The sequence below is a fragment of the Salmo trutta genome, chromosome 9, assembly GCF_901001165.1.
Source record: "Salmo trutta chromosome 9, fSalTru1.1, whole genome shotgun sequence".
Classification (NCBI taxonomy): Eukaryota; Metazoa; Chordata; class Actinopteri; order Salmoniformes; family Salmonidae; genus Salmo; species Salmo trutta.
Genome location: NC_042965.1, coordinates 37,233,288 through 37,371,006, shown reverse-complemented (window position 1 = coordinate 37,371,006; position 137,719 = coordinate 37,233,288). Strand labels below are relative to the sequence as shown.

Below are 137,719 nucleotides of genomic sequence, written 5' to 3'. Positions count from 1 at the left end.
CAGTCCAGGGCACTGCCTCTCAGAATCCACTCAGCGAACTGTCAGGACTCAATTTCTCATAAAGCAGCTGGGAATAATTGATTTCAGAAATTGGAAAGTGGGATTTAAACTATTTCCATATACAATTGAAATACATGGGGAGGACTTGACTCACCAATGATTTGCAATAGACCCTTTGGAACCAATACTTTGGAAAGGTTTTGGAAAGTCTACTTTAGGTTACATAATGGGTAAATTCAGTATTTTTGATTACAAAGGCTTGAAACTTTAGTTGATAGTGGAGTCAGGACACAAGTTCAATTGTCTTTTCAATGAGGGCAAAGAGTCAATTGCAATCTAGTCCCAATAACTTTATTTGACTTTGGCTCAAATATTTAGCTGAAATTGGAGTTTGCTGAACTTTCCAGAAGGATCACTTCCCCATTGGGAGCTCAAAGGAGGCTCTCCTTTATCCTTTTTCCCCATCGGTAGCTCCTCACTATCGCATTTCTGGGTTACTGGGAGGAAGTAGTTTCACAGTCTGCAGACTCAGAGGTTCTTATGTGTCAAAATTGTTCCCCTCTAAAGGTGTGTGCAAACAAACTGCAGCTCACTGGTGGAAGAGGAAATATGACAGAGACATCTTGCCCTGGTTTTAACAGCTTTGAAGTCTGAGAGAAACAAAGGAAGGAGTCTTGACTGTTTTTTTGTTTTTTACGATGCCCCAAAACTCTGCAGAGCTTCAGGGTAAATAAGCTCCACCAGGAAAACTCTTATCAGGCCTAAAGTCTCGATCTGTGTTTTAGTTTTCAGAGTCCATATTTGCCTCTGGCTGTGGGTGTACATATATAATGGTCAGTCATTCTGTCTAACATCGCCAGCAGGCGCCTGGGGAGATTCATGGGGCAGATGTGGTAATGGATTTTTAAAAGCTTTTGCATGACAAGTCCGTTCTGTATCATTAAGGGAGAGGGAGAGGGAGAGGGAGAGGGAGAGAGAGAGAGAGAGAGAGAGAGAGAGAGAGAGAGAGAGAGAGAGAGAGAGAGAGAGAGAGAGAGACATCTCAATACCCAGTGCCCATGAACAGTAATGACCAGACAAATCCTGTAAAGTCTGATTGATGAACACTTAGACGAGTGGTGCTCTGCCAGGAGTACCCCTGAAGTACCCCATCATGTGCCATTTTACCAGTAGGCCTATGGTCTCATGAGTCTTCTTAAGTACCCCCTGTCAATTGGCCATGTACCACTGACTTAGACTTTATTTAAATAAGAATAGAAAAGCGTCGCCTCGTATGGCACATCGTATTGGAGGTGATTGACTTTTAATGAGCGCTGTGGCTGGGTGATGTATGCAATGTATTATCTTTGCATTAAAAACTGCTCACGTACCTAGGGCTTGTTGCAGTTCGCTCAGGTTCATTTGCATTTGGGGACAGAGTTATAGCACCGAGGAGGCCCATTAGGCCACTGACAAATAATTAATTGGAGGGTATCAAATATTGGCACACACTTTCAGGCTTCAACGCCTATCTTTCCAAAAAGATCTTTACATTACACCCCCCCCCCCAATAATATACCGTAACTTGAGGGAAATTGCAATAATTTGTAGAGAAATTAAATGAATTCAGTCCCATGGGTTAACACTAAATATAGCTCCAGATTATGGGATGAAGAGGGTCTAATGATGCTTATTCCCTCATTATTTGTTTTAATTTTTTTCATTCTTTCTGTCTGTTTGTATGTGATGAGATCAGTGGAGGATCCTCAGAAGAGGAGGGCGAGGACCATCCTTCTCAGGGAAGTTCATAAACATGTAAATAGTGAAACATTAAAGAAGTTATCCTTTTTAGATAAAAACCTGGTGGGTTCCATGATAATTTGTGTGAGATTGAGGGCATCTAGCTTAGATTGTAGGCCAGCCGGGGTGTTAAGCATGTCGCAGTTTAGGTCACCTAACAGTACAAATTCTGAAGATAAATGGGGGGGGGGATTAATTTACATATTGTGTCCAGGGCACAGCTGGGGGCTGAGGGGGTTATATAACAAGCGACAACAGTGAGAGACTTATTTCTGGAAAGGTGGATTTTTAAAAGTAGAAGCTCGAACTGTTTGGGTATAGACCTGGATAGCATGACAGAACTCTACCAGCTATCTCTGCAGTAGAGGACAGAGAATAAAAGGAGCAGATTTCTGGGCGTGGTAGAATAGAGTCAAGGCATAATGTACAGACAAGGGTATGGTAGGATGTGAGTGCAGTGGAGGTAAACCTAGGCGTTGAGTGACAATGAGAGAGGTTTCGTCTCTGGAGGGACAAGTTAAGCCAGGTGAGGTCTCTGCATGTGTGTGGGGTGGGACAAAAGAGCTATCTAAGGCATTTTGAGCAGGACTGAAGGCTCCACAGTGAAATAAAACAGAGTACTAGCAATATAAACCTGGCTAACAGTAAGCTTTAACTTGCAATGAAAGCAACTTCCTGATACATTTAGAAACGTATAATATCTGAAACTGTAGCTTGACTCTTCCCCGTATACATGGATGAATGCTTCATGGTAGACTAAAACCCCTTTCATTAAATAAGACATTTTGTGTCATTTCCGTTTTGTTTGTACAGCTTGCTTGGCCCGTTGTTGTGTCAAGTCACTCTGGTTCACACTGACCGTGTGCAATGCCATAAGAATCATCTTAAGCTTTAACCCCCACCCGAACTCAGACCATTTTACTCACCCAAGCATAGCTGGGTAGGCTGTTTTCTTGTTATCCAGAGCGTTGGTGACTGTAACTGTGCCCCTGGCAAGAATTTAATTATGCTTTTTTGCCAACGTTTACTGACACCGGCCGTATTCAACCGGTGTTAAGCGTTCGTAAATTCATCAGTTATTCTGCGCTCTGGCACACTCAGACGAGAGTGCTCTGAAACAGTTGTTGCAGTGACGTTCTATTGAAATTGATACTTGCATAGCTGAGTCTTTTGTTAAGTTTTACTACGTGATACATTTAAAAAAAAAGCTGCGTTAGACAGGATTACCTACACAAACTGACCAGCTCAAATAGACAGAAGTGTGCTATATGGCAGATCAATCTTAACTCATCTCTCGGCATGTCCAGCCCACTCATTATCTCAGCCAATCATGGGTAGCGGGAAGGTTGCTCCCTTTTTCTGTGGCTTAACCAACTAGGGTCGTAATTTAACAATGGTATTCATATTTACAGATGGCATACAAGTTTGTTATTAAGGCACATGAAAGCTCACATGTTCGAGAAGGCATTTCTGCCAAAGAACCCATTTTGATAAGAAAAATACGTTTACATTCAAATGGCTCTCCTGTGAAGTAGTGACCACGACATACACCTAGTTTACTGAAACGGGTCACATGTTTAATATACCCATGTCACCAAATAATTGATTAAAACACACTGTTTTGCAATGAAGGTCTACAGTAGCCTCAAGAGCACTCTGTAGGGTAGCACCATGGTGTAGCCGGAGAACAGCTATGTAAAATATTCTGTAACAAGTGTTGTTTTTGTGCTCAATGGTGGATCTATTCATAATTATTTAAGAGTCTGAGTACATTGACTTCAATACAAAACCTAGGAGGCTCATGGTTCTCATCCTCTTCCATCGACTTACACAGTAATTATAACAACTTCTGGAGGACATCCTCCAACATATCAGAGCTCTTGCAGCATGAACTGACATGTTCACCCAATCAAAGGATCAGAGAAAGAATCAAGTACAGAAAGCATAAGCTAGAGCCAACTAGCACTGCAGTGCATAAAATGCGGTGAGTAGTTGACTCAAAGAGAAAGACAATTGTTGAACAGTTTTGAATAAATAAATAAATTTAAAATTGAAGGAGAAGCAAGAGAAAGTGAGAGAGAGAGAAAAAGAGAGAGAGAGAGATACAGTTGAAGTCGGAAGTTTACATACACCTTAGCCAAATACATTTAAACTCAGTTTTCACAATTCCTGACATTTAATCCTAGTACAAATTATTTGTCTTAGGTCAATTAGGATCACCACTTTATTTTAAGAATGTGAAATGTCAGAATAATAGTAGAGAGAATTGTATATTTCAGCTTTTATTTCTTTCATCACATTCCCTGTGGGTCAGAAGTTTACATACACTCAATTAGTATTTGGTAGCATTGCCTTTAAATTGTTTAACTTGGGTCAAATGTTTTGGGTAGCCTTCCACAAGCTTCCCACAATACGTTTGGTGAATTTTGGCCCATTCCTCCTGACAGAGCTGGTGTAACTGAGTCAGGTTTGTAGGCCTCCTTGCTCGCACACACTTTTTCAGTTCTGCCCACAAATTTTCTATAGGATTGAGGTCAGGGCTTTGTGATGGCCACTCCAGTACCTTGACTTTGTTGTCCTTAAGCTATTTACCACAGCTTTGGAAGTATGCTTGGGGTCTTTGTCCATTTGGAAGACACATTTGCGACCAAGCTTTAACTTCTTGACTGATGTCTTGAGATGTTGCTTCAATATATCCACATCATTTTTCTTTCCTCATGACGCCATCTATTTTGTGAAGTGCACCAGTCCATCCTGCAGCAAAGCACACCCACAACATGATGCTGCCGCCCCTGTGCTTCATTGTTGGGATGGTGTTCTTCGGCTTGAAAGCCTCCCCTTTTTCCTCCAAACATAACGATGGTCATTATGGCCAAACAGTTCTCTTTTTGTTTCATCAGACCAGAGGACATTTCTCCATTAAGTATGATCTTTGTCCCCATGCGCAGTTGCAAACCAGAGTCTGGCTTTTTTATGACGGTTTTGGAGCAGTGGCTTCTTCCTTGCTGAGCGGCCTTTCAGGTTATGTCGATATAGAACTAGTTTTATAGATACTTTTGTACCTGTTTCCTCCAGCATCTTCACAAGGTCCTTTGCTGTTGTTCTGGGATTGATTTGCACTTTTCGCACCAAAGTACGTTCATTTCCAGGAGACAGAATTCGTCTCCTTCCCGAGCGGTATGACGGCTGTGTGGTCCCATGGTGTTTATACTTGCGTACTTTTGTTTGTACAGATGAACGTGGTACATTCAGGCGTTTGGAAATTGCTCCCAAGGATGAACCAGACTTGTGGAGGTCTACAATTTCTTTGGATTTTCCTATGATGTCAAGCAAAAAGGCACTGAGTTCGAAGGTAGGACTTGAAATACATCCACACGTACACCTCCAATTGACTCAAATGATGTCAATTAGCCTATCAGAAGCTTCAAAAGCCATGACATCATTTTCTGGAATTTTCCAAGCTGTTTACAGGCACTGTCAACTTAGTGTATGTAAACTTCTGACCCACTGTAATTGTGATAGTCAATTAATCTGTCTCTAAACAATTGTTGGAAAAATTACTTGTGTCATGCACAAAGTAGATGTCCTAACCGACTTGCCAAAACTATAGTTTATTAACAAGAAATGTGTGACTTCCAATTTCAAATGTAGCTTTATTTGTATTCTTTTCACTTTCACTTACACTTAGCTAGCAATTGCAGCTAGCTAGTTTAGCCTACTCAAACACCTGGCTCAAACAGAGAGGGATACAATGTGGCTATCCAAATTAGAACTCTTCAAAGTCAAGGTAAACTTTTAGTTTGATAAATTTATATCCACTGGGGCCCAACGGTCTAAAAGCTAAACTGTTCTGCATGATTGTTTACTAACACTTTGGTTCCAGTAGCTATGTTGATTATGACATTAGCTAATATGGTGACAACAATGTAGGCTGTGTGTAGTGGTTAGCGGTTATGATATGAAGGTTTGGCTTGGAAAGGTTTTTTCACCTAGTCACAGACAGCTGATTTGTTGTGCACTGAAATACACAAGCGAAGGGAAAAGGTGAGAGGAGGAGAGTGTGTAAATGCGAAAAGGAGTTATACAATGAGCAAAGTGATCATGCTGTTTGTATGTGGCTGCTATGAAAGTGAACTGTGTTTGTGTGTGATCAGGGTTGTATTCGTTCCGTCAATTTTGTTGTAAAACGTTTCTTAAACGGAAACAAACAGAATGAAACGGGGAAAAACATACCTGAATTTGTCCAATAGAAACTCTGATTTGCAACTGTTGGACTAATGATTACACCCTAGATCAGCTAGATGCAGGCAAGAGTGTGCAATGCGGTATTGAATGTGTCACTGCCTGTCACATTGATTACTCTAATTTTTCTCTCGACGTGTCTGCACCTACGTTGTTAACTTTAATTCATAGGCTAAGTTCTAGCAACCTCCTGATGGGTATGGGGAAAATTAGAAATGCATGTATTAGCCTAAACCTATCGATGTTACATTGAGCCGGGTGTCATGTCCTGACCAGTAAAAGGGGTTGTTTGTTATTATAGTCTGGTCAGGGCGTGGCAAGGGGTGTTTGTTTAGTGTGTTTCGGTTTTTTTTGGGCAATGTTCTATGTTAGTCTATTTCTATGTCTGTGTCTATTTATTCTATTTCTATGCTTAGTTTATTGGGTTGACCTTCAATTGGAGGCAGCTGTTCCTCGTTGCCTTTAATTGAAGATCCTATTTAATAGGGGTGTTTGTTCATTGGGATTTGTGGGCAGTTGTTTCTCCATATAGTCATTTGTCCTTACGGGACTGTTTTTTGTTGTTGTTTTGTTCAAGTGTTTTGTTTTGTTTCTTTAATAAATAAGAAGATGAGCATACACATTCCCGCTGCGTTTTGGTCTACTCCATACGACGAACGTGACAGAACTACCCACCAACAACGGACGAAGCAGTGGAGGAAGGAGCAGCAGAGGTATCTGGAATCGTGTACATGGGAGGAAATTTTGGACGGGGCAGGACCATGGCACCAGGCTGGGGAATACCGACGCCCGAAGGAGGAGCTGGAGGCAGTCAAGGCGGAGCGGCGCCGTTAGGAGGCATTATACGCGCCGATTGGCAAGTGCGAGAGGCAGGGGCACACGGGGAGTGTGGCTAGGTCAGGCAATAGACCAGAGCCAACTCCCCGTGCTTATTATGGACCGGCGCCGGTCTATGTGGAAGTGCGCACGATCTCGCCCATGCGCACGCACAGTCCGGTGTGAGCGATACCAGCCCCCCGTAAGTGCCGTGCTAGAGTGGGCATCCAGCCTGGGAGAAGTGCGCCGGCACAATACATCTGGCCACCAGTGCGTGTCCTTTGTCCAGGCTACCCTGCGCCTGCTCTACGCACGGCAGCTATCAGTACTCTGCACAGCCCAGTTCGCCCTGTGCCAGCACTCCGCCCGTGCAGGGCTATTGTTACAACCCAGCCAGGATGGGTTGTGCAGGTTGTGCGCTCCAGACCTCCAGTGCTTATTCATGGCCCAGTGTATCCAGTTCCTGTTCCTCGCACTTGCCTTGAGGTGCGTGTCCCTAGTCTGGCGCCTCCAAAGCCAGCACCATGCACCAGGCCTCCAGTGCGTCAGCCCAGTCCAGTACGTCCTGTTCCTGCTCCTCGCACAAGCCCTGTGGTGTGCGTCCCTAGTCTGGTGTCTCCAAAGCCAGCCCCACGCACCAGGCCTTTAGTGCGCAGTCCCCATCTAGAGCTTCCGGCGACAGTGCCTCATCTAGAGCTTCCGACGACAGTGCCCGTCTAGAGCTTCCGGCAACAGTGCCCCGTCCAGTGCTTCCGGTGACGTCCCATAGTCCGGAACCGACAGAGACGGCCCACAGTCCAGAACCGGCGCAGCCAGAGACGGCCCACAGTCCGGAACCAGCGCAGCCAGAGTCGCCCTCCAGTCCGGAACCGGCGCAGCTAGAGTCGCCCTCCAGTCCGGAACCGGCGCAGCTAGAGTCGCCCTCCAGTCCGGAACCGGCGCAGCTAGAGTCGCCCTCCAGTCCGGAACCGGCGCAGCCAGAGTCGCCCTCCAGTCCGGAGCTCCCAGAGTCGCCCTCCAGTCCGGAGCTCCCAGAGTCGCACATCAGCCCGAGGTCTCCAGCAACGCGCATCAGCCCGAGGTCTCCAGCGACGCGCATCAGCCCAAGTTCTCCAGCGACGCGCCTTAGCCCTGAGCCTTCAGCGGGGGTGGACAGGTTAGGTTGGGGACTAAGGCCGGAGCCTGAGACACCTCCATAGTAGGAGGATTGGGGAGGGGGGGTGTAGCACACGAAGCGTCGGTGACGGTGGCCACCCTCCCTTCCCTCCCTTTAGTATTGGGATTATTTTGTTTTGGGGTTTATTTTTGTGTTTTTTGTTTGAGGTGCATCCGGGGTCTGCACCTTTTTGGGGGGGGGGGGGGGGGGGTACTGTCACGTCCTGACCAGTAAAAGGGGTTGTTTGTTATTAAAGTTTGGTCAGGGCGTGGCAGGGGGTGTTTGTTTAGTGTGTTTCAGGGTTTTTTGGGCAATGTTCTATGATAGTCTATTTCTATGTCTGTGTCTATTTATTCTATTTCTATGCTTAGTTTATTGGGTTGACATTCAATTGGAGGCAGCTGTTCCTCGTTGCCTCTAATTGAAGGTCCTATTTAATAGGGGTGTTTGTTCATTGGGATTTGTGTGTAGTTGTTTCTCCGTATAGTCATTTATCCTTACGGGACTGGTTTTCGTCGTTGTTTTGTTCAAGTGTTTTGTTTCGTTTCTTTAATAAATAAGAAGATGAGTATATACATTCCAGCTGCGTTTTCGTCTACTCCATACGCCGAACATGACACTGGGTGAATGGAATATGAATGACAGTCATTCAATATGCTCTAATAGAAATAAAGCCGTGCTCACAATTTTTTTTTATCGTCCTCCCTTATCTTATGAGATGATCATTTGCAGCGTTATTTCCCAAGCCAGCCTTTTACTCTTATTTTCCATTCCAGATCCTTTTATTTATTGTTTCAATAGGGTAATAAAATCCCTTATTTACTTACAGATTTAAGAAATTAATTTGACCGGTTTCTCACAGCAGGAAAAGAATCCTGCAGCAACAGGACATTTGAATTATTGTGTGGATTATAATTAATGGACATTTTTGTAGGGGTTTATAAAATGTTTTGTTAGCGAAAATAAAGTCTGAGTGGAAATTACAAACTTAAGGCCTTTTTAAACCTTGAGTACACTACAAGTTTCCATTTCCTGTAACAATAGCGTTATCAAATTTAGATGCTAGCACACCTGTACCTTCATTCCTATGTGGAATCATTCCTATGTGGAACTTAAAGCATGAAACACACCAAAAATCTCACTCCTGATAGACTGCCGATAGGTACTTATCACGGTGGGAGACCATTCCTTTCTTTAGCTAGAACAAATGTGGTACCTTCTGCATGCCGACCAGGTAGCGACAAACCTACTGTTTCTACTTGTAGAATCGCAAATCTTGTCAGTGGCCAACAACTTGACTTTCTTCAGATCAGAGAGCACAAACCCACACATGGGGGAGCCAACAGGAGTGACAACAAAAATGAAAAATATAGGGCATTTTCTCCATACATCCACAATTAAATATCATGAGACAGTCACACTTCATATGTAATGTGGCTATGGGATGGTAGCGAGCTAAGTGCACAGACACAATGCACCCAACACTAAATACTTCCTGCAAGCTAGCTAACCACTGTAGCTAGTATTGAAATTATAATTAAATCACAATGGATTAGTTTCCTTGAAACAGCTACTTGTGTTGACTGCCGAGTTAGTGCAGTGGCCTTTCCTATCTAGCTAGCTATGTTGTGTTAGCTAGCAAATAGACTAACTTTAGCTAGCTAGCTAAACATTTGGTTATGGGCTATCACTGGCAGTATGGGATTATGGAGTGGGAATTAAATTGTTCCTTCGTCATCTTGCTAGTTAGTTAGCTAGCTCTGGCCATCTGTCTAGAAACAACAAGGACCTATCTACAAAATAGCAACATTAGCGCAGCTAACATAGAAATCTAGACCATAAGAAACCAGAGATATTAGAAAAGGAGATACAATAAGAATGGAGAAATGTATAACGCTCTGCCCAGAAGAATGTCGTCCAATCGCTTTCACGTTGCCATGCCGCGTCACGCGGAGGCTAAGCTATTTGTCATGCAATCCCTTCTAAAAGTCAGGGTATGAGTCGAGAAATCTGCCTCTTTTCCTCTAAAGTATTTAATGTTAAGATTTCAAAGCTATACACTACTAGAGAGAACAAGTTAATAATCTCACATTTCTGAAATGGTTTGTAATGCTGTACTTCATGTTCTAATTCTTGTTATAATATACAAAGCCTCCAACTGCTCTTAAATACAAGTAAAACTAAATGCATGCTCTTCAACCGATCGCTGCCTGCACCTGCCCGCCTGTCCAGCATCACTACTCTGGACGGCTCTGACTTAGAATATGTGGACAACTACAAATACCCAGGTGTCTGGTTAGACTGTAAACTCTCCTTCCAGACTCACATCAAACATCTCCAATCCAATGTTAAATCTAGAATTGGCTTCCTATTTGGCAACAAAGCATCCTTCACTCATGCTGCCTGTAAGGGCTGTCGTCGTAATGAGACCAAGGTGCAGCGGAGGATGTGTATTCATCTTTGGTATTTAATGAAAAGAGACCACTTTACAAAAATAAACAAAAAACGACAGCCAAACAGTCCTGTCAGGAAAAACTCTAAACCGAAACAATCACCCACAAAAACCCAAAGGAAAAACAGGCTACTTATGTGTGACTCCCAATCAGCAACAACAAACTACAGCTGTGCCTGATTGGAAGCCACACGGCCAAAATCAACGAAACAAACCAACCTAGAAAAAAGAACATAGAACGCCCACCCAATGTAACACCCTGGCCTAACCAAAATAAATAACAAAATCCCCTCTCTATGGCCAGGTCGTTACACTGCCAAACATACCCTCTTAAAACTGACCATCCTACCGATCCTCGACTTTGGCGATGTCATTTACAAAATAGCCTCCAATACCCTACTCAACAAACTGGATGCACTCTATCACAGTGCCATCCGTTTTGTCACCAAAGCCCCATATACTACCCACCACTGCGACCTGTACGCTCTCTTTGGCTGGCCCTCGCTTCATACTCGTTGCCAAACCCACTGGCTCCAGGTCATCTACAAGACCCTGCTAGGTAAAGTCCCCCCTTATCTCCGCTCACTGGTCACCATAGCAGCACCCACCTGTAGCACGCGCTCCAGCAGGTATATCTCTCTGGTCACCCCCAAAGCCAATTCCTCCTTTGGCCGTCTCTACCTTCCAGTTCTCTGCTGCCAATGACTGGAACGAACTACAAACATCTCTGAAACTGGAAACACTTATCTCCCTCACTAGCTTTAAGCACCAGCTGTCAGAGCAGCTCACAGATCACTGCACCTGTACATAGTCCATCTATAATTTAGCCCAAACAACTACCTCTTCCCCTACTGTATTTATTTATTTTGCTCCTTTGCACCCCATTATTTCTACTTTGCACTTTCTTCTACTACAAATCTACCATTCCAGTGTTATACTTGCTATATTGTAGTTACTTTGCCACCATGGCCTTTTTGCCTTTACCTCCCTTATCTCACCTCATTTGCTCACATTGTATATAGACTTATTTTTCTACTGTATTATTGACTGTATGTTTGTTTTACTCCATGTGTAACTCTGTGTTGTTGTATGTTGTCGAACTGCTTTGCTTTATCTTGGCCAGGTCGCAATTGTAAATGAGAACTTGTTCTCAACTTGCCTACCTGGTTAAATAAAGGTGAAATAAAATAAATAAAATAATTAATGCGAAAGTTGGGTTTTTGATTTAGCGCTCAATTGACTCCCATTCACTCATTGAAGGAGTGACCTTCTTGTCCCAGAATCATTCCAGAATGCACTGCACAGCCCATTGATGTCGCATGGGCAACGTACATAATTGCCGTTATATATGCTTCCAATGGAGTTTCCCATGTCCTCAAAAGTATCTCTGAAATAACATACACGGACATGCATTGCCAAACAATGCTTCGGCCACCTTCTGGTTTGGAGTATTTTAACAAGGCTGAGTGGCTGGCGACTTCAAGGTCTTTGCTGTGTGAACACAAAAGAGATTGACTACCGGCACTGCTCAAAGGTGCTAAGTATTGTCGGCAGGCAAACGTTTGACAATCCTACCGGTGTGTTTTAGCTATAAGGCCTCTATGAGAGAAATTCCATCATATCAATACTTTAGTTACCATTTTGAGTCTCCCCACTATCACTCCGTTACCAAATAGGTGGTCATTTATCATAGCCAAAACTATGAATAACCATGTAGAATGTCACTAGAGTAACACCACCTAAGCACTTTCTCCTTCAGAACATTTATACATCTGAAGCATCGCACTGAGTAAAGAGTGTACTGTGCATTGGTTTAATTGGGAGATCAGTTAATCCAATGACATCCATTTAAGTTTATTATTATATTGTTTACATTGAAATACTGTCAGCTGATGACATGATCGCCACACTCCCCTCTCTCCAATGGGATTCTCTGCCTCTGACCCTATTATGGGGGCTGAGTCACTGGCTTACTAGTGCTCTTCCATGCTGTGCCTAGAAGGGGTGCGTCACTTGAGTGGGTTGAGTCACAGACATGATCTTCCTGTTTGGTTTTGTGCCCCCTCGGGCTTGTGCGTTGGAGGAGATCTTCGTGGGCTAAACTCAACCTTGTCTCAGGGTTGTAGTTGGTGGTCTGTTGATATCCCTCTATTGGTGTGGGGCCTGTGCTTTGGCAAAGTGGGTGGGGTTATATCCTGCATGGTTGGCCCTGTCTGGGGGTATCGTCAGACAGGGCCACAGTGTCCCCTGACCCCGTCCCCCAGTCTCAGCCTCCAGTATCTATGCTGTAATAGTCTATGTGCCAGGGGGCTAGGGTCAATCTGTTATATTTGGTGTAATTATCTGGTCTTATCTGGTGTCCTGTGTGAATTTAAGTATACTCCCTCCCACGGGGGGCCAGTACAGAAAAAAAAATGTATGAAATGAATTGAAATGTATGCATTCACTACTGTAAGTCACTCTGGATAAGAGCGTCTGCTAAATGACTAAAATGTAAAAATGTAAATGTAAATTCTCTCTCTCTCCCTCTCCTCCCGGAGGACCTGAGCCCTAGGATCATGCCTCTGGACGATCTGGCGTGATGACTCCTGGCTGTCCCCAGTCCACCTGGTCGTGCTGCTGCTCCAGTTTCAACTGTTCTCCCTGCGGCTAGGGAACCCTGACCTGTTCACCAGACGTTCTACCCTGTCCCGTACCTGCTGTTTTGAACTCTCTCTCTCTCTACTGCACCCGCTGTCTCAACCTCGGAATGCTCAGCTATGAATAGCCAACTGACATTTAATCCTGAGGTACTGACCTGTTGCACCCTCTACAACCACTCTGAGTATTATTTGACCCTGCTGGTCATCTATGAACGTTTGAACATCTTGAAGAACAATCTGGCTTTAAATGGCCATGTACTTTTATAATCCCCACCTGGCACAGCCAGAAGAGGACTGGCCTCCTCTCATAGCCTGGTTCCTCTCTAGGTTTCGTCCTAGGATCCTGCCTTTCTAGGGAGTTTTTCCTAGCCACTGTGCTTCTACATCTGCATTTCTTGCTGTTTGGGGTTTTAGACTGGGTTTCTGTCACTTTCTGACATCTGCTGATGTAAAAAGGGCTTTATAAATACATTTGATTGACTGATTGACTGCAGAGAATATGAGGGTCTTTGAGAAAAACAACTTTAATTATATCATACCAGTATACATTAACTTACACACTCATGCTGACAAAAAGCTGCAAACACACACACCACTCTGTCTATGCAAATGTGCACAATGCCACAAGGAGCTCTCTACCACTCCCAAGATTTCCTCAGATATCTTCAAAGCGTTTCAGAACTCCTGCAAAGCCTTGGTTTATTTAGAGGCATTGGATCAACAGTGTGGCACCGGGGGAGCCTGAGCTGTCTCATCCGTTTGTCACCAGGAGTTGTGTTCTTATTTTCCACTTCCACACATTCAAGTCTATTCCTCCCTTCCTCCGCCTACCTTTCTCCCCTACCTCCTACCCCCTACCTCCTCACAGCGGAAGTTCGTCAAATAACCGAGCAACACTTCAAAAACAGGAGCTGGGGTGTTGTCCTCTAAAAATCTCAGCATGGTCTGTCCGTCTCAGCGAGGAAAAGGGGGACAGGGGGAGAGGTGAGACAAGAGAGAAAAGAGAAGAGAGCATAGAGGAGAGAGGGGACAGAGAGGGGAGAGAGAAGAGAGAGGAGAGGGGAGGGAGAGGGGAGAGATCAGAGAGGAGATGAAGAGGAGAGAGGGGAGAGATTAGAGAGGAGATGAAGCAGGGAGAAAGAAGAGAGGGGATGGAGAGGGGAGGGGGGGAGAGGGGAGAGAGGGAGAGAGAGAAAGAGAGAGGGAGGAGGGAGAGTGAGAGAGGGAGGAGAGAGAGAGAGGGAGAGAGAGAGAGGAGAGGGGAGGGAGAGGGGAGAGATAAGAGAGGGGAGGGAGAACAGAGGGAAGAGGGGAGGAATGATTGGAGAGGAACACAATGCCCAAGAGAAAGCCAAAGAAAAAAGGTCTCTCAAAGAGTTGGAAACTTTTTCATCCAAAAAAGAACCCTTTCTGGTTAGTGTATTTATGACACTGCAGCATTTAGAGAGAAGGGTTTAGTCTCGCTCTTCTCCTCTTGGCAGCTCCCCACTGGGCACACACTGGTTAAATCAACGTCATTTAAATGTAATTTGTCACTAAATTGTGATGTGGAATCTATGTGAAAAATACATAGGATTTGTTTTTGCAATTATTAACGTAAACTGTTGTTTTTAGGGTAAAATTTTTACCACTTGATTATGTCATCATGGTAACATATTTTCAACATAGACAAACCTTGTATAAAATACGTGGAATTTGGACCTTTGTAACAATGTCAGAATTCCAACATTATGTCCACTTACAAAATAAAACTATAGGCCTGGCAGCACCTCCTACTGGAGAGTTGATCTATCTACAGCTATCCCTTCCGTCTCCTATCCAGGGTTTTCTTATGTAATCATAGAAAGCGCGTATGTTCAGAGTCGCAGGTCTGTAGGAATCTTCAAAATTGCTATGATAATCTGCACAGAATCTCAAACAGGATTGATCACTTGCACCATGTACTTTATTGTAATCTCACTTAACTGCAGTACAGGTCATTTGGTTGTGCTATTAGATGAAGCAGAGTGAGAACACATTAAGTTGTTGTATAAATAAACAACACATCGAACATTGTATTGCCAATTGAAACTTTGGTGTGCTTTTAAATTGTGGAAAGCGCAGTGATAACACATTTAGGTGACAACTAAGTCGAAAATCAGACATTAGATTTTCCATTGGAATTTGTTGTCCTTTTAGATGGTTGAAAGCATAGCGATAACACATTGGGAATTCAGCAAACTTTTGACTGTCTTTTTGAGTGGGTGAAAATAGGTTGAATATCATGAATCTACATATCTACCAAATATTATCACATTTTCCACGTCTAAATGATGTGGTGGACCAAGTGGGTCTGATGTGTGTTTCAGTGAGTATGCACAGACGAGCAGTATGAGAGTCAGCAAAAGCGGATTTGAAACAAGGCTAGCGGTGCCAATGCTTACCAAATGGGAACGTTTGAAATAGGACATGGAGGGGAAATCCAATTGGAACAAATCTCTGTCTGATCCTGTATTGTAGTGAATGTTGCACAACATCAGTGCTTACTGCTTACACAAACATTCAGTGCATCAATAAAAAAATCTAAATGGATCCTATAGAAAGAAAGTGGCTAGCCGGTAGTAAAGATGCATTAGTGTGTTGTGCTTTATCCAAATGACCATAAAGTCTGTGTTCCTCAGTCCCAAATTCAGAAAAATAGTCCTTTCCCCTCTTTCTCCTGCTTTCTTATCCTGCAGCCTGCAGGTCCCTGTGGCTCCAGTCTGCAGTTTAAATGTTCCAAATAGCACCCTATTTCGTATATAGTGCACTACATTTGACCAGAGCGCTAGGTGCCCTGGTAAAAGGCAGTGCACTATATAGGAAAAAGGGTGTCATTTGGGACATTGCCCTAATCCGGCTGCAGCTGAATAAGCTGCAATGTGGGCCATTATTCACTCCCAAGTACTGTAGTTTCCTGGCTGCTCTGCGGCTCTCTCTGCAGCAAGCGAGAAATGCGGTCTGAATGGAGAGGATGATTGGTTCAGGGGCAAATATGAAAGAAAGTGAAGGGTACTAGCCCCCCAGACAGACGAACAGACTTGCTCATCCCTAACTGGGTTCTGCGGGGATGGATGGACATGGTAGTACAATCTGGATGTCTTTCAATAGAGTGTTCTGAAATGACATACACAATGTTCCTATAATTTTACTTTGGGATTGTAGTTTTACGTCAGTCTGCCTGGTGGAATGTGTTTCTGCCGTATTTGTTTTTTCTTTAAAAGTTCCAACTGCTGATTTCAATTTTCAAATGAAAAACTAAATCTGGTTAGTGTACTTTGAAGGCATTGAGATAGTTATTGTATTCTGTGTTATAAAATGTATTTGGCTTAAATAATTTTTTCTCAAATGTTCAATCCCCTCCTCCCTTTCTCTGTCTTTCCTACTTATTTATCTCTCCCCTCTCTTTCATCTAGAACAATGCAATCAGGCTTCTTCCCAAAAAGCTCTGCCTCTCTCCTCCACTTGGTCCTTGTTACAGACTTGTCAATTCTTCCTCTTCTCTAAAGAGATGGTGCGATAGAGAAAAATGGTCTAAGGAAAAGGCTATCAGCCTCCTGCGAGCCTCCTGTCTTTGGGGAATAACTGCCAGGGAGCTGAGGAGCTGTGTGAGGAAGTTTAAATCTGCAATGCCAAGCTGTCATCAGAGACCTGATGGGCATCACCCGTTATGGCCCCCCGTTATGCACCCCCACGTCAACTACCCTATCCGAGCTCCCTTAACTCAACTACCCTATCCGAGCTCCCTTAACTCAACTACCCTATCCGAGCTCCCTTAACTCAACTACCCTATCCGAGCTCCCTTAACTCAACTACCCTATCCGAGCTCCCTTAACTCAACTACCCTATCCGAGCTCCCTTAACTCAACTACCCTACCCGAGCTCCCCTAACTCAAATACCCTACCCCAGCTCTCCTAACTCAAATACCCTACCCCAGCTCCCCTAACTCATTAGTTCCATGCTATGTGATCTCTTAGCATCTATTTCTTCCCAGCCCAGTCCAGGCATGCCTTGTCTCTATGCTACACTATCTCCTAACTCCTGGACACAGAGTGGGAAGAAGTTGTTCCTAAGAACTGATGCAGGGTCAGCAAAAAAATGTTTATGGGGAACATCTACCAGACAACATACACTGAATTCCAAATCTATCTTCTTCACAAGTCCTCAACTGGCAGCTTCATTAAAAAGTACCCGCAAAACACCAGTCTCAATGTCAACAGTTTTCAGCTGTGCTAACATAATTGCAAAAGGGTTTTCTAATGATCAAATAGCCTTTTAAAATGATAAACTTGGATTAGCTAACACAACGTGCCATTGGAACACAGGAGTGATGGTTGCTGATAATGGGCCTCTGTACGCCTATGTAGATACTCCACCAAAAAATCTGCCGTTTCCAGCTACAATAGTCATCTACAACATTAACAATGTCCACACTGTATTTCTGATCAATTTGATGTTACTTTAATAGACAAAAAAAATCACTTTTATTTAAAAATCTACAACATTTTTAACAATGTCTACACTGTATTTATGATACATTTTATGTTATTTTAATGAAGAAGAAATGTACCTTTCTTTCAAAAACAATGACATTTCTAAGTGACCCCAAACTTTTGAACGGTAGTGTATATGTGTGTGTGTGTGTGTGTGTGTGTGTGTGTGTGTGTGTGTGTGTGTGTGTGTGTGTATGTGTGTTTGTTTGTGTGTGTCTGTTTACTCTTACAGTATACTCATGATTTGTTTGATGTAATGTCATTACTTTTCAATTCTAAGAATTAAACATGACTTAACAACACCAGGATTGCGGCCATGTTGGAATTCAATTCAGGACTAGAAATTGGATTCCTCAGTTTAGATGGAATTGACTCAACCCTGTCCTCCACAGTCGTCAACATAGCTTCAACCACAGTGTGATCTAACAATGTTATCAAACCCAGTCAGGAAGAATTTTTGGTGCATCAGAGAGAGAGAGAGAGAGGGAAAGGGAGTCAGAGAGAGAGAGAGAGAGAGAGAGAGAGAGAGAGAGAGAGAGAGAGAGAGAGAGAGAGAGAGAGAGAGAGAGAGAGGGAAAGGGAGTCAGAGAGAGAGAGAGAGAGAGAGAGAGAGAGAGAGAGAGAGAGAAAGAAAGGGTGAGAGAGACACACTCATGTGTAAAGGACATCACGCTGCTTGTTAAGCGAGGACCACTTCCTCTTAATTCAGGCTACACCAAGACTAGAAACCAGGACCTCTGCCTTGCTAGTGTTACGGGCATCACGTTTCTTTCTTAGCGAGTACCACTTTCCCTGAAGCGCAACACACACACAGCAGTGTTGATAAGGGCTAATGATGCAAAATTGTGAAGGTTTACAAAAGCAAATTAACCTACTGTATATGCCCTTGTCCATTCTTACGCAAATATCTCTGCCTCGGCAGCCACACTTGGGAAGGATGGGTGTGTGACTTATCTTTTAAAACACTAAGCAGTTTATTAACTACACAACAACAAGTCAGTAAAGAACCGCTATCGGAAAAAAACAGAAACGTTTTTCATCCTTATCAACTTAATGAGAAACGTGTGTTACTTACTGTTACTGCATTATGACAGCCACTAGCATGATTTCAATTCTACTCATTTACTAGCTTCACCTTCGATGGTTTCTGGTCAATAGACAAAATGTCACACCTGGCTGTTCAGTGTATAACATCGAGAGTATGTCATTTAAGGCTTAAGATTAAAATATATGAATTTCCATTAGGAGAGATGCCAGGGTAGAAATCATCCGTATCCTACGATGTGGCTCGTGGTCATTAATCACAGCTCTCATTGTTTGTTTGGTACCCGGGGAGCACGTGTGTCGCTACGGGCAAGCAAGACCGGGATTTAGTCCTTGCGCTGTGTGGAATACAGAATTCACTCAGTGCGAGAGAGCCACACACACTGGAGTCAGGGTACGGAATGTGTTCCTGTGGGAGAGAGAGAGCTGACTATACACAGGAGCCAGGGTTGCAGTTCACAAGATCCACACAGAGCGTCGTCCCCTCACCTGTGGAGCGAATAGTGATTTGGAGATGGAAAGCCGCCCCCGTTCCAATGACCAAATAAAGGCGAGCGAGTGTGCCCACGCGCTGACTGCATAGGCTATTTTCAGTGAATGTTCTAAGGATTCGGTGACTTTACATTTTTTTGTGTTTTGAGTGAAGGTACATTTGGACTTTTGATTTCTACGCTGTCCGTATTTATTTTGTGTTTCTCACCTGGATCGTATCACTAAAAGCTCAGTGGAAAGGTAAAAGGACACTGTGCCTACCAAGAATATAATTCACATCCAAAAGATCCAACAAGTGGATGAACGAATATTCTGCCTCTGCACTAACGACTGGACTAAAACAACGGATTAAGCATCTTTGAATGATCTCATTGTCTTTGGATTTGATCTGTTTGTCTTCTAACCCAGTGAGAGAAACCGCTGTTCCTTTTCATCTGCACTGACATCTCACTGGCGGTGTGTCTCAGCAGATGGAGCCACCGTGATGTGTTTAGTCTTGTTCAGCAAATAGCCTGTATAAGTGTGACAATTTAGGCAATTCATTCAACTCGATGATTGTCAATTAATTTCCTCAACCCAGGCTAGATATATCTCGTAATTTGTGTAACAAATAACTGTCAAGTATCCAGATAAATAAAAAGGAGATACAGTGACAGCGTCAAGTTTATATGTATATAAAAACAATAATCCACTAGTCTTCTCCGTGTTCATTCACCAGGGAACGGGGGATAGGCTACCACGGATACTCTCCTCTCTCCTGCCTCTCGGACCTGGGACCACATCTGTTCCTTTCTATTCGTGGACTTGATCCTCCGCAACCTGTTTGAAACTGGGGAAAAGTTGTGTGACTCTCTTGAACTCTCCCTTATATGAAGATCAGGGCACAGGTGGCAGCCCCAGACCGTCACCGCAGCCATGCCTATCATGCATCCAATCACCTCCAATTTAATGTACCGGGGCATCTGCACCATCCCAGACATGCTCGCCTACCGAGCCCCGGTCAACCTGCCCGAGGACGAGGTGGAAGGTGAGGAGGAGAGTTTACCTGTTCTGTTCCCAGGTCTGGTTCCGTTCCCAGGTCTGGTTCCGTTGCCAGCTCGCAGCTATGCTGTAGCCTTTCATCTCACATAATCGTTTCATTATCAATTCATATTTGGTGAAGCGAGGTCTTGAGTCAAAGTAATGGCAAGAGAGCGGTGAGTTCTTTCAGACTGTCGCCATCAGTGCATGTAGATTCAGCACCAGGGACAGCGCTCAGGGAGTCCGCATTTTTATCAGTCCCTTGCCTCACCATGTTGACTAGGTGCGACTCCATTTGGAATAGCGTCCACTCACTGTAGATTGTCACTCACAGATAATTTGTTACTTTGCTACCTCAACTTTATAGTTGATCTAATTATGAAGTTATCAATTAATCAATTTATTTGATCGTCAATTAGTGGGCTAATTGCGTGTAGTAAAAACATGTTGTGTTTGCAGGTGAAAGGGGAATTGTGAGAGGAGTGGGATGTCCACAGATGATCTTTTAAAGACAGTGCTACAAGCCTATCCACCATTTGCCCAGAAAATTGAGATTCAATTTTGTTTTATCTCATCACTGAGAATTTATTTGGGATTGATTTCTAATGTAATGTAATTTTAGGGAGAGCACACCTGTATGTTGTATTGTCTCATGGTGGACTTGCCAGTCAGTGACTGACCATCAGTAACATTCTAGTACGAAGGTGTTGCTCCCTCTAACTCTCCCAGATAAGGTTTAGAGATCACTGTTGTTAATGTTTGTATGTATTGATCCTCACACATGCATGTTTCCCTATTGCAAGATTATCTGCATCTATATGAACAGCAAATGAGATGTAAGCCTGTGGCAGACACAAAAGCTCCATAACATAGAAAACCCTGTGGAGAAATCATCTAAATGAGAAAACGCTGACACCGTGACAAAAATATCCCATCGTGGGGTTATATTCAGTATTGTGGGGTAATATTCAGTATTATAGGATAATATTGAGTATTGTGGAGTAATATTCAGTATTGTGGATTAACATTCAATATTGTGGTGTTAAATTCAATATTGTGGGGTTATATTCTGTACTGTGGTCTTATATTCAGTATTCTGGTGTTAGATTCAGTATTGTGGGGTTATATTCAGTATTGTGGGGTTATATTCAGTATTATAGGATAATATTGAGTATTGTGGAGTAATATTCAGTATTGTGGATTAACATTCAATATTGTGGTGTTAAATTCAATATTGTGGGGTTATATTCAAAATTCTGAGGTTATGTTCAGTACTGTGGTGTAATATTCAGTATTGTGGGGTAATATTCAGTATTGTGGGGTTATATTCAGGATTGTGGTAGTATATTCAGGATTGTGGGGTTATAATCAGTATTGTGGTGTTATATTCAGGATTGTGGGGTTATAATCAGTATTGTGGGGAAACACTATACTCAGTATTGTAGTGTTATATTCAGTGTTGTGGGGTTAAGGTTCAGTTTTGTTGGGTTATAGTCTGCATTGAGGTAAATTCAGGATTGTGGTGTTATATTCAGTATTGTGGGGTCATATTCAGACATTGTGAGGTTACAATCAGTATTTTGGGATTCTATTCTGTATTTGTGGGATTATATTCAGTATTGTGAGGTTATATTCAGTACTGTTGTCTTATATTCAGTATTTTCGATATTATATTCAGTATTGGGGGTTAAATTCAGCATTGTGGTGTTATAATCAGTATTTTAGCGTCATATTAAGTATTGGGGTGTTATATTCAGGATTGTGGGGTTCTATTTTCTTTATTGTGGGGTTACTGTATATTCAGTATTGTAATGTTTTATTCAGTATTGTGGTGTTATATTCCATTTTGTGGGGTTCTATTCTGTGTTGTGGGGTTATATTCATTATTGTGGGGTTATATTCAGTATTGTGGTGTTTTATTCAGTTTTGTGGGGTCATATTCAGTTTCTGGTGTTATATTCAGTATTTTGGTGTTACTTTCAGTATTGTGGGTTTATATTTGGTATGATGGGGTTATATTCAGTATTGTGGTGTTATATTCAGGATTGTGATGGTAAATTCAGGATTGTGGTGGTATATTCAGTATTGTGGGATTGTATTCAATATTGTGGTGTTATATTCAGTATTGTGGGGTTGTATTCAGGATTGTGGGGTTATATTCAGTATTGTTGGGTTACATTCAGTATTGTGTGGTTACAGTATATTCGGTATTGTAATGTTCTATTCTGTATTGTGGGTTTATATTCAATATTGTAGGGATATATTCAGTATTGTGTGTTTATATTCAATATTGTGGGGATATATTCAGTATTGTGGGTTTATACATTTACATTTACATTTAAGTCATTCAGCAGACGCTCTTATCCAGAGCGACTTACAAATTGGTGCATTCACCTTATGATATCCAGTGGAACAACCACTTTACAATAGTGCATCTAAATCTTTTGGGGGGGGGGGGGGTTAGAAGGATTACTTTATCCTATCCCAGGTATTCCTTAAAGAGGTGGGGTTTCAGGTGTCTCCGGAAGGTGGTGATTGACTCCGCTGTCCTGGCGTCGTGAGGGAGCTTGTTCCACTATTGGGGTGCCAGAGCAGCGAACAGTTTTGACTGGGCTGAGCGGGAACTGTGCTTCCTCAGAGGTAGGGAGGCGAGCAGGCCAGAGGTGTAGGGCCTTGTTTGGGTGTAGGGCCTGATCAGAGCCTGAAGGTACGGAGGTGCCCTTCCCCTCACAGCTCCGTAGGCAAGCACCATGGACTTGTAGCGGATGCGAGCTTCAACTGGAAGCCAGTGGAGAGAGCGGAGGAGCGGGGTGACGTGAGAGAACTTGGGAAGGTTCAACACCAGACGGGCTGCGGCGTTCTGGATGAGTTGTAGGGGTTTAATGGCACAGGCAGGGAGCCCAGCCAACAGCGAGTTGCAGTAATCCAGACGGGAGATGACAAGTGCCTGGACTAGGACCTGCGCCGCTTCCTGTGTGAGGCAGGGTCGTACTCTGCGAATGTTGTAGAGCATGAACCTACAGGATCGGGTCACCGCCTTGATGTTAGTGGAGAACGACAGGGTGTTGTCCAAGGTCACGCCAAGGCTCTTAGCACTCTGGGAGGAGGACACAAGGGAGTTGTCAACCGTGATGGTGAGATCATGGAACGGGCAGTCCTTCCCCGGGAGGAAGAGCAGCTCCGTCTTGCCGAGGTTCAGCTTGAGGTGGTGAGCCGTCATCCACACTGATATGTCTGCCAGACATGCAGAGATGCGATTCGCCACCTGGTTATCAGAAGGGGGAAAGGAGAAGATTAATTGTGTGTCGTCTGCGTAGCAATGATAGGAGAGACCATGTGAGGATATGACCGAGCCAAGTGACTTGGTGTATAGTGAGAATAGGAGAGGGCCTAGAACAGAGCCCTGGGGGACACCAGTGGTGAGAGCACGTGGTGCGGAGACAGATTCTCGCCACGCCACCTGGTAGGAGCTACCTGTCAGGTAGGACGCAATCCAAGCGTGGGCCGCGCCAGAGATGCCCAGCTCGGAGAGGGTGGAGAGGAGGATCTGATGGTTCACAGTATCAAAGGCAGCAGATAGGTCTAGAAGGATGAGAGCAGAGGAGAGAGAGTTAGCTTTAGCAGTGCGGAGAGCCTCCGTGAAACAGAGAAGAGCAGTCTCAGTTGAATGCCCAGTCTTGAAACCTGACTGATTAGGATCAAGAAGGTCATTCTGAGAGAGATAGCAGGAGAGCTGGCCAAGGACGGCACGTTCAAGAGTTTTGGAGAGAAAAGAAAGAAGGGATACTGGTCTGTAGTTGCTGATATCGGAGGGATCGAGTGTAGGTTTTTTCAGAAGGGGTGCAACTCTCGCTCTCTTGAAGACGGAAGGGACGTAGCCAGCGGTCAAGGATGAGTTTATGAGCGAGGTGAGGTAGGGGAGAAGGTCTCCGGAAATGGTCTGGAGAAGAGAGGAGGGGATAGGGTCGAGTGGGCAGGTTGTTGGGCGGCCGGCCGTCACGAGACGCGAGATTTCATCTGGAGAGAGAGGGGAGAAAGAGGTCAAAGCACAGGGTAGGGCAGTGTGAGCAGGACCAGCGGTGTCGTTTGGCTTAGCAAACGAGGATCGGATGTCATCAGCCTTCTTTTCAAAATGGTTGACGAAGTCATCCGCAGAAAGAGAGGGGGGGGGGGGAGGGGGAGGAGGATTCAGGAGGGAGGAGAAGGTAGCAAAGAGCTTCCTAGGGTTAGAGGCAGATGCTTGGAATTTAGAGTGGTAGAAAGTGGCTTTAGCAGCAGAGACAGAAGAGGAAAATGTAGAGAGGAGGGCGTGAAAGGATGCCAGGTCCGCAGGGAGGCGAGTTTTCCTCCATTTCCGCTCGGCTGCCCGGAGCCCTGTTCTGTGAGCTCGCAGTGAGTCGTCGAGCCACGGCGCAGGAGTGGAGGACCGAGCCGGCCTGGAGGATAGGGGACAGAGAAAATCAAAGGATGCAGAAAGGGAGGAGAGGAGGGTTGAGGAGGCAGAATCAGGAGATAGGTTGGAGAAGGTTTGAGCAGAGGGAAGAGATGATAGGATGGAAGAGGAGAGAGTAGCAGGAGAGAGAGAGCGAAGGTTGGGACGGCGCAATACCATCCGAGTAGGGGCAGAGCGAGAAGTGTTGGATGAGAGCGAGAGGGAAAAGGATACAAGGTAGTGGTCGGAGACTTGGAGGGGAGTTGCAATGAGATTAGTGGAAGAACAGCATCTAGTAAAGATGAGGTCAAGCGTATTGCCTGCCTTGTGAGTGGGGGGGAAGGTGAGAGGGTGAGGTCAAAAGAGGAGAGGAGTGGAAAGGAGGCAGAGAGGAATGAGTCAAAGGTAGACGTGGGGAGGTTAAAGTCACCCAGAACTGTGAGAGGTGAGCCATCCTCAGGGAAGGAACTTATCAAGGCATCAAGCTCATTGATGAACTCTCCAAGGGAACCTGGAGGGCGATAAATGATAAGGATGTTAAGCTTGAAAGGGCTGGTAACTGTGACAGCATGGAATTCAAATGAGGAGATAGACAGATGGGTCAGGGGAGAAAGAGAGAATGTCCACTTGGGAGAGATGAGGATTCCAGTGCCACCACCCCACTGGCTCGATGCTCTAGGGGTATGCGAGAACACGTAGGCAGACGAGGAGAGAGCAGTAGGAGTAGCAGTGTTATCTGTGGTAATCCATGTTTCCGTCAGCGCCAGGAAGTCTAGGGACTGGAGGGTAGCATAGGCTGAGATGAACTCAGCCTTGTTGGCCGCAGACCGGCAGTTCCAGAGGCTGCCGGAGACCTGGAACTCCACGTGGGTCGTGCGCGCTGGGACCACCAGGTTAGAGTGGCAGCGGCCACGCGGTGTGAAGCGTTTGTATGGCCTGTGCAGAGGGGAGAGAACAGGGATAGGCAGACACATAGTTGACAAGCTACAGAAGAGGCTACGCTAATGCAAAGGAGATTGGAATGACAAGTGGACTACACGTCTCGAATGTTCAGAAAGTTAAGCTTACGTTGCGAAAATCTTATTGACTAAAATGACGAAAATGCTAGCTAACTAACACAACACTACACTAATCAAGTCGTTCCGTTGTAATGTAATAGTTTCTACAGTGCTGCTAGTCGGTAGAGGTTGGCTATTATACAAAAGCAACTTTGTAGCTAGCTAACATAACATAACACTAATCAAGACGTTCCTTTGTAATGTATTTAGCTTCTACAATGCTGCTCGTCGGTAATAGTTGGCTAGGTATGGAACAATGGCGTCGCGGGGGACGGAAATAGCTGGCTAGCTAACCTAGCTAACCTCGATAATTACTACACTACACAATTATCAAGCTATGACAAAGACAGCTATGTAGCTAGCTAGCTAACACTGCACCAGTCAAATTGTTCCATTGTAATGTATTAGTATCTACAGCGCTGCTAGTCGGTAACGGTTGGCTAGCTAGCAGTGTTGACTAGCTAGCAGCTAGCAGCTAGCAGTGTTGACTACGTTAGGAGGACGAAAAATAGCTAGCCTCGGTAATTACTCTAATTACTCTAAACTACACAATTATCTTTGATAGCTAAGAAAAATTGCTCAGATCAAACAAACCAAACCGTTTATATTCAGTATTGTGGGGTTATATTCAGTATTGTGGGGTTATATTCAGGATTGTGGGTTTATATTCAGTATTGTGGGTTTATATTCAACATTGTGGGGTTATATTCAGGATTGTGGGTTTATATTCAGGATTGTGGGGTTATATTCAGCATTGTGGGGTTATATTCAGGATTGTGGGGTTATAGTCAGTATTGTGGGGAAACACTATACTCAGTATTGTAGTGTTATATTTAGTATTGTGGGGTTAAGGTTCAGTTTTGTTGTGTTATAGTCTGCATTGTGGTGTTATATTCAGGATTGTGGTGTTATATTCAGTATTGTGGGGTCAAATTCAGTATTGTGGGGTCATGTTCAAACATTGTGAGGTTACAATCAGTATTTTGGGGTTCTATTCTGTATTTGTGGGGTTATATTCAGTACTGTTGTCTTATATTCAGTACTGTTGTCTTATATTCAGTATGTTCGATGTTATATTCAGTATTTTAGCATCATATTAAGTATTGTGGTGTTATATTCAGGATTGTGGGGTTCTATTCTGAATTGTGGGGTTACGTTCAGTATTGTGGTGTTATATTCAGGATTGTGGGGTTATATTCTGTATTGTGGGGTTACATTTAGTATTGTGGTGTTATATTCAGGATTGTGGGGTTATATTCAGTATTGTGGGGTTACGTTCAGTATTGTGTGGTTACTGTATATTCAGTATTGTAGTTTTTTATTCAGTATTGTGATGTTATATTCCATTTTGTGGGGTTCTATTCTGTATTGTGGGGTTATATTCATTATTGTGGGGTTATATTCAGTATTTTGGTGTTACTTTCAGTATTGTGGGTTTATATTTGGTATTATGGGGTTATATTCAGTATTGTGGTGTTATATTCAGGATTGTGATGGTAAATTCAGTATTGTGGTGTTATATTCAGTATTGTGGTGTTAAATTCAGTATGGTGGGGTTATATTCAGTATTTTGGGGTTATATTCAGTATTGTGGGTTTGTATTTAGCATTGTGGGGTTAATGTTCAGTATTACGGGGTTATTTCAGTTTTGTGGTGCTATATTCAGTTTTGTCTGTTCATATTCAGTTTGTGGTGTTATATTCAGTATTGTAGTGTTATATTCAGTATTGTGATGTTATATTCAGAATTGTGTGGTCATATTCAGTACTGTGGGGTCATTCTCAGTATTATTGGGCTATGTTCAGCATTGTGGGGTTTTATTTAGTATTGTGTGGTTATTTTCATTATCGTGGGGTCATATTTATGTATTGTGGGGTTTTATTCAGTATTGTGGGGTCATATTCACTATTGTGGGGTTATATTCAGTATTGTGGGGTTATATTCAGTATTGTGTGCTTATATCCGGTATAGTGGGGTCATGTTCAGTTTTGTGGGGTAATATTCAGTATTGTGGGGTTATATTCAGTGTTTTGGGGTTATATTTAGAATTGTGATTTTATATTCAGTATTGGACGATAATATTGAGTATTGTGGAGTAATTTTCAGTTTTGTGGTCTTTTATTCATTATTTTGCATGTAATTTTGAGTACTGTGGTGTTACATTCAGTTTTGTGGTGTTATTTTCAAGACTGTGGTGTTATATTCAGTATTGTGGGGTCATATTGAGTATTGTTGTGCAATATTCAGTATTTTGGGGTTACATTTAGTATTGTTGGGTTATATTCAGGATTGTGGTGTTATTTTCAGTATTGTTTAGTTATATTCAGTATTGTGGTGTTATACTTAGTACTGTAGGGTTATGTTCAGTTATGTGGGTTTATTGTCAGTACTTGTAATATTCAGTATTGTGGGGGTATATTCAGTATTGTGGGGTTATATTCAGTGTTGTAGGATACTATTGAGCATTGTGGAGTACTTTTCAGTATTGTGGGGTTATTTTCAGTATTGTGGTGTTATATTCAGCCCTGTGGTGTTATATTCAGTACTGTGGTGTTATATTCAGTATTGTAGTGTTTTTTCAGTATTGTAGTATTGTAGTATTCAGTATTGTGATCTTATTTTATTGTGATCTTATATTTAGTATTGTGGGATAATTTTCAGTGTTTGGTTATATTTAGTATTGTGTTGTTACTTTCAGTATTGTAGTATTATTTTCAGTATTGTGGGCTCATATTCAGTATTGTGGGGTTATATTCAGTATTGTGGGGTTATATTCAGTATTGTTGGCTCATTTTCAGTATTGTGAGGTTATATGCAACATTTTGGGGTTATAGGTAGTATTGTGGATTTATATTCAGTATTGTGGGGTCATATTCAGTATTGTGCGGTCATATTCAGTATTGTGTGGTCATTTTCAGTATTGTGAGGTTATATTTAGTTTTGTGGGCTCATTTTCAGTATTCTGGGGTTATTTGTAGTATGTGGGTTTATATTCAGTATTGTGGGGTCATATTCAGTGTTTTGGGGTTATTTTCAGTATTGTTGTGTTATGCTCAGTATTGTGTGTTATATTCAGTATTGTGGGGTCATATTCAGTATTTTGGGTTCATATTCAGTATTCAGTATTCACTATTCTTGTCACGGTTGTCGTCGGTGAAGGAGGACCAAAACGCAGCAGGTACGTGTATGCTCATCTTAAATGATTATTTATTTTCAAAACAACTGAATACAAAAATAACAAAACCACTAGAACTAACAAACGAACGAACAACAACAGTCTGGTAAAGCCTAGGCTCAACACAGAACAATCACCCACGAATCACAAACACAAACACACCCCAATATATGGGACTCTCAGTCAAAGGCAGATAGACAACACCTGCCTTCAACTGAGAGTCCCAACCCCAATCAACACAACATAGAAACACACTCACCAGACTACACATAGAAATACATAAACATAGACTATAAACCACAACCCCGGAAATACTACATCAAACACCCTTTAAACAAACACACCACCCTGAACCACATAAAACAAATACCCTCTGTCACGTCCTGACAACACTACAATACTAATTAACCCTTATACTGGCCAGGACGTGACAGTACCCCCCCCTTAAAGGTGCTAACCCCGGAAGCACCTTTAAAACAAAAAACAAAACAAAAACAACAACCCCAAACAACAAAACTAAAATTCCCCTCTACTAAAGGGAGGGAAGGGAGGGTGGCTGCCGTTAACGACGGCACTGTGCTACACCCCCCCCTCCCCAACCCACCTATATCAGGAGGTGGCTCCGGTTCAGGCCTTTCCCGGCAGTCGGGCCACTCTGGCAGTTCGGGGCAGTCTGGCCAGTCTGGCAGCTCGGGGCAGTCTGGCAACTCGGAGCAGTCTGGCAACTCGGGGCAGTCTGGCAACTCGGGGCAGTCTGGGCAGTCTGGCAACTCGGGACAGTCTGGGCAGTCTGGCAACTCGGGACAGTCTGGGCAGTCTGGCAACTCGGGACAGTCTGGGCAGTCTGGCAACTCGGGACAGTCTGGGCAGTCTGGCAACTCGGGACAGTCTGGGCAGTCTGGCCACTCCGGCAGTTCAGGGCAGTCTGGCCACTCCGGCAGTTCAGGGCAGTCTGGCCACTCCGGCAGTTCAGGGCAGTCTGGCCACTCCGGCAGTTCGGGACAGTCTGGCCACTCCGGCAGTTCAGGGCAGTCTGGCCACTCCGGCAGTTCAGGGCAGTCTGGCCACTCCGGCAGTTCAGGGCAGTCTGGCCACTCCGGCAGTTCAGGGCAGTCTGGCCACTCCGGCAGTTCAGGGCAGTCTGGCCACTCCGGCAGTTCAGGGCAGTCTGGCCACTCCGGCAGTTCAGCGCAGTCTGACCACTCCGGCGACTGTTGACTGGCGGGCAGCTCCGACGACTGTTGACTGGCGGGCAGCTCCAACGACTGTTGACTGGCGGGCAGCTCCGATGACTGTTGACTGGCGGGCAGCTCCGACGACTGTTGACTGGAGGGCAGCTCCGACGACTGTTGACTGGCGGGAAGCTCTGACGACTGTTAACTGGCAAGGCTGGGTTTACGCACTTGCAGGCTAGTGCGGGGAGCGGGAACAGGACAAGTTGGACTGGGTTGACGCACTTCCGGGTCCGCACGAGAGACAGGAGCTGGAAACCCAGGGCTATGGAGGCGCACAGCCGGTCTAGATCTTACCTCCCGCACAACCCGCCTTGGCTGGATGGAACTAGTAGCCCTGTACGAGCGGAGTGCTCATACAGGGCAGACTGGGCTGTGCAGGGGCCTGATGGTAGCCGTGCGTAGAGCGGGAGTTGGGTAGCCTGGTCCTCGGAGGCTTACCGGCGACCAGATGCGCTGCGCAGGCATCCTCCTACCAGGCTGGATGCCCGCTCTAGCACGGCACCTGCGAGGGGCTGGAATAACTCGCACCGGACTGTGCGTGCGTATGGGTGAGATAGTGCGCTTCTCAGCGAAACATAGCGCTCTCCACCCCATACGCTCCTCCATATAACCACGGGCTTCCGGCTCTTCCTTCGCCTAGCCAAACTACCCGTGTGCCCCCCCAAAAAAATTTCTTGGGGGTGCCTCTCGTGCTTCTCCCTCAGCGCGTCTCTGGCCTCGTACCACCGCCTCTCTGCCTTGGCTGCCTCAATTTCCCACTGCGGGCGGCGATACTCCCCAGCCTGGTGCCAAGGTCCGGCCCCGTCCAGAACTTCCTCCCAAGTCCACTTCTCCCGCCAGTCCAACTCGAACGCCGTCTGCTCCTTCCTCTGCTGCTTGGTCCTTGAGTGGTGGGTGATTCTGTCACGGTAGTCGTCGGTGAAGGAGGACCAATACGCAGCAGAGTCGATATAGTTCATCTTGAACATTTAATTAAATCAACACGAATACAAAAAACAACAAACAAGAAAACGAACGATAAACTGACAGTCTGCAAAGCATAGGCTCAACACAGAACAATCACCCACGAATCACAAACACACCCCAATATATGGGACTCTCAATCAAAGGCAGATAGACAACACCTGCCTTCAACTGAGAGTCCCAACCCCAATCAACACAACATAGAAACACACTCACCAGACTACACATAGAAATACATAAACATAGACTATAAACCACAACCCCGGAAATACTACATCAAACACCCTTAAAACAAACACACCACCCTGAACCACATAAAACAAATACCCTCTGTCACGTCCTGACCAAACTACAATACTAATTAACCCTTATACTGGCCAGGACGTGACAATTCTGGGGTTATACTGGGGTTATACTCATTTTTGTGAGGTCATATTCAGTAGTGTGGGGTTATATTCAGAATTGTGGGGTTATTTTCAGTATTGTGGGGTTGTATTCAGCATTGTGGGGTCATATTCAGTATTGTGGGGTTCTCTTAAGTATTGTTGGGATATATATTCATTATTGTGGTGTTATACTCAGTATGGTGGGTTTATATGCAGTATTGTGGTGTTATACTCAGTATGGTGGGTTTATATGCAGTATTGTGGGCTCATTTTCAGTATTCTGGGGTTATATGCAGTATTGTGGGGTTATATCCAGTATTGTGGGGTGTCATGGAGTGGCCCTTTCTGGGTATAGATCATGGCTTCCCACTCTCTCCTACACCCAAGTTCTGTTATCTGTGGTTGTAAATTTGTTGCGGATACTCTCTCCTCCTGGACATGCAAAAAGAGTGACAGAGAGAACAAAGGATTTCACATGGCAAACTCCTAATTTCCCAAAATGAGAATTCGAAACAAAATGTCCACTTGTGAAAAGGTGGTATTGGGCCGTGGACATAAAATGATTGAGTAAAGATGAAACCATTTGTGAAATGATGTAATGTGATGTTTAACCTTTAATGTGAGAGAATTGTATTCCCTTTAAAGTTGAACTAAGTCATTGGCCCGCCCCCGTCAATACAGACATGATCTGGTATCATGGAACAGCCTTTCCTATTGTTACAACCCCCTCCTGTGGAAATCCTCTTCAGACCACTAATACCTCGGTGTCAGCTGAGATGGCACAGGTTTAAGTACCAAGACTGAGCAAACCCACAGCGTGAGCTGTGATTGCGAATCGTTATTGAATTCCTAACCTTACCACGTGGAGCATTGGCTACACAGCTGGAAGTGGTTCAACTCTGAGACTATCGATGCCGACAGAATAAGAGCAAATTTTAGATAGTCTGCAGCTAGAAATTATGTAAACCTGGGATGCTATTACCGACAACCGCCAAAACATCTATCTATGAGAACATTTCTGAATGGTACTCTGAAGTATCCATTCTAATCACAAAATACTTTGATCTTCAGGGAGGCAGAGAGAGAGAGAGAGAGAGAGAGAGAGAGAGAGAGAGAGAAAGAGGTGGATGAACTGACTCTCCAGCAGACGGACTGAAGATTTCAACAGAGATCACGACGACACCTGGACGTGAATATATATTGATTGCAATTATTCCCGAATGAGTGAGCATTCATGTGCAAAGGATTAGCATTTCAATTAATATAATTATAGTAGTACTGTGTGTAGTGATCCCTCTGGTCTTTCCCACTCTCGCTCAGTCCACACCCACTTCCCTTTGTCCACCAAGCCATCATACCGGCTTAGCCCACTAGGGAATCTTCCCTATCCTGTGTTAGTAACCAATATCTACTGTTGTTTGTTTATGAATGTCTATGATTATTTAGTTAGTTAGTAAATCAATGATTTAGCCAATTGGTGTATGGATGATTCATAGTAAAGGCTGGGTTCGTGCAGGTAACCAACAATTTACGACGTTTGGAATGAGACTAATGTGAGGTAAATAATAATTCATTAATAAGAATACTAATTGATCAGATATTAAAATATCTGAAGAGTTATATTAGGAAAATTATAACTTTGTAATCTGAAGATTTTCCTTGGTGCCCCGACTTCCTAGTTAATTACATTTACCTGATGAGTTTAATCACGTAATAATAATTACAGAGAATTGATTTGAGAAAAAAACAGTCTTCACTTTTAATGATGCCAAAGACACGACAGGGGTCATATTCAGTATTGTGGGGTCATATTCAGCATTGTGTGGTTATATTCATTATTCTGGGGTTATATTCAGTATTGTGGGGTTATTTTAAGTATTGTGGGGTTATACTCAGTATTGTGGTGGCTGGCTGTAATACACATAACAACACACAGACATGCTCACATGTATTATGTCAGAAATCTGTCTTTTTGACAGAAAGCTTATTTTAGTGCTGTATTTATTGTTGTGTGATCTGTCTGGTTTACTATTGACTCACACACTGCTACTATCCCCCTGTCACCTGAACTGAATCTCGCTGATGTAAATATTGTGACAGACATTTCCCATTGTAGGGTTATATTCAGTGTTGTGGTGGCTGGCTGTCTTACTAGCTATAAATATTACAACACTCCCCCCTGTATTGGAATAGAAAGCCAGTGGATGAATCACCTCAATCACTGAATGCTTACATTGTGACAGACATCTACTATTGTAGGGTTGGATTCAGTCTTACTGTGTCTGGCTGGCTTTATACACTGCAACACTCCCCAACACTCCCCCTGTCACCTGATTTGAGGTTTATGGATCCGATAGAGTATATTTATAGATTGTATTTCAAGGGAACACAATAGTTTTGAGTGCAGATACAGAGAGGGAAGCAGGCCTAAGGCAGTCAACCCACTCTCCAGTAACAGTATATACTATGACAGAGACAGCAGCACTTGGTTGCACGGTTGATTCTGATGGATTGACTATTGCTATATTGTGCTGTTTAGGATTGAGGAGATGTATATCAATGTACTGTAAGACAATCCAAATGAATTACATGTTGGCCAATCTGACCATGACAGAATGCATGCGTAAGTGTGAATGACAGCATCTGATTGTGTGTCGCTGGTCAGGTCTTGTGAGAGATTGTCTTCACCGTGGTTATTGATGCAGAAATTCGCTGGGACAGAAACGAGATGAACAGTTAATTGAATTTCGAGTCACATACGCACGCACAGGCTCACAGGGGGAAGCACGCATGCACGCACGCATGCACGCACGCATGCACGCAGCACGCACGCATGCACGCACGCATGCACGCACGCATGCACGCACGCACGCACGCACGCACGCACGCACGCACACACACACACACACACACACACACACACACACACACACACACACGGTCACGCACACACACGCACACACACACACACACACACACACACACACACACACACACACACACACACACACACACACACACACACACACACACACTTTGGCTTGGCACAGTAGAGGAAACCCATTCAGTGCTGCAACTGGTTTCAATTACAAAAGCTTGCTGAAAAACGGGAATAGCGAAAATCTATCATTTAGTTTGGATGATGAGTTTCAACTCCTATAGACTGAGCATGTGTTAAATTAACACTCGGAATATCTTTTGACACCTACAGTAGAGTGGATGCCAACAGGGTTGTTCAGACTGTGAGCAGTTTCGGAATACATCTCTGTCTCTCTGTCTGTCCCTCTGTCTCACTTTCTCTCTGTCTCTCTGTGTCTGCCTCTTTTTCTCCCTGGCTCTCTCTTTTTCTCTGTCTCTGTCTCTCTCTCTCTGTCTGTCTAATTGTCTTTCTGTCTGTCTCTCTCTGTCTCTGTCTCTTTCTCTGTCTCTCTGTCCCTCTCTCAACCAGCAAACATAGAGAACATATAAGATGAAAAACACAGGTTATTCAACTCTCCCCATAGGAGAACCCTTTGTTCTCTTTGGTTCGAAGAACAACTGTTTTGGGTTCCATGTAGAACCCTTTCTACATTGAACCAAAAAGGGTTCTACCAGGAACCAAAAAGGGTTCTACCAGGAACCAAAAAGGGTTCTACCAGGAAACAAAAAGGGTTTTACCTGGAACCAAAAAGGGTTCACCAATGGGGATAGCTGAAGAACCCTTTTGGAGCTCTTTATTCTAAAAGTGTAGTTGCTTATTTTGTCAACAGACAGACTGAATAAGGTATAGGAGAAGCCAACATTGTTCTTTGCAGTGTCTTTTGCATGAATATAAACTGGGTGGTTCGAGCCCTGAATGCTGATTGGCTGAAAGCCATGGTATCTCAGACATTATAATCTGGGTGGTTCGAGCCACGAATGCTGATTGGCTGAAAGTCGTGTGGTATCAGACCATATACCATGGGTATAACAAACCATGTATTTTTACTGATGTAATTACGTTGGTAGCCAGTTTATAATAGCAATAAGGCACCTTGGGTGTTTGTGGTATATTGCCGATATACCACAGCTAAGGATTGTATCAAACATACCCTCGTAAATCTGACTATCCTGCCGATCCTTGACTTCACTCTACTCAGCAAATTGGATGCAGTCTATCAGAGTGCCATCCGTTTTGTCACCAAAGCCCCATATACTACCCACCACTGCGACCTGTATGCTCTCGTTGGCTGGCCCTCGCTTCATATTCATCGCCAAACCCACTGGCTCCATGTCATCTATAGGTCTTTGCTAGGTAAAGCCCCGCCTTATCTCAGCTCACTGGTCACCACAACAACACCCACCCGTAGCATGTGCTCCAGAAGGTATATTTCACTGGTCAAAGCCAACTCCTTCTTTGGCCGCCTTTCCTTCCAGTTCTCTGCTGCCAATGACTGGAACGAATTGCAAAAATCACTGAAGCTGGAGACTTATATCTCCCTCACTAACTTTAAGCTCCAGCAGTCAGAGCAGCTCACAGATCACTGCACCTGTACATAGCTCATCTGTAAATAGCCCATCCAACTACCTCATCCCCATACTGTTATTTTTTTGTTGCTCCTTTGCACCCCAGTATCTCTACTTGCACATTCATCTTCTGCACATCTATCACTCCAGTGTTTAATTGCTAAATTGAAATTATTTCTCCACTATGACCTATTTATTGCCTTACCTCCCTTATCTTACCTCATTTGCACACACTGTACATATACTTTTTTCTCTATTGTGTTATTGACTGTATGTTTGTTTATTCCATGTGTAACTCTGTGTTGTTGTTTGTGTCGCACTGCTTTGCTTTATCTTGGCCAGGTCGCAGTTGTAAATGAGAACTTGTTCTCAACTAGCCTACCTGGTTAAATAAAAGGGAAATAAAAATAGAACATCCAGACACTCTGCGTTGCATCGTGCATAAGAACAGCCCTTAGCCGTGGTAAATTGACCATATGCCACACCCACTTGGGACTTATTGCTTAATCATACCATTCCTTCCTTCTGTCTACCCGTCAGTCCCACATAACCGACATCAGACTGTCACATTCCTTAAGAGCAAATATGACTTTCAGAGAAAAGACATAGCACATCACATCACATAGAATTGTGTTTGCACACTGTCTGCATGATGTGACCTACGAAAGAAGACAAGGCAGTATCTCATATTCTGGGTGGTACAAATTGATTCCCCAGTTTTCTGAGTGAGGAGTTTTTGATGTACTGTATATAGTACAAATGGATCTCAATTTCTAGTTCTTTTATTTTGTTCTATTTGTCATCTGTAAGCAATAGCCTCAGGCTCTTTGAGCAGATAGTTTCATTTAGAATGTATCCAATGATATGAGAAGAAAACGGAAGGTGTTGGCTCACCTCAATCAGAATCTCTCACAATGAGCTAAGCCGCTCAGGCTTTACACCCAAATCTGTGCCAGGGTAGTGTTTTAGACAAACGGAATTATAAAAACAGCTTTATAAGAACAGCTTTATACATCTCCTTCAGCCAGTGATGATAACAATGTGTTTTTTAAAATTATTTTCAGGGCGTAGATATTGCAGATAGATTGTAGCTTCCATCAATGTAATTGTCTGCATTATTTCCAATCCCCCATATATACTTTTAGTTTATACAGTTGAGGTCTGAAGTTTACATACACTTTAGCCAAATACATTTAAACTCAGTTTTTCACAATTCCTGACATTTAATCCAAGTAAAGGCCCGGTAGAGGCCCATTCCTCCTGACAGAGCTGGTGTAACTGAGTCAGGTTTGTAGGCCTCCTTGCTCACACACGCTTTTTCAGTTCTGCCCACAAATTTTCTATAGGATTGAGGTCAGGGCTTTGTGATGGCCAATACCTTGACCTTGTTGCCCTTAAGCCATTTTGCCACAACATTGGAAGTATGCTTGGGGTCATTGTCCATTTGGAAGACCCATTTGCGACCAAGCTTTAACTTCCTGACTGATGTCTTGAGATGTTGCTTCAATATATCCAGATAATTTTCCTACCTCATGAAGCCATCTATTTTGTGAAGTGCACCAACCCCTCCTGCAGCAAGCACCCCCACAACATGATGCTGACACCCCTGTGCTTCACGGTTGGGATGGTGTTCTTCGGCTTGCAAGCCTACCCCTTTTTCCTCCAAACATAACAATGGTCATTACGGCCAAACAGTTCTCTTTTTGTTTCATCAAACCAGAGGACATTTCTCCAAAAAGTACGATCTTCATCCCCATGTGCAGTTGCAAACTGTAGTCTGGCTTTTTTATGGCGGTTTTGGAGCAGTGGCTTCTTCCTTGCTGAGCGGCCTTTCAGGGAATGTCCATATAGGACTCGTTTTACTGTGGATATAGATACTTTTGTACCTGTATCCTCCAGCCTCTTCACAAGGTCCTTTGCTGTTGTTCTAGGATTGATTTGCACTTTTCACACCAAAGTACGTTCATCTCTAGGAGACAGAACACGTCTCCTTCCTGAGCAGTATGATGGCTGCGTGGTCCCATGGTGCTTATACTTACATACTATTGTTTGTACAGATGAGCGTTGTCCCTTCAGGCGTTTGGAAATTGCTCCCAAGGATGAACCAGACTCGTGGAGGTCTACAACTTTCTTTCTTTCTTGGCTGATTTCTTTTGATTTTCCCATGAAGTCAAGCAAAGAGGCACTGAGTTTGAAGGTAGCCTATCAGAAGCTTCTAAAGCCATGACATAATTTTCTGGAATTTTCCAAGTTGTTTAAAGGCACAGTCAACTTAGTGTATGTAAACTTCTGACCCACTGGAGTTGTGATACAGTGAATTATAAGTGAAATAATCTGTCTGTAAACAATTGTTGGAAAAATTACTTGTGTCATGCACAAAGTAGATGTCCTAACCAACTTGCCAAAACTATAGTTTGTTAACAAGAAATTTGTGGAGTGGTTGAAAAACTATTTTTAATGACTCCAACCTAAGTGTATGTAAACTTCCGACTTCAAATGTATACAGTGCATTCAGAAAGTATTTAGACCCCTTGACTTTTTACACATTTTGTGTCATTTCAGACTTATTCTAAAACGGACTAAATTGTTTTTTAATAAAAAACTTTGAAATATCACCTTTGCGTAAGTAAATTACATCCTGACTAGTCTGATTGAGGCTGATGGTGGCCACTGTGTTTTAGGAGACCTTCAATGCTGCAGAAATGTTTTAGTACCCTTCCCCAGTTCTGTGCCTTGACACAATTCGTTCTCGGAGTTCTACGGACTACTCCTTCAACCTCTTGGATTGGTTTTTGCTATGACATGCACTGTCAACTGTGGAACATTATATAGACAGGTGTGTGCCTTTCCAAATCATGTCCAATCAATTGAATTTACTACAGGTGGACTCCAATCAAGTTATAGAAATATCTCAAGAATAATCAATGGAAACAGGATGCACCTGAGCTCAATTTCGAGTCTCATAGCGAAGGATTCAAATAAAATAAAATGTTATTTGTCACAGGCGCCAAATACAAGGTGTACGGGGGGGGCGGGGGGGTCATTGCCAATAGTCCGGTGGCCATTTGTTTAATTGTTCAGCAGTCTTATGGCTTGGGGGTAGAAGCTGTTAAGGAGCCTTTTGGACCTGGACTTGTTACCACCTGCCTTGCAGTAGCAGAAAGAACAGCCTATGACTTGGGTGACTGGAGTCTTTGACAACTTTTTGGGCCTTCCTCTGACTCCGCCTTGGATAGAGGTCCTGGTTTGCTGGAAGCTTGGCCGCAGTGATGTATTGGGCCGTACGCACTACCCTCTGTAGTACCTCGAGACTTCCATAATATTAGACATTGCGCACCAGCTGTTATCGACAAATAGACACACACCCCCACCCCACGTCTTACCGGAAGTAGCTGTTTGGTTTAGCTGATGCACGGACAACCCAGCCAAATGTATATTATCCATGTCGTGATTCAGCCACAACTTGGTGAAACCTCAAATATTACAGTTTTAATGTTCTGTTGGTAGGATGGTCTTGAACCAAACTCAACCAGTTTATTATCCAGTGTTTTCACGTTGGCCAATAGAACGGATCTCTTACAGGCTGACCACACCACTCGCATCGCGTGCGCAAAATAAAGTTAGGAATCTATGTAATTAAATTATTTCACCCACACTGCTTGCGCGCGTCAACGAGTGTCTGCGTTGCCAAGGCCTAAAATAGAAGTCATTCCTATTTCTGACACAGATCGCGCTGCAAGTCCTGCCTCTCCCATCTTCCTCATTGGTTTATAGAAGCAGGTACCCACATGCCATCTCCTCATTGGTTATACCCACGTGGGTGATTGAAAGATGAACTGTGTTGCCGGTCGGTGTAGTAATACTATGAAAGTTTAGATGCCAATCACCATATAAGTTCAAAGATGAAAAAGCCTGGAAGGAGGAGAGATGGCTAGAAACCATTCGGTTGACCATTTTATGTGTGGATTAATTGTCGGAGTAGAGGACCTTGTGCATTTCAGGTAAGATAACAACTCAATGTTTATATCCCAGGACAAATTAGCTAGCAACAGCAAGCTAGCTAAATAGGACAAATTAGCTAGCAAGTGCAAGCTAACTAGCTAAATTGCCATAAATGTTTAATGCTTTTCGACCTGTCCCCAAATTAATGTCATTGGTTCAGAGTTTGTTTTGATATTTTAATACATTTATGCATGATGGCGCACGCGCACAGCCAGTTTGGGTTCCGTGTTACAAGGCACCCGGATCTGCTTCCCCCTCTATCTTCGTCTTCTCTTCATGCGAATGACAGGGATTTGGGCCTGGTCCGGAGCAACAGTATATCCTTCGCTTCAGACGAAAGAAACAATCTTCATCCAGTCCGAGGGGAGTAATCGCTCTTCTGATATTCAGAAGCTCTTATCGGTCATACCAGACTGTAGCAGAAACATTATGTACAAAATAAGTTACAAACAATGCGAAAAAACACACAAAATAGCACAATTGTTAGGAGCCCGTAAAGCGGCAACCCTCTAGGGCCATTCTCTCTTTACATACAGTGCCTTCGGAAAGAATTCAGACCCCTTGACTTTTTGCACATTTTGTTACATTACAGCCTATTCTAAAATGGATTAAATAAATAAAAAAATCTGCCATCTACACACAATACCCCATAATGACAAAGCGAAAACAGAATTTTTGAAATTGTTGCAAATATATTAGTAATAAAAAACAGAAATACCATATTTACATAACTATTCAGACCCTTTGCTATGAGACTCGAAATTGAGCTCAGGTGCATCCTGTTTCCATTGATCATCCTTGAGATGTTTCTACAACTTTAACTTGTTTCTACAACTTTATATAAATTCAATGAATTGGACATGATTTGGAAAGGCACACACCTGTCTATATAAGGTCCCACATTTGATAGTGCATGTCAGAGAAAAAAACCAAGCCATGAGGTTCAAAGAATTGTCCGTAGAGCTCCGAGACAGGATTGCGACGAGGCACAGATTTGCGAAAAGGTACGAAAAAATGTCTGCAGCATTGAATGTTCTCAAGAACACAGTGGCCTCCATCATTCTTAAATGGGAGAAGTTTGGAACCACCAAGACTCTTCCTGGAGCTGGCTGCCTGGCTAAACTGAGCAATCAGGAGAGAAGGGCCTTGGTCAGGGAGGTGACCAAGAACCTGATAGTCACACTGACAGAGCTCCAGAGTTCCTCTGTGGAGATGGGGGAACTTTCCAGAAGGACAACCATCTCTGCAGCACTCCACCAAACAGGTATTTATGGTAGAGTGGCCAGACGGAAGACACTCCTCAGTAAGAGGCACATGGCAGCCCGTTTGGAGTTTGCCAAAAGGCACCTAAAGACTGTCAGACCATGAGAAACAAGAATGGGAGAAACTTCCCAAATACAGGTGTGCCAAGCTTGTGGCGTTCTGCCTAAGAAGACTCGAAACTGTAATCGATGCCAAAGGTGCTTCATTAAAGTATTGAGTAAAGGGTCTGAAAACGTATGTATATGTGATATTTCCAGGGTTTTTTTTCAACATTTGCAAAAATGTCTAAAAACCTGTTTTTGGGACAAGGGAAAGTGGGATACCTAGTCAGTTGTAAACTGAATGCCTTCAACTGAAATGTGTCTTCCACATTTAACCCAACCCCTCTGAATTAGAGAGGTGCGGGTGGCTGCCTTATTCGACATCCACGTCTTCGGTGCCCGGGGAACAGTGGGTTAACTGCCTTGCTCAGGGGCAGAAAGACCGATTGGACCTTGTCAGCTCTGAGATTCCATCTTTGTCATTATGCGGTATTGTGTGTAGATTGATGAGGGACATTTTTTATTTCATCAATTTTAGAATAAGGTTGAAACCTAACAAAATTTGGAAAAAGTTAAAGGGTCTGAATACTTTCCGAATGCACTATATATAACATTCTATTGGTTGATTTAAAAAATATATACACTGCTCAAAAAAATAAAGGGAACACTTAAACCACACAATGTAACTCCAAGTCAATCACACTTCTGTGAAATCAAACTGTCCACTTAGGAAGCAACACTGATTGACAATAAATTTAACATGCTGTTGTGCAAATGGAATAGACAACAGGTGGAAATTATAGGCAATTAGCAAGACACCCCCAATAAAGGAGTGGTTCTTCAGGTGGTGACCACAGACCACTTCTCAGTTCCTATGCTTCCTGGCTGATGTTTTGGTCACTTTTGAATGCTGGCGGTGCTTTCACTCTAGTGGTAGCATGAGACGGAGTCTACAACCCACACAAGTGGCTCAGGTAGTGCAGATCATCCAGGATGGCACATCAATGCGAGCTGTGGCAAGAAGGTTTGCTGTGTCTGTCAGCGTAGTGTCCAGAGCATGGAGGCGCTACCAAGAGACAGGCCAGTAGGGACGTGGAGGGGGAGACGTGGAGGAGGCCGTAGGAGGGCAACAACCCAGCAGCAGGACCACTACCTCCGCCTTTGTGCAAGGAGGAGCAGGAGGAGCACTGCCAGAGCCCTGCAAAATGACCTCCAGCAGGCCACAAATGTGCATGTGTCTGCTCAAACGGTCAGAAACAGACTCCATGAGGGTGGTATGACTGCCCGACGCCCACAGGTGGGGGTTGTGCTTACAGCCCAACACCGTGCAGGACGTTTGGCATTTGCCAGAGAACACCAAGATTGGCAAATTCGCCACTGGCGCCCTGTGCTCTTCAAAGATGAAAGCAGGTTCACACTGAGCACATGTGACAGACGTGACAGAGTCTGGAGACGCCGTGGAGAACGTTCTGCTGCCTGCAACATCCTCCAGCATGACCGGTTTGGCGGTGGGTCAGTCATGGTGTGGGGTGGCATTTCTTTGGGGGCCCGCACAGCCCTCCATGTGCTCACCAGAGGTAGCCTGACTGCCATTAGGTACCGAGATGAGATCCTCAGACCCCTTGTGAGACCATATGCTGGTGCGGTTGGCCCTGGGTTCCTCCTAATGCAAGACAATGCTAGACCTCATGTGGCTGGAGTGTGTCAGCAGTTCCTGCAAGAGGAAGGCATTGATGCTTTGGACTGGCCCGCCCGTTCCCCAGACCTGAATCCAATTGAGCACATCTGGGACATCATGTCTCGCTCCATCCACCAACGCCACGTTGCACCACAGACTGTCCAGGAGTTGGCGGATGCTTAAGTCCAGGTCTCTGAGGAGATCCCTCAGGAGACCATCTGCCACCTCATCAGGAGCATGCCCAGGCATTGTAGGGAGGTCATACAGGCACGTGGAGGCCACACACACTACTGAGCCTCATTTTGACTTGTTTTAAGAACATTACATCAAAGTTGGATCAGCCTGTAGTGTGGTTTTCCACTTTATTTTTGAGTGTGACTCCAAATCCAGACCTCCATGGGTTGATAAATTGGATTTCCATTGATTATTTTTGTGTGATTTTGTTGTCAGCACATTCAACTATGTAAAGAAAAAAGTATTTAATAAGATTATTTCATTCATTCAGATCTAGGATGTGTTATTTTATAGTGTTCCCTTTATTTTTTGGAGCAGTGAATAATTGAAAGTAAAAAACCTACAGTTTTGAATCGTTTTGTTTATCAGTTCATAAACCATGTGCCATGGAATCGGTACATCAAAAATCTCTTCCCAACTATATTGCAATCTATATTACACAGCCGTCCATTTTTCGGTCCTTAAATGAAACTGGTCTTTAATGCAGGGCGAACAGACAAGTTCCTTACTTGTTTGCCCCTTCCACTTGCTTCTTCTATTTCTGCGGTAATGCTGCAATTAGTTGGTAGCAGAGATTTTCATATATTTTTGTTAGATGCATGCATGACATAACTCCACCACTGCTATTTATGATTTAATTTACAAAGATTATACTTAAAATAAGATATATATTGTTTTTTTATCAGTATATTTTTACTAGGCAAGTCCGTTAAGAACAAATTCTTATTTACAATGACGGCCTAGGAACAGTTGGTTAACTGCCTTGTTTAGGGTCAGAACAACAGATTTTTACTTTGTCAGCTCAGGGATTCGATCTAGCAACCTTTCGGTTACTGGCCCAATGCTCCAACCACTATGCTACCTGCCTCCCCATTTGAGTTTTGCGTTTATTAACCATAATATTTGTTGTATTATTTGTTCTGTCTTTGCTGGTCGATTAAACTGAAATTGCAACTAACTTTCTATGACTTGTTTAAAACATAGTGATATTTTGGAGATTATTTATTTTTTGAATAACCGAAAGTGAGAGGTTGTAATCTGAATAAAGGGGAAAATGCCATTCTTGAACATGGGGTGAGACATTTTTACTAATCTGCTAGTGAACCAGTTCGGATTTAAGTATAACATTTTTATGACTGAAGCTTTTAGAGGTCTAATGGTTTAATATTTCATACTTTCTGCCCTCTGAATTCATATTCATTATATAAATAGGCCCATTTAATGTAAAAAACAAAACAAATTGTTGGCAAGGCCATAAGCAAATAGGTAAACTGAGATATGACTAAAAAGTTAATCAGGGTGATTTTTACACAAATTTTCCTTTCCATGGTAGTAAGATCTTTTCTATTTTTCGTAACTTTCTATTAAAATATATTGTAGTGAGATCATTTCCTTCTTTCCGGATATGAATACAGAGTATATCCACATCCCCGTCAGACCATTTTATTGATTAACTACACGGTAATGTTAAAGTTTTCTTTTTTTGTGATCCAATATGTAATATAGTACACTTATTGTTATTTGGTTGTAATTATGAAACATTAAGTAGATCCTCTATGAGGCTTTGGAGGGATCCATATTGTGGGTTTAAAAGAAAACATGAATCATCAGCGTACAATGACACCTTTGTTTTTAACCCTGGATTTTTAGCCCCTTTATATTATTGTTGGATCTAATTTTAATAGCTAACATATCGATAGCCAAAATATATAGTAGACATGCCAATAGTGGACAGCCTTGTTTTACTCCTCTTGATACTTTCTGAGAAATAGCCATTATTTACAACTTTACACCTAGGGTTACAATATATCACTTTAACCCATTGAATAAGAAATTCTTCAAAATTGAAATATTCCAGGCATTTATATTTCAATTTCAGTCGTACTTTATCAAAAGTCTTTTCAAAGTAAGCTATAAATACCAGGCCCTGTTTCCCAGATTTTTCATAGTGTCCTATCGTTTCCACTCTTATATTATCTCCATTGTGTGTTTTTATGATTTTAATGCATCCTTTTCAACAGCTGTGGGAATCACAATTATCATTCACAATATGTGCGTATTTTGAATTATTTGAATTCTCATTACTCAGGCTTTTAAGGGGAGCCAAGATGCTATGAGCTTTCAGTTCTTTCTCACGTCTAATACCACTGAAACTCTCTATGTACACTCTATGTACTATGCTCTCTATAAGGTCTCTGCTAGGTGGAGTCTCTTTAGACGAGGATCGGGAATTGTCATTGGTCGTCGGAGATGTTAAAATCATCAGCATCAGCCAGCCGATTGGGGAGGCAGGGAGCTTTGACTTCAGCTGGCCAAATTGCACATTGGTATGTGATAGGGGATGGCCAGGGCAATTACTATTGACACTCATAGCCAAGAACTTGATTTTCAATTTTCAGATTGGACACTCAGGGGGATAAGGCAAATAGCATCGCTCTCCCAGCGCCTGAGAGGGTTGTCAAAAGCCATCATTTGTGTTGCTCTGAAGGCTGAAGTGTGTGTGGGATGCATATGTACAACAAGACCAGGATTAAGGGGATGTGTTCTCGTCATTTCCTCCTACACTATTGGGGAGGAACGAGGATGGATCCTCTTCAAAAGCAGATTTCTATCATCTTCAGATACACTATATATACAAAAGTATGTGGACACCCCTTAGTTGCTGACAGGTGTATAAAATTGAGCACACAGCCATGCAATCTCCATAGACAAATATTGACAGTAGAATGGCCTTACTAAAGAGCTCAGTGACTTTCAACGTGGCACCATCATAGGATGCCACCTTTCCAATAAGTAAATTCATCAAATCTCTGGCCTGCTAGAGCTGCCCCGGTCAACTGTTATTGTGAAGTGGAAACGTCTAGGAGTCATAACGGCTCAACTGCGAGGTGGTAGACCACAAATCAAGTCAAATTTTATTGGTCACATACACATGGTTAGCAGATGTTATTGCGAGTGCAGCGAAATGTTTGTGCTTCTAGATCTGACAGTGCAGCAATATATAACAAGTAATCTAACAATTCCACAACAACTACCTAATACACACAAATCTAAGTAAAGGGATGGAATAAGAATATGCACATATAAATATATGGATGAGCAATGACCAAGCGGCATAGGCAAGATTCAATAGATGGTATAAAATACAATATATACATATGGGATGAATAATGCAAGATATGTAAACATCCTTATTACAGTGGCATTAATAAAATGACTAGTGATTTGTTAGAGTGGCCAATGATTTCAAGTCTGTATGTAGGCAGCAGCATCTATGTGTTAGTGATGGCTGTTTAACAGTCTGATGGCCTTGAGATAGAAGCTATTTTTCAGTCTCTCAGTCCCAGCTTTGATGCACCTGTACTGACTCAGCCTTCTGGATGGTAGCGGGGTGAACAGGGAGTGGCTCGGGTGGTTGTTGTCCTTGATGATCTTTTAGGCCTTCCTGTAACATCGGGTGCTGTAGGTGTCCTGGAGGGCAGGTAGTTTGCCCCCAGTAATGCGTTGTGCAGACGGCACCACCCTCTGGAGAGCCCTGCGGTTGTGGGCAGTGCAAGTTGCCGTACCAGGCGGTGATATAGGATGCTCTCAATTGTGCATCTGTAAAAGTTTGTGAGGGTTTTAGGTGACAAACCAAATTTCTTCAGCCTCCTGAGGTTGAAGAGGCGCTGTTGCGCCTTCTTCACCACACTGTCTGTGTGGGTGGACCATTTCAGTTTGTCCATTATGTGTACGCCGAGGAACGTAAAACTTTTCACATTCTCCACAGCTGTTCCATCGATGTGGATAGGGGGGTGCTCTTTCTGCTGTTTCCTGAATTCCACGATCATCTCCTTTGTTTTGTTGACATTAAGTGAGAGGTTGTTTTCCTGACACCACACTCCAAGTGCCCTCACCTCCTCCCTATAGGCTGTCTCGTCGTTGTTGGTGATCAGGCCTACTACTGTTTTGTCATCTGCAAACTTGATGATGGAGTTGGAGGCGTTCATGGCCACGCAGTCATGGTTGAACAGAGAGTACAGGAGGGGTCTGAGCACGCACCCTTGTGGAGCCCCAGTGTTGAGGATCAGCGAAGTGGAGATGTTGTTTCCTACCTTCACCACCTGGGGGCAGCCTGTCAGGAAGTCCAGGACCCAATCGCACAGGGTGGGGTTGAGGACCAGGGCCTCAAACTTAATGATGAGCTTGGAGGGTACTATGGTGTTGAATGCTGAGCTGTAGTCAATGAACAGCATTCTTACATAGGTATTCCTCTTGTCTAGATGGGATAGGGCAGTGTGCAGTGTGATGGCGATTGCATCTTCTGTGGAAATATTGGGGTGGTATGCAAATTGCAGTGGGTCTAGAGTGACAGGTAAGGTGGAGGTGATATGATCCTTGACTAGTCTCACACAAGCTCACACAACGGGACCGCCAAGTGCTAAAGTGCGTAGTGTGTAAAAATCGTCTGTCCTCACTACCGAGTTCCAAACTGCCTCTGGAAGCAATGTCAGTACAAGAACTGTTTGTCAGGAGCTTCATCAAATGGGTTTCCATGGCCGAGCAGCCACACACAAGCCTAAGATCACCATGCGCAATGCCAAGCGTCGGCTGGAGTGGTGTAAAGCTCGCCACCATTGGACTCTGGAGCAGTGGAAATGCGGTCTCTGGAATGATGATTCACACTTCACCATCTGGCAGTCCGACGGACAAATCTGGGTTTCAAGTCAAATCAAATTCACAGTAGATGAGGTTGGTAATGTCTAACTCCATACCTCCTTAACAAGAAGAATACATTTTAAAAAATCACACAGTTGACAAACTACTAGAGAGATCAGTAGCGCAGTCCTACATGTACAGTAGAATTAATATCTGTGCACTTTTTCTTGAACCGTTCCCAATGAGTTACCTAACCCCATTGCACTCTCCTGATGACATCCTCAGGTGGATCAGGCCTTCTCTGTGGCTCCATGTCACGGGTGTCGTAGGGTAGAGACCAAGACGCAGCGGGAAAATATACACTCATCTTCTTTTATTATAGTGAAGAAGGAAAACACATAAAACGTATACAAAACAAAACGAACTTGACAGTCTTGTCAGGCAAACAGCTAAACAAGAACAATCTCCCACAAAACCCCATGAAAAACAAACTCCTAATTATAGGACCCTCAATCAGAGGCAACAATAACCAGCTGCCTCCAATTGAAGGTCCAACCCCAATAAACTAAACATAGAAATACAAAAGACTAGATAGAACATAGAAATATACTAAACATAGAACAAAGACTAACAAACCCCAGACTAATAAATCAAATACCCCTCTACCTAAACACATACACAAAACACACCCTGAACCACATAAAACAAACACCCCCTGCCACGTCCTGACCAAACTACAATAACAAATAACCCCTATGCTGGTCAGGACGTGACACTCCAATTGACTTGGCCGGCAACATCGACTACAAGTCACTGTGTTACATCATTACACACAGAGATGAGATGGAGGAGTCCTAAAGACCTTCTGACACCGGATAGGGCAGGAATCTCCTCTGTGCTCGTCTTTTGCCAATACACTAAAGAAAATTTCCAAAAATCAACACCTGTCTGTGAAATGTTTAGACTTGTTTCAAATCAAATCAAACTTTATTTGCCACATGCACTGAATACAACAAGTGTAGACCTTACCGTGAAATGCTTACTTACACGCCCTTATCCAACAGTGCAGTTCAAGAAAAGTTAAGAAAATATTTACCAAACTAAAGCAAAAAATAATAAAAAGTAACATAACAATAACAAGGCTACATACAGGGGGTACCGAGTCAGTGTGCATGGGTACAGGTTAGAGGTCATTTGCACATGTAGGTAGGGGTGAAGTGACTATGCCTGTTATATACTGTAGGTACTGGATTACAGGAAGCTTGGCCCCAGTGATGTACTGGTCCGTATGCACTACCCTCTGTAGCGCCTTACAGATGCCGAGCAGTTGCCATACCAGTTGGTGATACAACCGGTCAGGATACTCTCGATGGTGCAGCTGTAGAACTTTTTGAGGATTTGGGGACCCATGCCAAATCTTTTCAATCTCCTGAGGGGAAAAGGTTTTGTCGTGTCCACTTCACGACTGTCTTGGTGTGTTTGGACTATGATAGATTGTTGGCGATGTGGACACCAAGGAACTTGAAACTCTCGACCCGCTCCACTCCAGCCCCGTTGATGTTAATGGGGTCCTGTTCGGCCCTCCTTTTTCCTGTAGTCCACGATCAGCTCCTTTGTCTTGCTCACACTGAGGAAGAGGTTGTTGTCCTGGCACCACATTGCCAGTTCTTTGATCTCCTCCTTATAGGCTGTCTCATCGTTGTCGGCGATCAGGCCTACCACTGTTGTGTTGTCAGCAAACTTAATGATGGCGTTGGAGTCGTGTTACGCCACGCAGTCGTGGGTGAACAGGGAGTACAGGAGGGGACTAAGTACACACCCCTGAGGGGCCCCAGTGTTGAGGATCAGTGTGGCAGACGCGTTGTTGCCTTCCCTCACCACCTGGGGGTGGCCTGTCAGGAAGTAAAGGATCCAATTGCAGAGTGAGGTGTTCATTCCCACAGTCCTTAGCTTAGTGATGAGCTTCATGGGCACTATGGTGTTGAATGCTGAGTTGTAGTCAATGAACAGCACTCTCACACAGGTGTTCCTTTTGTCCAGGTGGGAAAGGGTAGTGTGGAGTGCGATTGAGATTGCGTCATCTGAGGATCTGTTGGGGCGGTATGCGAATTGGAGTGGGTCTACTGTATATGGGAGGATGCTGTTGATGTGAGCCATGACCTGCCTTTCAAAGCACTTGCTTTCTAGGGTTTGGTGGATGCCAGGAAAACACTACCTTCCTGAGTGCATAGTACCAACTGTCAAGTTAGGTGGAGGATAAATAATGGTCTGGGGCTGTTTTTAATGGTTCGGGCTAGGCCCCTTAGTACCAGTGAAGGGAAATCTTAACAATACAGCAAACAATGACATTCTAGAATGATTCTGTGCTTCCAACTTTGTGGCAACAGTTTGAGGAAGGCCCTTTCCTGTTTCAGCATGACAAAGCTCCCATGCACAAAGCAACGTCCATACAGAAATGGTTAGTTGAGATCGGTGTGGAAGAACTTGACTTGCCTGCACAGAGCCCTGACCACAACCCCATCGAACACCTTTGGGATGAATTGGAACGCTGACTGCGAGCCAGGCCTAATCGCCCGACATCAGTGCCCAACCTCACTGAATGCAAGTCCCCGCAGCAATGTTCCAACATCTAGTGGAAAGCCTTCCCAGAAGAATGGAGGCTGTTGTAGCAGCAAAGTGGAGACCAACTCCATATTTATGCCCATGATTTTGGAAAGAGATGTTCTACGAGCAGGTGCCACATCCTTTTGGTCATGTAGTGTATGATGAAAGCCTGATGAGTGAGAGGGAGACAGGAAACTGGGAATAACAGGCTAACATTTATGGAATGAAGTGATTATGATTGCACCCCAGCAGTGATCCACTTTCGCTGTAGCAAGCTTACAGTGGCCCATGAGCGGCCCACAATCCTTCAAGTCAGCGGCCCAATGTTCAATCTGCTCTTCGGCTTTACAGTGGGCCGACACTTTAACAGCGTCATATTGGCTTGGTTAACCATGGTCGGTGATGTGATGCTGGCAGAAATGGCTTTGGACATGGGTCTAATATCAGCTTGCCTACAGTAGAATGCTGCCTCAAAACCACCAGTTGTCTGATAAGTGCTTGCTAACTGGCATACAATGATCACTGAAGCTAGAGACCCATATCTCCCTCACTAACTTTTAGCACCAGCTGTCAGAGCAGCTCACAGATCACTGCACCTGTACATAGCCCATCTGTAAATAGCCCATCCAACTACCTCATTTTCATACTGTTATTTATTTTTTATTTTTTGCTCCTTTGCACCCCAGTATCTCTACTTGCACATTCATCTTTTGCACATCTATCACTCCAGTGTTTAATTGCTAAATTGAAATTATTTCGCCACTATGGCCTATTTATTGCCTTCCTCCCTTAACTTACCTCATTTGCACACACTGTATATAGACTTCTTCTCTATTGTATTATTGACTGTATGTTTGTTTATTCCATGTGTAACTTTGTGTTGTTGTCTGTGTCGCACTGCTTTGCTTTATCTTGGCCAGGTCGTAGTTGTAAATGAAAACTTGTTCTCAACTAGCCTACCTGGTTAAATAAAGGTGAAATAAAAAAGAAAAAGAAATGGAAACATCTCTTGCAACGCTGCAAATACTACACGTACTTGATGGGGCTGGTAAGGCATGGAAATCTATGTCTTGGCCACTGTCAGGAAAATTAACAAATGCAAATGTTTATATAGCGTGTGTGCTGCCGAAACCTCTCTGGGATAAACTGTTTTACTAACCTAACCAAGCAGCCGACCCCGCTGAGTGTGCTGTTTACAGACCAAAGTAAAGGACTGGAGTCATGTAAATCTAATTCAACCAAATCAACAAAGTCACTTTCCTCCATAGCTGCCCTGGGGACAGTGTCAAGCTTCCTCCTTTCCTCCATACCTGCCCTGGGGGCAGAGTGTCGGGCTTCTTCCTTTCCTCCATAACTGCCCTGGGGGCAGAGTGTCAAGCATCCTCTTTCCTCCATACCTGTCCTGTGGGCAGAGTGTCAAGCATCCTCTTTCCTCCATACCTGCCCTGGGGGCAGAGTGTCAAGCATCCTCTTTCCTCCATACCTGCCCTGGGGGCAGAGTGTCAAGCATCCTCTTTCCTCCATACCTGCCCTGTGGGCAGAGTGTCAAGCATCCTCTTTCCTCCATACCTGCCCTGTGGGCAGAGTGTCAAGCATCCTCTTTCCTCCATACCCACCCTGGGGGCAGAGTGTCAAGCTTCCTCCTTTCCTCCATACCTGCCCTGGGGGCAGAGTGTCGGGCTTCTTCCTTTCCTCCATACCTGCCCTGGGGGCAGAGTGTCAAGCATCCTCTTTCCTCCATACCTGCCCTGGGGGCAGAGTGTCAAGCATCCTCTTTCCTCCATACCTGCCCTGGGGGCAGAGTGTCAAGCATCCTCTTTCCTCCATACCTGCCCTGTGGGCAGAGTGTCAAGCATCCTCTTTCCTCCATACCCACCCTGGGGGCAGAGTGTCAAGCATCCTCTTTCCTCCATACCCACCCTGGGGGCAGAGTGTCAAGCTCCCTCTTTTCCTCCATACCTGCCCTGGGGGCAGAGTGTCGGGCTTCTTCCTTTCCTCCATACCTGCCCTGGGGGCAGAGTGTCAGGCTTCCTCCTTTCCTCCATACCCACCCTGGGGGCAGAGTGTCAAGCTTCCTCTTTTCCTCCATACCTGCCCTGGGGGCAGAGTGTCGGGCTTCTTCCTTTCCTCCATACCTGCCCTGGGGGCAGAGTGTCAGGCTTCCTCCTTTCCTCCATACCCACCCTGGGGGCAGAGTGTCAAGCTTCCTCTTTTCCTCCATACCTGCCCTGGGGGCAGAGTGTCGGGCTTCTTCCTTTCCTCCATACCTGCCCTGGGGGCAGAGTGTCAAGCTTCCTCCTTTCCTCCATACCCACCCTGGGGGCAGAGTGTCAAGCTTCCTCTTTTCCTCCATACCTGCCCTGGGGGCAGAGTGTCGGGCTTCTTCCTTTCCTCCATACCTGCCCTGGGGGCAGAGTGTCAACCTTCCTCCTTTCCTTCACGAGTAACTGTACTAGTCAGGCTGTATCGTAAGATTGTCTTTCGGTTATCTTTTTATGAGATTTTTTTTTGTTACTTCATTTAGATCTGCAGAAGCCTTCATATCCAAGAAAGTGCATATCTATGAATGTACAATATCTATGCTTTGATGCACTGTCTATTGTTTTGATTGACAACCTCACCTTGGATCTCAAAACCATTAAATTTGAGCTAACAGCTGATTTGCACTATTTCTCTACGGTTTAAGTAATCAATCTTTATTTATGTAGTAGTGTTTCCCCCCTAGAAAGCTATGACCTTTGGTTTTCACCTGGAATTGTTTATTTATGTCTGAGAAAAATGAAAAACTTTTCAACCCATATGATCTAGTAAACAATAAAAGTATCATAAAACATTTTTATTTATTTTTCATAAATATGCCTTTTCATACTTTATAATATATCCATATATAGTTATAATCTGTTTTAAGAACATCCACCCAAAATATTTCACCCATTTTTATTACTTTACCAAGCACATCATGCCGTTAGTGATAGTCAAAATCTGTTCAATTTGTGAACATCTACACTACCATTCAAACGTTTGGGGTCACTTAGAAATGTCCTTGTTTTTTTTTTAAAAAAGCACATTTTTTGTCCATTAAAATAACATCCAATTGATAAGAAATAGAGTGTAGACATTGTTAATGTTGTAAATGACTATTGTAGCTGGAAACGGCTGATTTTTAATGGAATACCTACATAGGCGTACCGAGGCCCATTATCAGCAACCTGGATGTTCCACAGCGCTACTGGCTAAATATTCCGTGGACAGATTAAACTAAAGTTGAGTTGTTTGGAAGGAACACACAACATTATGTGTGGAGAAAAAAGGCACACCACACCAACATCAAAACCGCATCCCAACTGTAAAGTATGGTGGCGGGAGCGTCATAGTTTCGGCTGCTTTGCTGCCTCAGGGCCTGGACAGCTTGCTATCATCGACAGAAAAATGAATTCCCAAGTTTATCAAGACATTTTGCAGGAGAATGTGAGGTTATCTGTCCACGAATTGAAGCTCAACAGAAGTTGGGTGACGCAACAGGACAATGACCCAAAACACAGAAGTAAATCAACAACAAAATGGCTTCAACAGAAGAAAATGTGCCTTCTGGAGTGGCGCAGTCAGAGTCCTGACCTCAACCCGATTGTGATGCTGTGGCATGACCTCAAGAGAGTGGCTCACAGAGAGTGGCTCACATCAGACATTCCAAGAATATTGCTGAACTGAAAAAGTTTTGTAAATTCCTCCTGACCGTTGTGCAGGTCTGATCTGCAAATACAGAAATCGTTTGGTTGAGGTTATTGCTGCCAAAGGATGGTCAACCATTAAATCCAAGGGTTCACATACTCTTTGCACCCTGTATTGTGAATGTTTACAAGGTGTGTTCAATAAAGACATGAACATGTATAGCTGTTTGTGTGTTACTAGTTTAAGCAGTCTGTGTTTGTCTATTGTTGTGACTTAGATGAAGATAAGTTCACATTTCATGACCAATTTATGCAGAAATCCAGGTAATTCCAAAGGGTTCACATACTTGTTCTTGCCACTGTATAAAATGTTTACGTAAACATATACATATTTTTAAAAGTAATTCTAGCGTCCGATTTCGGGGACTCTCAGCTTAAGAGGTTTTAAATAACAGCAGTGTTTTAATAATGACACTGACAACCTGCAAGGCTATTTTGATATGTCTGTTGCTCTCCTTCTAGATGCAGAGGAAACATTGACATCTCATAGCCTCAAGGTGATGGCTTGCTTTCCATTTCTGTGGAAATACTTGAGTGAATACAAATGAAGATATTTAAAGAATCCGGGATATGCTCAGTAGGCTAAGTCAGAAATGATGCACATTATGTTTGCCTGTGCAGAATTTGTGGGCGTTGTGGGGGTGTACTTTCAAGGGGTCAAACACCAACCGTCCGTTGGAAACACATGTTGCCATGGTGATGAGGACAACACGTGACAGTGACCAATCTTCATGGCAAAGATGTGTTGGCTGATTTTCAGGTTCTCTGGGTGCAGGATGACCAAATACTCATACTGTACTGTACGCAAAGAGAAGAACTTGTTACTCCTGATTGTTGATAATCTAGCCAGCATCTCTTTAGACCACCACAAGGCTTTACTTCTCCCAATGAAAAACATACTGTATTCTTGTCCTTGCATACTGTATTTTACCTGTGGGCCTATAATATGTTAATAGTTTATCTCCATACAATATGGGGTAACAAAGAATCAGAGTGGGACTCCACCTTGCCTAAATAAATGTTAACCTTTTACTGCAGTGGGCTAAATCGGGGTCACACAGTGTGCTTCTTGGTAGTCTTAAACAAATCTTGGTAGTCTTTGAATCAAAACTATGCACCTCACACACATGGTTATCGGCTTAAAAATATTTCACACCTGTATCATGTCAGATATACACTACCATTCAAAAGTTTGGGGTCACTTAAAAATGTCCTTGTTTTTTAAATAAAAGTGTTTTTTTTTGTCTATTAAAGTAACATCAAATTGATCAGAAATACAGTGTGGACATTGTTAATGTTGTTAATGACTATTGTAGCTGGAAACGGCTGATTTTTAATGGAATATCTACATAGGCGTACAGAGGCCAATTATCAGCAACCATCACTCCTGTGTTCCAATGGCACGTTGTGTTAGCTAATCCAAGTTTATCATTTTAAAAGGCTGATTAATCATTAGAAAACCCTTTTGCAATTATGTTAGCACAGCTGAAAACTCTTGTCTGATTAAAGAAGCAGTAAAACTGTCCTTCTTTAGAATAGTTGAGTATCTGGAGCACCAGCATTTGTGAGTTCAATTACAGGCTCAAAATGGCCAGAAACAAAGAACTTTCTTCTGAAACTTGTCAGTCTATTCTTGTTCTGAGAATTGAAGGTTATTCCATGCGAGAAATTGCCAAGAAACTGAAGATCTCGTACAACGCTATGTACTACTCCCTTCGCAGAACAGCACAAACCGTCAGTTAAGGTAGGGTTAAATCATTTATTTCCCCTTTGATCGATTGCAGAGAAGGACTGTGTATACTTTATTGCCTGTGAAATGAACTGTGATGAGTTTTGGAGGTTGAACATTTTTCAATCAAATGAAAGAAACCACCCTAAAGGGATGATATTGTGTCTCAGTTTAATGAAAAGTAATTGGATCTTCACTGGATATATAGAAGCAAATATAGTATACTTATTTTATATTATGAAAATATATTAACTGTTATCAATATCCCACCCTGTTTTTGCCCTTTATAAGATCAGTGTGGTATAAAAATAATGGATGTTTTGTAAATAGTTTGAATACATTAGGATACACTTTTTGGACAACTTTGTTTATATGCGTAGCAGAACATTAGATTTTTGCATTTGACCTTTTTGGTTGTTCTCATGGTTTTAGCCTGAAGGATATAGAGAGACTCAGTTTGATTTCTGGAGAGATTATTTGAACACACAGCTTTGAAGAGGGAGGGGAAATGGAGAAAAGAGGAGTTAGATCAATGACTCAGTATATTCCACAGAAAGAGGATGAACACTAACACAGAGATCCATCTTACACTGGCGTGGCTGCATTCATTATTCTTACAGATGAAGGAACTCTATGCTTTATGACTTCTTGGCCACTTTAGCCCTCTTTGTAACGCAGTTGTTGATTGGTAATATACAGTGCCTAGTGAAAGTGTACACACCCCTTGCATGGTCTTCACATTTTGCTTAAGATGAATTTTAGATGTTGTTCTCTACTGATTTACACAACCAACTCCACATATTCAAAGTAAAAGAATGTTATAGAAGACCCCCCCACCCCAAAAAAACTGATGATGTCTTGATTGCATGTCTTTACACCCAGTAGTTAAGACTTAGTGGAAGCACCTTGACAGCCATTACAGCTGGGAATCATTTTGAATATCATTTTGGTTAGGTGTCACTGATGGACAGCAATATTCAAACCTTGTCTCTATGATTTTCAAGCAAATTTAAGTAGGACTGACACTAGACCACCCAGGAACTCTCAACACCTATTGGAAAGACATTCTGGTGTGGCTTTGACATACTGCAAGCATTTATGTAAATGTCTTGCTGAAAAATAACTATCAGACTTAGGCGGGTTTTCCTCTCAATTTTTACATGGGCTTTGCTCTTTTCATATTTCTTTTGATCCCAACAAACTTCCCAGTCCCTGCCGGTGACAAGCATACCCATAACATGATGCTGCCACCACAATACTTGAAAATATAGAGGCTTTCACTTTGTGTTGTGTTGTATTGCATTTGACTCAAACCTGCAGTTTTTCTTTTAGGCCAAAAAGTTAATGTCTTTACCACGTTGTCTTGCAGTATTACTCAACAGCCTTGTTGTAAACAGAATGCATGATTTGGAGTGGATATTTTTTTAAACTAGCTTCCCTGTTTTTACTCTGTCATACAGGCCAGTAATGCAGAGTGAATGCAATGTTGTTGATTCCTTTATATTTTCAAGTATTGTGGTGTTAGTATCATGTTAGGGTATTTTTTATTTGTCCTTTATTTTTACAGGGAAGACATATTGAGACCTAGGTGTCTTTTTCAAATGCGCCTTGTATGATACAATACAAATATACACATTAGACACTAATATATACATATATATATATTAAATACAAAAACACAGTTATGGTAAGCACAAATAAAACCTCACAAATCACCCAGAAAAATAACTACATTCTTCCACAAATAACCCAGACGATGCTGGGCCAATTGTGCGCCGCCCTATGGGACTACTAATCACAGCCAGTTGTGATGAAGCTTGGACTTGAACCAGGGTCTTGGTGAAGCTGCTAGCACAGAGATGCAGTGCCTTAGACCAGTGCGCCGCTCGGGAGAATAAAGAAATCCTGTGAACGGGTTAAGCAACTTAGGTGTCTATACTTCAACAGCAAAGTTAGATAAGACGGAAGTTTATGAAGTAGGGCCTTGTGATCAAAAAGGGACTAATCTAGAGATCTACGGGTCTTTAGCAAAGTCCAGCCAACTTTTTGATACAGGATTCAGTGATGAGGATCAAAACTGTCACCTGTAACAAAACGAAGGGCACTATGGTAGATGGCATCCAACGGTTTAAGAGTAGTAGCAGCAGCACTTTGATAAATAATATCACCATAATCAAGAATCCTTTTAGAATTTATCGCCGAAGTAGGTCCCTTTCCAGCAGACGATGGATTAAGGATGTAGCTGTTTAAAAATAGTCAGCAGAGCCACACGCATCCACACGTGCAGGAATGAGCACAGGCACATACCTGTACATCCTCACCCACACAAACACGCACGCACGCACACAGTCAGGCACACACACGCACCATCACACGCACACACACACACACAAACACAGTGAAGAGGTGTTTTGGTTGGAAGTATCGATTTTTAGGGGCCTTACATAAAGACACGGTTGGTCTGCAGCAATTACTGATGTGAGGGAGTCGTCCTGGCAGATGGGAGACTGACTGGAGGAGTACATCACACACACATCGCACACACTCATGCACGCACGCACACACACACACACACACTCATGCACACACACACACACACACACACACACACACACACACACACACACACACACACACACACACACACACACACACACACACACACACACACACACACACACACACACACACACACACACACAGACACAGGCTCTGACTGACTGGAGAAGTTCTCTGGCTTTGAAGCATGGATAGGAGCCCAGGATTAAAGGAGTGTGCGTGTGCGTGTGCGTGTGTGGGTGTGCGTGTGAGTGAATGTGTGTAGAGGAACCCAGGATTCTAGGAGTGGGTATTTCCTCTCCTCACCACTTTACTGAGCTCTCACAAAGCCACTGCAGCTAGTAATGACAAAGTTAATAACTCAACTCAAGGCAACAACTTTACTTTAGGAAATGGATGTCTCAAAGACGTCAATCCATATTTTCTGTGCAGTGGGCTTTTATTTAGGAAAGAAGATTGTTCAACCATTTCATTATTTGTTCTCTAAAATGTTTTTGAAGTGTATGGGATTGACCATAAATCTTTGATCAAGGTGTTCCATTTGGAGTATTCGGCAGGATGTTTCTTGTTTAGTCCAATCCTGCTACATATTTTGTTGACTGTGGTCTTTCCGTCCATGTGGGCGCAGTCAACAAACCTCCTCCACCATGTTACTGAGAGTGTGACTTAGCATTATCTGAATTGCGAGCCAAAATCACCTTAATGTAAGATCAATCCAGGTCCTCAGAAAATGTTCAGATATGGAGTTTCCTTTGTCTCATGTGAATGTTGTTGCTATCCCAAAGTAACTTACTTCAACTGTTTGGTTCCCAAGTACTTTGTATGTGATCAAATAGTGACTTGTGAGCTGTAACGATACACTGTTTATGGCTTTCTATTTTAATCCTATTGATTTACAGTTATGTAGGGAAAAGAAGCCTGGAACACCTTTCTTGTGAGGTTAAACTTCAAAGAAGTTTCTCCAGATCTCCTCTCCATCAAGCCCCTATGGGACTGTACATAACGGCATGTTTGAAGCACCTTCTTACATCAAAGGAAATGCCACTCGGTACAAATAAAAAAAATATTGTCTTCAATGGCGGCACACACTCCCAGAGAGAGGAGGAGGCCACTCTGAAGCTCACCAAACCGAGCAGGAACAAATGAAAGGGAACAAACACGGGTCAGTATAAAGAGGGTCAAACAGATACAGAAAAGCTGCGGCACCAAGGAAACAGTATCTGAACGAGGCCAAGAGCATCAATGCTTATTCACTTGATCCGTGTAATTAGGGAGTGCTAATTAAGCAATAAGGCCTAAGGGGGTGTGGTATAGGGCCATTATACCACAGCTAAGGGCTGTTCTTATGTACGACGCATCGCGGAGGTCTTAGTCGTGGTATATTGGCCATATACCACAAACCCCCGAGGTGCCTTATTACTTTTATAAACTGGTTACCAACGTAATTAGAGCAGTATAAATAAATGTGCTGTCAGCCAATCAGCATTCAGTGCTTGAACCACCCAGTTTATAATGCATCTTAAATCGTCTCCATGCCCTAAAGGCTGTACTGTAACCTCCATTTTGTTCAGTTTTTGACCATGTGCTGACTATTGCCCCAAGTTGTATTGTGCAGATATACTCTAAACAACTTTGTAAAAGGTGAACCACTTTAGAGTAGTCTTTGTCTTTACGGTCCTCTTCATGGTAATATGTGAGTCACAGTTATATTTGAAACTGGTGGAAATGTCCTCATAACTGGTGTGCTTCCTCATGATCGTTTTGAACAGGAATCTTTTTAATTCTGTTTCCGATATTAATTAAGGTCCTCCTCATTTAATCGCTGATCATATTCATATGAGATTCATTAGAGAGCTTGACAGAAGGACTGTGAGTTGTGTGTCATGTGGCCATAAAACTAAATGACATCGGCAGGATTATGATTTACCAAGTTCCCCTTGATTATTAATATTTTAAATTGCATTTTATATATATATATTTTTTTTTACACATACTTATTTATTTATTTGTTTCAAATAGGACAATCAACAGTTACATAAATAAAATGTAAAATGTATGTTTTTCACCCCTCCAACCCCAAAACAAAGACAAAAACATAACAACAAGAACCAACATTAACAACAGATAAACAGAAAAAAATACATCCTCACATTCCCAATAGTCAAATAAATAAATATTAATATGCAGTCGCAGATAATGCAGATTATGCTTCAACTATAGTCAATATTCACAACCCAAAGAGAGAGAATATACAGATTCCAATAAACAATTCCAATGCTTCTACAATGTCACCGGTATACAGAAATTCAAAATCAGATTCCGTGAAACTCTTTCTTTTTCACTATATAAGTACATTTGTCAAAAGCGTGACATTAATTATTTTAACCAATGACGAGGGGGAACTGATGTACATCCAATGGAGAGCATTTGAACGTCTAGCTCATAATAGACAGAGGTCAACTGTTTTCTTTTCTCTCCTATGTAAAGACAAATTCTCTGACAAAAAGTTTAAGATGCAAAATTTAGGGATTATTGGTATTGCGGTAAAGGTCATCTCAGAGTTGTAGCGCAGAACTGAGCTCCCAAACTTTTATATCTCAGCACACTCCCACAAGCAATGATACAAGGTTCCTACTGTAGATGCATGTTACATCTAAAACACAGGTCTTGGATTTTAGGGTCAAATTTGGGAAGCTTAACCAGGGTGATATACATGTATGTTCTCATTATCCAATTGTTTTGCAACAATTTCCGGCGAGTGTTTAGTGTCTGTATCTGATCTCTGGACCATATCATACCCCAGTCCTCTTTGGAAATATCTTCTTGCATATCTTGTATCCACTGAAGTATCTTACTATCAGAGTTGTCTTTATGAGTAGCTACCATTTTCCCATATAGTAACGTCATGTGACCTCTCCCATAACACATATCAACAGAGAACATTTCTAAAGTGGTCAGATGAGGTTGTAGGGCAGATTGCTGTAGACTGGAAAAAATAAAGCTACTCAATTGTAAGTATTTGAAAAAATGCTTTTCTGGTAAGTTCAATATGCCCTTTAGTTCTTTAAATGACATGAGCCCTTTTTCATTGTAAAGTCCAGTACTTTAACAATACCTTTTCTTTCCCATTCTTTCAACCCCAAGTCATTTTTATCAGGTGTGAAATTGTCTTTGCCCCAAAATTGGTGTACAACTGGATAATACAGGGGATTCACACAGATATTGCTGTACTTCGTGCCATATAGATAGGTTGTTTTTAACAAAAGGATTAGTAGTGTTCTTCTTAGTTTCTTAAAGGGAGCAGAGTACAAATATCCATCCAACGTTAAGCCTTTCGTGGATAAGATTTCAGTCTACAGCCAGGGTAAGTATGGTTATTTGGAAAACCAAAACATTGCAGCCCTCAGTTGTACAGCCCAGTAACGCCACTGTAGGTTTGGAAGTTTTAACCCCCCTCTGTCTTAGGGCAAATAAATAAGAGAAAGTCTAAGCCTTGGTTTTCTGTTGCTCCAGATAACATGTTAGTATCTTTCTGATCTTTGGGAAAAATAAAGGTGGTGGAGCCAGAGGAATTGATTGAAATAGATAAAGATATTGGGTCAGAATATTCTTATTAATTATATTTATTCTACCAATAATAGATGTAGGCTGCAATGATGTCCATCTGTTGATGTATTTTGTTACACTCGTTACCATGGGTTCATCATTTGTTGAACTCAAGGAGCTAATTTACATAACCAGATTATGTAAAACCTTGTTCTGTATTCTTAATGAAATGCTGTCATTTCTTTCTACTCTGCAAGTGGAGTGATCTAGATGAGGATCAAGAGTGCAGTTAAAATCCCCTGCCATTAGGACTTTACCAGGAAGAGAGGCTATACTATGAATAGAAAGAAATTCTCAAATAATTTGAGATTATCATCATTAGGACCATATACATTAACCAGATTAATATGCTCATTCAAAAGAGTTTCCTGTATCAAAATGTATCTACCCAGCTGTATCAGTTATAATATTTTCCATTTGAAATGGAACAGATTTTTTAATTAAAACCATAATACCATGAGAATGAGAGGAGAAACAGGATGCCATCACTTGTGCTTGCCATCTCCTGCATACTTTAATTAGCTCATCCTTCAACAAGTAAGTTTCTTGTAGGAACACAATAGATTAGTAATAACCTGTTTAAGCTTGGATAGTTTATCAACTCCACGGACATTCCACAAAGTAAATTTCAGTTTTGCATTTGAAATCATATAACTAAAGATATGAACATGGAATAAGCTAGATAAACGCATATCTAAAATATGTTTAGTAACCACAAGCACTGCATGAGTATTTTGTAGTGAGGAAAATATGTAAAGATCTGTTGAAACAAAAAACCTAAATCTTTCCTAACAGTAAAACACTGAACCCCATTCCCCTGTCTCCCTAACCGAGACACTCAAAGCTTCCCCTCACACATCCCCCTAATCGTAAAGTGTAGCCTGGTTGACAACTGATCCAGTAAAGGGAGCAGTCTAATCTAAGTGTCTCCTGCCTTCTCTCGACTATTATTCCTCACGAACCAAACAAAAGGCATACCTAGCAACATGCTATGCGACATGCTTAAGTGCTAATGTCTGAGAAGCCGGTGTTTGGAAGATATATTGGCACGTGTGTTGTTAGGCCCAAACACTGGCGTTGAAAGCATTATCACTTTTATACAACGGGTTACCAACATGTTCAAGTAATGATTGACATATTTTAATAAAAACTTTATTTTGATACATTTATTCATGCTATTTCATCCTTCCACAAAATATAGTCCCGACACAAATGTAGGGTTGCTACCCAAGCCGGCTGGTCTATCGGTTCGGTTGCAAGAGACTTGACCCAATCGTTCAGTATTTTTGTTCTTTATCTATGGATGCAAACCAGTCGTTCGATCTAAATGTTCCATTGCCATACTGGCTGGCAACGTTCTTATCTGTTGGTTTCTACCTAGCCAACTACAGGTAACTTACAGTTAACTTCCGTCAAAAAGTGCAGCCAGAATAACAGCAAAGTAGCTGTATTTGCATTTGTTTAAGCTGTTTTCTAGTGACATTTATTTGGAAACATCCATAACAATGAGCTAATGAGGCACGGTTTTACCTGACATAGAAAATGTGCTCACTTGTCAAGACAATGTTATTCAGAGGAGTTATTATTCGCTTAAATGTTATTTTAGCTACCTGCCAACAAATTGGCTAACGTTAGTTTGCTAGCTTGTAACCAGTCACATAATCCATGGTGGTTTAATTCTCCGTAGTCCAGGGTGGTGATAAACTTCACAGTGGCAACACGACTACAAAGAAGAATCACGTTATACATCACAGAAGAATGCCTAGGCTTGAGAGGGAGATTCAAACTCGTGTGACCGTCCATTGTACATCAGACGTAGTTTAGCTGGAAAAGCTATTCCATAGACAATGTTGAGGGATGGACCTGAGCTGGCGTTTAACCCAGTCGTAGCCTTTTATTTTTTGGTGCTGGTCCGCTGATATGTCAGAGAAGAACATGATCTCTTGGTCCCGTACATCACTTTGCCCTTGGCTCTGGCTTTCCACAACAGTCAGGACTTAGTCTTGAAAGTTGAGAAACTTCATGATAAGGACTTGGGCCTTTAGGAGCTGGAAGCCAGTGGGCTCTTTCAACGCGCAGGGGGTCCAAAAAGAGATCTGGCCCCAATGCCTGGGCACCCATTTCTCACTTTTTCGGGTAGATCAACCAGTTTCAAATTTTACCTCCTGTGGTGGTTCTCGAGTGAGCTTAGTTTCGAAGTAATGTCGGCCACCTGTTTTTCCAACTTTTCAGTCGTTGTTTTGACAGTGACTACAGTAACTTCCACCATGCTAATGCATTCCTCTGCTTTGTCAAAGCGCATGGAGTTAAGGTGAAGTTTAACCTCACTAATCCCTGTTACATCCCGAGTTTGTTGGAAAAGTTCGCCCTCATGGAAGAGATTGCTTCCAAGACCCCTTTGCACTGATTCTGGTTATAGATATGCCTATAATTGTAGCCGAAGTTGGCTGGAGTACTAGGAGTTAGGAGTTTGTTTTGATTTATTTGATTAATGTTAATAGATATCTTGTGCTGACAAGTATTGGCAATGGTGGCAAATATACAGTCAATGTCCAGTTTATTGGGTACAACACCCAGTTTATGAAAATGGTTTGCTCCTACAGACAGTCACGTGGCCGTGGCTTGCTATATAAAGCAGGCCGACAGGCATCAAGGCATTCAGTTACTGTTTGATTGAACATTAGAATGGACAAAATTTGTGACCTAAGCGATTTTGAGGGTGGTATATTTGTCAACACCAGGTGCGCTGGTTTCAGTTTTGCAGAAACAGTTGGCCTCCAGGCATTTCAAACACGACAGTGTCTAGAGTTAATTGAGAAGGAAAGGTGGATACCTAGTCATTTGTACAACTGAATGCCTTCAACTAAAATGTGTCTTCTACATTTAACCCAACCCTATGAATCAGAGAGGTGTTTGGGGGGGAGTTGCCTTAATCAACATCCAGAGTACTGTAGGTTTCCTGCCATGGGGAAAGAATGAAACATTTTTACCTTGGGGATTTGATCCAGCAACCTTTCGATAACTGGCCCAATGCGCTAACCACTAGGCTACCCGCCACCCGAATGGTGTGATAAACAAAAAACATCCAGTTAGGGGCATCCTTGTGAGAGAGAACAGTTAGTTGATGACAGGTTGAAGGAGAATGGAAAGAATCATTCAAGCTAACAGGCGGTCCACAAACAGGCAAATATTGGTACAGTACGACACTGTTGTGCAGAACGACATCTCTGAATGCACAACTTGTCGGACCTTGTCACGTATTGGCTATTGCAGCAGACGACCACACCGGGTTCCACTCCTATCAGCTAAAACAAGAAAAGCAGCTCCAGTGGGCACGTGATCACCAACACTGGGCAATTACGGAGAGGAAAAACATTGCCTGGTCTGACGAATCCCAGTTCCTGTTGTGTCATGCTGATGGCAGAGTCAGGATTTGGCGTAAGCAGGATGAGTCCATGGCCCCATCCTGCCTGGTGTCAATGGTACAGGCTGGTGGCAGTTGTGTAATAATGTGGGGAATGTGTAGGCCCCTTTACTACAAAGGGAAGCACAGCCGCGAGCTGCCCAGTGACACGAGCCTACCAGACAAGCTAAATCACTTCTATGCTCGCTTCGAGGCAAGCAACACTGAGACATGCATGAGAGCATCAGTTGTTCCGGATGACTGTGTGGTCACGCTCTCCGTAGCCGACGTGAGCAAGACCTTTAATAAACAGGTCAACATTCACAAGGCTGCAGGGCCAGACGGATTACCAGGATATGTGCTCCGGGCATGTGCTGACCAACTGGCAGGTGTCTTCACTGACATTTTCAACATGTCCCTGATTGAGTCTGTAATACCAACATGTTTCAAGCAGACCACCATAGTCCCTGTGCCCAAGAACACAAAGGCAACCTGCCTAAATGACTACAGACCCGTAGCACACGTCCGTAGCCATGAAGTGCTTTGAAAGGCTGGTAATGGCTCACATCAACACAATTATCCCATAAACCCTAGACCCACTCCAATTCGCATACCGCCCAATCAGATCCATAGATGATGCAATCTCTATTGCACTCCACACTGCCCTTTCCCACCTGGACAAAAGGAACACCTATGTGAGAATGTTATTCATTGACTACTGCTCAGCGTTCAACACCATAGTGCCCTCAAAGCTCATCACTAAGGTAAGGATCCTGGGACTTAACACCTTAACAAACGTCTGCAACTGGATCCTGGACTTCCTGACGGGCCACCTCCAGGTGGTGAGGGTAGGTAGCAACACATCTGCCACGCCGATCCTCAAAACTGGAGCACCTCAGGGGTGCGTGCTCAGTCCCCTCCTGTACTCCCTGTTCACCCACGACTGTGTGGCCAGGCACGACTCCAACACCATCATTAAGTTTTCTGATGACACCACAGTGGTAGGCCTGATCACCGACAACGACGAGACAGCCTATAAGGAGGAGGTCAGAGACCTGGCCGGGTGGTGCCAGAATAACAACCTATCCCTCAATGTAACCAAGACTAAGGAGATGATTGTGGACTACAGGAAAAGGTGGACCGAGCACGCCCCCATTCTCAACGACGGGGCTGTAGTGGAGCAGGTTGAGAGCTTCAAGTTCCTTGGTGTCCACATCACCAACAAACTAGAATGGTCCAAACACACCAAGACAGTCGTGAAGAGGGCAAGACAAAGCCTATCCCCCCTCAGGAAACTAAAAAGATTTGGCATGGGTCCTCAGATCCTCAAAAGATTCTACAGCTGCAACATCGAGAGCATCCTGACTGGTTGCATCACTGCCTGGTACGGCAACTGATCGGCCTTTGACCACAAGGCACTATAGAGGGTAGTGCGTACGGCCCAGTACATCACTGGGGCTAAGCTGCTTGCCATCCAGGACCTCTACACCAGGCGGTGTCAGAGGAAGGCCCTAAAAATTGTCAAAGACCACAGCCACCCCAGTCATAGACTGTTCTCTCTACTACTGCATGGCAAGTGGTACTGGAGTGCCAAGTCTAGGACCAAAAGGCTTCTCAACAGTTTTTACCCCCAAGCCATAAGACTCCTGAACAGGTAATCAAATGGCTACCCGGACTATTTTCATTGTGTGCCACCTCGACCCCTCTTTTACTCTACTGCTACTCTCTGTTTATCATATATGCATAGTCACTTTAACTATACATTCATGTACATACTACCTCAATTAGCCCGACCAACCAGTGCCCCCGCACATTGACTACCCGGACTATCTGCATTGTGTTCCGCCACCCAACACCCGCCAACCCCTCTTTTACGCTACTGCTACTCTCTCTTTATCGTATATGCATAGTCACTTTAACCATACCTACATGTACATACTACCTCAATCAGCCCGCCTAACTGGTGCCTGTATATAGCCTCGCTACTGTTATTGGTTAGAGCCTGTAAGTAAGCATTTCACTGTAAGGTCTACACCTGTTGTATTCGGCGCACGTGACAAACAAACTTTGATTTGATTTGATACCAATTGATCAACTTTTCCATGTCCCAAAGATTTCAGGCTGTTCTGGAGGCAAAGGTGAGTGTACCTAATAAACTGGCCACTGAGTGTATATTGTCATTAGTTGTTATGATGTAACTCTCTTATAGTTCATAGCCCATTGTAAGAGATATAGACTTTATAAAACGGTGCTGGCACCTTCTCTAAGAGTCTCGCCCCTCCTGAGAGGCAGCGTTTGAGCGTTTCAATGGAATAGGCTGTCACGATTTCTGCCAAAGTCGATGCCTCTCCTTTTTTGGGCAGTGCTCGGCGGTAGTCGTCACCGGTCTGCTAGCCATCATTGATCCATTTTTCATTTTCCATTGGTTTTGTCTTGTCTTCCTACACACCTGGTTCCAATCCCATTCATTACATGTTGTGTATTTAACCCTTTTTTTACCCCTCATGTCCTTGTTCCGAGATTGTTTTGTTTGTATACTTGTGTATTATGGATTGGTGCGCGACGGGTTCTTGTACCCACTTTTATTTATTATGTACATTGGTTTTGGAGTTTTGTTAAACACAATTAAACTACTCCATTTATACCAAGTTCAATTCTCCTGCGCCTGACTTCCCTGCCACCTACACACATGACATTACAGAATCTCTGACCAGTATATGGTGTCAGCAGGAGAAGGTACCACGACCATGGAGGTGGAGGAGCGCCATCCAGGAGCATACGGAAATGCTTGACCATCTGGGCGTTGCCATGGACCGCTGGGAGAGACAGGGAGTTCTTCCAGCGCCTCCACCAGCACAACCGGGGTCTATCCTGAGCGCCCCTTTCCCACCTGAACCCAGTGGTGCGCGACGGGTTCTTGTACCCACTTTTATTTATTATGTACTTTGGCTTTGGAGTTTTGTTAAACGCTATTAAACTACTCAATTTAATACCAAATTCAATTCTCCTGCGCCTGACTTTCCTGCCACCTACACAAACGACATTACAAGGGCTCTGCTCAGCTGAAGAGCTGTTTATACAGCAAACACCAGAAAAAGATGGAGTGAGGGACCTCAGGTGGATTTGGAGGTGTTGTTAATAGGATCGGAAGCAGCTGGGGTGGCCATGAGGTGGGGAAATGTCATTCTGCTGCACCTTGTAAATTGTGTGTCACATTGTAATCCATGATAGCCAAGTGCCCCTGTCCCTGTAGCAGATGGGTATCCATTCCGTTCTGCGCCTTGAAAATAATACTAAACTATTTCCTAAAGCATTGGCATCACCTCATGTATACACAACACATTCTGTCTTCATTCACCCGTCTCACATTTTGGTTTTCTTTCTTGCCCAGAATATTTGTCAAAATGAGTCAGGGGTTTATTTTGGCCAGGGACATGCCCACATATCCCTATTCTGACACCCCACTACATCAATGCAACAGCAAATGTTATTTACTACACCGCATGTCACTAACAAAAAGCTACAGAGTGGATGAAGTACATTTTATTATATTTTTGACATGTAGCAGACACGCTCATCCAGAGCAACTTACAGTAGTGAATGCATACATTTCATTTCATGCATTTTTTTTGTACTGGCCCCCAATGGGAATTAAACTCACAACCCTGGTGTTGCACACACCATGCTGGCATCGCAAACACCATGCTCTACCAACTGAGCCACAGGGAAGACAACAATGATAATTCATTATACTTAGTGATAGGTACATCTACTCATTCCTGCTTTCTCTAATCACTTTAATGAATATATAAAATTGTCCCTTATGTATTCAAATATAGATTTATTCAATGTCATTCAAATTCAAATGGGGGTCCATATCTTTTTTATTTACATAGGCATGTTTGCAGTCACCTATTTTCCACCAGCAAATCTAGAATGTAATCTCACAGAGCTACATTTCATTTCCATAAGGCTTACACTGACTTAATAACACATCTAATATCATACATTATTATTTTAACAATGTGTTTTGTGATTCTTGGCTACTGCAAAAGCAATCAGAGTAGATACCGGAGCCGATTCATCCCAGATATACCCATCATCAAGTGTATGTAGGGAAGATTGTTCATCATCACCTGAACCAGTTTCCTGTATGCTAGATCTTTTACTATCAGTAATTTGACTCTACAACGCATATGAATGATGGGATTCGGTCACTCGTAAGGAAAGGGGCTTTTGAGCTGTGGAAGTCTTTTAAGGACGGACCTGGTCAGTATGCTCAGATAGGAAGAGGCAAAATGAGAAGGCTCACTCTCGCCAAAATCTGTCCAGAATAAGCCCAATCCGTTTCTATGGGCTTAGTATGCAGACCTAAGCTTTTCGCCTGCCTTCCTGCCTTTGGGACAACAACTCCCATTGTTAGGGCGGAGACATGAATATCTCGTCATTATACAGATCTCTGGTATGCTTTAGATTAGTTTAAATTAAAATAACTATTGGAAAAGCCAACATTTCCTCTTCTTAGGTTTCTGTCATACATTTTTCTCCTGAAGTGATCTTTTACATACAGTAACCTAGTTCGTTTTTTAACGGATTCATTTTGGTCTGTCAAAATGGCCACAGTGGCTCTCTTAAGATCCAATCTATACACTGTGAAAGTGAATGCGCCATTTGTTCACCTCACATCGATTTATCCCTTGGAGACCTATGATTGCTATTGGAGAAAAAAACTATAATTCATTTAACTGTTCTGTTTTTTTCATCGTCTTTAGTGCATCCGCTACATTCGTTGGTAGAGGTTGACCAGTCACTTGTGTAGCATATTTGAAACCTTATTTTCGAAATTAAAGTTAGTTAGTGCTTAGGCACACGACACAGGTAGGCTGATTCTGTAACACTTCTCTGTGTTGTCTTCCTCACAGAGATCCGCGAGGCGTTCAAGGTATTTGACCGTGATGGGAATGGCTTCATTTCGAAGCAAGAGCTGGGCATGGCCATGAGGTCCCTGGGGTACATGCCCAATGAGGTGGAGCTGGAGGTCATCATACAGAGACTGGACATGGACGGTGAGATAGACGCACGCACGCACACACAGACACACGCATACGCACGCACGCACGCACACACACACACACAGACACACACACACACACTGATGTACCCACGTACACGGACACACACACAGGCACGCATACACGACACAGACGGGCGCTCACACACACACACACACACACACATACACACACACACACACCAGGTGTCATCAAAATCCTGTCATCAACAGGTGATGGTCAGGTGGATTTCGAAGAGTTTGTCACTCTCCTCGGACCCAAGCTGACAGCAGCCGGAATGCCAGACAAGTTCCACGGAACCGACTTTGACTCTGTGTTCTGGAAGGTAAGTAATCATAAACCGCTTCCTTCCTGCTTATTACCACTCACAAGCTACAAAGGCTTCTGGGTGATTAGGATGTTATGCTATACTGTAACTGTCATCTATCGCACCATTTATCCATCGCATGGAGACTTTGTGACTTGAAAGGAAAACAAATGTAATTCCTAGATTCAGTGGAGGGTTGATAAGGCAGTGACCTCTCATGAGTAATGATGTTTTTGTTTGGTTAGCTTTTGGGAACGTTAGCTTGCGCATGCAACTTTCCACGTCATCACACTTATACATTGTAATTTTCGATTTACCTGATATAGTCGGATGGCTAGCATTCGATGTCTGCGCAGGTGTTGTCTTCTAGCCAATCATAATTGACTGTATCGCACGATAACTGAAAACACAACCGTGGGACGAATGAGTGACACATTTCGTCAGACATCATGATACGTCATCAGAAGTGTCCACTTAATTTGAGGGCTGAGAGGAGAGGGTGTGACTTTGTGTTTGGAATGCAACCTTAGTACTTAGTAACGTTCTTCTGTCAGAACTGTGTCCTGACTTTCAACAACCATCCCCACCCATTTATACACTAGTCTTACGATCGAATGAAGTAAAATCAATTTAGAATAAATCAGGTTTTACTGTGTGACAGTTTCTCAGATAATTACCCTCCCATACTGACAGTAATAGGAGTAAACAAGTATTTAGAGACTGATTCAGAGTCAGACTTGTGTTAGTGTAACGGCTGTCGGGAGAGAGAGTAGACCAAGGCGCAGCGGAGTTAGTGTTCATCATGATTTTAATTGAACAACGTGAACACTATACAAAAAACAAGAAAACTGACAACCAAACAGTCCTGTCAGGTGCAAAACACTCAACAGAAACAATTACCCACAAAACCCAAAGGAAAAACATGCTCCTTATGTGTGACGAGCTTCAGCTGTGCCTGATTGGGAGCCACACACGGCCCAAAACAAAGAAATACAAAAATATTGAGAAAGCAACATAGAACGCCCACCCAATGTAACGCCCTGGCCTAACCAAAATAAAGAACAAAAAACCCCTCTATGGACAGGGCGTTACAGTACCCCCCCAAAGGTGCGGACTCCGGCCGCAAAACCTGACTCTGAAGGGGAGGGTCCGGGTGGGCCTTCTTACGGTGGCGGCTCAGGTGCGGGACGTGGCCTCTGCTCCACCCTTGGCGTCGCCCTCTTAGGTGGCGCACCTGGCCACGCCGAAGGTCTGGTGGGCGGCGATGGCTGCGCCCGGCTGGCGGGCGACCCTGGTTGTGCCCGGCTGGCGGTGATGGTTGCGCCTGGCTGGCGGGCGACCCTGGTTGCGCCCGGCTGGCGGGCGGCGATGGCTGCGCCCGGCTGGCGGGCGACCCTGGTTGCGCCCGGCTGGCGGGCGTCCCTGGCGGCTCCGGCGGCACTGACCCAGGATTCACCAGGCTGGGGAGATATGGAGGCCTGGCCCTGGGCGCAGGCACAGGACTCACCAGGCTGGGGAGACATGAAGGAGGTCTGGCCCTGGGCGCAGGCACAGGACTCACCAGGCTAGCAGGCGGCTCTGGCGGCTCCGGCGGCTCCGGGCTGGCGGGCGGCTCTGGCGGCTCTGGCCCAGGATTCACCAGGCTGGGGAGACATGAAGGAGGCCTGGCCCTGGGCACAGGCACAGGACTCACCAGGCTGGGGAGACATGAAAGAGGCCTGGCCCTAGGCGTAGGCACAGGACTCACCGGGCTGGCGGGCGGCTCTGACTGCTCTGGATAGGCGGGCGGCTCTGGCGGCTCTGGACAGGCGGGCGGCTCTGGCGGCTCCGGACAGGCGGGCGGCTCTGGCGGCTCCGGACAGGCGGGCGGCTCTGGCGGCTCCTGACTGGCGGGCGGCTCTGGCGGCTCCTGACTGGTGGGTGGCTCTGGCGGCTCCTGACTGGCTGGAGGCTCTGGCGGCTCCTGACTGGCGGGCGGCTCTGGCGGCTCCTGACTGGCGGGCGGCTCTGGCGGCTCCGGACTGGCGGGCAGCTCTGGCGGCTCCGGACTGGCGAGACCCACTGGAGGCCTAGTCCTGGGAGGTGGCACAGGACGGGCCAGGATGGGGAGACCCACTGGAGGCCTAGTCCTGGGAGGTGGCACAGGACGGACCAGGATGGGGAGACCCACTGGAGACCTGGTCCGTGGAGCAGGCACAGGACTGACCAGGATGGGGAGATCCACTGGAGGCCTAGTCCTGGGAGGTGGCACAGGACGGACCATGCTGGAGAGATCCACTGGAGACCTGGTCCGTGGAGCAGGCACAGGACTGACCAGGATGGGGAGACCCACTGGAGGCCTAGTCCTGGGAGGTGGCACAGGACGGACCAGGCTGGAGAGATCCACTGGAGGCCTGGTCTGAGGAGGAGGCACAGGATAAACCGGGCTGTGGGGGAGCACTGGAGTTCTAGACTTGACGCTCTTTACCCATACTCCAGGCTGAATACCCACTTTGGCCCGGCACGGGCGGAGAGCAGGCATTGGGCGAACTGGGCCTTCCCAGCGCTCCGGAGACACAGTGCGCATCGCCGGCGCAGGATAACCTGGACCGAGGAGGCGCACTGGAGACCAGACGCGCTGAGCTGGCACCATCCGCCCTGGCTCGATGCCCACTCTCGCATAGCACTTGCGGGGGGCTGGAATGTAGCGCACCGGGCTATGCAAGCGCACTGAAGACACCGTGCGCTCCACAGCATAACACGGTGCCTTTCCCCGCCTCGATCTCCCACTGCGGGCGGCGATAATCCCCAGTTTGAGCCCATGGTCCTTTACCGTCCAGGATTTCCTCCCAAGTCCACGACTCCAGATAGCTTTTCTCCTGGTGCCTCTCCTTGTGCTGCTCCTTCCTCCGCTGCTTGGTCCGTTGTTGGTGGGTAATTCTGTAACGGCTGTCGGGAGAGAGAGTAGACCAAGGCGCAGCGGAGTTAGTGTTCATCATGATTTTAATTGAACAACATGAACACTATACAAAAAACAAGAAAACTGACAGCCAAACAGTCCTGTCAGGTGCAAAACACTCAACAGAAACAATTACCCACAAAACCCAAAGGAAAAACATGCTCCGTATGTGTGACTCCCAATCAGCAACAACGAGCTTCAGCTGTGCCTGATTGGGAGCCACACACGGCCCAAAACAAAGAAATACAAAAACATAGAGAAAGGAACATAGAACGCCCACCCAATGTAACACCCTGGCCTAACCAAAATAAAGAACAAAAAACCCCTCTCTATGGCCAGGGCGTTACAGTTAGCAATACCTATGCAGTGTCTTTGTATACAATCTAGATTCTAGAACAAACTCACATCTTATTGTGTGTGCCCCTCCCGCCCTAAAAAACATACATATAAAATTTGCATTTTCACTTGTGAAATAGCTGTTTAATATGCTGAGCTAAAATTTCACTTGACACCATATTTTCACGTGTATTAGGTGCCCTTATTATCCTGTTTAACATGTTAAAATGAACTGATTTAATTTGAACTTAATTGTAATTTTTGTTCACACATTTTTTTATTGCTTTCAAAATACACTGAAAACATCCAACATACATAATATATACAGCTAAAAACAACTATGCAATGTCAAAACAAGTTGACATTGAGGTTAAGGAAAGTTTTGCTAACCATAACTTTGAACAAAATCAAGATGTAAATATTTTTGTAATGCTTTTTGCATAAATAATCTTAAATTACAGCTCAATTTGAGCAAATTCCAAATTTGCGATTAATCGTAATTAATCACAGAAAAACCTGCAGTAAATTGAAGTACATTTGATACCCATAGTTAAAATGTACATTAAAATATGAAGATACACATGTGAAAATGTAGAGGGCATGAGTCGGTCATGGTTGCTCATGGTGACGTGATGAGGTTGTCACGGCTGTCGAAAGGAGTAGAGGACCAAAGTGCAGCATGTGTGTAGTTCCACATTTTACTTAATCTGTGAAACTTTGCAATACATAAATAAACTGAATCGACAAAACAACAAACCATGACGAAGAGGAGAAACAAACACTACTCAAAAATAATCACCCACAAAACCCAGGAAGAAAAATCCCTACTTAAGTATGATCTCCAATTAGAGACAACGAGGACCAGCTGGCTCTAATTGGAAATCATCCCAAACAAACCAACATAGAAATACAAAAACTAGAACCTAAGAACATAGAAATAGAAAACATAGAAAAACACAAAACACCCCCTGTCACGCCCTGACCTACTCTACCATAGAAAATAACATCTTACTATGGTCAGGGCGTGACAGAGGTAGTCTCGCCTGAGACTTCAAAATTAGTTTTGGCCCTCTTGGTCTAATGGTCAAGACGTTGGCTTCTCCCATGTGCTCTAATCCCGCCTGCTACAAAAGCACACATATGAAACTCATGATGTGAAATGTTGGGAGACCACACATGTCTGAGTAATATGAGAAATCCATGTGAGTCTTCACACGTGTCCAAAAAAAATGCATGTTTTTCCCACATGACATTTGTTATGTGATTTGTTCACATCTGACTCTTGAAAATGTCAAGTTTTTTTTGAAGGGGAGGTCTATGGCAGTGTACTGTATGCTCAAAAGAATTGAATCCCTAAGTCCAGACAGTCATACAGTATGCCACATGCATCAATGGGCAGTGTTGGGTTGTTATCTCTGGCTAAAATCTCCAGGATCACTTAGCTTACCATCCCCAAATACAAAACATTGTATAAACTAAAATCGACCATAGAACAGTATCTCATTGTAGTGACATCAGTTCCTGTGTGTGCGTGCGTGTGTGTGTGTGTGTCCAGACTGATATGCAGAAGCTGACGGTAGAGGAGCTGAAGAGGCTGCTGTACGATACATTCTCCGACCACCTCACCATGAAGGATATCGAGAACATCATCATGACCGAGGAGAGCCACATAGCGAACCCAGGGGCCTGCCAGGTGGATATAGACAGTAAGGAACCTTACAGTACACACTGATTAGTATACATGTTATAGTACACATGTTGTAGTACACACTGTATAGTACACACTTTGTAGTTCTACACCTTGTAGTACACACTTTGTAGTAGACACTTTAACACTTTAAAATATCCCAGAAATGTTCCATACATGTTTTGCACAAATGTGTTTATATCTCTGTTAGTGAGCATTTCTCCTTTGCCAAGATAATCCATCTACCTGACAGGTGTGGCATATCAAGAAGCTGATCATTACATACTGTAGGTGCACCGTGTGCTGCGGACAATATAAGGCCACTCTAAAATGTGCCGGTTTGTCACAAAACACAATGCCACAGATGTCTCAAGGTTTGAGGGAGCATGCAGTTAGCTTGCTGACTGCAGGTATTTCCACCAGAGCTGTTGCAAGAGAATTGAATGTCCATTTCTCTACGATAAGCCACCTCCAACATCAATTTAAAGAATTTTGTCTGGAAAAACTAATTCTGGTTTGCTGGGCCTGGTTCCCCAGTGGGTGGGTCTGGCTCCCAAGTGGGTGGGCCTATGCCATCCAAGGTCCACCTATGGCTGCACCACTTACCAGTCTTGTGATATCCATAGATTAGGACCCTAATGAATTTATTTCAATTGACTAATTTCCTTACATAAACTGTTACCCAGTAAAATTATTGAAATTGTTGCATGTTGCATTTATATTTTTGTTCACTGGATTAACTGCGAGGGTGTAAAAGGTGAGAGATATGCAGAGTGGAAGTGGTGGAGTTGGCTGCATTGCGAAAGTATTCCCCCCTTGGCATTTTTCCTATTTTGTTGCCTTACAACCTGGAATTAAAAATGGATTTGTATCATTTGATTTACACAACATGCCTACCACTTTGAAGATGCAAAATATTTTTTCTTGTGAACAAACAAGAAATATGACAAAAAAACTGAAAACTTGAGCGTGCATAACTATTCACCCCCCCAAAGTCAATACTTTGTAGAGCCACCTTTTGCAGCAATTACAGCTGCAAGTCTCTTGAGGTATGTTTCTATAAGCTTGGCACATCTAGCCACTGGTATTTTTGCCCATTCTTCAAGGCAAAACTGCTCCAGCTCCTTCAAGTTGCATGGGTTCCGCTGGTGTACAGCAATCTTTAAGTCATACCACAGATTCTCAATTGGATTGAGGTCTGGGCTTTGACTAGGCCATTCCAAGACAATTTAATGTTTACTCTTAAACCACTCAAGTGTTGCTTTAGCAGTATGCTTAGGTTCATTGTCCTGCTGGAAGGTGAACCTCTGTCCCAGTCTCAAATCTCTAGAAGACTGAAACAGGTTTCCCTCAAGAATTTCCCTGTACTTAGTGCCATCCATTATTCATTCAATTCTGACCAGTTTCCCAGTCCCTGCCGATGAAAACATCCCCACAGCATGATGCTGCCACAACCATGCTTCACTGTGGGGATGGTGTTCTTGGGGTAATGTGAGGTGTTGGGTTTGTGCCAGACATAGCGTTTTCCTTGATAGCTAAAAACCTCAATTTTAGTTTCATCTGACCAGAGTACCTTCTTCCATATGTTTGGGTAGTCTCCCACAGGCCTTTTGGCAAACATCAAACGTGTTTGCTTATTTCTTTCTACAAGCAATGGCTTTTTTTTCTTGCCACTCCTCCGTAAAGCCCAGCTCTGTGGAATGTATGGCTTAAAGTGGTCCTACGAACCAATCTCCACTTTGGAGCTTTGCAGATTTGCAGCTCCTTCAGGGTTATCTTTGGTCTCTTTGTTGTCTCTCTGATTAATGCCCTCCTTGCCTGGTCTGTGAGTTTTGGTGGGTGGCCCTCTCTTGGCAGGTCTGTTGTGGTGCCATATTCTTTCCATTTTTTTAATAATGGATTTAATGGTGCTCCGTGGGATGTTCAAAGTTTCAGATATTTTTTTATAACCCAACCCTGATCTGTACTTCTCCACAACTTTGTTCCTGACCTGTTTGGAGAGCTCCTTGGTCTTCATGGTGCCGCTTGCTTGGTGGTGCCCGTTGCTTGGTGGTGTTGCAGACTCTGGGGCCTTTCAGAACAGGTGTATATATGCGTAGATCATGTGACAGATCATGCAAGACTTAGATGGCAACAGGTGGACTTTATTTAACTAATTATATGACTTCTGAAGTTAATTGGTTGCACCAGATCTTATTTAGATGCTTCATAGCAAAGGGGGTGAATACATATGCACGCACCACTTTTTCATAGTTTTTTATTTTTATGTAATTTTTTTCACCAATTTGGACTATTTTGTGTATGTCCATTATATGAAATCCAAATAAAAATCATTTTAAATTATAGGTTGTAATGCAACAAAATAGGAAAAACGCCAAGGTTGATGAAAATGTAGCAAGGCACTGTACACCAAACTTGTAACGTCTCTCTACTAGAGATGGGTGTAGGAGTCAGGCGCAGGAGAGAAGATAATTCCAATAATAAGAGTTTAATAAAGTCCATCAAAAAACATACAGGCAACGGACCAAAAATACACAGTCCAAAAATTACCAAAAGAACGAAATCCAAAGGACATAACCTGAAAGGAAAAAATTATGAACAAAAATAACGTCACCCAACATAAAACAGGGAAACGAAAATCAATACCCACACTAATCAACCCAAACAAGGAACAGGTGCACAACCAAAACAGACAAGACTAAACAAAAAAGAAAAAAGGATCAGTGGCAGCTAGTAGACTGGCGACGATGACCACCGAGCACCACCCGAATAGGGAGAGGAGCCACCTTTGGTGGAAGTCGTGACAGTACCCCTCCCCCCCGACGCGCGGCTCCCGCAGCGCGCCGACACCGGCCTCCAGGATGACGCGGAGGACAAGGCGCAGGGCAATCTGGATGGCGGTTGTGGAACTCCCTCAGCAATGATGGGTCCAAGATGTCCCCCCTCCTTACCCAGAACCTCTTCTCCCCGTACCCCTCCCAATCCACGAGGTACTGCAGGCCCCCCACCCGGCACTTAGAGTCCAGGATGGACCGTACAGTGTACGCCGGTGCCCCCTCGATGTCCAGGAGGGCGGAGGGACCTCCCGCACCTCAGTGTCCTGCAGTGGACCAGCTACCACCGGCTTGAGGAGAGACACATGAAACGAGGGGTTAATACGATAGTGAGGGGGGAGTCTTAACCTATAACATACCTTGTTTATTCTCCTCAGGACTTTAAATGGCCCCACAAACCGTGGCCCCAGCTTCCAGCAGGGCAGGCGGAGGGACAGGTTTCGGGTCGAGAGCCAGACCCTGTCCCCCGACGCGAATACTGGAGCCTTACTGCGGTGGCGGTCAGCGCTCACCTTCTGCCATCCACCAGCCCATTTAAGAGACTCCTGGACGGCTCTCCAGGTCTCCTTTGAGCGCTGCACCCAATCCTCCACCTCAGGAACCTCAGTCTGGCCCTGATGCCATGGTACCAGGACCGGCTGATAGCCCAACACGCACTGAAACGGTGACATGTTAGTAGAAGAGTGGCGGAGTGAATTATGGGCCATCTCGGCTGATGGGACGAACCTCGCCCACTCTCCTGGCCGGTCCTCGCAATATGACCGCAAAAACCTGCCCACATCCTGATTAACTCTTTCCACCTGCCCATTACTCTCTGGGTGAAAACCAGAGGTCAGGCTGATCGAGACCCCCAGACGCTCCATAAACGCCCTCCACACCCGGGACGTAAACTGGGGACCCCGATCAGAAACTATGTCCTCAGGCACCCCATAGTGCCGGGATACATGTGTAAACAGGGCCTCTGCGGTCTGTAGGGCCGTAGGCAGACCAGGCAAAGGGATGAGACGGCAGGACTTAGAAAACCTATCCACAACGACCAGGATCGTAGTGTTCCCCTGCGATGGAGGAAGATCAGTGAGGAAATCCACCGACAGGTGGGACCAAGGCCGCTGTGGAACGGGAAGGGACTGTAACTCCCTTCTAGGCAGGTGTCTAGGAGCCTTACACTGAGCACACACCGAACAGGAGGAGAGGTACATCCTCACGTCCTTAGCTAAAGTGGGCCACCAGTACCTCTCTCTAAGACCACGCACCATCTGATTAATACCTGGATGACCAGAGGAGGGTAGCGTATGAGCCCATCTGATCAATCTATCGCGAACAACAAGCGGAATGTACTTCCGACCAGCTGGACAACCTGGTGGAGGGGAATCTGATCGTGATGCCCGCTCGATGTCCACCTCCCACACCACCGGTGCCACCAGGCAAGAGGCCGGAAGTATGGGAATGGGATCGATCGACCGCTCCTCAGTATCATAGAGACGGGACAGTGCGTCAGCCTTAGTGTTTTGGGAACCTGGTCTATATGAGATGGTGAAGCAGAATCTAGTGAAAAACATCGCCCACCTATCCTGACGGGGATTCAGTCTCCTCGCCGCCCGAATGTACTCCAGATTACGGTGGTCAGTCAAGATGAGAAAAGAGTGTTTAGCTCCCTCAAGCCAATGTCTCCACACCTTCAGGGCTCTGACCACAGTCAGTAACTCCCGGTTCCCCACATCATAGTTTCGCTCCGCCTGACTGAGCTTCCTAGAGAAGAAAGCACAGGGGCGAAGCTTGGGGCGGTGCCCGAGCGCTGGGATAGCACAGCTCCAACCCCAGCCTCAAACGCATCCACCTCCACTATGAATGGCAAAGAGGGGTCCGGATGTGCCAAGACGGGAGCATCGGTGAACTGAGCCTTCAGACGACCAAAAGCTTTGTCCGCCTCCGCCGACCACCTCAAACACACTGGGCCCCCCTTCAGCAGTGAGGTAATGGGAGCAGCCACCTGTCCAAAACCCCGGATAAACCTCCGGTAGTAATTGGCAAACCCTAAAAACCGCTGCACTTCTTTTACTGTGGTCAGAGTCGGCAATGCGGTCACAGTCCATCTTCACCCCAGATGTGGAAATGCGATACCCCAGAAAGGAGACGGATTGTTTGGAAAACACACATTTCTCGGCCTTGACGTATAGGTCATGCTCCAACAATAGTCCAAGTACCTTGAGCACCAGGGACACATGCTCGGCGCATGAGGCGGAATAGATCAGAATGTCATCGATGTAGACCACCACACCCTGTCCGTGCAAGTCCCTGAGAATCTCGTCTACAAAGGATTGGAAAACTGCTGGAGCATTCTTCAACCCATACGGCATGACGAGGTACTCATAATGGCCAGATGTGGTACTAAACGCGGTTTTCCACTCATCTCCATCTCGGATACGCACCAAGTTATACGCGCTCCTGAGACCCAGTTTTGTGAAGAAGCGTGCTCCGTGAAATGACTGCACCGCCGTGGCGATGAGAGGTAGTGGGTAACTGAAGCCCACTGTAATAGAATTTAGACCTCGATAGTCAATACACGGACGCAGACCTCCATCCTTCTTCTTCACAAAAAAAACTTGAGGAGACGGGTGACATGGATGGCCGAATGTATCCCTGTCTCAGAGATTCAGTGATATATGTCTCCATAGCCACTGTCTTCTCCTGTGACAAGGGATACACGTGGCTCTTAGGAAGTGCAGCGTTAACCTGGAGGTCTATCGCCCAATTCCCTCGTCGATGTGGTGGTAATTGGGTCGCCTTCTTTTTACTGAAAGCGATAGCCAAATCGACATATTCGGAGGGAATGTGCACGGTGGAGACTTGGTCTGGACTCTCCACCGTCTTCGCACCGATGAAAACACCTAAACACCTACCTGAGCACTCCTCTGACCACCCCTCTGGAGCCCCCTGTCTCCAGGAAATTTTAGGATTGTGATCAGCCAACCAGGGAAATCCCAGCACCACTGGAAACGCAGGAGAATCAACGAGGAAGAGACTAATCCACTCCTCATGGCCCCCTAGCGTCACCATGTCCAGTGGAACCGTGGCCTCCCTGACCAGCCCTGACCCTAGTGGTCGACTATCTAAGGCGTGCACGGAGAAGGGTTGGTCCAACTGAACCAAGGGAATCCCTAACCTATTAGCGAACCCACGATCAATAAAACTCCCTGCTGCGCCTGAATCTACTAGAGCCTTATGCTGGGAGTGAGGGGAAAATTCAGGAAAGGAAACATACACATCCATATTACCAACAAGGAGCTCTGGGTGAGTTTGGTGCGGACTCACCTGGGGTGTTCGAACAGCGCTCTGCCTGCCCTCTCGACTCCCTGACGAGCTCCTCCAGCAGCAGTGTGTCCTCTGCGACCACAACTGGTGCAGGAGAAAGCTCCTCCTCCGGTCGGCCTAGCAGAAGTACTTCCCAAATCCATGGGAATCGGAGCAGGTGGGCTGGGAGGTGGAACGAGCAGGAACCGATCAGGACGCCCACGGGCAGCCAGCAAGTTGTCCAGTCGAATGGACATGTCTATGAGCTGGACCAACGTAAGGGAGGTGTCCCGACAGGCTAGCTCCCTGTGGACGTCCTCTCGTAGGCTACACCTATAGTGGTCTATCAGGGCCCTTTCATTCCACCCTGCGCCTGCAGCCAGGGTCCGGAACTCCAGCGCGAAGTCCTGTGCGCTCCTCGTCTCCTGCCTCAGATGAAACAGACGTTCACCCACCGCTCTACCTTCAGGTGGATGGTCGAACACAGCCCAGAAGCGGCGGGTGAACTCTGGGTAATCCTGCCTTACTGAGTCTGGGCCTTCCTAAACTGCGTTGGCCCACTCCAGGGCTCTCCCTGAAAGGCAGGAGACGAGGGCGTTAACACTCTCCTCTCCCGAAGGAGTTGGGCGAACGGTCACCAGGTAAAGTTCTAATTGAAGCAGGAACCCCTTGCACCCGGCAGCCGCTCCATCGTACTCCCTCGGGAGCGCGAGTCGAATCCCGCTGGAACTGGATACCGTTGGATCTGGATACCGTTGGAGAGGGTGGTGGAGCAGGCTGAAGAGTGGCGGATGATGGTGTAGAGATACCACTCCTCTCCCATCTCTCCAGTCTCGACAGTACCTGATCCATAGCCGTTCCTAACTGGTGGAGAACGGCCCGTATGTTGATTTACACGCTCCTCCATAAATGGGGAAGGCGTGTCTGCTCCTGCTGACTCCATAATTGTGGTGCGGGTTTCTGTAACGTCTCTCTACGAGAGATGGGTGTAGGAGTCAGGCGCAAGAGAGAAGATAATTCCAATAACAAGAGTTTAATAAAGTCCATCAAAAAACAGAACGAAATCCAAAGGACATAACCTGAATGAAAAAATTCTGAACAAAATTAACGTCACCCAACATAAAACAGGGAAACGAAAATAAACCTGCATGACACAAAGCGGGTAGAGAGAAAATAAATACCCACACTAATCAACACAAACAAGGAACAGGTGCACAACCAAAACAGACAAGACTAAACGAAAAAGAAAAAAGGATCAGTGGCAGCTAGTAGACCGGCGACGACGAGCACCACCCAAACAGGGAGAGGAGCCACCTTCGGTGGAAGTCGTGACAAAACTCCTTAATATACTCTACTTTGTCATGCTTCTCAGGTGCTAATGCATTTGTTATCTTGTTTGGAGCTAACTGAAATCAGAGCTGTAATCTAGGTAATTATGTAACGTACACACTGGTGTAAAAACACATCTCCAAGTAGTATTCATCCGTAATAATTGTGTTCATATACTTGTACATTTGTAGATGAGATTACAATGTAACTTGCCTCTGGTATCAGATATGTGCAGAGCATCAAAAGAGATTTTATTCAAAAGACTCACAGGTGCGTGTCTCTACATCTTGATAATCTCTAACTTTCCTCCTTCTCCTCTTGTCTCCTTTCCCTGTCAAGCAGCTAGTCCAACGCAGCAAGTCAAGCAGACATGTGTACGCAAGAGCCTGATATGTGCTTTTGCCATCGCTTTCATCATCAGCGTCATGCTTATCGCAGCAAATCAGGTGCTTCGGAGCGGCATGAAGTAGGCGGGGACGACCATGGCCTCCTGACCCTCTGAAAGAGACTGCTGTAAGACACCTGGACAAATGACTGAGAAAAAACAGCTCAACAACAACAACAGACAATTAATCCACCATCTAAATGAACTGACAGAAAGGCATGGCTCTCATCCAAATGATTTCATGGGCATATTTCCCAACATGCTCCTTTATCTCCTTTCTGAATGGAACCCATTGAGACCCTTAACTACGGTGGCCTGGAGGTTGACCGTCATCTGTGCATGAAGTGCATGGATTTAACCAGTCGTCTCTTGAAACATTTGTAGACGTTATTATCAGTGTATATCCATATGACTGTGTAACAAACAGAGGTGTGTCATTATTAACTTATGGTGAACCAACTGTGACCAACTTTGTTAATAGGGTCGCGGGTCAAGGGGTCAGTGGCGGGAATGAACAATGGGTTTTACATATCTGTACTGTGTATCAAACAACAACAAACAAACAACAACAAACAAGTTAATATTTCATAATAAATGTATATTTCACAGTTCTGCATGATCAAAAGGGCTGTTTAGTGGACTACATGATCATAGTGTAAAAGTAGTTTTTGGACAACTGTTCTTATTGACATACTGTGGACTATTAGCTTCACTGAGCACCCCATAACGATCACAACATATCTCACAGCCATAAGGATCACAACATATCTCACTGTCATAAGGATCATAACATATCTCACTGCCATAAGGATCATAAGATATCTCACTGCCATAAGGATCATAACATTTGTCACTGCCATAAGGATCCTAACATATCTTACTGCCATTGAAAAACCAACAACTCAGACGTGATGGGTGTTGTATTAGCATATCACTGAGAAATCATACAGTATTTGCTTGATATGTGACATATATGCATAATAACATTATAACAGAGATGTCTGCTCTGTACACGGGGAATATGATGAATGTGCTGGAATGTATACACTGCTATATTAGGCAATACATCACGATTATACATCTCACATGTGATATCGCCGGCTAGACATGTTCAATATAGACCTTTAGGCTCATCTATGAGGAAGCTCTGCTCTGTAGAATTGAAGCAGGAGCAATAACCTTCAATCCATTTCCATGCCTTGGTAGCTCCTTGTTGTCCTTGGGATGCAATACTCTTGCTATGGCGACTTTGAACATACCATAGCAATATATTCTATCTTGTTTTTTTTTTATTAAAATGTAATGACATTCACACTAGATAAAAGAACCAGGAAGCACTTTCATCTTAAAGACACTTCTGAAACCAGGTTTCTATCCTATGTCTCATTCTGGGACACAGACTTTGCTATACTGATCATCAAATGGCCTGTGAAGCCCTGCAATAAAGCACTAATCCAACTCTGGGCAATATTTCCACCATTGCTGTTCCAGTGCTCTTTAGAGTGTTGTGCATGATTGCCAGTGACATCTTGGAATACTGATAATCGCTATACATCTGTATAATACACATTTTGACCAAAGCTATGAAAGTCAACCATTGTGTGGAGTAAATGGCTCTTAGAATGGAAGGAGAGAGAACAGTAAAACAAGTCAATGGAAAAGCACAGCATTTTTTTATGTAGTTGCCAATGAAAGGGAAACTTGAATAGGTCATCAATATGTATTGTTGTTGGAATTCTAAAAATAGTCATGATGTCTTCTATTAGATTTGTTGTAAAGAACCTAATAGGACAAGATGGAGAGATGCAAAAACAAAGAACTAAAAGATAAATGCCCTTCACTAAAATACTGACATCTGTTTTGGAGGCTGAGGACATTTATTTTGTAATGTAACGGAAGGTAGCCTAGTGGTTAGAGCGTTGGGCCAGTAATCGAAAGGTTGATAGATCGAACAAGGCAGTTAATCCACTGTTCCTAGGCCGTCATTGTAAATAAGAATTTGTTCTTATCTGACTTGCCTAGTTAAATAAAACCTACTGCATTAGACTATTTGGTTTCACACGATTGAGCACACCAATATTTTGGTGTTACAATTCAGCAACCGGGTGATGGAATTATGATTACTGTCCTGTCTAAAAACAGTCAGACAACAATTATCTCATTTCACTGAGCGTTTTGTTAAAAGCAGAAAGGTCGCAGTAAGGTTGCAGCAAGGTCACAGAGGACATAATACAATTGCACATTGTCAATTCACTGTACTGTAAACAAATAGCTTTGTTTTCATTTTGCACTTTATAATATGGTTTAGATGCGCACAACGATAATACACCGCCATTATGATTGTGCTCAATTTCAAAACATACTATACATACGTCTTGAATGGTTACAGTATTGTATATACATTTTCCTTAGATCTTCAGAATAGATGGGAGTAGATGATAGATAACTGATATATGAACCCACTTCATCTGTTGTTGGTACATATTGTATCAGCTTGGGTGACACTAAAATGTCAGCTTGGGTGAAACTAACATGTCAGCTGGGTGACACTAATATGTCAGCTTGGGTGACACTAATATGTCAGCTTGGGTGACATTAATATGCCAGCTTGGGTGACACTAATATGCCAGCTTGGGTGACACTAATATGTTAGTTTGGGTGATACAAATATGTCAGCTTGGTTGACACTAATATGTTAGTTTGGGTGATACTAATATGTCAGCTTGGGTGACACTAATATGTCAGCTTGGGTGATACTAATATGTCAGCTTGGGTGATACTAATATGTCAGCTTGGGTGATACTAATATGTCAGCTTGGGTGATACTAATATGTCAGCTTGGGTGATACTAATATGTCAGCTTGGGTGATACTAATATGTCAGCTTGGGTGACACCAATATGTTAGTTTGGGTAATACTAATATGTCAGCTTGGTTGATACTAATATGTCAGCTTGGGTGACACTAATATGCCAGCTTGGGTGACACTAATATGTCAGCTTGGGTGACACAAATATGTCAGCTTGGGTGACTAATATGTCAGCTTGGGTGATACTAATATGTCAGCTTGGGTGACATTAAAATGTCAGCTTGGGTGAAACTAATATGTCAGCTTGGGTGACACTAATATGTCAGCTTGGGTGACACTAATATGTCAGCTTGGGTGACACTAATATGTCAGCTTGGGTGATACTAATATGTCAGCTTGGGTGACACTAATATGTCAGCTTGGGTGACACTAATATATCAGCGTGGGTGACCCTAATATGTCAGCTTGGGTGATACTAATATGTTAGCTTGGGTGACCCTAATATGTCAGCTTGGGTGATACTAATATGTCAGCATGGCTGACATTTGGCTACAATGGTTAAATATCATTACTTTTGGCATATTCTAATGAGATCATTTTGCCATTTGAAACAGAGGGTGTTGAGAATGTTGTTCCATGATCTAATACTTTGCCTTATACTCTGAGACATGAAACACTCCGAGACATGTTTATTATCAAAGCAAAGCTATACAAAAATATAAAGACCAATCAAATATTTATTTTCTTTTTACAGATTAAACAAAACATATTGTATTGAAAATGTTGATAGTTTACTGAATGTTAAAGTTCTATTAATTGTACTTTGATACTTTATGTCTCAAAAACGATCTTATATTATCCACCCGCTGTGACGTATGTTCATTGATCACACCATATGTACCTGTCTGTCTGTGGAATGGTATTTCACATAAATAAAAGTATATTAGCGCAATGCATTGATGTGTGAAATCCTTTCGATTCATCAAATCTACAATCCCAGTTTCAACGTTATGTTGACAACTTTGTGGACTGTCTCTATGGACTGTATCACAATACTGTTTGATATGATTTCAGATTGTAACTCAATATAAACAGATGGGCTTTCTTGGGTTCAGTGGATTTAGAGATTGCTATTCCATCTCAAGTCGCATCTTGGTTTCTCAGAGTCTCTGAGTCCAAGCTCTGCAATCTGTCACATGGTTTAAAACCGTAGTTAGCGTCTCCCTTTGAAGATGCTTACATTGCAGTATAACTAGCGGGCACACTAACACAGTTGATATGATAGTCAGTCCATGCTATGATGCTAACTTCCTGTAGCCATGGATCCTCTGCTGAGATGTTTGGGATTCTAGCCCAGTATCATCACCAATCCTTCGGGCTTCGTATCACCTTCATCCACCCCTTTGAACGTTCTGATGGAAGTCAGGCTGCTGGAAAACAACCCTCCAACAACAGACACTTGGGAGATGTTCATTTACAGTATGTGGTATTTGCTAGGCTCTTGATACAATGTGTGGAAATGTTAAAAAAAAATGTATTGTAACTCATACATCCAGTCATTTGGGAGAGGGGAGTGACATGTCTGAAGATAGTTTGCTGCATAGTTAAAGCATGGGTATGCAGGCTCGGCCTCAGGTGTTTTTTTTTGTGTTGATTTATTAGGATCCCCATGGCAACGCCAATGGCGACTGCTAGTGTTACTGGGGTCTGACACATAACGAAAAAGACATTACAGACAAAATACTTTTCAATTTACATACATTTAAAACATTAACATGTAGTGTGTGTGTGTGCATCTAACAGTTCCACATACATGTCAGTACACACAACAAGTATGTCACATGGGGGAGAGGCGTTGGGTCATGAAGTGTTGCTTTATTTATTTGTTGAAACCAGGTTTGCTGTTTACTTGCGCTATATAAGATGGAAGGGAGTTCCATGCACTCATGGCTTTGTATAATACCGTACGTTTCCTTTCATTTGTTCTAAACCTGGGGACTGTGAAAAAAAACCGAGTGGCATGTCTGGTGGGGTAAGTGTGTGTGTCAATGCTGCGTGTAAGTTTACTATGCAAACAATTTGGAATTTCCAACAAATTAATGTTTCTTACAAAAACAAGAAGTGACGCAGTTAGTCTTTCCTCAACTCTTAGTCAATTCATCAATCAATCACATTTATTTATAAAGCCCTTCTTACATCAGCTGCTGTCACAAAGTGCTGTACAGAAACCCATCCTAAAACCCCAAACAAATCAAATCTAATCAAATGTATTTATAAAGCCCTTCTTACATCAGCTGATATCTCAAAGTGCTGTACAGAAAGCAATGCAGGTGTAGAAGCACAGTGGCTAGGAAAAACTCCCTAAAAAGGCCAGAACCTAGGAAGAAACCTAAAGAGGAACCAAGCTATGAGGGGTGGCCAGTCCTCTTCTGGCTGTGCCAGGTGGAGATTATAACAGAACATGGCCAAGATGTTCAAATATTCATAGATGACCAGCAGGGTCAAATAATAATAATCACTGTGGTTGTCGAGGGTGCAACAGGTCAGCACCTCAGGAGCAAATGTCAGTTGGCTTTTCATAGCCGATCGTTCAGAGTATCTCTACCGCTCCTGCTGTCTCTAGAGAGTTGAAAATAGCAGGTCTGGGACAGGTAGCAAGTCCGGTGAACAGGTCAGCATTCCATAGCTGCAGGCAGAACATTTGAAACTGGAGTAGCAGCACGGCCAGGTGGACTGGGGACAGCAAGGAGTCATCAGGCCAGGTAGTCCTGAGGCATGGTCCTAGGGCTCAGGTCCTCCGAGAGAGAGAAAGAAAGAAAGAAAGAAAGAAAGAAAGAGAAAAAGAGAGAAAGAGAGAGAGAATTAGAGAGAGCAAACATAAATTCACACAGGACACCGGATAAGACAAGAGAAATACTCCAGATATAACAGACCAACCCTAGCCCCCCAACACATAAACTACTGCAGCATAAATACTGGAGGCTGAGGCAGGAGGGGTCGGGAGACACTGTGGCGCTGTCCGACGATACCCCCGGACAGGGCCAAACAGGCAGAACATAACCATACCCACTTTGCCAAAGCACAGCCCCCACACCACTAGAGGGATACCTTCAACACCAACTTACCATCCTGAGACAAGGCCGAGTGTAGCCCACAAAGATCTCCGCCACGGGGGGGCGCCAACCCGGACAGGAAGATCATGTCAAGTGACTCAATCCACTCAAGTGACGCACCCCTCCTAGGGACGGCATGGAAGAGCACCAGTAAGCCAGTGACTCAGCCCCTGTAATAGGGTGAGAGGCAGAGAATCCCAGTGGAGAGAGGGGAACCGGCCAGGCAGAGACAGCAAGCGCGGTTCGTTGCTCCAGTGCCTTCCGTTCACCTTCACACTCCTGGGCCAGACTACACTCAATTATGGGACCTACAGAAGAGATGAGTCTTCAATAAAGATTTAAAGGTTGAGACCGAGTCTGCGTCTCTCACATGGATAGGTAGACCATTCCATAAAAATGGAACTCTATAGGAGAAAGCCCTGCCTCCAGCTGTTTGGTTAGAAATTCTAGGGACTGGCTTGCATAGTATTAATATTAGACCTCTGATTACAATGAAGAGCATGCACTTACAGCACTTGACCTTATGACTTGACAATAATCAAGATATGATCAAACTAGAGCCTGCAGGACTTGCTTTTTGGAGTGTGGTGTTAAAAAAGCAGAGCATCTCTTTATTACAGACCTTTTCCCATCTTTACAACCATTGAATTTATATGTTTTGACCATGACAGTTTACAATCTAAGGTAACACCAAGTAATTTAGTATCCCCAACTTGTTCAACAGCCACATCATTCATTACCAGATTTAGTGAGGTATACAACTTAGGGAATGATTTGTACCAAATACAATGCTGTTAGTTTTAGAGATGTTCAGGACCAGTTTATTACTGGCCACCCATTCCAAAACTGCAACTCTTTGTTAAGGGTTTCAGTTACTTCATTAGCTGTGGTTGCTGATGCGTATATGGTTGAATAATCAGCATACATAGACACACATGCTTTGTTTAATGCCAGTGGCAGGTCATTGATCAAAACAGAAAAGAGTAGAGGGCCTAGATAGCTGCCCTGTGGTATACCACACATTTAACATTAGATCATCTTCCATTAAAGAAAACCTAAGTTATATTAGATAGATAGCTCTGAATCCACGATATTGCAGATCTTGAAAAGCCATAACACATACGTTTTCTCAACAACCGGTTATCATCAATAATATCAAAGGCTGCACTGAAATCTAACAGTGCAGATCCCACAATCTTCTTATCATCAATTTATTTCAACCAGTCATCAGTCATTTATGTCAGTGCAGTACATGTTGAGTGCCCTTCTCTATAAGCATGCTGAAAGTCTGTTGTTAATTGGTTTACAGAGAAATAGCATTGTATTTGGTCAACACCATTTCTTCCAACAGTTTGCTAAGAGCTGGCAGCAAGCTGATAGGTCTGCTGTTAGAACCAGTAAAGGCCACTCTTTACCACTCTTGGGTAGCAGAATGACTTTGGCTTCCCTCCAGGACAAAAACTTTCCTCTAGGCTCAGTTTAAATATATGACAGATACGTTTGGCTATAGAGTCAGCTACCATCTTCAGTAGCTTCCCATCTAAGTTGTCAATGCCAGGATGTTTGTCATTATTGATTAATAGCAATCATTTTTCCACCTCTCCCACACAAACTTGACAAAATTCTAACTTTGAATGCTTTTCTTTTATTATATATATTTTTTATGCATGAGTACGATGGCTCACTGTTTGTTGTTAGCATTTCCTGCCTAAGTTTGCCCACTTGGCTAATGAAGTGATCATAAAAATAATTGGTATCAGCAAATGGTTTTGTGATGAATAAACCTTTGGATTAAATGAAAGATGGAGTTTAATTTGTCTTTCTGCCCATAATTTCATTTAAAATTCTCAAACAGTTTTTTTCCCATCATTCTTTATATCATTGATCTTGGCTTCATAATACAGTTTCTTCTTCTTTTTGTTGAGTTTAGTCACATAATTGCTCAATTTTCAGCAAGTTAGCCAGTCAGATGTGCAGCCAGAATTATCAGCCATTCTTTTTACCCCATGTCTTTCAACCATACAGTTTTTCAATTCCTCATCGATCAGTGGAGCTTCAACAGTTCTAACAGTCAGTTTTTTAACAGGTGCATGTTTATCAATAATTGGAAGAAGACATTTCATAAATTCATCAAGTGCAGCATGTGGATGCTCCTTATTATTCACAAGAGTCAAAACTAAATATTTTGTATGATTTCTTATACATTATTTTAGGCCCAGATTTTGTAACTTTGGCATTTCTGAATATAGCCACTATATTGTGATCAGTGCATCCAATGGGTACGGATACAGCTTTAGAACAAAGTTCTACAGTAGTAGTAAAAATGTGATCAACACATGGGGATGATATTGTTCCTGTAGAGGTTATAAACACCTTGGAAGGTTGATTAATAACCTGAACCAGATGGGCTACTGACCTCTAATCACACAGATATTTAAACCGACTGACCTCGAATCACACAGATATTTATTATTGACCTCTAATCACACAGATATTCAAACCTATTGACTCCTAATCACACAGATATTTAAACCTACTGACCTCGAATCACACATATATATAAACCTATTGACTCCTAATCACACAGATATTTCCTGGATGTGTTATTTCCCTCTGTACTTGTGTAAAATGAAAAAAGTCAAATGATGATGTCACAGTATGAATCAGAGTGACTTGGTGTTTCCGTCTTCCGTACAGGAGCAGAAAAAACATCCCATTTCCTTTGTAACAACATTAATCAATAGTTGCACCGATTGCCCCAAGGAATGTCCTAGTAATCAAAAGTACATACATGACATGACATTCATCTTTTTCTTATTAGATCTTATATATATTAGAGTCAAACATCTAAGAAACAGCAGTGAATGGCTGGGGCACCACCATCACAACATATATTGGAGACAGTGATCTATGATGGCTGAAAATTAATGTATGTTTTAACCCAGTAAAGCTGCAGACTGCGACTCAAAAAACAACATGCATCCCTGCGACTTCTTCATGATAGGACTAACTGTCAGCTAGCTAAGCTTGATGACTTGGTAGAAACCTTGACCTAGATTCAATTAGATTGAGCATTAAACAACATTTGCCAACATCTACATAGCAGATGTTTTGGTGATGTTGGAGGAGTAGGAGTTGACATGCCGGTGAGAGGCTGCTATTGTGTGTCACAAACCAATCCCTTATTAAGTTCAAAATGGCACTAGAAAGTTAGAAATAATGACTCAAATATCAAACCATTGATGTTTCCATGTCAATTTGGATGAGGGGATTTATGCCTGTCTGTCTAATTTGAGTGTTTGAACTTGTAACGCGGCTGCATGAAATTCTAACGTGTCTGATTGAATCTAGCCCCTAGGATAAGTGCAACATGATCTCACGAACTCAAGTCGAAATTAGACATTTATCCAATTGTCACATTTGTCAAAATGCAAGGTCACAGCTGCGATGCACAAACATTGGAGAAATGGGAATGGCCAATTATTTTAGCCTTGTAAAGCTACTCGACCAGGTTGGAAACGTGATATGATGCCTGTGTTGTTTAGGAGACAATCCCCCAAGCCATATATAGCGTATCTCCTGGATTGTTTGAAGGCTCAATTACTCACGGCAGCTTTGTTTTCAGGCACCGGATTCAGAACCTGTATTGTCCCAGTAGGCAGAGGGCTTACTGAAGTTCAACATATCACAGATGTCTCCCATGAATCCATGGGAACAACATATCGCTAGAGATGAGGAGAGACTAAAAGCTTTTTTTGGGGAGCCGAAAATACTTTATTTAATCTTAAAAAGTTTGACTCATACAGTTCCTTTAGGCCTATCTGATTTTTTATTAGACTTGAAACCCAGACACAGGGGTGGTCTACTGCATCTCAAAGGCTTTGTGCAGCACCACTGCCTAGCTCAAAGATCAAGTTAGGTCTTAAAATACACACTTACTAAACTGGAGATCAATAGAGCTTTGAAAAAGTACACGGTAAAAAAAAAAACACCCACAAAATCTATTTTTTTCAACTAATCATTATTAAGTAACTGGTTCCACAGCCTTTTTTTTGTTGTTTTGTTTACTCAACTTTTCGGTCGAAGTGTTACAGTACCTGAACTTAAAATGTTGAGTTTGCCGAAACTTAGCTCCAACATGAGAAAACATAAGCAAGAATCTGGCAACTTAAAAAAATGTGCTTGCTCAATTAAGTCTGATGAACAAGTCACATACAGTGCTTTTAAAATATGTACTCACCTGGGATTTGAACTCACAACCTCTAGGTTCATGGAACGCAGATCTTCCTACTACACCACCATGTCTTATTGAAGCTTCAGTCTACATTTAGAGGACTCCTGATATCTCCAGAAGTGATAAGTGTAATAGTTTTTCTTGAGTGTACTTTTAACAGCTGAGATTTACTTTGAAGTGCAAAGTGTAGCAATACATGTGAAATCAGTTATTAACACAGATATTAATGGCGTAGCAGTAACTTTGGAAAAAGCTACAACAGGCTCCTGACCATATCTGCTATTGTGTGTGTTTTTTTGTGCTGATCATTTTTTACATAATGTTTCCACCATCGTTTCCTAGAACCAAAAATAGCTTCTGGACATCAGAACAGTGATAACTAACTTCGATTTGGATGAAGATTTGTACTTTAACAAGTCAGAGACGTAGGACATACTGCTCACCTCGGACCAGGACCTAATCTCAGAGACACAGAAAAGAAAAAGGCTGCCTCCCGAGTGGTGCAGCGGTCTAAGACACTGCATCACAGTGAGGTGGTGCACAATTGGCCCAGTGTCATCTGGGTTTGGCTGGCTGGGGTGTCCTTGTCCCATTGCACTCTAGTGACTCTAGGGCTGTGCACTGACACAGTCACCACTTACTGTATATTAAGGAGTTTGGTGTACAGTGCCTTGTGAAAGTGTTCATCAGTCTTGGTGTTTTTCCTATTTTGTTGCATTACAACCTGTAATTTCAAAGGAATTTTATTTGGATTTCATGTATGGTGTTTCCTCTGACACGTTGGTGCGGCTGACTTCCGGGTTAAGCAAGCTTGGCAGGGTTGTGTTTTGGAGGACGCATGACTCTCGACCTTCACCTCTCCCAAGTCTGTATGGGAGTTGCAGTGATTGGACAAGACCGTGACTTTTTTATTTATTTTATTTTTTATTTCACCTTTATTTAATCAGGTAGGCAAGTTGAGAACAAGTTCTCATTTACAATTGCGACCTGGCCAAGATAAAGCAAAGCAGTTCGACACATACAACAACACAGAGTTACACATGGAGTAAAACAAACATACAGTCAATAATACAGTAGAAAAATATGTCTATATACAATGTGAGCAAATGAGGTGAGTTAATGAGGACAGACGTTCTGCTAGCGGAACGCCTCACCAATATCCAATGGTAGAGCGTGGCGCGAAATACAAAAACCTTAAAAATGCTATAATTTCAATTTCTCAAACAAACGACTATTTTACACCATTTGAAAGATAAGACTCTCATTAATCCAACCACATTGTCCGATTTCAAAAAGGCTTTACAGCGAAAGCAAAGCATTAGATTATGTTAGAAGAGTACACAGCCAAAAATAATCACACAGCCATTTTCAAAGCAAGCATATATGTCACAAAAACCCAAAACACAGCTAAATGCAGCACTAACCTTTGATGATCTTCATCAGATGACACTCCTAGGACATTATGTTATACAATACATGCATGTTTTGTTCAATCAAGTTCATATTTATATCAAAAAACAGCTTTTTACATTAGCATGTGATGTTCAGAAATTGTACTCCCACCGAAAACTTCCGGTGAATTTACTAAATTACTCATGATAAACGTTGACAAAATACATAACAATTATTTAAAGAATTATAGATACAGAACTCCTTTATGCAATCGCTATGTCAGATTTTGAAATAGCTTTTCGGCAAAAGCACATTTTGCAATATTCTGAGTACATAGCTCAGCCATCAGGGCTAGCTATTTTGACAACCGCCAAGTTCGGGGCTCACTAAACTCAGAATTAGTATTAGAACATTTTTATTACCTTTGCTGTTCTTCGTCAGAATGCACTCCCAGGACTGCTACTTCCACAACAAATGTTGTTTTTGTTCCAAATAATCCATATTTATGTCCAAATACCCCCGTTTTGTTCGTGCGTTCAGGTCACTATCCAAATGGTAACGTGCGAGCACATTTCCAGGCAAAAAAATTCTAAATATTCCATTACCGTACTTCGAAGCATGTCAACCGCTGTTTAAAATCAATTTTTATGCAATTTTTCTCGTAAAAAAGCGATAATATTCCGACCGGGAATCTGCGTTTAGGTAAAAAGACGAAAGAAAATAAAGCATGGGGTCGACTCGTGCACGCGCCTAAGCCCATTGTCCTCTGATCGGCCACTTGCCAAAGGCGATAATGTGTTTCAGCCAGGGGCTGCCTCGATATCATTCAGCTTTTTCCCGGGTTCTGAGAGCCTATGGGAGCCGTAGGAAGTGTCACGTTAGAGCAAAGATCCTAAATGTTCAATAAACAGAGCCAAGAAGCCCAAGGAATGGTCAGAGAGGGTACTTCCTGTTTGGAATCTTCTCAGGTTTTTGCCTGCCATATGAGTTCTGTTATACTCACAGACACCATTCAAACAGTTTTAGAAACTTTAGGGTGTTTTCTATCCAAAGCCAATAATTATATGCATATTCTAGTTTCTGGGCAGTAGTAATAACCAGATTAAATCGGGTACGTTTTTTATCCGGCCGTGTAAATACTGCCCCCTAGCCCTAACAGGTTAACATGCAAGAAACCAAGGCTATTATGGTTACAGAAGTCATCAAAAGAGAGTGCCTGGGAAATAGGAGTGGAGCTAGGCACTGCAGGGCCTGGATTCACTTCTACATCACCAGAGGATCAGAGGTGGAGTAGGATAAGGGTACGGCTGAAAGCTATGAGAATTGGTTGTCTATAACGTCCAGAATAGAGAGTAAAAGGAGCAGGTTTCTGGGGGCGATAAAATAGTTTCAAGGTATAATGTACAGACAACGGTATGGTAGGATGTGAATACAGTGGAGGTAAACCTAGGCATTGAGTGATGATGAGAGAGATATTATCTCTAGAAACATAATTGAAATCAGAAGATGTTATAGCATGTGTGGGTGGTGGAACTGAAAGGTTGGATAAGGTATAATGAGCAGGGCTAGAGGCTCTACAGTGAAATAAGCCAATAAACACTAACCAGAACAGCAATGGACAAGGCATATTGACATTAAGGAGAGGCATGCTTAGCCGAGTGATCATAAGGGTCCAGTGAGATTCAGACAGCTAGCCGGGCCATAGGTAGCAAGCTGGCAGAAGATGGATGGAGGTCTGTTTTTAGCCACCTTGTGCGTTTCCGTTTGCAGATTAGTGGGGTTCCGTGTGGTAGGGGGGACCAGTCCAATTGGCAAAATAGTTATAGTTATAGTGGCCCAAGAAAATTGTCCAATAGACCTATTCAGATAGCAGCCGATAAGACAGCTAACGATTAGCGGGCCGCAGATGGGCGTTCAGGTTACGTCGCAACGGAGGGGCCAGTTGGATAGCTCCCTCGGGCAGATAACGTCGGTAGTTTAGTCGTGAAGGCCCGATGGGGCTCCGCATCGGCAGTAAAACGGATCCGGATAGGTGATTGTAGCCCAGGAGTGGCTGATGGAACTCTTCAGCTGGCTAGCTCCAGAATAATTGATGTTACCTCCGGGACCGACGTTAGCCAATAGTCACTCGGGTAGCAGCTAGCTAGCTGCAAGATCCAGCTGTAAATGTCCGAGCCTGCGGTAGAAATCCGGGGATATGGGGAGAAAATAGGTCCGGTATGCTCTGGTCTGAGTCGCGCTGTTCAAAACTGGCGATAACTTTTCGAGCTAAGGGATAGCTGATGACCGCCAACCGTGGCTAGCTGAACTCCAACGTTAGCCAGTTCACTGTTAACCTCTGGCTAACCTCTGGCTAGCTTCTGTTGTAGATTTCAGATTTGAGGTAAATAATACTTTTTTTTTTAATTGGTGAGGCAGGTTGCAGGAGAGTGTTTTGAGGTTGAGTTTTTAGAAAAAAATATATAAAAGGATATGCGAAGAAAATATGTAAATATATATATACACGGGACACGACAAGAGGAGGACAAAGGACGTCTGACTACTCTGCCATCTTGGAAAAATGCCTACCAACTACCAATTGCATATCACTGAAAAGGTGACGTGCAAGCACCCTAACAAAACAACATTGGCAAGTACATAAACCGCCTCAACCCTCTGTTTTATTTGCTGACAAATTGATCAAACACATCATTTTAAGTTAACTGAATGTTTGCCTATATTTTCTCATGTTCGAGCTTTGTTTGAGCCAACTAAAAATGTTGAATTCAGGTAACACTTTGAGCCAAAATTTTGAGTGAAACAAAAAAGGCTGTGGAACCAGTTACGTAATAATATTTAGTTGAAACAACACGTTTTTTTGACAGTGAACATGCACTTAAAGGTTGCTCTGTACCTCATCAGCGAAACATATAAAAAAACAAATGACTTAAAATGCCATGGTGGAGAAATGTTTTCTTTTACAAAGACAATGTAATCAATACAACTTCGCCAGAGTGGATGGTAATCACTCAATATCAGGAAAAAGCTGGCAATATATTCCTCTTTCTTTTTCTCAGTTGGAAAGTCTTAAACACAGTGGCAACAAAAGTGGTATGTTTCCATTAAACCCTACCATTTATAACACTTTCTATTTAAATGTACATTATAACCAAACATTAGATAACATTAGATTAGATGACATAAAACCATCAGCACCAGAAAGCTGAAGAGCATCCATTATTGATTAGATTGAAGTTGACCATCTATCTCTTCTAGAGCATTTGGTATGGGTCATTTGGTATGGGTCATTTGGTATGGGTCATTTGGTATGGGTCGTTTGGTATGGGTCATTTGGTATGGGTCGTTTGGTATGAGTCATTTGGTATGGGTCGTTTGGTATGGGTCGTTCGGTATGAGTCATTTGGTATGGGTCATTTGGTATGGGTAATTTGGTATGGGTGTGCAAAAAGCTTTGCCCAGTCTAGTCCTGCAAATTGCCTTCAGTCCCTTGAGCTTTAGATCACACCCCAAATCATTGTCACCTACCGATTGGTGTTGAGCACATTTATGCTATTTGAGAATATAAATTAAATATGTCAACCAATTCCGACCTCTCAAGTCTGCATACAGATCATCATGCTTATTCCCCAATCCAAGCCAGCAAAAAGCATTAGTTTATTACCAATTACAGAACATAGGGTGACAGCTAGCCTTCTATCTCACGGATAGCCCTGTATTGTGTGTGTGTGTGTGTGTGTGTGTGTGTGTGTGCGTGCGTGCGTGCGTGTGTGCGTGCGTGCGTGCGTGCCAATGTGTATAGTGTGTGTGTGCATGAGTGTGTGTGAGCATGGTGAGTATGGATGAGAACACTAGTAGTCCAGTCCAGTCCTTATAACCTCACAGAGTCCACAGTGGTTAAAAGCCCTGACGATCCTGTTCACACCAAGCAGATAAATGGAAACGTTTCATCTCTCTGATAATGATGGGACTGTTTTATTTTGCCTGACCCCTCCGTTTGGACTTGATTCATTTACATTTACATTTTAGTCATTTAGCAGACGCTCTTATCCAGAGAGACTTACAGTAGTGAACACATTTCATACATTTTTTTTCTTCCGTACTGATTCATCGTTGAGCTACGCAAGGCCTTTGTCCTGTCCACACCATGTGATTGGATTTTTTCATAATGTTTCTGCAAATGGTCATAGTGAAGTTCTCTACACCTTACCTTAGTCCAGTGGTTCCCAAACTGTGGGGCGCCGAAGGGTTGGAACTCAGTCCGGCTTTAAACTTGAATGTTGTAAATGTAGAATGCACAAGATGCAATTTCTAAATTGGATAGCTGCATCATCAGTTCCTCTTGTCATGTCAGTCATTGCATACCTTAGAGAGCTATTCATAACTTGTTATTTCCAGATCAACTAGCCCATTTCAGCTGACATTTTTTATTTAGTTTTTTTAACCCATAGATATTGTTGTAATTTTTTTGTCATTCAAATATTCTGTTAAAACACATTAGACATGGCAAAATGTATATAATTGCAAGAAAATTTGCTTTAAAACTGCAAAATGTCTTTGCACCCTGTGACAAAATGTTTAGAATTGCAGGAAATAAGCTATAAACCTGCAAAATTCTCTCCACCAACAAGAGGGGTGTGAACAGTTGGTGTCATGAACATTGCTTGTGCCCATAGAAATAGACGTGGCGCGTGAGTGTACGCGCAGGGAGGGGCGGGGGGGGGGGGGGGTGTTCCCCAATGCCTGAATTATTGGGGGGAACCCTGCATACCAACTTACACACAGCCATCTTCAATGGGCTGCCACACAGCAATAGAGCCATACAGCTATACAGCGATCCATCTTACCTTCACCCAGCTCCTTGCCAGGTTAACAAGCCACAATATTTACATTAGAGATATTTCTCACTGTTGTACCACATGTTCTGGTGCACCAGGCTACCTCGTTCCACATATATAGGCTACCACCAAATGTATTAAATCTCTAACTCTCCCCTGTCCCCTCAGCCGTCCATTTCAAAGGTCAGGGACTGTGGAGTAATCAAACGACTGCAAGGAAACCAAACATTGTTACCTTTCCAGCCAGGGGGAAATGTCACTCAATTTGACACGGGAGTCAGTACTGGATTGTTTGTGTTCAGGGGGATTATATTTTATTTCATCATTGGGGTGAAAAAGGTGTTTGGAGAAAAAGGCTTGCCTGTATCAGTGTGTGTCAGACAGTGGAGGCGGCTGAGGGGAACGGCTCATAATAATGGCCGGAACGGAGCAAATGGAATGGCATCAAACACCTGGAAACCATGTGTTTTTGTATTTGATACCATTCTACTGATTCCGCTCCAGTCATTACCACAAGCCAGTTCTCCCCAATGATGGTGCCACCAGCCTCCTGCGTTCTTAAAGGTGCCATGGGCTGAAAGTTGGTTATATAGTTAAACATGGTTTATGGTTGTGTAGCCTAAGGTGACCAGATTTTGAACATAAATTTTTGACGTTTGTGCAACTATCACATTCTTCAAATTGCAAGGTCACAGCTTTGATACACAAAATGTTTAGAGAAATGAAAATGGACATTTCATATTGCCTTGTAAAGCTAGCAACAAAGCTGGATAGGTGATGTGATAACTGTGTTGTTCAGAAGCCAAATATACTGTCACTCCTGGATCGTTTGGAGGCTAAGTTACTCACGGTAGATTTTTTTTCAGCCTCTGGATTCAGAACCCGTATTGCACCAATCAGCAGAGGGCTTACTGAAGTTCAACATATCAAAGAGGTCTACCGTGAATCCATGGGAACAATTTACATCCAGAGATATGAGAGACTAAAAACTTTTTGGGGATGCCGAAAAGTCTTTATTTAATCAACAACAAAAAAACTAAAGTTTGACTCATACAGTTACTTTAGGGATATGTGATTTCTTTACTTGTACCCCAGCCTCAGTGGCAGGGGCGGACTGGCCATCTGGCATTTTGAACAAATGCCAGATGGGCTGGTCCATTATTTGCACAGTGGGCATGTCTAACTTGGGTTTTTGCGCAAAATGATAATAATCTTGCTAATAATGGGGGCCTCTAGGAAAATAATGGGCCAGTATTGGAGCCTCAAGGAAAATAATGGGCCAGTAGAGGGGCCTCAAGGAAAATAATGGGCCAGTATAGGGGCCTCAAGGAAAATAATGGGCCAGTATAAGGGCCTCAAGAAAAAAAATGGGCCGGTGTGTTATACAGTGCATTCGTGAAGTATTCAGACCTCTTCACCTTTTTCCACATTTTGTTACGTTGCAGCCTTATTTTAAAATTGATTAAATTGTTTTTTTCCGCTCATCAATCTACACACAAAAACGGCCACCACCATACTTCACCGTAGGGATGGTATTGGCCAGGTGATAAGCAATGCCTGGTTTCCTCCAGATGTGACGTTTGGCATTCAGGCCAAAGAGTTCAATCTTGGTTTCATCAGACCAGAGAATCTTGTTTCTCATGGTCTGAGAGTCCTTTAGGTGCCTTTTGCCAAACTCTAAGCGGTCTGTCATGTGTCTTTTACTGAGGAGTGGCTTCCATCTGGCCACTCTACCATAAAGGCCTGATTGGTGGAATGCTGCAGAGATGATTGTCCTTCTGGAAGGTTCTCCCATCTCCATAGAGGAACTCTGGAGCTCTGTCAGAGTGACCATCGGGTTCTTGGTCATCTCCTTGACCATGGTCCTTCTACCCCGATTGCTCAGTTTGGCCAGCCAGCCAGCTCTAGGAAGTGTCTTAGAGGTTCCAAACTTCTACAATTTTAGAATGACGGAGGCCACTGTGTTCTTGGGACCTTCAATGCTGCAGAAATGTTTTGGTATCCTTCCCCAGATCTGTGCCTCGACACAATCCTCTTTGGAGATCTACGGATAGTTCCTACGACCTCATGGCTGGGTTTTTGCTCTGACATGCACTGTCAACTGTGAGACCTTATATAGACAGGTGTGTGACTTTCCAGATTATGTCCTATCAATTGAATTTACCACAGGTGGACTCCAATCAAGTTGTAGAAACATCTTGTGATGGAACATTTTATTTTGTGCTTTTCTAATAGCCAATTTATTTGTTCATGCAAGTGACTGATTGAACGTGCCTAGGCGGAATCCTCACTATCAGTATCTGCAATTTGGCAGTACGCCCAGAACCTTGTTTTGAGAACAAAAGGAGAGAAGATGCCTCGTGAGGAATTGGTCTGTCACATGCATAAACCAAACATTACTGAAGAATTAATTATGAATGAGGAATAAGCTAAATCATGCAAATATAACTTGTCTGTGTAAGCAGTATATAAGAGAACTAACAGGACTGCCCCGGTGGAGCTCACTTCAGAATGGTACCTTATGCATTTAAGTTTGACTGTGATCTCTCCATGATTAATTTAAGTTTGTCTGTGACCTCTGCATGATTCATTTAAGTTTGACTGTGACCTCTCCATGATTTATTTAAGTTTGACTGTGACCTCTCCATGATTCATTTAAAATTGACTTCAGTTGAGCAAGGCTGTAACGTAACAAAATGTGGAAAAAATGAAAGGTCTGAATACTTTCCGAATGCACTGTATACGCCAGGGATGATTTTTGGTCTCAAGGCGCCACTACTCGATGGTGGTCTGTAGCATTTCAAAGGTTTTGTGCAGCAGCACTGCCTTGCTCAAATGATATTAAAGTCCCTGAAAAAAGAGGAGAATACTTGGAAAAGTACATGCACCTGAAGCTGTGCACCACATCAGCGATGCATATCAAAACACAAATTACTTAAAATGCCATGGTGGAGAATTGTTCTCTTCTACAAAACTTGACGACAACGTAATCAATGCAAATTCTCTAGAGTTGGACACACACACACACACACACACACACACACACACACACACACACACACACACACACACACACACACACACACACACACACACACACACACACACACACACACACACACACACACACACCTATACCTATCCCCACTGGGAGGTGAGAAACTGGCTGAGTAAATGTTTTTTTTTGTAATATTATTTGGAGTCCCAGCCCATAACAGATGTAGTCAGGTGACAATGAAAATACTCAAAGGGCTGTGACAACAGTGAAAAACGAATTAATTAAATTGCCATTGTGGAGACAAAAATGGATGACAATGTAAAAATTACAACTTTGCTAGAGTTGAGACGCGCACACACACAAAATAAAACATTCCCATCATTATCAGAGAGATGAAACATTTCCATTTATCTGCTTGGTGTGAACAGGATCGTCAGGGCTTTTAACCACTGTGGACTCTGTGAGGTTATAAGGACTGGACTGGACTACTAGCGTTCTCATCCAAACACACCATGCGCACACACACTCATGCACACACACACACGCACGCACGCACGCGCAGCAACACACACACACACACACACACACACAGGTGACGAAATCACCACTTGGAGTCAGAGCCCGACCTGTCTCAGGTCTCCGCTCCACCCGTTCCGGAATCTGAGCTGTCGAAGCCTCGCACCATTAGCTCTGATAAATTGAAAACCCTAATCATTGGCGAATTCATTACCTGCAATATTAGACTAAAAAATAATCATCCAGCGATCATACATTGTTTACCAGGGGGCAGGGCTACCAACGTAAAGGCTAATCTGAAGATGGTGCTGGCTGAGGCTAAAACTGGCGAGTGTATAGAGTATAGGGATATTGTCATCCACGTTGGCACCAACAATGTTAGGATGACAGAGACAGAGGTCACCAAGCACAACATAACTTCAGTGTGTAACTTAGCTAGAAAGATGTGTTGGCATAAGTAATTGTGTCGCCCCCAGTTAGGGGGAGTGATAAGCTGTACAGCAGTGTCTCACAACTCAATCGCTGGATGAATACTGTTTTCTGCCCCTCCCAAAAGATAGAATTTGTAGATAACTGGCCGTCTTTCTGGGACTCCCCTACAAATAGGACCAAGCCTGGCCTGCTGAGGAGTGACGGACTCCATCCAAGCTGGAAGGGTGCTCTCATCTTATCTATCAACATAGACAAGGCTCTAACTCCTCTAGCTCCACAATGAGATAGGGTGCAGGCCAGGCGGCAGGCTGTTAGCCAGCCTGCCAGCTTAGTGGAGTCTGCCACTAGCATAGTCAGTGTAGTCAGCTCAGCTTTCCTCATTGAGACCGTGTCAGTGCCTCAATCTAGGTTGGCAAAACTAAACATGGCGGTGTTCGCCTTAGCAATCTCACTGCAATAAAGACCTCCTCTATTCTTACCATTATTGAAAGAGATTGGGGTAATATCTCACATCTCAAAATAGGACTACTTAATGTTAGAGCCCTCACTTCCAAGGCAGTAATAGTCAATGAACTAATCACTGATCATAACCTTGATGTGATCGGCCTGACTTAACCATGGCTCAAGCCTGATGAATTTACTATGTTAAATGAGGCCTCTTATCCTGGTTACACTAGTGACCATATTCCCCCCCTTTGTTTTCGTCTTTTGAGCTTCTAGTAATGAAATCTATGCAGCCTACTCAATCAGCGTTCTTCACTGAGTTCCCTGAATTCCTATCAGACCTCTTAGTCATGACAGATAATATTCAAATTTTTGGTGACTTCAATATTCACATGGAAAAGTCAACCGACCCACTCCAAAAGGCTTTTGGAGCCATCATCGACTCAGTGGGTTTTGTCCAACATGTCTCCGGACCTACGCATTGCCACAGTCAAACTCTGGATCTAGTTTTGTAGATATATTCATATTGTGGATCTGAATGATTTCCCTCATAATCCTGGACTATCGGATCACTATTTTATAATGTTTGCAATCAAATCAAAGTTTATTTGTCATGCCCCCCGAATACAACAGTGAATACAGTGAAATGCTTACTTACAGGCTCTAACCAATAGTGCAAAAAAAGGTGTTAGGTGAACAATAGGTAAGTAAAGAAATAAAACGCAACAAATAATCTGCTCAGACCCCAATCACGAATTGGAAAAAGCCACACTATACATTTTTGGACAACCCAAAGACTCCTAGATGCCCTTCTAGACTCCCTCCACCTACCCAAGGATGTCGGAGTACAAAAATCAGTTCACCACCTAACCGAGGATCTAAACTTCACCTTGCGTAATACCCTAAATACAGTTGCACCTCTAAAAACCTAAAACATTTGTCATAAAACATTGGCTTGCTGGTATACAGAAGATACCCAAGCCCTGAAGCAAGCTTCCAGAATATTGGAATTGAAATGGCTCTCCACCAAACTGGAAGTCTTCCGACGACTTTTCCAACCTAATTGAGGAGAATAAAAAAGTGGTGTTGAAGGGGTGTCCACGTAATTTTATATATATAGTGTATAAGAAAGACTTACTGCTATTATCCCATACAGATGCATTGAACGGCAGATTTACTACATGGAACAACAGATAGTCCCTTCCCAAAAAACTAAAGGAAGTTTGTTCTGAAGTGTCTATCCTCTCTGAGACATAAGAAGGATCAGGAAGCATTTTTTTCCTCCAACCCCAGTTGTCACTAACCTGATTCAGTTTATCAACCAGCTAACTAGATTAGTGTTGGAGCGAAAACCTACAGGACGGTAGCTCTCCAGAAACAGGTTTGGACTGAAAACAAACAGGAGGGTAGCTCTCCAGAGTCTTGTTGTATAACCATTATTATATAAAAAAATAGGTCTATAAGATAGCCGTAGCAAAAGTAGTGAGTTTCCATTACACACCTTACCCTCCCATTTTATAACACTTTCTATTTGATTGTACAGTATAACCAAACATTAGATAACATTAGATTAGATGACATAAGACCATCAGCACCCAGAAAGCTTAAGAGCATCCATTATTGAATAGATTGAAGTTGAACATCTATCTCTTCTAATGTATCTAGAGCATTTGGTCATTTGGTATGGGTCATTTGGTATGGGTCATTTGGTATGGGTCGTTTGGTATGGGTCATTTGGTATGGGTCATTTGGTATGGGTCATTTGGTATAAGTAATTTGGTATGGGTCGTTTGGTATGGGTCATTTGGTATGGATCATTTGGTATGGGTAATTTGGTATGGGTGTGCAAAAAGCTTTGCCCTGTCTAGTCCTGCAAATTGCCTTCAGTCCCTTGAGCTTTAGATCACGCCACAAATCATTATCACCTACCAATTGGTGTTGAGCACATTTATGCTATTTGTGTAAGCTAAATACACAAAGAAATGAAGAGCTACACCACGGCTGTCTTTTAGGGCTTTCATATAGATCTGTACAGGACAGAAACACAGTCTTCAACGCACAATCTGACAACTTGTTCTTTCTCTCTGTGTTTCCATGGACTGAGGAGAACAGAAGCTGCCGGTAGTACCAGGGTGCTAGCAGGTGATGTAAGCACCCAGATAAAATAAAATACATTAAATGAAATAAAAACAAAGATATTCATATGTAACCGATGTGAAATGGCTAGCTAGTTAGCGGTGGTGCGCGCTAGTAGCGTTTCAATCGGTAACGTCACTCGCTCTGCGACCTTAAGTAGTTGTTCCCCTTGCGCTGCAAGGGCCGCTGCTTTTGTGGCGCGATGGGTAACAATGCTTCGTGGGTGTCAGTTGTTGATGTGCGCAGAGGGTCCCTGGTTCAAGCCCAGGTTGGGGCGAGGAGAGGGACGGAAGCTATACTGTTACACGTATCTTCCAGCTACTGTAGCTGCCTCCTAAAAATCAACAAGCAGTACTAGTAGCTCAACAAATGAAAACATAAATCATAAGTAAAGTTCCTGGACGTTCTGTTCTGGGCTACTGACCCTTATCCTGGATGTTCTACTCTGGGCCACTGACCCTTAACCTGGATGTTCTACTCTGGGCCACTGACCCTTAACCTGGATGTTCTACTCTGGGCCACTAACCCTTAACCTGGATGTTCTACTGGATTTTCTGTTCGGCGTTGTGTACTATTCTAGTAATTTGAAGTTAGATGGAACAACCATCAAACTTTTGCTCTTCAAAAGTGACTTTCTCTCCATCTTAAATAAGCATGCCCCATTAAAAAAATGCAGAACTAAGAACAAATATAGCCCTTGGTTCACCGCAGACATGACTGCCGTTGACCAGAACAAAAACATCCTGTGGCGTTCTGCATTAGCATCGAATAGCCCCCGCGACATGCAACTTTTCAGGGAAGTCAGGAACCAATATACTTAGTCAGTTAGGAAAGCTAAGGCTGAGGATAGGAAACACTGTCACCACCGATAAATCTACGATAATCGATCATTTCAATAAGCATTTTTCTACGGCTGGCCATGCTTTCCACCTGGCTACCCCTACCCCGGCCAACATCTCAGCACCCCCTGCAGCAACTCCCCCCCCCCCCCCCCCCCCCCCCCGCCTGTTCTTCACCCAAATCCAGACAGCTGATGTTCTGAAAGAGCTGCAAAAGCTGGATCCCTACAAATAAGCTGGGCTAGACAATCTGGACCCTCTATTTCTAAAATTATCCACCAAAATTGGTGCAACGCCTAGTGCAACCCCTATTCAACCTTGCGTCGTATCGTCTGAGATCCCCAAAGATTGGAAAGCTGTCGCGGTCATCCCCCTCTTCAAAAGGGGAGACACTCTAGACCCAAACTGTTATAGACCTGTATCCATCCTGCCCTGCCTTTCTAAAATCTTCAAAAGCCAAGTTAACAAACAGATTACTGAACATTTCGAATCCCACCGTACCTTCTCCACTATGCAATTTGGTTTCCGAGCTGGTCATGGGTGCACCTCAGCCATGCTTAAGATTCTAAACGATATCATAACCGCCATCAAAAAAAGACAGTACTGTGCAGCCGTCTTCATTGACCTGGCCAAGGCTTTTGACTCTGTCAATCTCTGCATTATTTTCGGCAGACTCAATAGCCTTGGCTTCTCAAATGATTGCCTCGCCTGGTTCACCAACTACTTCTCAGATAGAGTTCAGTGTGTCAAATCGGAGGGCCTGTTGTTTGGACCTCTGGCAGTCTCTATGGGGGTGCCACAGGGTTCAATTCTCGGGCCGACTCTTTTCTCTGTATATAATCAATGAGGCCGCTCTTGCTGCTGGTGATTCTCTGATCTATCTCTATGCAGACGACACCATTCTATGTACATCTGGCCCTTCTTTGGACACTGTGCTAACAAACCTCCAAACGAGCTTCAACACCATACAACACTCCTTCTGTGGCCTCCAACGGCTTTTAAATGCTAGTAAAACAAAGTGCATGCTCTTCAACCGTTTGCTGCCACACCCTCCCGCCCGACTAGCATCACTATTCTTGACGGTTCTGACAGAATATGTGGACAACTACAAATACCTAGGTGTCTGGGTAGACTGTAAACCCCCTTTCCAGACTCGCATCTCCAATCCAAAATTAAATCTAGACTCACTAGACTCGCATCTCCAATCCAAAATGAAATCTAGAATCAGCTTTCTATTTTGCAACAAAGCCTCCTTCACTCATGCTGCCAAACATACCCTCATAAAACTGACTATCCTGTCGATCCTTGACTTTGGCGATGTCATTTACAAAATAGCCCCCAACACTCTACTCAGCAAACTGGATGTAGTCTATCACAGTGCCATCCGTTTTGTCTCCAAAGCCCCATATACTACCCACCACTGCAACATGTATGCTCTCATTGGTTGGCCCTCACTACACATCCGTCGCCAAACCCACTGGCTCCAGGTTATCTATAAGTCTTTGCTAGGTAAATCCCCGCCTTATCTCAGCTCACTGGTCACCATAGCAACACCCACCCATAGCACACGCTGCAGCAGGTATATTGCACTGGTCATCCCCAAACCCAACACTTCCTTTGGCTGCCTTTCCTTCCAGTTCTCTCCTCCCTCTCTAACTTTAAGCATCATCTGTCAGAGCAGCTTACCGATCACTGTACCTGTACACAGCCAATCTGTAAATATCCCACCCAACTACCTCATCCCCATATTACTTATCCTCTTGCTCTTTTGCACCCCAGTATCTCTACTTGCACATCATACTCTGCACATCTATCATTCCAGTATTAATGCTAAATTGTAATTATTTTGCCTCTATGGCCTACTTATTGCCTACCTCCCTACTCTTCTACATTTGCTCACACTGTACATAGATTTTTCTATTGTTCTTTTCTATTGTGTTATTGACTGTACATTTGTTTATGTGTAACTCTGTGTTGTTGTTTTTGTCGCACTGCTTTGCCTTATCTTGGCCAGGTCGCAGTTGTAAATGAGGACTTGTTCTCAAGTTGGTTAAATAAAGGTGAAATAAATCAAAATTCAAATAAATAAATTAAACCATTTTAACTCTCATACATGCGCAACAATTTACCTGTTGTAAACCACAATCAATTCTGACCTCTCAAGTTTCTATACAGATCATCATGCGTATTCCCCAATCCAAGATGGCATAAAGCAGTAGTTTATTACCAATTACACAAGCTAGCCTTCTGTCTCACTGAACACTACAGTGGTCAGATAGCCCTTTATTGTGTGTGTGAGTCTGTGTGTTTGTGTGTTTGTGTGTGTGTGTGTGTGTGTGTGTGTGTGTGTGTGTGTGTGTGTGTGTGTGTGTGTGTGTGTGTGTGTGTGTGTGTGTGCGTGTGTGTGTGTGTCTGTGTGTGTGTTGAGGTGTTTGTGTGTCTGTGCGTGCGTGCATGCGTGCATGCGTGCGTGCGTGCGTGCGTGAGTGTGTGTGTGTGCGTACACATGGATGGTGTGTTTGGATGAGAACACTAGTAGTCCAGTCCAGTCCTTATAACCTCACAGAGTCCACAGTGGTTAAAAGCCCTGACGATCCTGTTCACACCAAGCAGATAAATGGAAATGTTTCATCTCTCTGATAAAGATGGGACTGTTTTATTTTGCCTGACCACTCCGTTTGGACTTTATTCATCGTTAAGCTACACAAGGCCTTTGTCCTGTCCACACCATGTGATTGGATTTTTTCAAAATGTTTCTGTAAATGATCATAGTGAAGTTCTCTACACCTTAGCTCAGTCCAGTTCCCCTGCATACCATCTGACACACAGCCATCTTCAATGGGCCGCCACACAGCGATACAGTCACACAGCGATCCATCTTACCTTCACCCAGCTCCTTGCCAGGTTAACAAGCCACACTATTTACATTAGTGATTTTTCTCACTATTGTACCACATGTTCTGGTGCACCAGGCTACCTCGTTCCACATAGATAGGCTATCACCAAATCTGAAATATTACGTTTTTAACTCAACCATTAACTCTCCCCTGTCCCCTCACCCATTCATTTCACAGGTCAGTGGCTGTGGAGTAATCAACCGACTATAAGGAAACCGAACAATGTTACGTTTCCAGCCAGGGAGAAATGTCACTCAACTTGACACGGGAATCAGCACCCGATTGTTTGTGTTGAGGGGGATTATATTTTATTTTATCATTGGGATGAAAAATATGTTTGGAGAAAAAGGCTTGCCTGTATCAGTGTCTGTCAGCATATTTCTTAATGGTGGCGTGGGCTGGAAATTGTTTATTGTTGTGTAGCCAGAATTTTTATAGTTTGCTATAGTATTTTATGTTTGCCAAATGGTTCAAGTCTTCTATGACCAAAAAATGGAAATCAACTTTGTATTATTTCAAAGGAATTAACAATATTAGCAGGACATAATAATACTTTTGGATGCTATAAATTATAATATTATTACTAGTATGGCAACATACAAGGATGTACTATACAGATATATATTTTTTGGCCTATCACGTCCCTTTTGAATTCCTATCGCGTTGTCATCGTAAACACATGACAGCTGGGCTACAAGCTGCTGTGGGCTATCGACATATGTTTTGTCTCATCCATCTTACATTTATTTGCAGCGTCATGAATTTTCATGAACGCTGACAGACTCTGTGTCATGTTGCCGATGTCTGATGTTCTGTCTGTCTGTCGTTGATGGAGAAGTGAGTACATTCTCATGCATGGCACAGTCATGGACCACAGCCAAGATGGGAATTGAATCAAAAGTCACCTAACTTCCTGCTGTGATTGAATCAATGCTACTCTCTCTTTTCCCAGGACGATGTAGCCTTTGGGTTAGAAATACTAATTGGAGAATTTGACATTCATGGAATTATAATTGAGCATTGAAATGTTTCTTTTCTGAGAAGCTAACAAAAGAATGTGAAGAAATGTAATGTCTGTAATACCCGTCACTAGCCGTAACTCTAACACTGGCCAGTAGCCACAACTCTAACACTGGCCAGTAGCCACAAATCTAACACTGGCCAGTAGCCACAACTCTAACACTGGCCAGTAGCCACAACTCTAACACTGGCCAGTAGCCACAACTCTAACACTGGCCAGTAGCCACAACTCTAACACTGGCCAGTAGCCACAACTCTAACACTGGCCAGTAGCCACAACTCTAACACTGGTCAGTAGCCACAACTCTAACACTGGCCAGTAGCCATAACCAGTGGCATCAGTTCTGTGGGGGGAGGGGGGGGGGGGTATTTTACTGCATTAGTTTTAAAGGTCTGTGGAATGGAGTGTACGCCTACAATGTGAACCACCACTCAACCTCTTCATGAACTGACTAATTTACTTGTGGAATGGGGAATACATGAAATGGATGCATAATACACGTTATCAGCTCACAACAAGGCCGACATTCTATCAAGTAACAACAAGGCCGACATTCTATCAAGTAACAACAAGGCCGACATTCTATCAAGTCATAACAAGGCCGACTTCAGATGGTGAAATCAGTGTGAAAGTAAACTGTGCATAAAACAGCTGACCACAAATGCAAACATCCTACACATGTATTTAAAGAAAATACTTACATCAAAGGACTTACTTAGGCCTACAATCTACAGGGACGCATGAAGATAAACAAACTTGACCAAAGAATGACGAAAATCACGAAATACAAAAGGAAAATCTACACGCCTATGATTCAGCCCTGCTGAATGGACAGCAACAGCCTAAAGAATTCTTCCATTTGTGCTTGTGCGCAGTTAAGATATTTTTGAGAGCACAGTTAGGTAGCCTACAATGCGTAGGCATATATTAAAATCATAACTGACACGCAGATCTTTAGAAATGGTGGTATTAATTGTAAATTATGCTTATCTGACAAATATACATTAAGAATACTACTAGGCTACTTAAGGGAATGAAAAAGAGAAAATTGGGGGTGCACATTTTTCCCCAGGGCAGCTTTTCTCTGGCTGATGTTATTGTGTTGCCTACACACGCAGCAGTTGCAAACTGTTCAGTTTTACCAGAAAGATTGATCTGTTAGAACATCTCATTTTAATTCAGAAAGATGGATAAGCAAGATTTATAGAGTGAGAAGTGGAAATGCATTATAGCCGAGGCAGGTAGGCTACAGGTAGAAATCAGGAATGCGGACAGAGGAGGATGAAGTAGGCCTACAGCAAAAAGAAAGTTAGCCCGACTAAGTAATCATTATTTGTTATACAGCCTACGCTTGTTATTGCCTTTGAAGCTAAAAACAAGACATGCATTTTGGGGAAATGCTCTAAATTGCAAGTTGTTCAGTTGTGTTGATTTGTTGTGTTTATTGTCAATACATGAAACCAAAATTGCACTAGCCTACTGGGCGAAATAATTAAAATATCATGCCTACCAATAATTAGCTAAATTTACTCCAGCCATTATCACCTTGTTGCTGTAGCTTCATTCACCTCAGTCAATAGGGATTTCAACATTCTACAAACACATCATACAATAAATAATCAGCTGCCTGCTGCCCACTAGCTCAGCACCGGGATTAAACTCTAGTTTCATGTCATGTCAAACAGCAGTTACCTAGCCAATTCCATGTACTACAGCCATTTTTACCTCTGCAATGTGTTGAGAAAAAGTCCCGCTGTTCCCTGCAGCTGCGTCTAAGTGAAACCTCTCTGTAGAGAGCACAAACGCTAAAATCTATCCAAAATAACACCAATGCGTTTCTATGGGTTTATTTTGGTTGTAAACTTGTCGCCTGCCTTCCCGCCTTTGGGACAATGACTCCCATTGTTTGGGAGCAGACATACACATCTTGTCATCATATACAGATCTCTGCTATCCATAAAGCCAGACAGCCATACAAACAGCCTTCACTCCTAAAGTCTGCCCCTTTTACTGCTAAATTGCATTTTAAATTGGGATTTGAATGATTTTAGTAGCCTATTTAAAATTGTTGGTGTTGAGTATGGTCATGGCGACTGCCATACCCGGCCATACCCTGCCATGCCCTGCCATGCCCAATTAACACACCTGGCAATAACCCTATTTTTTTGGATATAGTTCCATTGCATCATTTTTTTTAACTGCCCAGTCAAGTGGTTAGGAAATCTCCTCTCCCTAGCTGCTGTCACTTACAGAAGATCATCAATCATAGACTGTAAATCTCCATTAGTCCTGCCAAACAATCATTTGCATTGATGTAATGACCTGCTGCACCTGTTTCTCACTCACAGGTGTACAAGCTGAGCTCAATAGACACAGCTCATGTTCAGGACACAAAATGGAAAATGTTTTGAAAATAATTTTCCAAATAATTTTTCCTCTTAAGAATCAGTATTCTTTTGGTAGAAAAACCATTCAGTCAATTCAGAAGTTCTTTGGGAGTATACAGTAACAGGTTCCTTTGATTTTAATGCGAGTGTCAAAGTGGAAAGTGACAGGTTCTAAGTCTGGATTGAGCAGGCAGAGTGAAGCAGAGGCAGACATAAGGACAGTTAAATAAAAAAATGTCTCTACAAGTTGCAATCAAAGTTGAAGCATGTTCTCAGTTCACATTCTTATTTCAGTTCCGTAAATCATTCCGACACTTCGTATAATTGTATTATACTTTAAGCTTTACAAACTATGCTATTTACAACATGACAAACCAAACAAAAAGCGACATAGTCCAGCAGGAAAGGAACCATCTCTTCATACATTCTAGTTTATCATACTAACTCTATTTTAGCCATGTGCTCTCACCAGACTATGCCATCACATACTCTTCTAAAAGGGTCCGCTATGCATCCAGACCGCATAACTTCCTGTGGGCGGCCACCAACAAAAGAAGTTGACTGACATTTGTCTAAAAACACCTGGAAGCACCTGGATGATCATCAAGACTCTTGGAAGAATGTTGTATGGACAGATGATTCAAAAGTATAACTTTTGGACGACGTGAGTCCCATTATCCCAATTGAGATGTTGTGGCAGGACTTGAAACGAGCAGTTCATGCTTGAACACCCACAAATGTTGCTGAGTTACAGCAGTTTTGTATGGAAGAGTGGGCTAAAATTCCTACATAGCGACTTGAGAGACTGATCAAAAACTACAGTTAGCATTTGGCTGCTGTCACTGCAGCTAAAGGTGGCACAACCAGTTATTGAGTGTAAGGGGGCAGTTACTTTTTCACACAGGGGATTTGGGTATTGCATAACTTTGTTAATTAAATAAATCAAATAAGTATCAATTTGTTGGGAGGTATTTGTAAATTCAGGTTCCCTTTATCTAATATTAGGTTTTGATTGAAGATCTGATTTCATTCAGTATAAAAAAAATGAAAAAATGTAGAAAATAATAAAGGGGGCAAATAATTATTCATGGCACTGTATGCAGTTGACAGATAGTGATTTTAATAGATATTAGCTAGTTATATTTTGGAGGTGATCTTCTCTGTGTGAGAAGAAAAAAAAATCCTTTGAAAAAGGCAGCAGGGGGATGATATGAGGACCGGCTCATTGTAACGGCTGGAATGGAATAAATGGAATGGTTTGATGTGTTTGATACAATTCCATTTATTTAGTTCCAGCCATTACGATGAGCCCGTCCTCCTAAATCTCTGCCAATCAGCCTCCTCTGCTTCCCAATAACATTAGAAGAAGACCTTGTAATATTATTTCTAGAGCCAGAGCTATACCTCTGTGTCTGTATAAAACAGCGGGATGGGTTGAAACAACCCACATTGGACCAGGTTTAGAAAACTAGTGTTTTACATATTTACTTAGATTTTTCTTCGTTCTATACTTTATAAACACTAATGTTGAACAACACCTGTATCCCGTCTGTTACGCTTCGTCAAATAAAGAATATGTCACGTCCATACTGCATCACTGTAATATGTGAGGAGGCTACAGTTACACTGCATTCGGAAAGAATTCAGTCCCCTTGACTTTTTCCACATTTTGTTAAATCACAGCCTTATTCTAAAATGGATTAAATTGTTTTCTTCCTTCATCAATTTTTGCTCAGTACTTTGTTGAAGCACCTTTGGCAGTGATTACAGCCGTGAGTATTCTTGGCTATGACGCACAAATCTTGGCACACCTATATTTGGGGATTTTGTCCCATTCTTCTCTGCAGATCCTCTCAAGCTCTGTCAGGTTGGATGGGGAGCATCGCTGCACAGCTATTTTCAGGACTCTCCGGAGATGTTCGATCAGTTCAAGGCCGGGCCCTGGCTGGGCCATTCAAGGACATTCAGTAACATGTCCTGAAGCTGCTCCTGCGCTGTCTTAGCTGTCTGCTTAGGGTCGTTGTCCAGTTGGAAGGTGAATCTTTGCCCCAGTATGTGGTCCTGAGCGCACTGGAGCAGGTTTTCATCAAGGATCTCTCTGTACTTTGCTCCGTTCATCTTTCCCTCGATCCTGACTAGTCTTCCAGTCCCTGCCGCTGAGAACATCCCCACAGCATGATGCTGCCACCACCATGCTTCACCGTAGAGGTGGTATCAGGTTTCTTACGGATGTGGTAGGGGGCGAAGAGCAAAGAATTCAATTTTCATCAGACCAGAGAATCTTGTTTCTCATGGTCTGAGAGTTCTTTAGGTGCATTTTGGCAAACACCAAGCGGGCTGTCATGTGCCTTTTACTGAGGAGTGGCTTCCATCTGGCCACTCTACCATAAAGGCCTGATTGCTGGAGTGCTGCAGAGATGGTTGTCCTTCTGCAATGTTCTCCCATCTCCCCAGAGGAACTCTGGAGCTCTGTCAGAGTGACCATCGGGTTATTGGTCATCTCCCTGACCAAGGCCCTTCTCCCCCGATTGTTCAGTTTGGCCGGGCAGCCAGCTCTAGGAAGAGTCTTGGTGGTTCCAAACTTCTACCGTTTAAGAATGATGGAGGCCACTGTGGTCTTGGGAATCTTCAATGCTGCAGAAATGTTTTGAAAAACCTGCTTTCGTTTAGTCATTATGAGGTATTATGTGTAGATTGCTGAGCAAATTGTTTTATTTAATCCATTTAGAATAAGGCTGAAACATAACAAAATGTGGAAAAAGTCAAGGGGTCTGAATACTTTCCGAAGGTACTGTATACTGTAAGTGAGCATATGTCATAAGACACTGTCATTGACCTTTGCATACACATTTTGATCCTTCACAACTATGCAACTACCAGTTCGCCTTGTACAACTTGATAAATTACTGCTATTTATTCTAGCATAGCAAGAAAATACATATTTTTGGCTTATGATATAGCATTTCCCAACTGCATTTAAAGTACGGCAGCAACACCAGCACCTCCCCTTCAATCATATGGATAGGTGTGCTCAATCATTTCACGCTAAGTAGGATATATGCATGGCAAGGGGTCTTTGGCTGTAGCTACAGAGGTTGGTCATGTAATATGCCACACAAATGTGTAGCCAGCTCATCAGCCATCCAAATCAGGTTGGATGACATCTTATATTCTCTGATATTAGCAGTGCCACTGAGTGAAATGTGTGTGTTTAAATCCGGTAACACTTTATTTTACTTGCACTGCACAGTAACCCTAGCCCTAGCCCTAACCCAAGCTTCTAGTCCACATCCCAGTTTATTGCTAACCCTAACCCTAGCCCTAGCCCTAGTCCTAAACCAACGCTTCATGTCCACATCCCGTTTCAATGCTAACCCTAACCCTAGCCTTGTCCTAACCCAAGCTTCATGTCCAGATCCCGGTTCAATGCTAACCCTAGCCCTAGTCCTAACCCAAGCTTCATGTCCAGATCTCGGTTCAATGCTAACCCTAGCCCTAACCCAAGCTTCATGTCCACATGCCGGTTCAATGCTAACCCTAACACTAGCCCTAGTCCTAACCCAAGCTTCATGTCCACATCCCAGTTCAATGCTAACCCTAGCCCTAGTCCTAACCCAAGCTTCATGTCCACATCCCAGTTCAATGCTAACCCAAACCCCAATTTCATGTTCACACCCTGACGCAATCCCAACCCTACCCCTAACTCTAACCCTAGCCATAACCCTAAGAAATGTTCTGATGTACACAGAATTTCAATTTTTAAGTTATTTTACTACGAGTAATACCGTTTGTTTTTCATCTTTGATACTTTGGGGGCCTGCAGTACATAGAAGGGAAGGGTTGAAAGGATTTCAGAACAAATCACGTTTGCATGTTTCTTTCTGAAATTATTGTGTGTGTGTGTGTGTGTGTCCGTGTGTGCGCATGTGCCTGTGTGTGTGTATGTGTGTGTCTGCGATCGTATGTGCATGTGTGTCTGAGTGTGTGAATCAAGCTGTGGATGAATCCATATGAGATCTATTAGTCCAGATGTGTTGTCTCATCGTGAGGAATCCTCTACTGGTTTCGCCCTCAAACCACACGCTCATCAAAACGTCAAGCTCCTTCTGCTCCCTCTTTTAAAAAGAAAACAACACAACAGTCAGAAATGTCACTCACTCTCAAGGTGTCTGATGTTTACATTTAATTGCAGAGAGGTGTTTCCATCCTGGTGAAACTCAGATGAGGTCAATTATTTACTTGTTTTTATGCTGGAATATATCTTCGCGCCCCATCCTGGGCAGTCTTTGGAACCTGCTAGTGTACTGTAGTTGGTAGGACTATCAGCTGAGATATAGATCAATCTAAGATAAGAGCAGTAATCATATGCTCATTGATTGGTGAGCTGCATTAGTTGGGACAGTTGTCCAGAAAGTAGCAGTGGCACTGCAGTAAATGGTTAACTTAAATATAACGTAATACACCAAGTTAAATACAAGCATAAAAAAAACCACAAAAAAATCATTGCAAAAATCGAAATGCTATACACGAAATAGATAAAAAATGTCTGACGCTCAGTTAGCTCATGCATGGCAATATCAGCTAGCCCAGCTGCCCCATTCTGCTGTCATATTCATAATGCAGAACCTTGAGTGGCCATTTAAACCACTGACTAAAGGAAGTGAATTAGTCTGGGCTCTGGCATTCCCCTAACACAGGCAATCTCCCGCTGCCAATCTTCACCTGCATCCCAATACATAATAGGATGGTGTCAAAAACTATCTATTATCTCTGAGCTCAGTGGTAGAGCATTAGAGATGGGATAGAAACAAAGAGTTGACTGAGAAAGGTGTCCATGTTTGGTATTGTCTATACTGAGATTGTGCCTGTGACATATGCACCCTACAAGTTGTAACAATAGTGGAATACATCAGTGGAGGCTCCTCAAAGGAGGAAGGGGAGAACCATCCTACTCAGTGAATTTCATAAAAATCTAAATAGCGGAACATTAAAAAAGTTATCCTTTTGTAATAAACTCTACAAAATATATTCACGTCACCAAATAACTGGTTAAATCACACTGTTTTGCAACAAAGTTCTACAGTAGCCTCAACAGCACTCTGTAGGGTAACACAATGGTGTAGCTGGAGGAGAGCTAGCTTCCTTCCTCCTCTGGGTACATTGACGTCAATACAAAACCTAGGAGGCTTGTGGTTCTCACCCCATTCCATAGACTTACACAGTAATCATGACAACTTCCGGAGGACGTCCTCCAACCTATCAGTGCTGTCTGTATGAACTAACATCTTGTGCATCCATTCAAAGGATCAGAGAATTAATCTAGTACTGAAAGCATAAGCTACAGCTAGCTAGCACTGCAGTGTATAAAATGTGGTGAGTAGTGAGTCAAAGAGAGTAAAATACAAATTAATTTCTTCAAAACTGAAGTGAAAGTATAAGAGAGAGAGAGAAAGATAGAGCTAGCTATATTTCATAAACTTTCCACTTACTTAGCTAGCTATTACAGCTAATTTAGTCTACTCAACATCCTGACAAACAGGGAGGAATGCTATTTATGTTAGCTAAGCTGGCTAAGGTTAGCCAACACTGCAAGTCTTCCAAGTCAAGGTAAGCTTTCGTGTTTAAACATTTATTGCCACAGGGGGCAGCCATGGATTGGATTGTGGGTTTACTAGCGCGTTAGTTCTAGTTTGTTGGCTATAATGTTAATATGGCGACAACAATGTAGGCTGTGTAGCAGTTAGTACTTATGGTATGAAGATTTGGATTGGTTTTTAATCCTGGTCACAGACAGCTGTTGTGTTGTGAACTGAAGTCCACAAGCAAAAGGACAAGGTGAGATGAGGAGATCAAATAGATGCAAAAAGGAATTATATGAGCAAAGTGGTGCTATGAAAATGAACAATGTGTGCGGGTGATCAGGGGTGCATTCATTCACAGGGAGACCATGAGGAAAATGCTATTACACAGGACTACATTTCATAAGCAGGGGTTGGATTGTTCAATAGGCTATATCTGTCAAAAGCCCCTTCTAACATGCATCAGTTGTCCTGATTTTGTCCACATTCTGATTCTGCCAACGTTTGTCAACACGTTTAGAAAATCAAAAGACGCATTGTGATCTGATCGTGATTAGATATTCCTGACCACCTCCGGAGCTAGTCGAAGATGCATCTTATACGGATATCCTTGAAGTGTAAACTGATACGGACAAAGAAAGCTTTTAAATTTGGCCAAAGTCACGGTTGTCCCACCCTCTCAAAAAACACACACACACTCAGATCCAGGAGGCTGTTGTTTCTCATCAGGTTTCACACAGCTCTCACAGCACCGCCACCACATGTCACAGGGATCACATTTGTGATTACCTTCAAGCTGCACCCAATTATAATTAAGAAGAAGACGGGCCTGCTGCCTCAGAAGAGAGAGAGCGAGAGCAAGAGAGAGAAAGAAAGAGCGAGAGAGAGATAGAGAGAAAGAAAGAGCGCGCGAGAGAGAAAGAAATGGCAAGAGAAAGAGAGAGAGAGCGAGTGGGAGAGAGAAAAAAGAGCGAGAGAGAGAGAGAGAGAAAGCAAGAGAGAGAGAGAGAGATTTGACCGTACTCTCTGCAGGGAGATGAATAAAATCTAGAAAAAATACAATAAGAACTATGCTGGGTTCCAGACAGAGAGAGAGACACTCAGACACTCGCAGGTCCATTTCAAAAGGGAAGTGAAAGCACAAGGAGAAACAATATATTTGATGAGGTAGTGAGCAGGCTTTTATTCACCACACTCAGCCAAGGAAAGGCAATTTGATGAGAATCCTGAGAAGCCGGAGTGGCCTGTGTCTAAGATAAATCCTGGAACTCCTTAGGGAATTTTGTAAACTTTTTTTCTCACCACGGTTTCTATTCCATATTCCTTTTCAATGTCAAATGGTGTTCAAACTTAGTAAACATGATTCAGGAGAAGGCCAGGGAGGGCAGGGTCATCTGGTGAGCAGTTTCTCTGGAATAGGGAGAACATGAGGAAAATGCTATTACACAGGACTACATTTCATAAGCAGGGGTTGGATTGTTCAATAGGCTATATCAGTCAGAAGTTCCTTTCATACCTGGTTCTAACATGTGTCCGTTGTCCTGATTTTGTCCATATTCTGATTGAGTCTCTCTCTCTCTTGCTTTCTCTCTCTCTCTCTTTCTCTCGCTCTTTTTTCTCTCTCCCACTCGCTCTCTCTCTCTCTTTCTCTCACCATTTTCTTTCTCTCTCTTGGAGGACCTGAGCCCTAGGACTATGCCTCAGGTCTACCTGGCCTGATGACTCCTTGCTGTCCCCAGTTCACCTGGTCGTGCTGCTGCTCCAGTTTCAACTGTTCTGCCTGCGGCTATGGAACCCTGACCTGTCCACCGGACGTGCTACCTGTCCCAGACCTGCTGTTTTCAACTCTCTAGAGACAGCAGGAGCGGTAGAGATACTCTGAATGATCGGCTATGAAAAGCCAACTGACATTTACTCCTGAGGTGCTGACCTGTTGCACCCTCAACAACTACTGTGATTATTATTATTTGACCCTGCTGGTCACCAATGAACATTTGAACATCTTGGCCATGTTCTGTTATAATCTCCACCCGGCACAGCCAGAAGAGGACTGGCCACCCCTCATAGCCTGGTTCCTCTCTAGGTTTCTTCCTAGGTTCTGGCCTTTCTAGGGAGTTTTTCCTAGCCACCGTGCTTCTACACCTGCATTGCTTGCTGTTTGGGGTTTTAGGCTGGGTTTCTGTACAGCACTTTGAGATATCAGCTGATGTAAGAAGGGCTTTATAAATAAATTTGATTTGATTTGTCAAGAGGTTTAGAAAATCAAAAGACGCATTGTGATCTGATCATGATTAGATCTTCCTGACCACCTCCGTAGCTAGTCGAAGATGCATCTTATCCTTGAAGTGTAAACGAATACGGACAAAGAAAGCTTATAAATTTGGCCAAAATCACGGTTGTCCCGCCCTCTCAAAAAGAATCGCACTGGACAGTTGAATTACGACCATGGTCTTCATTAGAAACTATGCGCCTACTGGACTGTTGTCAGATGCCACAGTCCAATACCACGTCCAGCTCTGAATAAAATAGGCATATTATATTATATAGAAATAAAGATATGCGTAAAGAGATATCATCCAGAATGAGAGAAAAATGGTTCTCATGTTCCCACGTCCAATGCCAACGCAAAATCAAATATTTAAAAACATCATAGGCTACAGTAAGGCCAATGGCTGCAATAGCAGAACTTAGACTGATCTAAAACTGTATTAGTGATCCATGGGACGGACTATGATGGAGTCACTGCAGAAGAGCGCAGTGCATGACAAGTGTATGGTCAGGTATAATATGAATGCCTAATGTTCCACCTGTAGCCTATCTTTAGATCTAGTTTTTCTATTGTGTTATTGACAACGTTTGTTTATGTGTAACTCCGTGTTGTTGTTTTTGTCGCACTGCGTTGCTTTATCTTGGCCAGGTCGCAGTTGTAAATGAGAACTTGTTCTCAACTGGCCTACCTGGTTAAATAGAGGTGAAATAATGTTTTTTTTTTATTAAATAGACAGAATGAACGGTGAATAGTCTTTTAGCATTTTCCAGCTTTCAATAAAGTGCAGAAGATGTCCAAACGGATACATAACGGCGCATAGCTTTCTGGAAGCATGAGCGAGGCCACTGTCCAATATAATGAAGACTTCAAAACGAAGGACTCTTTAGGCTACTTCTAGATGTACACTTTATTCCTTTATGAAGCCATTTGCTTTAGATGTGTGCTCCTTTGCCCTTTTTATCGATTGCACTTTTTATCGTTTTTTTCCCCGTGCATATTTATAATTTGACTACGCGTCTCGCAATAGCTTATCATACTGATGTTCCGTCAGCGAATTATCACTGGTCAATTATTTGGCGGAAATTAAACCAGGGTCGTTCTGCCAGCATGTCACTTTTTTCCCTTTGGTACTGTTTAGCCCTATACTAAAGGTTATTGCAATACAAGATTGCAATTATATAAAGACAACGTATATAAACATCCATGCGTAAAGAACAACCCTGTCCAGACATATTTGGATAATGCGTTGCGCCATTCAGAGATGCACTTTGTAGCCTACTCTGAAACGGAACCTGTTTCTGATTTTAGGGTACATTAGGAGCTAAGAGTCATTTTTATTTATACTGTACAATAATTGTATTTTGTAAACACATCCAGATACTCAGCTAATTTGTGTGGTGACTTTTTTTTAGGGATGGGAGAGATTCTCCTTAAAACTTATTTGTATGGCTGTGGACAGGTCGAGGTCATAGGGATAGTAGTCTATTACGCCCAGCCTTACATCGTTGCATAACAAAAGTAGGCTGTAATGACGAGAGTATAAAAGTATTGACTTTAAAAGTGTGCTATTTTCTCTCAATTGATACAGGTCATGCCATAATAGTGGTCCAAGGCAGTTTGGAATCATTTGCGTACAGGGAGGGGCCATTGAATCTGGTCACAATATGAACGAAGATAAGACACACATTTTATTACCATGTGTAGACGCAACAAATCTCGATCAGATAGTGATCAGATCGTCTTGATCGGCTAGAGAGAGATAAGCTTGACTCGACACACATTGAGGCTGTGATTTCTATTTAGTGATATATAATCATTTTGTTATTTGTAGATAACCTTTAGGATTGGTGGTCGGGTACAAGGTTGCTTGTATGCTGGTTATTAGAAGTTTTTAGTTGAAATGTGTTATTGAAAGAAAACTTTGAAATCTTGGAAGAGAACCACTTTCTTCCTTCTCAAACAAATAACTTGTTGTCTGGTGTATAGGATGGTAATTTAATTAATATTAATTTGAGATGTGTTATCCAGTATATTTTCTAAAGTGCTCTATTAAACTGTGCTGCCATTGTTCCTGTCTCCTTACAGCTTCTGACAGCTTCTAACAAGCTTCTGACAGCTTCTGACCAGCTCCTGACATCTCCTGACATCTCCTGACAGCTTCTGACCAGCTTCTGACAGCTTCTGACAGCTTTTGACAGCTTTTGACAGCTTCTGACCAGCTTCTGACCAGCTTCTGACAAGCTTCTGACAGCTTCTGACCAGCTCCTGACAGCTTCTGACAGCTTTTGACAGCTCCTGACAAGCTACATTTGTATAGACAATCAGAAAGGCTCTCTAACCAGTATCTGTGCAGCATGACAGTTTGTGATTATTCTGCCTTACAAATTGGGACTTTGCGACACTTTTCAGTTTATTACTAACCCCTCTTATGGCCATTCAGTGCCACCATGTGGTTCTAATATGTTATGGCTATCACTACTACCAGTGTCCAATATTTTTTTACACGTGTTTTATATCTAGAAATGAAAACACAACAATTATAAAACAGTGCATCAACTCATCATTTCATAAAGATCACAAAATCCAGCATTATATTTTGCACATCATGGAACACTTCAAAAGCTTCCTCCCTCTTTGGAAAATAATTTCAATGCTGTATTCACAAGAACTCTCTTCCACATTAAACTATTCACCCCTACGCCTTTAACTCCAGATCATACCCCATCTCCCAGTCCCATCCATCCCAGTCACAGCGTTCCTGCTTGTCTCTATGTGCTCTGTCAGTGACTGTGAACGTTATTGCTATGTGGTGGCATGGGCAGAACAGTCCTCCCATAATATGGCATGCCGAAGGCTGGGCTCTTTCCCGCTAGGTGGAGGTGGTGATGGTGGAGGTGATGAAGGTTTTCCACCTCCACAAACTGCCTGAGGTGGAACAGCAGGGTTAACTTCCTGGTCATGGCCCTGAGGGAGAAGAAGAAGAGGAAGAAGCAGCAGCAGCAGAAGAAGAAGGGAGAGAGAAAATAGGAATATATTACATATCATGACTGTCCCTGAACAGATGCCATGACCATTGAAAGGTAAACATAGACTTTTTTCTGCTGTCCACGCTCTGCATGAGATTGATTGATTTTGACAATGTTTTACCACTGACAGTATAGGTCTACATCAGCTTTCCATAGACACTCCTCTGTGATGGCTCCTATATGGCTCAGGTGATAGAGCATGGCACTAGAAACGCTAAGGTTGTGGGTAAAAGCGTCTGATAAATGGCATACAGTACTATACAGTACATCATACTACCTGAGGGCGAAGAAGGAAGCCAGGAGTTCTGAGAGGATGAAGAGGAGGTAGATGGAGTGGACGGCCCTCTCCAGAGGGAGGATGATGATGTCCTCGTCAGTCAGGAAGAAGAGTAGAATGGGCAGCTGGAACAGGAAGGAGATGAGCCAGAACCCAGCCAGCTCTGGCACCTGATCAGAGAGGGAGGAACACAGAGAAAGAGACTGAAGCGACAGAGTGGGAGAGACATAGAGAGAAAGAGACATACACACAGATGTATGACGACACACAGACACACACACAGTCAGAGACTCAGTGGGGCGTCCTAGCCAAGAGTGCGCGCAGTGGGAATGTTTACACACCTACTCACACAGGGTACTTAAACAGGCACTGTATCAGATCAGATATTCATTGAGTTTGTGGGAGAGGGGGAAGACAGTGAAGGAGAGAGGGGGAGAGGAGATGCGTTTCCAGAGAGGAAGCTAGATTCAGTTACCTTCTCTTTGAGGTTTCCGATATAGCCCAGATAGAGCCTGGTGATTTCACAGATGGTAAGCAGAACCACTCCAGTCACAAGTAGAGCCTGGTAGTACCCAGGCAGGTAATACAACTATGACAAGAAAGACATATTGTATTATTGATCTAGGTACTCCATACATAATAAATTGAGCGTAGGGAAACCTTGGGGAAACCTCTGGGAAGTCAGTAGGGAAAAAGCCACCTTTAGATCCAGCATGAGAACAGCAGAGACCCACCAGCATGGGAAATAGAATATGTTGAAGTACAGGATCATCTGAAGGGGTAGGTGAGACACCAACTCATTGACTGGAATATAAAAACATAAAACTATTTATATTTGAAGCTTAGCAATTTGAATTATACAAATGCTTTCCTGAATATACAAACTCTCCAAAAATATATCAAATACTTTCCTAAAACAAAACCCCCAAAAATATTTGACACAGGCATTATACAGCATACAGTACTCCCTATATTCTAGCAGGCAACAGGCCTACCTGTTTTATCATCCTGGTCCTTGTTGTAGTCACTGCTAAAGTCCCCTGTCCTGTTGTTAGTGAACACAGACCCACCGACAGAGGCCAGGCCCATCCGTAGGTTCTGGGGTATGGGGGAGTAGAACACAGGCATTGTGGCCCAATACAACCATGTACCGCTACCACTCTGTGTGTGTCCAGAAAAATGTACGTTATTCTTAAACAAATAGAAACAAAATTGGTGTGTAGAAACAGAAGACAGAGTGTGTGTCCCTGATTGAGGACTACAGGGATTAGTCAGTTAACCAGACAGCAGCGTCTGCTAATCAGATTATCAGAGTGGTGGGAGGAGGAAGACAGGAGATTAGCGCCCTAGACGGACCTAGGAGCGTGGCTGTGATCAGTGTCTCTGTCTCTACGTTATTAGGGTTTAATATGTGGGAGTAGAAAGTATGATGGCAATCAGCGGTTTTCAGATGTCAAATTTAACATTGATAGTGAGAAAACTGAAAATATACTGAACAAAAATATAAATGCAACAATTTCAATGATTTTAGTAAGTTACAGGTAAAGAAGCCGGATATGGAGGATTTGGGCTGGCGTGGTTACACATGGTCTGCGGTTGAGGCCGGTTGGACGTTCTGCTAAATTCTCTAAAACAATGTTGGAGGCGGCTTTTGCTGAAGAAATGAAGATTCAATTCTCTGGAAATAGCTCTGGTGGACATTCCTGCAGTCAGCATGCCAATTGCATGCTCCCTCAAAACTTGAGAGATCTGTGGCATTGTGTGACAAAACTTCACATTTTAGTGTCATTTTATTGCACCCAGCACAAGGTGCATCTGTGTAATAATGCTGTTTAATGAGCTTCTTGATATGGCACACTTGTCATGTGGATGGATTATCTTGGCAAAGAAGAAATGCTCACTAACAAGGGTGTAAACACATGAGAGAAATACATTTTTTTTGTGCGTATGGAACATTTCAGGGATCTTTTATTTCAGCTCATGAAACATGGGACCAACACTTTACATGTTGTGTTTATATTTTTGTTCAGTATACATAAAACAATACACTGAAATAGTTTCAGGATTAATGAAGGTAATCTTTGAAGTCAACATTCTTTTTGGTACGCTAACTGCTATCATTACCTGCTGAAACTCTACTGTACAACGTTTTGTTTGGATGGAAGACAGTATATTATACCACAGAGTCAGCATGAGACACATTCTACGTAACTTGTTTAAACTTTTATTGCCAAATGTATATTTTAAAAGAGACAGTGTGGTAGGCTCTGCTCTGCACAGCTACACCGAGTCGTTTGTTCTCAAATTAGGGCCTGGCTCATGTTGTGGCCTTGGGACCCCTCTCATCATCTGTGACTGGATGCAGTGACAGAGCCTGGCCACCAGATCTCATTCTGCTCACAACTCGTCCCTGGGGGCTCTCAGGGGAAAGTGTTGAAACTCCTCTGGCACCTCCTCTCCCTTCTGAGATCTCTTGTAGAAACCCAGAGAGTCCAGCAGGCTACTGATCTCATCCACCTTCATCTTCTTCACAGGGACAGTCTGATACAAAATGCTTACATTCAGTACAGGCAAGCAACCATGATAACAATAATAACCATAATATCAAGAATAACCATAACAATAATGACCATAATGCAACAGGTTCACAAAAGACAGGAGTTAACATCACATTCTCTTTAACTGTTTCAGACTAGACTGATATGCTCTTGTTTTTTCCTTGTGTAATGTCTTCTTGCAATAGTTAATTATCCCTCCCTAATCTTGTCAGGCTTGAGTCAAGCTCAGGAAAATAGATGTTATTTCCCCAAACATTTTGCTGATAATCTTTGTCTGACACGTACAGTAGATAGCATGTAACACCTTGAATGGGAATCCATATCTGACCTGAACAACCTCATCCTTATCATCATAGAAGATCAGACGTGGATTCTTCTCCTCTCCTGAATCATATTCCAGGTTGTGACTTCAGTGGAAAGGAGAATCAAGGAAAAAACACAATATCCTGAATATCCTTAAACCCAGTCCATCTTTTTCAATGAAGATTCTCCATAAAGCATTCTCTGATGTTCATTCTCTGATTCTCCAGTTTAAGTTCAGGACTAGGCTCATTCTCTGCCTGTAGAATAGAAGAACACTACCAAATTCAAGAACAATCTACTTCTGGATATATTTCCAGTGAGATCAAACATCATTAAACACTGACACATGATGGTTTCAAATAACTGTTTCCCGAAGGCCTGGTTAGACACATTTGTGGTTTGAGGCCAATTCATGCTGGTATAAAACTGGGCTGTCGCTAACACAAATTGTCTTGTTTATCTGGGAGGTTGTGAGAAAATACAAAAAGGCTTTGTAACCATATGAGGTAATGACAACTCAGTACTGTTCAATGCAGACTTGATCTGACAAGAAGCGATCAGCCTGTTACAAATCTACATAGTAACCACAATAAAATGCTACTGCAATGCCCATAACTCTATTTGAAATCTCCACAGAAACCACAACAGAAGGATACTACAATGCCCATCGCTCCATAAGGAACGTATAGAGCTCAGGCATCTTCTTGATGGCTCATCCAACCACACTTGGAGCCTGAGGGAAAGAGGAACAGACAATGAGCATTCGTCATTCACCACGACCACCATGTCAAATGTGCTTCACTACAGTTAGTGTAGCCTTCATGTGTTAACAATAAATACGTGTCCTGCTCCGAAGTATGACGTTTAACCAAGGTAAGTACAGTCATTTCACTAATTGAATCACCACATCGGTTCACATGTAAGACTTACCTTTAGTATGCCCTTGGCTATTACAGGTCTCTCTTCAATAGCTGTATCTGTGACATTTTCTTCAGTCATTCCTGTGGCAGAAAAGGCCAGCGTGAGCAACAAAAAGGCCCACATGTTCGAGCCTAAACCTTGCTTCTTGAGTCTTCAGTGGAGTTCTTTCGACAAATGATAGAAAATTACCTTGGGGGTGAAACTAGACCCCTATGCTCAGGTTGGACTGAACCAGGATGCAGGGCTGAGGGGGGAGAGGGTCCGTTGAAAAATGTTTTCCCATTTTTTTTGGGGGGGGGGGGGGGTTATACTCAATGACAGACATTTTGGGGAATTGTCACCAGATGGTAATAGTACTTGTTCCACTTGGTTTGGATATAAATAAATATGTTAATGAACACTTTCTATCAGGATTGAAACCCCCTGCCTAACTCTGCAAAAGGTCCTCTGTCTCTGTAGTGGTCCACGTAACCCTTCAGCACACCTGTGTCCTTATCACCTTTTCCCAGAGCAGGATGCTGGTGAAAACGCACCTCATGGCACACTGCAGTGCATTTACTACAACTTGTTATACCTATATGTATGACGGTAAAATACACGCTAAACCGTGTACTACAGAGAATAGAGAAACATAGTAAAACAAAATAGATTGAGAGAACTTTCTCCATTTCCCCACAAATAAATACTACATGAAATGGAACAGTATTACATTTAGATTTTAGTCATTTAGCAGACACTCTTATGCAGAGCGACTTACAGTAGTGAATGCATACATTTCATACATTTTTTGTCCGTACTGGTCCCCCGTGGGAATCGAACCCACAACCCTGCCGTTGCAAACACCATGCTCTACCAACTGAGCCACACAGAACCAAGTATAGGTGCAGTATGTCAGGTTAAAGTAAATGGTTACATTAAATAAGCATGCCTTTAATCCTAGAAGTTTTCTTAAAATGCAGTCCAATCCCATGACAACAATACAGTACATGACAAAAGACAAGTGTCTTTAAATAGTAAAACCTGTGCTTTGACTCTATCTAGTAAATCAGCAGAATGTACACTAGGTCACCCCTAGGGGGCACTAACAACTGCTTCTTATTTCCTGGTAGAATTTGCGGGTAAAATGTACTTCCAAATCCTAGCCACAGACAATTATGTTTCCAACAAAAATAAACCATGCCGGATTGGAATGCTGAAGCAAAACCATCTATCTTCCTATATTTTCCAGGCTTGGTCCTTGGAACTTGAGGTTCAGTCCCTACACTTGAACCTCAACGTGTGAAAGCGATGATATGTCAGATGACAGAGCAGTCCCCAATTTAGAAGAGTTTAACAGAGTTTCATCCCCTTGGCTGTGGCCGCAAATCCACAGCCCAAACCGAACAGAACGGAACAGGCCCCTTCCAGCACGGCCTTCATTTGGAAAAGAGTTTACAGCTTTGTCTAATGAACCCAGACGTGTTTCTCGCCATGTAAATTTTCCAGACAAAATTGAGTAGCAGAACAATCAAATTACAATTCATTTTAAAAAAGAGAAAGGGGGAGAAAGAGAGGAGAAGAAAACAGAGAGTAAGAAAGAGAGAGAAAGAAGATAAAAGAGAGAGATGAGAGAAAGAGAAAAAAACAGTAAGAGAGAAAGAGCAAAAGAGAGAAAAGGTGAGAGAAAAAGAGAGAAGATGGGGTGGGGTATCCTTGGCATGCCTCTGTGAGATTAGTACTCTTTATGTGTAGATGCATACCATATGTACTCTCCCTGTGTGTGGTGTAGTGTAGGGCTGCAGTGAGATACAGTAGGTCAGACGGTGATCACTAATTCATGTGAAAAGACAGGGAAAGAAATGCAGTTAAGAGTCATACACACACACACACACACACACACACACACACACACACACACACACACACACACACACACACACCTCCATTCATATCATGTCATATCCTGTTCCCCATTCAACATACACACACGCCTCCATGTCATATCATATCCTGTTCCCGATTCAACATACACACACACACCTACAATCATGTCATATCCTGTTCCCCATAAAACATACACACCTCCATTCATGTCATATAATACACACCTCCATTCATATCATATCCTGTTCCCCATTCAACATACACACACCTTCATTCATATCACACACACACACACACACACACACACACACACGTCAAATCATTTCATATCCTGTTCCCCTTTCAAAATACCTCCATTCATATCCTGTTCCCCTTTCAACATAAAATTCAGCCCAGTGTCAAGCCTAAACAACTTCAGACTGTATGCCCCTATATGCGACAAATCACCATCAGTTTTGTCAAATCTCAGAGTATCGCACCATAATCAAACATAGTATACTTATTTAGGACCGCAGGTATGTCCTTAGCACGTGATCAGACCAGGGACAACCCATGGGCCCTAGTGCTGCCTTATACAGGTATATAGCAACAGAACCTAAAGCAGGATCAAACATCCACCTCAATAAGACTCTTCCCTACCTCCTTCCTATGATGTCAGTGAGTATAATAACCTCCCAGCACACCGTCCTGTACACCGTGCATAATGTTGGAAACCAAACGGAAGGCCCCCTCTCTTCTCCCAACAGGGCCGGTTCTGCAGGCCCCTGTCTCTCCCTCTCTGTGTGTGTATATGTTTGTGTGGGTCCATCCTGTCTCCTGCCTTAGATTCCTCACACTCAGCAGTCATCGGGGCTTGTTATACAGACACTAATGTGGCACTGCAGCAGTTGGGAAGCTTTCCCTACAGTAACAGGGGTTGTGTTTTTGATTCTGTCTGGACCCTCAGTGCTGCAGAGGAACTAAGGCATCCCTCCATGTCTCTGTCTGCTGCCTGTAAACCGGTAAAACATTGTAGTAGTAGGATGGTAAGGGTAGGTCATGAAACAGGGTTGCACACCAGGGGGGGACGGGACTAGTCATTAGTCTCCACAGCTACACAAAAGGTCAAGAGTACACTGGGGAGACCATGGGGGGGATTGACATCATGGTGGATGCGGGAGCTTTGTGATGATCGATGTCCTGTCCAGCCGCTGACCCTGTCCGAGAGGCTATGGGACAGATTACCACTGCCCACTCTGATATCAGGCTGCTAATGGAAAACACATGGCTGTGTGTGTGTGATAAATACATGGTTGGGACACACACACACCAGCCAGGTCGCTCAAGATCCACAATGAAATTCAATGTCGGTCCAGGTAAGAAGCACATTGTTGTACCTGGTGGAAGTAATCTCCCAGTGAGTGCTATTTACTATAAAGTAGTCTTGGGTTTATCCGCAAACTCTCATGTTCAATCCTAATGCTAGGGACACATTTTTTATGTTTTGGTTTTAACCCTATCCCAAACATTAACCCTTAACGATTTGGAATTAATGCCTAAACCCTGGAAATGTGATGTTTATGGACAAATGTCAGATTCTGCAGTGAGACAGAGCTTGTTAGACACACTAACAGTTTTGACTTGAGGTTATTTTGAATAATAATATAAACACATAATGAGCTCTGGTTCCTCCAGAAAAGTCCTGTACCTCGGGCCTAAAACAGTCCAGCCCGGTAAAGGAGTTCAGGGAACTCAAGTGACCTTAGTCACGCAATGTTTGTCCTTTCATACAAGTGTAGCGTAAACCCAGTATCAATCATTCAATCAAAATAACAATTATTTTACCACACAACCATAAAGCGTATCAAACCTTAATAAGTCCTCAACTACAACTAACTACATAAATCATCACGGTATACATCACCCCAAAACAAATGAAATACCGTTACAACCTTTTTGTATGTCAGTCGGTCAGTCAGACAATCCAATCCGCCAACAGCTCTCCAGCGGAGAAAGGCCACGAAGAACAGTGGAGATGTGTAGTCCAACAGACGCAGAGTGGATCCGATCCTGGGTAAACTTGCTATTGGGCTACAAAGCACACTTTTAAATACAACAAAACAAACGGAAGAGAAGCTTTGGAACTGAGGGTTGAACACACCCTCGTTCGCGTCTCCATCATAACCCCAGTTTTGCGCAGCTGATGCTGGCTATTTAATTGGGAATTAAAGGGGAAGCGCCCTATTGGAAGGAGAAGTAATGAGACGGTTCAGACAAATTCAGGGCCGTCACACACCCCCTCCCCTGGAAAAAGCCAACCATTGCCCTGGAAGGCACATCTTGGTCTGGGAAACCGAGAAAAGTCTCAATTTCCTCTTCAAAGATATCCAGGACCTTGCGGCGCTCAATCTCCTCCAATTCCTCGGCCGAGGGGTAACAGGCCTTAAGGCGTGAGACATGGACAACGCGCATATTTTCACCTGTGTCCTCTTTCACCACTCGGTAGTTCAGAGGGCCCATCTGCTCCACAATCCTATATGGTCCTTGCATTTAGGAGTGAGCTTGGCCAAGAAGAATTGTTCAGCTTTTGAGTAAGGATGAGAGCGAAGCCACACCCGATCACGAAGCTGGAACTGCATGTCTCGTCTGTTCTTATCATAATTTCTCTTCTGCTTGAGTCGAGCCTGGATCATGTTCTTTGAGACAAGAGCTCTCAAGTCGTGGAGATGGACTACCTGGTCATAGCATGCAGAATCTGGAGTAAGCTGCTGGGGCTGTAGCACCATATCCAAGGGTCCTTATAGGGGAAGACTCAGATTCAGCTCTGCAGGGGTGACTCCAGTGGACTCTTGCACAGCAGAATTCAGAGCAAATCGAAACTCGTGAAGGTGCTTGTCCTGGTTCCCTACATAGGAAGCAACCATTAAATCGAACCTTGAAGACACTCTCTCCGTGAGGTTGATCTGTGGGTGATAGGCCGTGGGCAACTTCTGTCTCGGGTTCCATCTTTGGCAGGTCTCCTCAAAGAGATCAGAGACGAATTGGGAACCTCGATCAGACAGGATGTAAATCAGGCACTCCCCAGTGAGTCAGGATCTCTTTCGTAAGGATGTTAGAGACGGTCCTCGCTGTGGCCTGACGGAGGGCAAAGAGCTCCACCCACTTGGAATAGTAATCAACAAAAACAAGCATGTACACATTCTGATTGGAGCTTCTAGGAAATGGACCCATCAAATCCACTCCTAACATTTCCCAAGGTTGGGTAACCACCATTTGCTGTAACTTGCCAGCAGGCTTTCTACCTTCTGGTTTGTACATTTGACAAACCTGACAGTTTCGGATGTGTGACTTCACATCCATACTCAGATGTGGCCAGTACAGTAATGCTTGCAACTGCTTGTAGGTTTTGAACCTGCCCAAATGACCAGCTAATGGGTCTTCATGGAAATGTTGCAGCAGTTGAAGGCGTAGAGTTTCAGGTATGTACATTTGGTAGAGTGGTCTGTGAGGTAGTTGTACAACTCGGTAGACTGTCTTCAATGATGGTCAGCTTTGTGGTAGGATTGACCATCTTTTCTCCATCTTCCAGGATAGTCTGGTACAAAGCCTGTACTTCTGGATCATCCGGTTGGGCTTTCCAAATGGCCTCATCAGAGATGGGAAAGTCAGTTTTGGGTGAGTCTCGACAGGACAGTAGCACATGTAAGATGAGGGCCACCATTACCACCAGTAGGAGCTCTAGATAAGGCGTCTGGAACAGTGTTGTATTTTCATTTCCTGTATTCTACTGCAAAGGTGAACTCTTGCAACCGTAGAGCCCATCTGATGAGTCTGGTACTTGGTTTGTTGGTCTTGAACACCCAAACAAGGGAGGAATGGTCAGTGAGCACAGTGAAGTGTCTTCCTTCCAGGTAGTACCTCCACTTTTCCAAAGCCCAAACAACTGCAAGGCACTCTTGCTCGGTTGTGGAGTAGTTCCGTTCTAGCACTTCTTCAGTGCCAAGTCCAGTCTGTTGGACTAGGACAGCACCAAGTCCAACATCACGTGCATCAGTGTAAACAACAAAAGGGCAGTCAAAGTTGGGATGACCCAAAATGGGAGGTGTAACGAGGTGTCGTTTCAGGGTTTCAAAGGAGGTCTGGCACTCTACCGTCCATTGGAATTTTGCTCCTTTTCGCTTCAATGCGTTGAGTGGTTCTACCACCTGGGAGAAGTGCGACACAAACCGATGGTACCATCCAGCCATCCCAAGGAACCGTTGAAGGGCCTTGAGTGTGGTTGGCACAGGGAAGTCTTGTACAGCCTTGTCTTTTCAGGATCCACATGAATGCCGTCAAAAGACAATATGGCCAAGGAACTTCAGGGAGGTTTAGCAGAAGTTGCTCTTCTTCATGTCAGACCAGCTTCATGTCAGATCAGCTTCTCTTAGCTTGTCCAACACGGCTTGAAGATCTCGAAAGTGTTGTTCTCTGGTCTGGGAGTAGACAATTATATTGTCCAGGTAGACAAAACAGATCTTCCCTTTGAGCTCACCTAACGCAATCTCCATGAGTCTTATGAAAAGTGGCAGGTGCATTCTTTAACCCAAAAGGCATCACCTTAAAGGAAAACAAGCCCTCAGCACAGACAAAAGCAGTCTTGTCCTTGCTTTCCTGGTCCATCTCAACCTGTCAATAACCACTATTGAGGTCAAGGGTAGTGAACACAACAGCGCCAGACAATGATTCCAGGATCTCTTGGATGGTGGGAAGAGGATAGGCATCAGTCTGGAAAACATTGTTGGTCTTCCTATAGTCCACACAAAATCTAAGACCACCAGTCTTTTTTTGAGATGAGGACAACAGGAGCAGCCCAGGGAGAGGAGGAACGTTCAATTATATCGTGTCAACATATCATTCATTTTTTATTTAACCAGGTAGGCAAGTTGAGAACAAGTTCTCATTTACAATTACGACCTGGCCAAGATAAAGCAAAGCAGTTCGACACATACAACAGAGTTACACATGGAGTAAAACAAACATACAGTCAATAATATAGTAGAAGTCTATATACAATTTGAGCAAATGAGGTGAGATAAAGGAGGTAAAGGCAAAAAAGGCCATGGTGGCAAAGTAAATACAATATAGCAAGTAAAACACTGGAATGGTAGATTTGCAGTGGAAGAAAGTGCAAACTAGAAATAATGGGTGCAAAGGAGCAAAATAAATAAAATACAGTAGGGGAAGGGGTAGTTGTTTGGGCTAAATTACAGATGGGCTATGTACAGGTGCAGTGATCTGTGAGCTGCTCTGACAGCTGGTGCTTAAAGCTAGTGAGGGAGATAATTGTTTCCAGTTTCAGAGATTTTTGTAGTTCGTTCCAGTCATTGGCAGCAGAGAACTGGAAGGAGAGGCGGCCGAAGGAGGAATTGGCTTTGGGGGTGACCAGAGAGATATACCTACAGGTGGGTGCTGCTATGGTGACCAGTGAGCTGAGATAAGGGGGAACTTTACCTAGCCGGGTCTTGTAGAGGACCTGGAGCCAGTGGGTTTGGTGACAAGTATGAAGCGAGGGCCAGCCAATGAGAGCGTACAGGTCGCAGTGGTGAGTAGTATATTGGGCTTTGGTGACAAAACGGATGGCACTGTGATAAGACTGCATCCAATTTATTGAGTAGGGTATTGGAGGCTATTTTGTAAATGATGTCGCCGAAGATCGGTAGGATGGTCAGTTTTACAAGGGCATGTTTGGCAGCATGAGTGAAAGATGCTTTGTTGTGAAATAGGAAGCCAATTCTAGATTTAACTTTGGATTGGAGATGTTTGATGCAAGTCTGGAAGGAGAGCTTACAGTCTAACCAGACATCTAGGTATTTGTAGTTGTCCACATATTCTAAGTCAGAACTGTCCAGAGTAGTGATGCTGGACGGGCGGGGAGGTGCAAGCAGCGATCGGTTGAAGAGCATGCATTTAGTTTTACTTGTATTTAAGAGCAGTTGGAGGCCACGGAATGAGAGTTGTATGGCATTGAAGCTCGTCTGGAGGGTAGTTAACACAGTGTCCAAAGAAGGGCCAGAAGTTTTCAGAATGGTGTCGTCTGCGTAGAAGTGGATCAGAGACTCACCAGCAGCAAGAGCGACATCATTGATGTATACAGAGAAAAGAGTCGGCCCAAGAATTGAACCCTGTGGCACCCCAATAGAGACTGCCAGAGGCCCGGACAACAGGAAATGTTGTCCGATTTCACACACTGAACTCTGAGAAGTAGTTGGTGAACCAGGTGAGGCAATCCTTTGGGAAACCAAGGCTATTGAGTCTGCCGATGAGGTGATTGACAGAGTCTAAAGCCTTGGCCAGGTCAATGAATACGGCTGCACAGTATTGTTTCTTATCGATTGCGGTTAAGATGCCGTTTAGGACCTTGAGCGTGGCTGAGGTGCACCCATGACCAGCTCTGAAACCAGCTTGCATAGTGGAGAAGGTGCGGTGGGACTCAAAATGGTCGGTAGTCTGTTTGTTGACTTGGCTTTCGAAGACTTTAGAAAGGCAGGGTAGGATAGATATAGGTCTGTAGCAGTTTGGGTCAAGAGTGTCCCCCCCTTTGAAGAGGGGGATGACCGCAGCTGCTTTCCAATCTTTGGGAATCTCAGACGACACGAAAGAGAAGTTGAACAGGCTAGTAATAGAGGTTGCAACAATTTCGGCAGATCATTTTAGAAAGGGTCCAGTTTGTCTAGCCCGGCTGATCCAGATCCAGATTTTGCAGCTCTTTCAGAACATCAGCTGACTGGATTTGGGAGAAGGAGAAATGGGGAAGGCTTGGGCGAGTTGATTAATGAATTAATGAGTCCCTTTTGGATGATTAGCGTGGCTGGGGACAAACGATATGGCTTCTGCTTGATCGGCATTTCCTGTGTAAGGAATATTTTGTACTTCAGGAGCCTGGTGCATCCTAGCTTTGAAGTACATACATCAGCGTTATTCTGCAGCTGTTCCAACATCCTTAACTCCTCTGGTTTTCCAGCTGAGCTCTTCTCACAGCCTGTAAAAGAAGATCATCAGAAGGATTATCAAGGATTAGTGGTACCGGAGCCACGGCACAGAAGACTGCCACATTTGAACCCCAATCATGTAACTTTGTAGATTCTGATTGGAAGAAATAGTCCTTTGTGGCTCAGTTGGTAGAGCATGGTGTTTGTAATGCCAGCGTTGTGGGTTTGATTCCCACGGGGGATCAGGCAGTGACTTGTGGGGTTTCAGCTCTGGTCAATGCACCCAGAGTAGGATGGTCCTTCCTGCGAAGGGAGTTAGGTGTGTTGGCCTGTTGTGATGTGGTTTCTGGAAGGGTTTACTTGATACT

The 137,719-nt window shown here is 43.4% G+C and overlaps 2 protein-coding genes and 1 pseudogene across 5 annotated transcripts; 1 reads left to right on the top strand and 2 right to left on the bottom strand.

The window, feature by feature from the left end:
• The first annotated feature begins 19,032 nt into the window (after positions 1-19,032).
• On the top strand, positions 19,033-85,521 carry LOC115200493 (calcium-binding protein 7). Of its 4 annotated transcripts, none has more exons than XM_029763608.1 (5): positions 19,033-20,162; positions 70,297-70,440; positions 70,659-70,771; positions 75,583-75,733; positions 83,511-85,521. In XM_029763608.1, exons 1-5 carry the CDS (start codon positions 20,051-20,053, stop codon positions 83,636-83,638), a joined length of 648 nt encoding a protein of 215 aa, XP_029619468.1. In that variant the 5' UTR covers positions 19,033-20,050; the 3' UTR covers positions 83,639-85,521. The 4 variants fall into 4 exon arrangements, with proteins under 4 accessions (XP_029619468.1, XP_029619467.1, XP_029619466.1 ...); XM_029763607.1 differs by having other exon boundaries at positions 83,508-85,521; XM_029763606.1 differs by having other exon boundaries at positions 19,033-20,195.
• Positions 85,522-123,850: 38,329 nt separating this feature from the next.
• Positions 123,851-125,998, bottom strand: zgc:112294 (transmembrane protein 17A). Its single transcript, XM_029761960.1, has 5 exons — positions 125,752-125,998; positions 125,457-125,560; positions 125,232-125,345; positions 124,757-124,926; positions 123,851-124,417 (listed from the first exon to the last, which is right to left on the bottom strand). Exons 1-5 carry the CDS (start codon positions 125,882-125,884, stop codon positions 124,234-124,236), a joined length of 705 nt encoding a protein of 234 aa, XP_029617820.1. The 5' UTR covers positions 125,885-125,998; the 3' UTR covers positions 123,851-124,233.
• A 959-nt stretch (positions 125,999-126,957) lies between these two features.
• LOC115200492 (selenoprotein M-like) lies at positions 126,958-128,719 on the bottom strand (annotated as a pseudogene).
• Positions 128,720-137,719: the final 9,000 nt, after the last annotated feature.

Coding starts and splice junctions, on each gene's coding strand:
- LOC115200493 (XM_029763605.1), top strand. CDS start 20,051: ATGCCTATCATGCATCCAATCACCTCCAATTTAATGTACCGGGGCATC. Junction 20,196..70,296: donor TTTACCTGTTCTGTTCCCAG/GTCTGGTTCCGT, acceptor TCTTCCTCACAG/AGATCCGCGAGGCGTTCAAG. Junction 70,772..75,582: donor TTGACTCTGTGTTCTGGAAG/GTAAGTAATCAT, acceptor GTGTGTGTCCAG/ACTGATATGCAGAAGCTGAC.
- zgc:112294 (XM_029761960.1), bottom strand. CDS start 125,884: ATGCCTGTGTTCTACTCCCCCATACCCCAGAACCTACGGATGGGCCTG. Junction 125,561..125,751: donor GGACCAGGATGATAAAACAG/GTAGGCCTGTTG, acceptor TTTATATTCCAG/TCAATGAGTTGGTGTCTCAC. Junction 124,927..125,231: donor TCGGAAACCTCAAAGAGAAG/GTAACTGAATCT, acceptor CTCTCTGATCAG/GTGCCAGAGCTGGCTGGGTT.